At 40.4% G+C, this 144,179-nt stretch overlaps 6 protein-coding genes and 2 long non-coding RNA genes across 49 annotated transcripts; 2 read left to right on the forward strand and 6 right to left on the reverse strand.

Annotated features, from left to right (window-relative positions):
• Window positions 1-1,000: 1,000 nt before the first annotated feature.
• On the reverse strand, window positions 1,001-33,147 carry LOC145433780 (uncharacterized). Of its 36 annotated transcripts, none has more exons than XM_080310999.1 (38): window positions 31,932-33,147; window positions 27,514-27,577; window positions 27,415-27,450; window positions 22,965-23,045; window positions 22,838-22,909; window positions 22,303-22,374; window positions 21,737-21,799; window positions 21,602-21,679; window positions 21,475-21,546; window positions 19,766-19,840; window positions 19,633-19,704; window positions 19,501-19,572; window positions 19,368-19,439; window positions 19,235-19,306; window positions 19,100-19,174; window positions 18,970-19,041; window positions 18,837-18,908; window positions 18,705-18,779; window positions 18,575-18,646; window positions 18,442-18,513; window positions 18,309-18,380; window positions 18,176-18,247; window positions 18,044-18,115; window positions 17,911-17,982; window positions 17,782-17,853; window positions 17,132-17,203; window positions 17,003-17,074; window positions 16,874-16,945; window positions 16,672-16,743; window positions 5,815-5,874; window positions 5,700-5,753; window positions 5,276-5,335; window positions 5,158-5,211; window positions 4,773-4,826; window positions 4,299-4,358; window positions 4,174-4,233; window positions 3,399-3,452; window positions 1,001-1,276 (listed from the first exon to the last, which is right to left on the reverse strand). In XM_080310999.1, exons 1-38 carry the CDS (start codon window positions 31,982-31,984, stop codon window positions 1,031-1,033), a joined length of 2,742 nt encoding a protein of 913 aa, XP_080167125.1. In that variant the 5' UTR covers window positions 31,985-33,147; the 3' UTR covers window positions 1,001-1,030. The 36 variants fall into 36 exon arrangements, with proteins under 36 accessions (XP_080167125.1, XP_080167123.1, XP_080167127.1 ...); XM_080310997.1 differs by having other exon boundaries at window positions 19,103-19,174; window positions 19,365-19,439; window positions 31,932-33,146; XM_080311001.1 differs by lacking the exon at window positions 19,100-19,174 and having other exon boundaries at window positions 31,932-33,146.
• Window positions 33,148-47,625: 14,478 nt separating this feature from the next.
• LOC145433790 (uncharacterized) lies at window positions 47,626-51,216 on the reverse strand. Of its 2 annotated transcripts, none has more exons than XM_080311046.1 (6): window positions 50,707-51,216; window positions 48,650-48,727; window positions 48,504-48,581; window positions 48,350-48,433; window positions 47,920-48,026; window positions 47,626-47,764 (listed from the first exon to the last, which is right to left on the reverse strand). In XM_080311046.1, exons 1-5 carry the CDS (start codon window positions 50,782-50,784, stop codon window positions 47,949-47,951), a joined length of 396 nt encoding a protein of 131 aa, XP_080167172.1. In that variant the 5' UTR covers window positions 50,785-51,216; the 3' UTR covers window positions 47,626-47,764; window positions 47,920-47,948. The 2 variants fall into 2 exon arrangements, with proteins under 2 accessions (XP_080167172.1, XP_080167173.1); XM_080311047.1 differs by lacking the exon at window positions 47,626-47,764 and adding an exon at window positions 47,845-47,861.
• A 2,285-nt stretch (window positions 51,217-53,501) lies between these two features.
• Window positions 53,502-57,650, forward strand: LOC145433774 (protein GUCD1-like). The gene is made up of 5 exons (XM_080310979.1): window positions 53,502-53,663; window positions 53,723-53,832; window positions 54,231-54,439; window positions 54,928-55,186; window positions 57,412-57,650. Exons 1-5 carry the CDS (start codon window positions 53,560-53,562, stop codon window positions 57,501-57,503), a joined length of 774 nt encoding a protein of 257 aa, XP_080167105.1. The 5' UTR covers window positions 53,502-53,559; the 3' UTR covers window positions 57,504-57,650.
• An 11,930-nt stretch (window positions 57,651-69,580) lies between these two features.
• LOC145433776 (sialate:O-sulfotransferase 1-like) lies at window positions 69,581-83,492 on the reverse strand. The gene is made up of 8 exons (XM_080310980.1): window positions 82,911-83,492; window positions 82,517-82,746; window positions 79,978-80,095; window positions 75,961-76,160; window positions 75,224-75,428; window positions 74,907-75,160; window positions 72,204-72,407; window positions 69,581-71,347 (listed from the first exon to the last, which is right to left on the reverse strand). The coding sequence occupies exons 1-8, from the start codon at window positions 82,997-82,999 to the stop codon at window positions 70,965-70,967; spliced, it is 1,683 nt and encodes a 560-aa protein (XP_080167106.1). The 5' UTR covers window positions 83,000-83,492; the 3' UTR covers window positions 69,581-70,964.
• A 6,634-nt stretch (window positions 83,493-90,126) lies between these two features.
• Window positions 90,127-103,370, forward strand: LOC145433778 (uncharacterized). Of its 5 annotated transcripts, XM_080310992.1 has the most exons (48): window positions 90,127-90,249; window positions 90,568-90,649; window positions 90,716-90,787; window positions 90,847-90,912; window positions 90,981-91,013; window positions 91,070-91,153; window positions 91,511-91,588; window positions 91,976-92,056; window positions 92,268-92,348; window positions 92,648-92,713; window positions 92,781-92,864; window positions 92,921-93,007; window positions 93,179-93,244; window positions 93,302-93,385; window positions 93,444-93,515; window positions 93,813-93,884; window positions 93,946-94,029; window positions 94,096-94,179; window positions 94,325-94,378; window positions 94,443-94,502; window positions 94,562-94,615; window positions 94,820-94,927; window positions 95,129-95,215; window positions 95,593-95,679; window positions 95,834-95,923; window positions 96,124-96,201; window positions 96,302-96,415; window positions 96,479-96,547; window positions 96,624-96,737; window positions 96,802-96,870; window positions 96,943-97,059; window positions 97,121-97,177; window positions 97,298-97,405; window positions 97,787-97,993; window positions 98,645-98,845; window positions 98,915-98,971; window positions 99,191-99,220; window positions 99,279-99,329; window positions 99,655-99,756; window positions 99,820-99,876; window positions 100,093-100,759; window positions 100,835-100,939; window positions 101,439-101,576; window positions 101,791-101,825; window positions 102,035-102,065; window positions 102,181-102,345; window positions 102,646-102,772; window positions 103,269-103,370. In XM_080310992.1, the coding sequence occupies exons 1-47, from the start codon at window positions 90,209-90,211 to the stop codon at window positions 102,768-102,770; spliced, it is 4,554 nt and encodes a 1,517-aa protein (XP_080167118.1). In that variant the 5' UTR covers window positions 90,127-90,208; the 3' UTR covers window positions 102,771-102,772; window positions 103,269-103,370. The 5 variants fall into 5 exon arrangements, with proteins under 5 accessions (XP_080167118.1, XP_080167119.1, XP_080167120.1 ...); XM_080310993.1 differs by lacking the exon at window positions 92,268-92,348 and having other exon boundaries at window positions 93,441-93,515; XM_080310994.1 differs by lacking the exons at window positions 91,511-91,588; window positions 92,268-92,348 and having other exon boundaries at window positions 93,441-93,515.
• A 3,165-nt stretch (window positions 103,371-106,535) lies between these two features.
• LOC145433786 (uncharacterized) lies at window positions 106,536-111,195 on the reverse strand. 2 transcript variants are annotated; one of them, XM_080311041.1, is made up of 10 exons: window positions 110,980-111,195; window positions 110,866-110,916; window positions 109,982-110,663; window positions 109,148-109,252; window positions 108,191-108,328; window positions 107,942-107,976; window positions 107,674-107,704; window positions 107,394-107,558; window positions 106,960-107,086; window positions 106,536-106,631 (listed from the first exon to the last, which is right to left on the reverse strand). In XM_080311041.1, exons 3-9 carry the CDS (start codon window positions 110,562-110,564, stop codon window positions 106,962-106,964), a joined length of 1,182 nt encoding a protein of 393 aa, XP_080167167.1. In that variant the 5' UTR covers window positions 110,565-110,663; window positions 110,866-110,916; window positions 110,980-111,195; the 3' UTR covers window positions 106,536-106,631; window positions 106,960-106,961. The 2 variants fall into 2 exon arrangements, with proteins under 2 accessions (XP_080167167.1, XP_080167165.1); XM_080311039.1 differs by having other exon boundaries at window positions 109,982-110,674; window positions 110,860-110,916.
• Window positions 111,196-116,545: 5,350 nt separating this feature from the next.
• Window positions 116,546-118,731, reverse strand: LOC145433793 (uncharacterized). The gene is made up of 3 exons (XR_013913189.1): window positions 118,703-118,731; window positions 118,258-118,346; window positions 116,546-116,834 (listed from the first exon to the last, which is right to left on the reverse strand). It is a non-coding gene; the product is annotated as an uncharacterized LOC145433793 (long non-coding RNA).
• A 606-nt stretch (window positions 118,732-119,337) lies between these two features.
• Window positions 119,338-121,154, reverse strand: LOC145433791 (uncharacterized). The gene is made up of 4 exons (XR_013913188.1): window positions 120,986-121,154; window positions 120,525-120,683; window positions 120,213-120,447; window positions 119,338-120,150 (listed from the first exon to the last, which is right to left on the reverse strand). It is a non-coding gene; the product is annotated as an uncharacterized LOC145433791 (long non-coding RNA).
• Window positions 121,155-144,179: the final 23,025 nt, after the last annotated feature.

Below are 144,179 nucleotides of genomic sequence, written 5' to 3' on the forward strand. Positions count from 1 at the left end.
AGTATCACGCAGCAGGTCACATCCGTCAATTTCTGCTCAGTACCGCTCCTCTCCTTCGACATCGATCAACTATATCGACGCGTATAGGAAACCAGCTCTGGATCAACTCCAGCATCAACGGTATTCCGTTGCCGGCACAGTGGGACACTGGTGCACCCTCCGCCATGGTGGGATTGACTGGGTACAAAACTTTGGGCTCCCTGAATCTCTCAGCATACCATTGCTCTTTCGTAGCGTACGGCGACAAGCCTTTGAAAGTGAAAGGTATTTGCACTGTAACTGTGCAGGTGGGTTCTGAAGTTCGAGTTGGCTTGAAATTGGTAGTTCTCGACGAACACCGTGGGCAGGGCCTGCAACCGTTTGGAAATTCTCCCTACGAACCGACAATTGCAGTGGCATTTGAAGTAATAAATTACGTTACTTTGCTGTGAAGCCGGGAAAACGTCCTTTTGGGTCGCAAGAAACATTGGTATCGTAGTGAAGACAATAATGTTTTTTACCGTTGGAAAACAACAGAACACAGCTGAAGTTAGCTGTTTCTCAAATCCATGAGAAACCGGGTCGATCTAAGGTAGGCCTACTACATGGATGTGTATATTCCTACTTTCGCGAGAAACTTCTTCGGAAGTACCTTGTGGTTTACTATCATTATTATCATCTATAGGTCGTGTTTTGTCATGATCAATAGGCAATGTTGAGTAATAGCATATTTTCTTATGAATGAGTAAAGGCCAAATTTAAGAATTAGTTGTAGCTAAACGTCACATATGGACGACGAACTTACCTAACGTAACATCCCAAGAATCGAATCTTCCAGGTAGAGCACTGAAAGTAATAAACATAATGGAATTGCCAATTTAAAACCCTACTCGTCATTATTATCACTTCATTTCCGTTTTGACTTTCTAGGATGTTTATAATAACCGAAACCCTTTAAACTGTGGGCCCTGAGGCCGGATTACTGCGCCAGCAACAAAGTATATAAAAGAAAACATGAAGATCGTGTTTAAATATTTTAATAAAACTTTGATCAAGTTGCTGCATTATTATTTTTTACAGCGTTTGTTTTGCCTCTTGTGGGCCGCACAAAATGATGCCGCAGCAACCTAAAAATGTTACAGCCGCCGCTGGACTTCGTATCCTCTTTTGTTAATGCAACAGCTCTCATCCTGAAGAAAATTCTGCTCTGATTGATTTCTTTTTTTCTCGTTCTTTCGCAATTCTTTATTGTTTTCTTTTCTTTAAAGGCTTTCTTCAATTTCTTTCGCATCGAATCCTTAAATTGTTCACTCAACATTATACAAATGATAGAGCGGTGCTGCTAGCAAGGGCTGGGCAAAATCGAGTACCTGAGTGATTCGATTCTGAATCACGTATTACGCTTCAAGTCGAGTATTCGAGTATCACTCATTATGACGTCATAACAGTATGTACTATGTCAAAGTTCAAATATGTACCTTTTATGTCACCACAAAGGACTCAATGTCTGTTATCCATCACATTAAAGATACTTTGGTATTTTTTCGACCATGCCGATTTCATGACTTCGGAAATGTGTTATTTCCAGTAACGTTCGTAGCTTTGTACTATGTCTTGTATCAGGGATATCTAGACTAGTAGTCTAGAAATCCCTGTCTTGTATGCTGCGATACGGCCAATCAAGGTTTCAGGGCTTCCTCAGTGGAAAATAGCATCAAAACTATAATTCTCATTAGAAAATTTGCTTTCAGTATCGAGGAGCGTATAATTTCAGTACTCGAAAAAAATCGTTTTTACTACTCGACTCGAATCATTAAAATAAATGCTCGATTCAGATTCGAGTACTCGAATCATTGTGCCCAGCCCTACAGCAATGTGACTCCAGTATCTTTACCAAAGAAAATGGTTGCCCGACTTATGAGCATGCGACACAATGAAAAACGACAGTTAAGCATGCGACGCTATAGCAGGAGGATGCATTAGAATGGTAACAGGAGCACAGGAACACATGAACATGCTGTGCTGATGTGTCTACATGCCCACGAGTCGCATGCTCAAGTGTCGCTTGCTATTGTGTCACATGCTAATATGTGCAAGGACCACCAGTTTTTATTCGCGACACTTGAGAAGCGAGTGGCGCAGTTGGTTAAGCGCCAGCGTCACGACATCAATGGCAGTGGTTCGTACCCCGGTTCGGACTAACTTCTACGTGTCGGAGGTTATATGAGCTCCTCATCGCCGACGTCACTACAGTTCCAGTGACTTGAAAAGCCCAGGCAAAAAGTGGGCCGAGCTATATAAGTCGGCAACAACAAGAGACCATGAAGAAGCGAGCGTGACAGAGACTGCCTGAAGAGAAGAGTGCCTGAGAGAGTGCATGAACATTCGAGAGACGAAGAAATGCATTCATTGTACCGTATAACATGTAATGCCGTGAAGCACAAAGCCTTAAACAGGCTATAAGCACCACTGATGTGAATCATAATAATAACTCGCGACACTGGCAAAATAGCATTGTTACAAATTACGAGAGGTAGTCAGTAACGATGTCTTCCTACTCCTTCAGATTACTCATTAGGTATTGCCTACTTTCACACTTGTGGTTATCATTCTATTTCTACTTCACAGTTTTCATTTGTTTATGTAAAACTAGGCCTAGTATACTAACTGTTTACTTACTTTTATGACGGTACTTCTACTTTTACATCAGCGCCAGCAATGATTTCTTCTACCACCTCTACTCTACTTTACTCTATACCAGTGTTGGGATGACTCGAGTCACCTTTTTCGTATGACTTGACTTGACTCGAGTCACTTTGCTAAAATGACTTGACTTGACTTGACTCGGCGTATCAGAAAAGCGGATTGACTCGTGACTCGGAGCAAAATTCACGAGTCAATTTCAAGTCATCAAGCAATCGAGGTCGATAAAATCACTCTATCTTGCATATCGTCGGATTGTTCGAGAAACGCTGGTGTAACCCGTCAAAGCGACCAACCATTCAATGATCGTACGTTTTACTGAAACTCCATTGTTCTCTCACACTTGACTTGACTTCAATTGTGACTTGACTCGTGACTTGACTTGACTTGACTCGACTTGACTCAAGTGAACTTCAAAAATCGATTGACTTGACTTGACTCGAGTCAAAATCTGCGATGACTCGAAATAACTTGTGGCTCAAAGGTAGTGACTTGATCCCAACACTGCTCTATACTAGACTTCCATATCCCAATTACTTTTGATAAGATTGATACCGTACTGTCTCTAATTCATTATACCGACTATCTGGATAAGGCGGATGGTGTATGTCATTGAATGTGATTCGGCACACATGAAATAGAATAGTTAAATAGCCGCACAATGAAATAAATCCGGAACAGTGCAAGTGATAAAAGTAATCAATCCAAAGTATTACCATTGAAGAGTTTCCGCTACTTGGATGCGGAGTTTGACTTGTGGACGGGTAATTCTGAAACAATAAAACGTAGGGCGATATTGGAAATTTCTGTGTAAAGCAATGGGCAATGGACATCTATGACAAAAAGTTTAAACGCCTCAACGTAATATCATATAAATTAAATGTTCCAGTATGCGAATCACATAATCACTATAATGTGATCCAGAAAATGAAATTGCTTATGGAAAATAAAATTCCGTTCTGACTTCTTTCCAAACGTTGGGTGGTTTGCTTTTTTCGACGCAAAGAATGTCCTTAACAGAATCAAAGGAAAATTCTGATCAATAGCAATTCAAGCAATCGTAATATTATTTCAGTAACCATTTTTGAGGCAGCTTTATGAATGTCGATTTCCGATTCGGAATCTGTGTCAGACGGAATCTATAAATCTACACAAACGTAAGATGCTTGGTTACATTTAATAATAAGACGTCAGTATGTAAACCATTGCTAAGAAAAGAATGAGATTTCAAGACTTCAACGTTTGGCTGATTCAAAAGTTATGAAGTGAGCCCGTGTTATCAGACAATTTACGAGTAAAATCAGATTTGTTAAATCGCTAATACAATGTGGGGTAAGGAAAAAATTCTCCGATGACTAGTTCATTTCAAAGCTTCAAAGTAACGCCAAAAGGATATGTGAAACGGCAATAATTCAAATTCGCAAGGACTGCAGATAATCTAATATGTCAACCTTACAATCATTAAGTTGTCTAGGCAATATAAAAATATACCGTTATTCGTTCAATAGGTTCGGCTGTTCCAAATATCTCGACATTGAGTGTGTTGTCAACCTGTAAATCAAAGATTTGTCTTCATTTAATTGCAATTCATGCCACCGTATCATTAATTCAATAACCATTTCCGAAGCGACAATTTCAATTCCGATTCTGATTTCAGACTCCATATCCGACTGAATCTGTAAAGTATATAAAGTGCCCAAAAGTAAAATGATTGGTCATACATTTGAAAAGGAATACTTCAATACATAAACGATTGCTTAATAACAAAACACTGGGATTTCAAACATTCAGCGTTTGGTCGATTCTTAAGTTATGAAGTATTAAGTCAGTCCATATTTTATCAAAACATGTTTCGGGCAAAGACTGATTTGTTAACCGGTAAATATAGTGTGAGCAGTAGAAAAGGCCAGGGAGAAACTTTTAACCGATAATTACATCGTTTCAAAACCTCAAAGTATCGACAAAGGGTACGTGAGACGGCAACTATTTGAATTCGCAAGGACGGGGTGTCATAACATGTCGGCCGTACAATCATTGACAAGAATTAGTTGGAACGATAAATTGTTTACAGAAAATAAATCAATTCTCACTTGTTCCAAAGGACCGGGAGATTTGTGTGCGTCAACGTTCACAACATTTTCTACCTGTGAATAAAAGGCAAATTTCGATCAATTTCAATTCATGACGTCGTAATATTATGTCAGATCATCTGTGAAGCGATGTTGTCAATCGCAATTTCTCATTTAACAAGGACTACTTCAATATATAAACGATAATAATATATAAATATAATAATATATAAACGAATATAATGGAATTCCAAACCTTGATCCTTCAGTTTATTATGAAGTTATTAAGTATAGAGTCCGTGTTATCAGACAACCTTTGATCGGAAACTGATTCGATAAAAAAACTGCTTACTATAATAATAGTTAGAACGATAAACTGTCAACAGAAAATAAACTCAACTCTCACCGTTTTCAATGGTTCGGCGAATTTGTAAATTACACCGTTCGCAATATCTTCTACCTGTGAATCAAAAGTAAATTTCGATCAGTTGTAATTCATAGCATCTTAATATTATTTCAGTAACCAGCTCTGAAGCGACGTTGTGAATCGCAATTCCTAACTCAGATTCTTGATCCGGCAGAATCTATAAAGTGACACAAAAGTAAGATGATTGGTCCAATTTGAAAAGGGATACTTCAATATATAAGCGATTTCCAAGTATCAAATAACGGAATTTCAAAGCCTTCGGCTTTATTATACAATTATCAAGTTGAGTCGATGTTATCAGAAAATTTGTGAACAAAACTGATTTGTTAAAAAGTTGATATAGTTTGTGCGGAAGGGTTCGAAACGGCTCATCCAATAACTAGATAATTACAAAGCATGAAAGCACCGTCAAAAGATATGTAAAATTGAAATACTTTGAATTCCGATGGACTTGAAATCATAACAAATTGTCCACTAAACAACAGCTATAACAAGTTACAGAAAATAAAATCAATTTTTACCTGTTCCAATGGTTCGGTTAATTCGTTTAATGCGTCGTTCACAGCATCCTCTACCTGTGAATCAAAAGCAAATTTTGATCAATTAATTCATAAGATCGTAATATCATTTAGTAACCAGCCGGGATGAAATGCTGTGAACCGCGATTACGAATTCAGATTCTTGATCCGGCAGAATCTATAAAAGTGGTACAAAAGTAAGACGATTGGTCACATTTGAAAAGAAAGACGTAGTAAAGCGGCTACAATGACTAGACTACTTCAACATGTCCATGGCGACTGCAGGTTAATTGCGCCAAATTCACTAAAACCAGATGGGATCTATGGGGGCCTGCGAAAAGGGCAGTGCGAAGAGAAAGGGGCTGAGAACCATTAAAATAGGCCAGTGTTGGGTGATATCGCCCCCACTGGGTAATGTGTGACAAGCTGTTGGGCGGAAATAAATAAAGGGACCGATCGGGGGTGTTAATGCTTGAACATTTAGTCAGAGGTGGTTAATGACCCTGCAACCGGATATCGGCACAAAATATACACGAAAACGGTAAACTCCTCACAAACTATCCTCAGATACCGAGATCACCGCGGAAAGTTGACATATTTTTAGTGAATTTACCAGCGTTCAGATTTAGCTGTATAAAATTCCCGTATTCCCTTTAATATGTCCCCTTTCTCGGATCCGAAAATAAGGGGGCAATGAATATATGTCGAGCTTGAGAAGTGGGGCGATGAGTGGAAAAAGGTTGGGAACCACTGGATTAGACCATTGTGATGATTAATTTTGTAGTTAATTTTTATTTAAATACTTTGCAGAGGTGGTCGGTAAAAATTACTTCTACTTTTTCTACTACTTGTAATACTTACTTGGCTAACCTAATTTTCAGCTGCTACTACTTTGTGGTATTTTTTAATTTACCTAATTACTTCTGTCATTTTCAGTCGGTCAAGTAAAATTAGTATATTCCTTCAATTAGAGAGACTGAGGAATTTCGGAGCTGTTTTCACGGCGTACCAACAAAAATTTAATTTTCACAAAAGTTTCACGCAAAGTAGGTATGGAGTGACAAATGTGTTTTCACTCAAGTATCGGTGAATATAATTGCTTAGTTCATCTCACGTCGCATTGTCGTCCACATGACATGTTTCATCACATATGACCAGAGGTGGTCAAAGTAGTCAAGAAAGCTACTCAAGCAGAAGTAAAAGTATCGACGAAAAAATCTACTCAAGTACGAGTAGAAGTACTGTCTCCATAAGCAACCTAAAACCGCTTGAAGTAGAAGTAGAATTGACTGATTTCAAAAGTACTCAAGTAAGTAAGTAGTTGTGATAACGATTCTAATTCGTTCACATGGATTGTAAAAAGGTGCAAATTGAGCATTGCGAAAGGTGACGAGCATGGTTCATATTGATGCATACCAGCAGATATCCAATTTTCGATAGCATCATGGGATGAAAATGATAGTATTGATGTGGAAATACGATACTAATCCTCTGTTTCCTCGAACAGCCCGTTTTAGAAACAGCATGGTATGGCGCCATCCCCCATATTATAACGCCCGTAGTTTAGTCGAAGAGCAATACGGAGAAGTGGTATAGCATACGGTGTAAACACTTTACGCGATTAGTAAACGTTAATAAAAGATATGGTGGACCGTAAAAATGCCATATTGTGTAGCTTTATTTGCGTAAATTAAAGGCAATGATACACTTGCTTTATACTTCAACATGTATGTTAACCAGACAAAAGAACCGATAGTAATTAAAACTCAAAGTACAAGACACTGGGAGTTGAAAGTGAAACATAAATACTACTTATAAAAGCGGAACATCTAATTCATGCCTTCAGCCCAAAAGTTTAAAGGTGGTATGCTAAAACAGCTCTAAAACTAACAAAAAAAGTCAGAGTCCACTTTTCCAGGTTAGGACACGCCATGGACATGCTAAATTACGATATGACAAGTAAATGCTAGATTGCGAAACATCAGATTCAAACGTTATGATGAGCCATATATACTGAGATGAATTATTTCATATGGGCGAAATTATATTCATCGATACTTTCGTGAAATCATACGGATCACTTCGTATCCACTGCGCGCAAAGCGCGACGAAAATTCTGGGCTTTACCAAACTTTTATGAAAATTAAATGTTGATAATCCGTGAAAACAGCCCCGAAATTCCTCAGGATATCTTCCTACTTCTACTTGACAAACTGAAAATAGAGAAAAGTAAGTAAGTAGATCACAAAATATTATGAAGTAGAAGTAGAAGTAGCGAAAATCAGATCTACTTGAGTAAGTACCACAAGTAGAGGAAAACTACTTGAGTACTTCGAAAAAGTAGAAGTACTTCGTTACTGACCACCTCTGCATATGACTCATCAAAACGGTTGTCGCTACCGTTTCACAAACTATAATTTACCTATTGTATCGTAATCTAGCAGCACGCGGCCTGTCCTAATCTGAAAAGTTGTCTTAAACCTTTTTGAGCGTTAGACTTGTTTTAGCAGACCACCGTTGAACTTTCTGGACAAAAGAGATGAAATATATTTCCGCTTTTTAAAAATGGTATTTGCATTCTCGTTTAATTTGCATCATCATTACTTTGAGTTCTTCTAATTCATTTCAGTCCTTTTGTCTGGAGAATATACATGATTAAGCTTAAAATCTGTATTTTCAGAAAGTAATAGTACAGTCTATGACATTTTTTACGGTCCGCCATAGTTTTTATTGCATGCCATGACATATTCTGAAACGGGGTGTTCCGGTAAACAAATTATAACAATCGATTTTCCATAGAAAAACTTTCACTACGATCCCGTATGATGCGGTCGCATGCTTATGCTGTCGACGATTCAAAGCCTACGATTTGGGTTGCATCAATATGAGTCAAGCTTCTCTTCCCTCTCCGAATAGCTCAACTTGAGTCGCTACTTTTATTTCTACTTTGACCACCTCTGTACTTTTCCATCCATCCACAAGTTCAATTTCACTTCAAGTCTCCAAAAACAATGGTGAATTTGAAATCAAAGCCTTACTCAGACAAATATTGTTCTTTTCAGCGCCTCAATGTAGAAAGATTTCTACAATAATATTGGTATAGGTCCGACAGGCTGGATTACGAAGTCCGTATGCGGATCAGAGTTGGATCAATTACGATATTTTAATTCAATTACAATTACTTCCTTGCATGTTTCAATTACATTACAATTACAATTACTCAATGCTAAAAATATCAAATTACAATTACAATTACAATTACTTTTAAACAGGTAATTGCTACAGTAAAGAGGTGTTCTTTGACAACCGTAGCGACGTAACTAGCAACAATCTCAAGCTATTCATGTTCCATTCCTGATATGTAGAATACCCTTTAATTAAAAAAAAAACTCGAACGTATTCGAACTATTCCTAATCATGAGTACTGAAAACTACAAGCACAGAAAAATGTTTCAAGCGACTGTTAAGAACCACAGGTTTGAGCGACTAACAGCGAATAGGCTACAGGACAGTCAATGTAATGTAATAAACGATTGGGCTACTCAGAGCTGAGTCATTTTTTTCTATTTGTCGAATGTTAATGTTATGTTCGTGCATTTTACGTTGGTATCGTTTGTTTCTTGTTTGTCTAGGATTAGTAATTACCGCCAATCATTATTTCCTCGTGTGTCGTTCTTCGTATTTATACCCTGTGTTCTGTTGTCTCGTGGTCATTTCATTTAACTGAACTCTGGATCGTGTCGCCTGTATTGAAGTTATACTGCTGGTAATATACTGATTTCGTATTGCAACCTCGTCGTATTGAGTTATTGTTCGAACAAGATTAGAACATAACAATTGGTGTCAGAAGTCGGATTCATAGTTATTTCTGCGACGAAGATAAGCATGGATTCAGGTATACAGAAGATTCTTGAGATGCAGCAAGAGATGATGGTGCAACAACAAGCAAAGCATGCCGAGGCAATGGCAAAAGTCATGACAGAAATGGCGCAATTGACGCAGAGGTTGAATCCCGGTGCGTCAACATCTGAAGCAGCCGCTCCCAAGTTTGATTCGTTCGCAAAATCAAAAGAGAAATGGGACCAGTATCTGCAACGATTCAACCATCACCTTGCAATTTACGGCATTTCCAACATGGAGAAGAAAAGAGCGTGTCTACTCTCATGGGTCGGACCTGAAACGTACTCGCTTCTACGTAATTTGTTTGGTGCTGCTGATGTCAGTGCGCAAACCTTCGATGCGTTGACTGAGAAGTTGTCTACACACTTCAAGGACTCAATTCATGTGCAGGCAGCCAGGTACGAATTTTACAATTGCAAAATGCAGCCGGGACAATCATACGCCGATTGGATCGCTACTCTACGCGGAATCTCCAAGGATTGCAACTTCATATGCTCAAGAGATGGCTGTGATCAGAGCTACGTTGATGAGCTAATGCGCGATCTCATCATTAAAGAAACGCCGCACGCGGATGTGAGACGGCATTGTCTAACACAAACCAATCCATCCCTCGACGACTTTCTCAAAGTAGCCGCAACACACGTGAGAACGCTGGAAACCGATAGGGTTATCCAGGGCCAGAGTAGCGGTAAAGACACTTCCATCGTCAACAAAATGACGGGAAGTTATCAGAAGGGGAGAAAACCTTCCAAATCCATTCAAGGCAACTTCCCGGAAAGACTGAAATCCTGTAGCCGCTGTTTCATCGATCACCAGAGAAAAGACTGTCAATATCGACATGCAGTATGTCAGAAATATGGTCGTAAAGGTCATATCAAACCTGTGTGCATGTCTACCAAACCTAGTATCACGCAGCAGGTCACATCCGTCAATTTCTGCTCAGTACCGCTCCTCTCCTTCGACATCGATCAACTATATCGACGCGTATAGGAAACCAGCTCTGGATCAACTCCAGCATCAACGGTATTCCGTTGCCGGCACAGTGGGACACTGGTGCACCCTCCGCCATGGTGGGATTGACTGGGTACAAAACTTTGGGCTCCCTGAATCTCTCAGCATACCATTGCTCTTTCGTAGCGTACGGCGACAAGCCTTTGAAAGTGAAAGGTATTTGCACTGTAACTGTGCAGGTGGGTTCTGAAGTTCGAGTTGGCTTGAAATTGGTAGTTCTCGACGAACACCGTGGGCAGGGCCGTAACAGCACTTCGTCAGGCCCCCCCCAAAACGTTGGCCTTGGGCCCCCCATAGGGTGATAAACATAACTTCTGGGGGGCTTCGCCCCCCAGACCCCCATTCGGCTATCCGCTTTTTTACGCTATTTGACATCAGTATTGGGGGCCCGTTTTGTGGGTCAGCTTTTCCCGCCTAGACGCGCGAAGCGCGAAAAATTTCACAGTAAATCATGATTGAATCGGTCAATATGATCGGGAATTACATATATACTGCTATCAATTTTGATCCTCTCTCTACTCACGTAATCAGATTTACCGGTAGAGCTGAGCGAGGTCTGTTTTAAAACGTAGGACCGCCCAATAATAATTAGACATCTTCGGGCGTACCCGTTGGCACGAACGAAACAGCACTTCGTCAGCCCGCCCCCCCACAAAAATTGGGTTTTGGGTTCTCATAGGGTGATAAACATCACAGTGTTCGCTTTTGCCACGAAATTAGCTGCACTGTTTAGTGAGCCAGCTCGAAGCGCGAAAATTTTCGATAATTCATTATATAATCGGTCAATAAGATCGGGAATTGCATAAATATTGCTATCAATATCTTGTCCTCTCTGCTCACGTTATCAGATTTACCGGAAACTGTAGGGCCCGTAAATAATAATTAAACATCATCGGGCGGGCGGACCCGTTGGTATGACTTCGTTACATGATTTTATTTCGTGACCTCCTGTCTGCTATATCAAAAATACAGAATCGCTCTAACGTACTAAACTAAAAGACGCACAGGATTTCAAATTGCTATTTCTTCACTGGCATATATTTTTCCTGCTGGATGGTATTTGTCTTATGAGGTTCAGATTGCCAAGGCAGGAACATATGGCGCCTATGGACAATTAAACCTATCATTTTGTATATATAACGAAGTTTTCGGTCTGCGTAAGGGCAGTCCGTTTCGGCCAAGCTTTTCGCGCTGCCGATCGTTCTGGCACACTTCTTGGAGTCGCATGGAATAAGCTCTAAATAGTTATATATCTTGGTGCGTAGTGGCGTGTTAATGGCCAACGCCGATATGTCCATTTCTATAAATCTTGCGTGTTTTTTCTTGGGGGAAGAGTACCAAATAATCAAGATATTTGGCAACTTTAAATCGCTCCCAGCGCGAAAAATTTTGGAAAAAATCGCATAAATTTTCAAAAAATACTCTATAATTTATGCTAATTCACGAAATAATTTGGGGCCCCCTTCGAGCTCGGGCCCCCCCCCAATTGGGGGGTTTGGGGTGCGGCAGTTACGGTGCTGACCGTGGGCAAAACATTTTTGGTCTCGATTGGAGCGATGCTTTCTCCATGACCGCTAAGGGAACTTCTGCTTTGGATGCAATTTCCCCGCGGATGGTCAAATCCCAATAATGTAATACTATTGACATTTCTGATTCGAACGACAAATTGGTATCTTTTCAGTCCAAATTTCCCTCCGTTTTCTCTAATGTGTTAGGACGATGCACCAAGACAAAGGTGACTATTCACTTGAAACCTAATGCCAAACCCGTATTTAACAAGCCACGCCCTTTGCCTTTCGCAAGGCAAATCGCTGTTCAAACCGAATTGGATAGATTAGTCAATCAAGGTATTCTCGAACCAATCAATTACAGTGATTGGGCAGCACCAATTGTTGCCGTCACTAAATCGAATGGATCAGTACGCATTTGTGGTGACTTCAAAGCATTGAATCAACAAATCCAGATAGATCAACATCCCCTGCCCTCCTTGGATGAAATCCTTAACAAGTTACAGGGTGGTTGTATTTTCACGAAAATTGATCTGGCCGATGCTTATTTTCAGCTAGAATTAGATGATGATGCGAAGAATTTGTGTGTCATCAACACGCAATTCGGTCTATTCCGTTATCGACGCATGTGTTTCGGAGTCGCATCTAGTCCCGCCAATTTTCAACGCTGTATTGATGCCATGATCGCCGGCTTACCCGGTGTTGCTAGTTTTATCGGTGACATAATCGTTACTGGCATTGATGAACGCGACCATTTCCGCAACTTATCGCTACTCTTTGAGCGCCTCACCGAATACGGTTTCACCGTCAACTTCGCTAAATGTGAATTTTTCAAAAGTAGTATCGAGTACCTTGGTCACATAATCGACAAGGACGGCAAACGCCCGTCTAACAAATCCGTTGAAGCAATCAAACAGTTGCCTAAACCTCAGGATGTTCGCCAGCTACAGGCATTCCTGGGCAAAGTCAATTATTATCGCGCGTTTATTCCTAATTTTACGAATAAAGCTGCTTCGTTGTATCGCCTTCTTCAAAAAGACGCGAAATTCATTTGGAATACGGACTGTGACGCAGCTTTTCGCATTCTCAAAAACGACGTAATCGACGCTACGCAGTTAGCTCATTATGATGTAAACAAGCAGCTCATTTTGTCAACGGATGCTTCTCAATTTGGAATCGGCGCTGTCCTCTCAATCGAGCACAATGGCGAAGAGAGACCGATCGCACACGCATCGAAAACGCTTTAGGATTCGCAAAAATCCTACTCTCAAATCGAGAAGGAAGCTCTGTCAATCATTTACGGAGTCACTAAATTTCGTCAATTCTTGTATGGTACAAAATTTACGCTCGTGACGGACCACAAACCGCTTTTAGCTATTTTCTCGCCGGACAAGAAAATTCCCGTGATTACAGCGCAACGCTTACAGCGATGGGCACTAACGCTCATGGCTTACCAATACGATATTCGCTATAAACCGATCAGCACGGAAACGCCGACGGTTTATCTCGCCTACCAAAGGGTCCAGACCCTGAGTTTGACGAACGGGAAATTCGTGAAAACGCGGAGATCGTTCACGCTATTAATATGGCATTCGATGGCTTACCGTTAACTCGCAATGAAATTCGCGACGCGACGCTGAAGGACAAAACCATGAAAATAGTAAAATTATCTGTCACTCATGGTAATTGGAATCCAAAGACGCACATTGATGATTTTTCTTGGTTTTCGACTCGCAAACATTCGCTCTCTCTGCACGAAGACATAGTCATGCTCAATATTGATGGTTTTCAGCGCGTAGTAATTCCGCAGTCACTTCGCTCGCGAGTCTTATCATTGTTGCACGAAGGACATTGGGGTATCGCGAAAATGAAGCAGATGGCTCGACGTTACATCGCATGGCCTTCCATTAATCGCGACATTGAAAATCTCGTGAAGAGTTGCGACGCTTGCCGTAAAGTAATGAAAGCGCCTGATCGTCAGTATCGCGAATGGCCTAAAACTTCTGAAAGCTTTGAACGAATTCACTTGGATTTCGCAGGTCCAATAAACAATAAGATGTTTCTTGTCATCGTCGATGCGCATTCGAAATATCCTTTCGTTAAAGTAATGAATGTCGGTTCTACCACAACCTTGTGTGTGGTAAACGCTTTGCGGGAAGTCTTCTCTATTGAAGGCTTGCCCGTAACAATTGTCACGGATGGCGGGCCGCAATTCACATCGAATGAATTCGATACGTTTTGCTCTAATTTGGCAATCAGCCATATCGTATCACCGTCTTTTCACCCTGCCTCGAACGGGGAAGCGGAGCGTTTCGTCCAGACTTTAAAAGCTGGATTAATAAAAAATTGCGACGGGGGAAAAAATCTCAACTTCGCGCTCCAAACACTTCTCGCTACGTACCGATGTGCACCGCACCCGGGCATAGACTGGAAAACGCCTGCCGAGATTTTACATGGTCGACAGCCGCGCAATTTGTTAAGTTTGTGCTCGCCCTTCGACAAATCGAAACCCGTTACGCCTGGACAATCAGTCACTCATTTCGAGATTGGTTCCTCGGTTTACGCTCGCAGTTACCGAAGCGAAGCGAAGCGAAGCGGACCAAAGTGGGTTGCTGGCGTGGTGACGGAAATACTGGGACGTGTTGTGTACATCATAAAAACAGATCATGGGTATTGGAGAAGGCATAAAAACCAAATCCAACCACGCTTGATTTCCACAAGTAATGATACAGCCACACAGGAAGTTGCTCAGCCTCAAGAGTCCCAAGCTGAGCAACCATTGTTCAGGAATAGGGCACAACGCCCTGCAGCTAGTCCTGCTCGAACGTCGGACAGACGTTATCCGCTTAGACTTAGAAAACAAACTGAGTTCTATCGGCCAACGTATAAACTACCTTGTACCCTTAACTTACAGGGCAGGACTGTTATGTTCGTGCATTTTACGTTGGTATCGTTTGTTTCTTATTTGTCTAGGATTAGTAATTACCGCCAATCATTATTTCCTCGTGTGTCGTTCTTCGTATTTATACCCTGTGTTCTGTTGTCTCGTGGTCATTTCATTTAACTGAACTCTGGATCGTGTCGCCTGTATTGAAGTTATACTGCTGATAATATACTGATTTCGTATTGCAACCTCGTCGTATTGAGTTATTGTGCGAACAAGATTAGAACAACAGTTGAAGGAGCAATGAGAGATGATATTGTTTTTTGCCTGCACAATCGAGATGCTTTGACGACAGAGTTGCGATACGGCCGTGAGGTCATCTGGTCAGGATAATGAAATGTAATTGGTAAGGCGTCAGCGATAAGGATGATACCGATAAGTTACGTAAAATTAAAATAAATGCAAAAGGAAAGAACCTCCTGATAACTAAGAATTACAATATTTTGGTTCGCATTTACATTTTCAGTTGCTCGGAAACTGTCATATTGCATTTGATGAACATTAGGGTGCGAAAAGTTTCTGGCCCCAGTAAATTTGGTCAAGATTGGAGGTAAGATTGGGATAACATCTCTGCAAATGCGTGATCAAGTTTGATGAAGCCTTGGTTGGAAACTTGAATTTTTTTTGCTATTGTTGCAACAAGCATCGGTACTGGTCAGAGATTTAAAAAAAAACTTTGACCGTAGTGTAGGAAATGGTTCAGCACAGGTTTCAATAGAGTTTATTTGCTGTTCATCCATTTTTGAAATATTAAGATTTTGTTTAGCCCACTGGTTCTCTAACTTTTTTATACACGCCCCCTTTATGACAGTGAATATTCCGTGCCCCCCTTATCGTCATAGCACACAACAATTAAACCAGAAAGTTAGCAATCCTTACATATATTTTGATGGTATGGAAGGTTATGACTGTTGATGAGAAAATTATCCAATACGAAATTCAGACTATACACCGAGCAATAACCATAAATCGGAGGTGAATCGGGCCAAGCGCGGAAAAGATATCAGTTCACTGGAGCGTCGCGCCCCGTTCAGATGCTTTCACGCCGCCCAAGGGGCCACGCCCCCAGTTTGAGAACCACTGGTTTAGCCTATATTGTAATTCACAAAGTTTTCTGTTGCTACTGAAGTATGGGAACAGTTTAGCGTGACTGAATTATCTAGTAATAACGCAGCACGCATAGAACACCGATGTAAATAGGCTACTTAATACATGTGGTGACTGTTTACTAAGGCCTAAAGGCCCGTCGTCTTCATTCTGGTTCGTACTGGATTTTCACTGGGGCGACGAATAAATGATGGATTAAATGATTATTTTATGTTGCGATTGTCAGGTTTCCATGAAAATGTAATTGAGATTGTAATTGATCAAAATTTTGATCAAATTACAATTACAATTACATGAAAAAATGTAATCAATTACATTCAGCTCAATTACAAATTACAATTGATCCAACTCTGATGCGGATACATTAGTTTCTTTAAAGCAATGAGTAGCAAATACAGAATTACCATCTTTGAGTCAGAGTTCAGTCGGAAAAAATCCTACGTGGGCAATATTAGGACTATATTGAGTGGAATAAGTCAACAGAGAAGTCAGCGTAATAGGCTACCTGATCGTCCAGTTTCGACTCGGTATGGACACATTCGGAAGAACATGGTCTTTCTGTAGATTTTGTAGCCTTCTAAACATTGGAGCGCGTGAATCAAAGTGCCATGAATTATTAAACCCAACAATACGTTGACCACCAGCATCAACATGGATATTTTGCCGCATATGTCATATTATAAAGTTATATGACAGAGTAACCATACCTGTTCCTTTGTCATTGGATTTGTGCTTAGCGGTTGTTCTTGAGACTTTTCAAAATCTTTTTCCGACAAATCCTGTCATTAGAACTTATGTTACATGCATGGCGGATTGAAAAAAGGGTAATATGCTACCAATGACTTGTCTTCCATTGCATTCAAAGATGATACATTCAAACCCGATTCAAAAATTTTTCGCGCCAGATCCTGTTATTAGAACTTGTGTTATATCATTGCTGGATCAAAAAATAAGTAGTATGCTACCAATGGCCTGTCTTCCATTGCGTTTAAATTGGATACTTTCAAATCCGATTCTAAATCTTTTCGCTCCAGATCCTGTCATTAGAACTTGTGTTACATCCATGATGGATCAAAAAATAATTAGCATATATACTACCAATGACTAGGGCTGGGCAAAATCGAGTGCCTGAGTGATTCGATTCTGAATCACTTATTACGCTTCGAGTCGAGTATTCGAGTATCACTTATTATGATGTCACAACAAAATGTACCATGTCAAAGTTCAAATATGCACATTTCAAGCGACCACAAAGAACATAATGTCTGTTACCCGTCACATCAATGATACTTTGGTATTTTTTCGACCATACCGATTTCATTGTACTTCTTGACAATGTTGTGGGATGATCATGACTTCGGAAATGTGTCATTTCCAGTAACGTTCGTAGCCTTGTACTATGTCTCGTATGTTGCGACACGGCCAATCAAGTTTCAAGACTACCTCAGTGAAAAATAGTATGAAATCTACAATTCTCGTTCGTAAATTAACTTTCATTTGTGAGGAGCGTACAATTACAGTACTCGAAAAAATCGTCATTTACTACTCGACTCGAATCATTAAAATTAATACTCGATTCAGATTCGAGTACTCGAATCATTGTGCCCAGCCCTACCAATGACTTGTTTTCCATTGCATTCAAAGATGATACATTCAAATCCGATTCTGAATCTTTTCGAGCCATTTCCTGTCATTAGAACTTGTGTTATATCATTGATGGATCCAAAAATAAGTAGTATGCTACCAATGGCCTGTCTTCAATTGCGTTTGAATTGGATACTTTCATATCCGATTCAAAATTTTTGCGCGCCAGAACCTGTCATTAGAACTTGTGTTCCATCCTTGATGGATCAAAAAATATGTAGCATATATACTACCAATGACTTGTCTTCCATTGCATTCGCAGAGGATACATTCAAATGCGATTCTAAATCTTTGCGCGCCAGATCCTGTCATTAGAATTTGTGTTATATCCTTGATGGATAAAAAATAAGTGGCATATATACTACCAATGACTTGTCTTCCATTGCATTCAAAGAGGATACTTTCAAATCCGATTCAGAATTTTTGCGCGCCAGATCCTGTCATTAGAACTTGTGTTATATCCTTGATGGATCAAAAAATAAGTAGCATATATACTACCAATGAGTTGTCTTCCATTGCATTCGCAGAGGATACATTCAAATGCGATTCTAAATCTTTGCGCGCCAGATCCTGTCATTAGAATTTGTGTTATATCCTTGATGGATAAAAAAACAAGTGGTATATATACTACCAATGACTTGTCTTCCATTGCATTCAAAGAGGATACTTTCAAATCCGATTCAGAATTTTTGCGCGCCAGATCCTGTCATTAGAACTTGTGTTATATCCTTGATGGATCAAAAAATAAGTAGCATATATACTACCAATGAGTTGTTTTCCATTGCATTCGCAGAGGATACATTCAAATCCGATTCTAAATCTTTTCGCTCCAGATCCTGTCATTAGAACTTCTGTTACATCCTTGATGGATCAAAAAATAAGTAGCATATATACTAGCAATGACTTGTCTTCCATTGCATTCATAGATGATACATTCAAAAGCGATTCTGAATCTTTTCGCGCCATTTCCTGTCATTAGAACTTGTGTTATATCATTGATGGATCAAAAAATAAGTAGTGTGGTACCAATGGCCTGTCTTCCATTGCGTTTAAATTGGATACTTTCAAATCCGATTCTAAATCTTTTCGCTCCAGATCCTGTCATTAGAACTTCTGTTATATCCTTGATGGATCAAAAAATAAGTCACATATATACTACCAATGACTTGTCTTCCATGGCATTCAAAGAGGATACGTTCAAATCCGATTCTAAATCTTTGCGTGCCAGATCCTGCGATTAGAATTTGTGTTATATCCTTGATGGATCAAAAAATAAGTCACATATATACTACCAATGACTGGTCTTCCATGGCATTCAAAGAGGATGCGTTCGAATCCGATTCTAAATCTTTGCGCGCCAGATCCTGCCATTAGAAGTTGTGTTACATCCTTGATGGATCAAAAATAAGTAGCATATATACTACCAATGACTTGTCTTCCATTGCATTCTCAGAGGATACATTCAAATTCGATTCCAAATCTTTTCGCGCCAGATCCTGTCATTAGAACTTCTGTTACATCCTTGATGGATCAAAAAATAAGTCACATATATACTACCAATGACTTGTCTTCCATGGCATTCAAAGAGGATACGTTCGAATCCGATTCTAAATCTTTGCGCGCCAGATCCTGCGATTAGAATTTGTGTTATATCCTTGATGGATCAAAAAATAAGTCACATATATACTACCAATGACTTGTCTTCCATGGCATTCAAAGAGGATGCGTTCGAATCCGATTCTAAATCATTGCGCGCCAGATCCTGCCATTAGAAGTTGTGTTACATCCTTGATGGATCAAAAATAAGTAGCATATATACTACCAATGACTTGTCTTCCATTGTATTCTCAGAGGATACATTCAAATTCGATTCCAAATCTTTTCGCGCCAGATCCTGTCATTAGAACTTCTGCTACATCCTTGATGGATCAAAAAATAAGTCACATATATACTACCAATGACTTGTCTTCCATGGCATTCGAAGAGGATACATTCGATCCCGGATCTTGTGTTATGTTACAAGCCATATCCTGAAATGGTGGAAGTATAACGTAGACGTGAAATTAATGTCGTGAATATTTACACCAGTACAATAGAAGTATAGCGATGTCCAATTAATATCAGAACTATTTAAACTGGGAGTTGGAAATGAAGATTTGAAAAAGTATTTAAGCGAGCAGTTGGAAAAAGTAGATTTAACGGATCGAATGTGGCTGATTACTCTAGGAATTGCAGGTTCGTTGTTGTTGTTGTTGTTTATTGAAATAAAAATTTGGCGCTTATCACCTGTTGATCTTTTGCACCACGATCAATAATTGCGTAAGAAATGAAATGCAGTCAATGAGGGTGTACGTATTGGATAGACATAATATTTACAAAATAGCATTTCAGTGAAACGAAAGAATATCAAGGCCAGAAAAAGGAAATTCCGGAGCGGTAAAACATTAAACATCCACGGCTATTCACAAAATTACGGTTGCAGGATAACACAAATTCAATTGTGGAAGGAATGATTTGATCCTCGGTGAGGAGAATTTCAAGGCGGAAATCAACATTCAATTCGGCACATTTAGCAATGAGGAAAAGTACGATGGAAATCATATTTTGCGCAGTGGGCAAAAAAAATGTTCAGTGGTTTCCGGATACCGACAAAGAGAGCAAAGTAGAGATTCCACTGAACCTATTCCAAACAAATCGCTATTCAGACGACAGTGACTGGACTGAAGACGAAACAGGATACTTTCTTCTACGCGGTTTCTACGTGCCGGTGGTTTGTTCGCAATAGATGAATTAAAAATTTTATAATGATGTCCGTTGTCGGATGCTTGAAATTAAATTACAAGGTGAATCCACAAATAAGTGTGGCTGGACACGATGACTTGAGCGCTCAAATCTGAATCGTGTATAATTCCAATAATTCGAGTCGAGCAGTGAGATATGATTCTTTCGATAGTTTATTTTTCAACGAAATTATAGTTTCGATAATATTTTCCACTGAGGAAGCCTTGAAAACTTGATTGGTCGTATCAAAACATGTAGTACAGACCTACGTAGGCTGGTGGGAATTTATCAGGGAAGTCGTTATCAACCCACTTCGTTGTCACAGATCGATATGTCATGTCGTGGTACGGTAAACTATAGAGGGCTTACTATAGCATTCGTTCAGTAGAAATTGTTTGTATTTCGACTTGAATGTGGACATGCTCGATGACTGTCGGATAACCGGCGAGATACTGTTCCACAAATCAAGTCCGGCATATTCGATAGAGCGATGGTCTTTTTTGTCTAACATTTTGTCTACTAACATTAGGAATGCATTTCTTAGCAAATTTGTAATTATAACATCTTTGAATCTGAGTCAAGTCTTTAAAATACGCTATGTGTGTAATATTAGGACAATATTGGGCAGAATGAAACCACAAACAAAGTGATCCTAATAACTAACTTTCTACTCAGTCTGGCCATGTTCTGAAGGACATGGCCTTTCTGTCGACTTTGTCTTCTAAACCGTGGACCTCTTGAATTCAATCCAGGGATACCTAGGTATCCCTCTCATAATCGTATGAAATGTTGACCCAAAATACGTTGACCATCAGCATCAACATGAACATTATGTCACGCGTATCCTGCTATAGCCTAAAATTATATGACAGTGAAACCTTACCAGTTCCTTTGTCATCGGTTTTGCGCGAATCGGTGGTTTTTCAGATGTATCAAAATCTTTTCCCGCCAAATCCTGCAATTAGAAATGTGTTAGATCCTTGGCAGATTGACATGAAAATAAGTAATACCAATGACTTGTCTTCTACTGCATCCAGAGAGGATATATTCAAACCCGAATCTTGTGATTTGTTACAAGTCAGACCCGCCTATATGTGAAAGGTATCGTGGTAATTGCGTAAAAATGACTGTTGCATGGAATTTACCTGATGGTTTATGCCCTCGGCCACGGCTTCCAAAGCGCTCTGCTTCCCGTCTGGTTTTGAGTTCTAAAAAGTGTACGAATAAAATTGGACAATTAGTGAAATTGAAACAATGGAAAGACGTATCCTGACTAAAGCCTTCACGATAATATCTTCGTGGTTATGTCACTACAAAACTGCGGTACTCAACCCGTGGGGATTTCAGGAGTCTCAACTTAACCATTATCATATCCTTACTAAACAAAGTCAGACCTAAGTTGATTGGAGGGAGTATTTTTAAGGGGTGGATTTTAGGTTAAGGTGAATAAAGACTCCGAATACATCAAAGGTGGGAAATGAAAAAAGGGTTGGGAATCACTGCCACATACAGGAGTCAAATATAGGAGCTGTCTCCATGCATACCTCGAATCTTGAATGGTTGTAAATCATGGTCAGGGTCGTGAATTGAAATTTTATAGGCCGCTAGAAAATCCAGATTCAGCGTATGTCAGAGTTGCAATTTCATATCTTACGTGGTACAATAATTTCGTTATAACCTAGCCTACAATGTAATGAAAGACAGCATTCACCTGATGCTTTGAAGCCGGTTTTACATCAATAAATGATTTTTCAATCTTCTCCAAATTCTGAGCCGTTGCTCCCTGTTATCGTAAACGATTAATCTCACTCCCCATAATACAACCAAAAGTACATTGTATCAAGTGCATGTAGGCCTATATCCATATTTGACGATAATCTGGATATCTCCTGATCTCAATTTTGTTCTTGTGACTCGTGCTGAGTCTAGAATCAATATTCACATAGATAGGAATATATATACATTGAGTGGCATATACTGTCTTGACAGCATGTAGAAAATGCTCAATCTTCCAGTCTAGAGGTTAGCCAAACTTTCTTTGGGTAGCTCCTTTTGACACAACAAACGGATCAACCAATAACCCTTATCCCTTATTCCTTCATTCTTCATTTATTATAGCTCAAAAGTCAGATTCAGCGTAAGTCAGAGTTGCAATTTCATATCTCACGAGAGTCACAAGTGGACTCGCACAAACATTTCTGATACAATCATTTTGTTATAACCAGCAATGAAATGAAAGCCCTCACTTGATGTTTCGAAGCCGGTTTAGAATCGATGGGTAATTTTTCAATCTTCTCCAAATTCTGAGCCGTTGCACCCTGTTATCGTGAACGATTAATTTCACTCCCCACCATGCAACAAAAATTACATTACATCAAGTGCATTTCCATCCATGTTTGACGACAATCCGGATATCTTCTGATCCCAACCTCGTTCTTGTGACTCGGGTTGAGTCTGGAATGATTATTATTCACATAGGAATATACGTTGAGGGTCATGGATTGTCTTTACAGCATGTGAAAAATGCTGAATGTTTCTAGAGGTCAGTCAGTGTTTGCCAAATTTATTTCAAGCAGCGCCTTCTGACACAGAAAACGGAGCAATCAGTACCCCTTATCCCTCATTCCTTCATTTATTATAGCTCAATGTCCAACTCTACTGAGATAGATGGGTGTCAGTTTTGATAAGAACAATCAAAAGTCACCAAATACCATACTAGTCAGAGCTCGAGATGACCGGACCACGATATGATATATCGACCTCGCCTTCCGTCACATGCTACCCTCATTTTTATTACGTGTCCTTTATGTTATCTCTACTAATTTTCAGTTAGTGTGCAATGTGCATTGTGCGTGCATGCATCTTCTTTACATCGGCAAGGCCCAGGTGGGTGACTGATTCCAAAGAGTACTCCAAATCGTTTCTACACATCCACATCTTTTCATTGCATCACAATCTTGTGGTGTTTTGAAACGGAAATTATTAACAATAAACTGGACTGAAGCAATGGTGTCCACCAGGAGTTTGGAAGGACTAGTGAACTTGACGGTCCCGTCGTTCTATTGTTTTAATGCTTTTCATGTCTACCAATGTTTAAGCCTTGAACCTCAATCAGTTGTATCACAGCATCCGAAACATGTAGCACAAAGCATTGCAAGTTAATGAAAATGACATTTTTGTGAACTCGTGGTCAACCCACAGCATATAAAGTGTAGTGACACAGGTATGATAAAAAAATCAGCTTTATGGGGTAGAACAGTCTGCATTGTTTTCTACGTGGTCAAATAAAATGTATATTTAAACTTTCCAAATCAACCGTAACATAACCATGTTAAACTGTAAGATAAACATCTGCGGGCCGCGGGTTGAGAGCCCCTGATGTAGGATATCGGCCTGTGTAAACGACCATTGCACACGAAAAACATCATATATGTCACAAACAACAACAACGCAGTATATGTAATTAGATATTAGGCGTGCATTAGGGTTATGACTAGAAAAAAAAAATTCAAAATTTTGTGTGGATGTAGTCACAAATGATGAGCTTTTGTGTCCTGATTTCAAAACTCACAAAAGTTAAGACTGTTTGAACAAAAACCTCCCGCACAAAAAATTTCCAGTTTTCACTGTATGGAGGATAGGCTTTCTTTTGTAGATACAGACTATATAATTTATTTATCTACTGATTTGAATTTAAGTGACCCAATTCCAATTGCGAAGATTTAAAATAGTATTTTGGTACATTTTGAACGCCCAGATTGAATTATTCCTATCGTGTTCTTGTTTACAGTCAATATTAAATAATTAATAAATAATTATTAATTCCGATTTTAGATGTAGACTGTATATATCGTATAATTTCAATTTGTCTGGCAAAAATCAAACTGGGTGTTCGAAAAGGCGAAAGTAGAACAACTCTAGGTATTTTCAGCGGTCTAGAAAACCGCTTAGAAGAATATGATGTACAGGAAAATTTGAAAAACTCATATATCATATGTGACACCGTAGCATCTGTTGATACTGGACGGCAGAATGGCGTTGTTTCGAAACTGCGAAATGCAATGATGAGCATGGGTTTTCATATCCCTTGCCAACATCATATTATCGATTCTTAAAGCATATATTAGAGTTCTTCGATCCAACGTCTTGAAGAAATCCAACTCTCAGCTACAAATTTGGAGATGATGTGGTAAAACACTACGAAAACTAGGTGCAATCCACCAAGCACGAATTTCAGATGAAAATATTAGAAAACCGAGGATGTATAGATGATTTTAAGTTTATCTATGGCATGTGCAGAACATACCGTTCTTACGAATAAAATAGTATAGATTACCACTGATCTAATGGCATAAACTTCCATCTCTACGCAATGCGAGAGGGTGCTCAAGGGTTGCGTTGCGTACTTCCACTTCCCCAGATAGAGAATAACTCTGGAGATGCTTATTTATCGCGAATGCGTGTCAGGAAGACTGGTATTCTAACCAGATGTCTAAAGATGGAATATACTAGAGCCCGACCGATTATCGGTTCGTCGATAATATCGAGACGATATCACACTTTGAAAGAATTATCGGTATCGGCTATTGGAGTTGAAAAATTAACGGCAATTTGCGTGTGACGTCACAACATGGCGGAAGGAAGCCAGAAAACTATAATCTTTGATCGCTAGACTGAGAATATTGATATATTTCATATAGCTTACACTTTACAGGTGTCCAGATGCAGCCTTTCTAGTGCATTTCATGTTCAAGTGTAACAATAGCTGTAAAGATGTTCAATTCAAATAAATGCCCTCTGAAGATTTGCTTATGTAGGCTATACATCCAACTTCTTTTGAATATCGGCTGAATGTATTGGGGTTATCGGCTAAGGTGTGAGATATTGGTTTTATCGGTATCGACCCAAAAATCCAATATCGGTCGGGCTCTAGAATATATCAAAGATTATTTGCTGCTATCTTTGCGGTCGAATGTCCTGCAGCGATAAAGTGCCCCAAAACCCCATTGGAAGTCGGATATGTCCGTCGTAGATGTCCCTGGCTTTAACATAATAACAGAAAGGGAAGTCAAATTGATGAATGAACTTTACAATAAGTGTAAAAGGACATATATTTGAAGATCAAATTTGTAGCAAAGAATATCTTTGAATTTTAAATTTTTTCCATATTTGGACCAGTGTCGAAAATTGATGTTAGTTTGTGCGGGACATTTTTTTCGATTTGAACAAAATGATTATAATTTTATTAATTTATACCAAAATGTTCATCAATTCCTGCTACAGGCAATTTTTTTTTTTTTTAGTCATAACCCTAGCGTGCATACCATAATTTCAGGTAGGTGTATGACAGTGTTGGGATGACTCGAGTCAGACTCTAGTCACCTTTTTTGTAGGACTTGACTTGACTCGAGTCACTTTGCTAAAATGACTTCACTTGACTTGACTCGGCGTTTCAGAAATGTGGATTGACTCGTGACTCGGAGCAAAACTCACGAGTCAATTTCAAGTCATCGAGTAATCGGTGTCGATAAAAATCACTGTATCTTGCATGTTAGGATTGTTCGTCAAACGCTGGCGCAACCCGTGAGAGCGACCAATCATTCAATGATCGTGCGTTTTACTGAGCCTACATTATTCTCTCACTATATCTCTTGCTGTTCTCTAGTAGTAAAGTAGTTTAATACCAAAATATCTCTTTCTGTTCTTTCTGTTCTTACCTTAACCGAACCTTTTGTTTTATTTAGAAATTGAAATCGAATATAGTTTATATACTCCTCAACCATTGGCGCAGACTCGAATTGTATCATATCAATATGTATAAATTGGCAATGTATTGCATCTTATCAATTCGTTTCTTTATTCTTTATTTTGGCTGGTAACTATAAACTGAGGCTATGCAATTACTTACGCAGTTTAACAGTTCTACGTATATGTAAGCGATACAGCCCCTTATTGCATGTATATTTAACTCGATATTCGTTCGTCGGTTCCGAATCAATGACTAATCAATCTGCAATTCAGATAGCTGGCGAAATGTAATGACGTAACCATGCTTCATACTTCGAAAAGGCAACTTGACTTGAATTTTGAATTGACTCGTGACTTGTCTTGACTTGACTCGAGTCACCTCCAAAAATCAAGTGACTTGACTTGACTCGAGTCACCTTTGAAAATCGATTGACTTGACTTGACTCGAGTCAAAATATGCAATGACTCGAAATGACTCGTGACTTGATCCCAACACTGGTGTATGAAGGGAAAATACATTACATGTACTGTACAATGTACATGAGCAAGGGAATGTATTTGCTCCGCATTACGAATTGGCTGTCTCAACTCCACAATTCGTACAACACTGTCGGTTTCCGAAATCGATAATGCGTTTCAACGTGCTGCGATTGTCCCATTGTTAGCGAATAGTGAGTGAAGCAGATTCGATTGTGCCTCACATGACTATTGTTTCTCTGGGCTGCCATTGTGCGTAATGAAGTAGAATTTCAAATTCCTTGGCGAATTTGATGGAGTTCTGTTGCTCTGACATTGTTAATATTCGGATTTTCGGAATCAATACGTCAATGGCATTTGATTGATACCAGGTATTATTATTTCTGAGTTGTTCATGCTGAATTGCATGGTCGCTGGTGAGGCACGACTCGCCCGTGCCTCACCTGTGCGTCACCTCTCCTTTCGCGCTGTATTTTTGAACAGTAAATATTGGTGATATTGGGTGAAAAATGTTCAAATTTAGTTGTTCATGAACATCGACGGAACATATCATAATCATTGAAGGTTTTGACGATTGTCTTATACAATTATATCTCACCTGAAACTTATACGCAGACACAGCAGAGTTCTTGCGCTGCAAGTAAAATATAATAACTTTAGTAAACACGGTAAACATATTATTTTTCAACGTCCTTACCTTCCAGCAGGAGAAAATGCATAGGCAAGACAAAAATGCACAAAGATCTCTCCAATCTTGTCTTCTGGAATACGAAAGAGTCGAGTAGACAAGAATTATGATTACAGACGCGAACGGCCAATCAGTAATTAACCTAGTTATACTTTACGGCCAACACAATGATTTTTTCACGGGGATTTCAGATCCGTGTTGTTTCACTTAGTAGTTCGCATCGCGGCAATTGGTTGCTGATTAGAAACAGCGACTTTGACTGCATTGCTGCATTTCCTGATTTACCTTCGCAAAGCATTATTGTAGTAATATTACGGGCAAGAAAAAAGCTCCAATTAGCAGGCATACACATTACACATATACACAACACATACACAATAATACACTGTTAACTTTCGTGCTCCGATTAAATAAGTACTTATCACAAAAATGCTTCACAAAATATTTTAAACGCGGCTTGCGGCACTTATCGATGCAAATATACTTTAATTTGTAAAAGGTGAAAGTATATTTGGCCGTCAAATCTCGATAGGAGATTGTGTTCTTAAGCGTGCGCGAAGAAATCTACGTTTCTAACGAGGTCACATTTGTATATGTACAGTACATCTAATAAGGATCGTTAGTTTGCAGAAATAAGCATCAGTAGGTTGCGCCAAATACATACCAGTTACCAATTTTATCGAACTGTATAATCGGCAGTCAAGGTTGCGCTGATAAAAAAATTGCATGTTTACATGCCGCAAACCCGCAACGATTAGATGCCGATAATACATGGATCAAACAAGATGCATCATGTTGACGAACTTACGCGTAGAAGTTTGTCAGCTAGTCAGGCAGTACCATCACTTCGCAAGTTCCTGATCTCTCATGAATAAAAACTATTCACGAAGACGCGGGCGAACAATTGACGCAATCTCGTTTACGACGAACTATTTCACAAATCAAATTAACAAAGTATGTTGTGGAATCTATTCTGCGATGGCACCGATTTCAGGTGATTTGGATCATTCTCATCACTGATAACTCGAGCCTTGCCCAACAACTTCTCATGATTTAATATTAGCGCCAGCCGCCAATCAATTATAACGCCGTTCGCGGCCAATTCGAACTTCAATCTAACGTTGTCAGTCACCAGTAGGCCTATGACATAACAATCACATAGGTAGAAATAGCAGGTAAACTAGGCGAGGTCTGCAGCAGAGCCGATGTTGTCGGATGCACAATGCACATTGCACAAGGCCCGCTGTAGGCCCCGACTAGCCAGTCGGATTTGATCTTGAAATGGGGTCAGTGCAGCAAGAGCAATACGGACGCATGCCGCGACCCTTTCAATGGATATTGGATATCCATTTCTACCAAATGCCCAACGATTTGAAATTCGATATTGTTTCGCTCGATAGAGTCCACCCAGTAATCAAGTTTATTGGAATGTAGAAGGTTCAGTCTTCTAATCGAATAAATTCAGAATTTGAGCCACCGAGAACCTCGTGTTGCATCAATATCTGACAACGTAATTCAACGCTGTGCACTGCAGAATGCGCCGTATTAATAACGAATCGAGCACTGACAAGTGACGGGGAACACGAGTAGCAGACACAAGAATTAGTCTAGGTGAGTGCAAACGAGAAAGCGCGCATCCAATCAATAATTCGTAACTTGCGTACAGCACATTGGGTTTCCAGGTTTGACACCGTGACAATTCTTTGCTCATTATAACGGCGTTTAACCTGCATTGCTGCATTCCCGATTAAAATGTTGGCAAAGCCTTGCAGAGTTCCCAAACTCAAATGTGCTCGCGGGTCAATTTCCTGGATTGTGATGGCGCCGCGGGCCGCAGCACCAATAATAGCGGTACTCAATGTATTTGCAAATAGGCGCTGTTTAACGGGACCTTGTAGACTGGCATTTCATACAGATCGTGAAAATGTGATTTACTATTGTGAATTCACGCCTAGCCCGAAAACATTACATTTTTAAATATATGAATAAATTTGTTGTTGTACTTGGCATCGTGTGTCAAAAGAATTAGGTATAGACACCGTGTGATGGTATACATGCATCATGGCATCGTAAAATCTGTCGGGTTATAATTTTGCATCCAGCGGACATATTGACGTGCCACAATATTATATGTAGAATTGTAGGCCTCAGTAGAATATTTTAGAATTGACCAAAGATTGATCTGATATCAGAGCATAGAAGCAGCATAGCCGAATCTGGGTTTTCGGCGGGGGTCACCATCACGCGGCCCGCCAAGTCATACTCGGCGGCCCGCGGCCTGATTTGAGATTTCGGAAGAAAGCTAAGAAATCCAATTTGAAATGCTGAAATTGACCACAGTTTCCACATGTTGTTGTTGTTGTTCAAAACAAGCTATTCTCCTGTGCGCAACATCACTATTCGTCACTAGCTAAAACGGCTGTGGTGATGGCAACAGCATATTGACTTGACTTGCAATGACCCAAACACTGCCTAAACCGAGATGCTTAGAAATGGCTTAGGGCAGTGGTTCCCAAACTGGGGAGCGCGAAAGCATCTGTAGGGGAGGCGGAGATGCGCTCAACTGAAAATATTTTCGCGCTCCTCGCGATTTACTTGAGATTCATAGTTATTGCTCCGTGTATAGTCCGGAATTCATCTTATAGAATTCTCTAATCAACAGTCATAACCTTCCACGCCATCAAACTACCTGTTGGGATTGCTAGCATTCTGGTTGCATTGAGTGATATGACGATTTTTCAGTATCATAAAGGGGGGCGTTTTCAAAAAAGCTTAAGAACGACTGGCTTAGGGCTTCTCCACAAGATCAAGCTTTACGTGGAGATGATTTTTCAGCTAGTAACGTATCTCGCTGGTCCCAATATATCGATTCCTTAGTCGCTGAAAAGCGTTTCTGGGTGTCGTACACAGCTCGCAGTTCAAAATAAAACAAAATTGATGAAAATGGTGTTTTGTTGTACTTGGATTGCTTTAATAAAATATTATTTCTTTTGTGGTCAATATGTCCATCGCCTATGTTAGGTATCTCACGGTTGTACTGAAGCAGAGTTCTAGAACGTGCATGGGTGCCTATTTGACATCGATATCGAATTCGTGCGGCCCGCGGCCATTACAAAATTTGAAAAGTGGCCCGCGACCAGTTTTGAGTTGGCGACCCCTGGTTTACGGCATACTCCTGATAACTATAAGCTATTGATCATGTCATTACCAAAGTCAAATTGAAACAGCTATATATAAATTTACCTTCGAATATTGGAACAGGACATAGGAATAGAAATGTCCAATCGCCGAAGAATCCATTGGTGTTAGAGCTGTGGAGCGTATACCTCTACCTTACTCGCCATCTTTGATTGGCGATAATAACATGGATGAAGAGACCCAAGATGACGCAGTATGTAACTAACTATACAACAGGGGGAAACAGAATGCCTATGATTGCCATACCGGCCTGCTTAGCTACCTAAATATGCTACGCAACGCAAGCTACGACCTTTTTATATATTTCTATTCCCCATTACAGTCTGATAGTTTGTTGCATCCGTGGTTGTATAGCAAGTCACTGCGTTCCGAGTCACAAGTCTTTATTTGATCGTAACGTTTGACCCGACTGAACTCGAGTAATTTTAATTTTATCACCCATTCGGTCCGAGTTCAAATAGGCTAATTCTACAAAAGGTCCAAATCACAATTTTCAATCCCAAATCATCAGTAGGTCAAGTTTTACCATCATAAACAGGTAATGTGACGTAATAGCTGACCTTCCACTGCAGGCTAACTTTTCAAAGTGATATGATAGTGACGTTTAATGAGTAGTTTCCGGTTTTTGGAGAGGTTTTAGAGCGAATATGAAGTTCTCAAATCGAAAAAAAGGTATGTGGCGGTTAAATATTGTCGAATACTTCAGAATCCAAAATGCCGACGCGAGCCGCACAAAATGAACTCGCGGGCAGCATCGGGTCGCGTGTTTGAGACCTCTGTGTTAGAGTAACAATATGCACGAGAATGACTTTCAATTCACAGGCATACACAAACAAGAATTATTTTGTAAACGAATATGGGCGCAAATACCATTTATGTTAAAGGATGACGTGATTTTGCGCGTCTGGTCGAGAGACGAGTCGTAACTCGGCGCAGTGTTGTATACTGTAGGCTATATAGAAGGGTTGAATTCATAATTATATATATCATTGCTGCATCCATGCAACCAATGAATAGCTATTGAATAAATTCGTACCCATCCTTATATACATGCAATTAAAAGATTCAATATCGATGGCTACATAAAGGTGACAGGTACTAACTCTGGCCAAGGCTAGCCTCGTTTCAAATTAATAAAGCTGTTGCAGACAGCAAGGCAAATAAAAATGAGAGGATTCGTTATTTGGAAGACATCATACGAACAGAGTTCAATCGAAAATATTGCTTGCCTGTCTTCAGCATCTGGTTCGCCGGACAATATTCTCGATCGAATAGACGACATGGCGTTTAATAGACAGTTTGGCGAAGCACTTCACTATGGTAAGCACGCGATACAAATATTACAAAATAAACCGCTAGGTGGGATACATCAGTATCATTATGACGTCATAGAGACATACAGTTCTCGCCAGCTACTTCTAATGTAAACAATTTGGTAAGCTTTGATGAGCTTTTCTTGTAAATAGGCCCACATTTATGATGTTTTTCGACTGCAATGATCATTTGCACCAAACCGATATCCTACATTATCAATCCATATCTGCCGACTTGTAGCACGTCCCACATCTAGAGTCAGTGACTCACCAGTCGTGAACCTCACCGCATGTCAGTGGTACAGGCACAACTAAAACGCCATAAAGGACGCGAAACCTAGAGCTGGTCTTCTGAGAGCCGTTAGAGCTGGTCTTCTGAGAGTCAAGTTGGAAAAATGACTAACAGTTTATCTGGTGAAAATTTTCAAATGAACCGTTTTCTAGTACGATATTACAATAGGGTTACCATCAGGGCTGTGGAGTCGGTCAATTTTACCACCGACTCCAACTCCGACTTCACAGATTTTCAATGGACCGACTCCGACTCCTAAGTCTGTAAGCGTACCGACTCCGACTCCGGCTCCGACTCCGACGTCTTTAAACCTATATACCGACTCCGACTCCAACAGTATTGCCAATTTACTTCGAAAATTATATGCCGCAGTGACGGTTAAATGACTATCATATAACCATTAAACATATGCAAACATTCGAATAACGATGGCATGCAAAATTGTTTCATTGTGGCACAGCTCGAATTATGCACTATGTATGAAAGATTGTTTTTCTAAATATCCTTCCTTTTTTCATGTTTTATCAGGTTTTATAACATGGACCCTCTAATAACCTAATATGTATGAATCATTCAAACACGACATATATCCCATCCTGTATAATTGAAATGTAGATAAAACAATCGAAGTGTTGATACATCTTACTAATTTTCTCATTACACACAGTACTGATTACAAGCACACACATTCTGATTACTAATAGACAATGGTCATTCACGTAATTTAGGAAGTAGTCAAATATAGCATATGTCTAGTCTACATGCACTTCGTCAAGTATCCAAGGACTAGGACCTGCAGTCTTTCTTAATCATTTGTTCGACCCAACCAACTAAGCTACACTAAAATATTTTTAATTATTTACATCAATTTTACAACCAGACGATATATTTGCTCTGTCATAATATCATGGTATAATTCCAAAAATTGCATCAAATTGTGACTACATCGTGAAGATGCATATTGCTTCTTTCTTCCTGTATGCAACTGAATTGTAATTTGCAAATATTGTCCAATTCTATCAATGTCAGGGGTGGCCAACCTTTTCGGCCAAAGAGCCACATGAGATTTACGAACCATTGCGCGGGCAACTTGAATGTTGATTACCTTTTTTAGTCGTCCGATAGGAACGATCCTAATGAGATAACATTAAAAACAAGACTTATATGACTACGCTTTAAAATTGATAACAATTATGTCATGAAATCTCCGTGTGCAACCGTACAGTGTGCACTGTGCAGTCATCCCCGGATTGTCCTTGATCTGGGGATTATCAACGAAAAACTCAAATAGGTCCCCTTCTACTAGTTGGAATTGAGTCAAATTTGTTTTTCAGCGTATTTGAAGACAACTTAACAATTTCATGGGGTTGACAGAAAAATTTGAATTTTTTTTTCCTAATAAATTAAAAATTTCAATTGAAGATTGCACGACCTGATCATTTAGTCGAGTGAAATTTGGAATTTTTTTAAACAACCCTACTGTCGACGGATTAGGAAATCAACGTTACATGGTCGTATCTTTCTTTATCCCATCAAGTCGATTCGCCTAGTGATTAGCCTACTGATTAGCGTGGTCAGTAACGAATTACTTCTACTTTTTCGCAGTAGTTTTGCTCTACTTGTAGCTTTTACCCAAGTAAATCCTTCATAGATCTATTTATGCATGACTCTTTTGTACTCCTTGCAGGGATGAATTGGTAAGTTCAGGGAATCCTGCATCATAGGAGTTGGTGATCAATTACAAAAATTAAAGCACTGAAGAACATTGCTATATAGAAATAGAATCACGAGATTCACAAACGAGCGGGAATAGGTAAGCCGAACCAAGAAGTAAAACATTTTTTGTTTCTAATGGCTTATACGCACCAAAATCGGAATAATTACATTTAAATATCAATGGATATTAGCGGTCTAGACGCGCCAAGAGCGAATTATTTATGTTCTTTAATAAATTGTCAATAATATACGTTTTCGCTTAGATTACTGTTATTTTTTAGTCATGTCTCAGTCCACGTGATCAGATACACCAGTGGTGTTGAAGTGGCTGGTGTATTGGAAAATTTAGGGCACTTCTCCTGTACTACATTTACAATTTTCACACAAAAGATCGTGCTAATCGCGAGGATTTTTAGTTGCAAGAAATTCAGCACGTACAAACCAAAAAATCTCTCTGGTGGGTCGCGACCGAAATTTAGACCCTTCGCCACCGTTTGGGCCGCGAACCCCTGCCCTATAACTTTCACAAGCCTTGAACTTGATTGGTGTGTAAGTAATGGACTTTACGGAATGAGAAATTCAATGCTGTTGCTATAAAAACCTATACTTTTTAATAATGAGGAAGACACACTGACCGATTAGGCTATTTTTTACAGGAGCGCTGGGCTTATATATATCATTAATGTTTCTATGCAACCAATGAATAACTATTGAATAAATACGAATACATCCTTACATAGGCTCCGACTTTTATTTTTTTACGAGGTGGCGAAGTCTTGTGACGTCATGATTGTTCCATATCGATGACGTCATCGTCGCACTAAAACGCACTTTACTACATGCTGCTGGTGTACCTGCAGCGTTAAACCATTCGTGTGACGTTTTAATACTGGCCCTGCACTCATTAATATCAAAACATGCAGTCGAGTTATTAAATGGAATCTTTAAACGGTACGATCATTCGAAAGTGTAACTGCAGCCTGCGCTACCAGTCCGTCCGACGGAATGCATCGATCAAAAATCAGAATTTACGTCACTGAGAATCTGGAATTGCATCAATGTTATTCACTTCACGCGCAACACGCCGTGTGAGTAACGAAATACACTACGCACTAGCCTGCCAATTAATATACGAAAACTCTGGAATATTTCAAGCAGACAATAATGATGATTACAAACGCAAATTCGCTCACCCATCAGTAATTGTCTCTTGCGGTTTCTTGGATTGCTTCGCGTTGACCAACTCGCATCGCGGCAATTATTGGCAGATTAAAAGAGCGATTTGGGCGGCATTTGTGCATTTCCGATTTACGTTCACAAAGCATTTCGGGAGTACATCGGTCATTTCGTAAATTCAATTTGCATGTCGACGGCCGCCAACACGTACTGATTGAATTACGTCTTTACGTGTTGACTGCCGCTGGTTGGCCACCACTGGGCTAGAATTAATTCCACTTCCGGGCGCATGCCGCGATCTTATCAATAGAAATCCACTGTGTACCTAATAGTTTAATATTCGATATTGTTGTTCACGATACGAGTACATCCAGCAATCAAGTTTACCGGAATGTAGAAGGTGCCCTGCTCGAACGAATCGAATAAAATCAAAATCTGTGCCACCCAGGATCTTGTGATGCATCAATATTTGATAATGGCATGGCATGGCCATTCACGTTAATAATGAAAGGAACACTGAAAAATGACTTTGTGCGACAATTTCGGAGTACGAATGTATCAAGTAGATAACGAGAAATATGGATACCGAGATGGCAAACGAGAAAGCGTGTATAATCAGTATCGCCACGAATGGGTTTGAGTCTGACACCGTATTGAGTAGCTTTCGTTGCGACAATTGTTTTCTCATTATATCGATGTTTAAGCTGTATTGCTGCATTTCCCGAATAATGTCACTGGCAAAACATTGTAGAGAAACCAATCTGCGCAGAAATGAATTCCAATTTGCAGGCACACGCCAACACATCATTCAATTTCGCGATCCGATTACCAAGACTATCACGAAGCTAGCTAGCTCACGAATGGTTTTGTAAACGAATACGAGCGCACATAATTTAGATGTCAGAAAGGCAGAACGTCTATTTGGGCGCCTGATCGAGAGAAGAGATCCAGGGTGGTGCTTCTAAGCACAGGCTAGGCGCGTAGCCATGCAGTCGAAAAATTAGGGGGATTTAGATTATTTTCCAATTTACCAATATAGCATCAATTCAAATCGAGTCAAGTACATGTGCATATGGCGATCATATAATCTCTTCGTATTGACGATTTTAGGCGTATGATAAGCTTGCCAAAGAGGCGGGGAGTGCTGTCAATTAGCGAGTCCCTGATCTCTGGTGAGCAATTAAATACGCGCGCGTATTACGCAGTCTCGGCGACAGATTTCGCAAATCAAAATGTCCGAACTTGATCGCAGCGAGTTCAAACCTTTGTCGTCTTTCAGAACTCAAGCCATGATAAACATCTTCTGATCGTTACGTTCAAGTCTTAGCGAGACTAATTTTCGCACGTTAAAGTCTGTTTGCAGCGATTTGATGTTATTCAGTTTCGCGATGTCGCTTTTTAATCAATAATGACATAAAACAATCACTAATTAGCGTAAACTCGACCGCATTGTCTCCAAACCAGCCAGAGATAGGAGACAAAGCATGCTATGCCCGAGACGCGATAGTCAGGCCAGCAATGCAATGAGATCTTTCACACCAGGCCTATTGCCGATACTACTGTGTAGGCAAGCGTGATATCGTGCACATCAGGCCGAAGCCGCCAATGCAGATGCGATTGCGCAGGCAAGCGATGATATAGTGTGAACTGGGCCTATTGCAGATGCGACTGTTCCAGCCTGCAGAACCAGGCTTGTTCGAGACGCGATAAATTAGGCTAGCGACGATTGCCACGCGCAGGGGAATGAATGACCTAATTTCGTGACTATTCAGCGGGCGATCATCGCAGACTCTTCTCTCTTGGCAACAGGTTTCTCGCAAATCAGCCGCGCGGAACACTGATAACGCAATTATTGAATTGCAACTGAATATTAGAGTTAGAATGATCATTTCAAAATGACGGGGATTCACGTTTCAAATAGAGAAGTTCGACTCGCGAAACCACCGTGGCTACGCCTACGCGCCTGGCACACGCGCGTATCGAAATCGAAGACGTCTGTAACGAGGCCGCATCGATTCGCCTGATTAATAATTACTGGTCACAAATCACTTGGGCGTTTGAGCATTTGTACGAGGTGGCCGCCACCTCGTAAATATGATCACGAGGTGGCTACGAGGTGGCTCGTAAGTCGGCGCCTATGCATCCTAATATATTATATACCCATGCCATGATGAATCTAATTCCGACCGCCGAGCGGAATAAAGACCTTTAACGTCAGAGTCCCTACTCACAGATACACATACTATTTGACCACTTGGCCAGTCATCGAATTCACGATATCAAGCGGAAGGGCTATATAAGGAATTGTAAACCATTGAAATAGTACAGGAGCCATTATCGCCAGATATCGTCCTGCAGTAAAAATCCGAGTAATCCCCATTACCCCCCCCCAAATACCTACCTACCTTATATATACATACGTCGATTGCTGTATCGAGTTGACTGGTACTTACTCTGGTCGAGGACAGCAAAGCAAATAAAAAGTGAGCTAGGATTCATTATTTCGGGGACATCATACGAATAGAATTCAATCGGAAATATTTCTTGCCTGTCGTTACCAGCTGGGTCCTCGGCCGATATTGTAGATCGAATACACGACATGTTTAATAGTTTCGCGAAGCAGTTCTCTAGGAAACTAGGATAAGCACACGATATAAAAAATATTACAAAAAGACCGCTAGGTGGGAAAGTTCTGCGTCATTATGACGTCACAAAGACATATAGTTTCCATCAGCTTATTCGGGGTCGGGTGCTAGAATGCTGATTACTGTTTAGCTTAGCTACTGATTACTGATTAGTGGGGAAAATTTTTGCAACTTTTGCAACTTTTTTGGCACCTTTCGGCAGTCAGAGTTCATGTAGTATCGTGTTTTAAGCTGTTTGTAGGAATTTTATATTGCAACTTTTTGCAACGTTTGTCTATTTTTATCATGCAACTTTTCACTGTGACTATTATCAAGTATTGCGCAAAATGTGAAGGAGTGATTTAAAAAAACATTCTGTAGAACTATTTCTAATATGGTTCTATTCTCTTTGATTTGCTTAACAAAGAGCCTGGTGATGGATTAGCTGAATCTCAATGTTATCTTTGACGCAACAGCTGGCTTGCAAGCTAGAAGTTCAACAATCCCAGCGGCCCAGCCTAGCACGACAGTGGCCGAACTAAATTAGAAGTGGAAATATGACTTGGCTTTGGGCCAAGCCCGCGCAATCGGCAACAGGTTGTGTCTAGTATTTCGAGGTCAAGTTTTGATATAGATCGCTTGATTAATTCACTACCGCTTAGATTTGAGGTCATTTCCCATTTTACGGACGCTCGGGCAAGACCGCCAAAAATACATTTAAAACTGGGTCCACCTTTTCAGACCTATGTGAATCCGCCGGAATATGCTTACGTCATAAATACAAATTTGCTGATTCATTCTCTCGCCAGTGTTTCGCTCGTCGACGCACGAAATATTCGTCACGGAAATAAAAGATTTCATGCGTTAGTGAGAAAACAAGCACGTGTAGAGATGCTGAGAGGTCATATAAATATATCTAATAGAATGTTACATTACCTATGGTTGTTAAGCGACGGAGTTGAACGATGAAACCGTATTACTGATAATACTTGATTAGGGTCAGACTTGAACTTTAGCTTTGAATTCAAAATATTCTATTTTAAAATGCCCTTTGCTCGATTATACTCATATATACTGTAGATAAGACCCTTCTACTGTCCACGACATGTATTGATTTAATCATTTCGTGGAAGGCAAAACCAGCGGAATACTTGTGAGTTGCGAATAATTCACAATGCCGGTAACGCAACTAAATGGTTGAAAAAACCGCTAACTTTAAACTAAAAATATCCTACTGTAAAATGCCTTTCGCTTAATTATACTTGTATATGTTGTAGATAACACCTACTGTCCACGAAATGTAATCATTCAATCAGTACCCCTCGAAGGGAAAGCCAGCGGAATACTTGTAAATTGCGAACAATTCACAATGCCGGTAACACGGCTGAATGGTCGCAACTGAATTGTCGTGAAAACTGCTAACTTTGATTTCCAAATATCCTATTTTAAAATGCCTTTCGCTCGATTACACTCATATATGTTGTAGATAAGACCTTTTACTGTCCAGGAAATGTATTCATTCAATCAGTACCTCGAAGGGAAAGCCAGCGGAATACTTGTAAATTGCGAATAATTCAGAATGCCGGCAAAGCAACTATAGATGGTCGTGAAAACTGCTAACTTTGAACTCAATATTTCCTATTGTAAAATGCCTTTCGCTCAATTATACTCATATATGTTGTAGATAAGACCTTCTACTGTCCAGGAAATGTATTCATTCAATCAGTACCTCGAAGGGAAAGCCAACGGAATACTGTCTGTCCGGCGGCGATCAACTTCATTGTTATATCGAAGGTTCCCATTCAAACTAATCGCAGAAAATCAGAATATTCAACGCCGTCAATGAGTACTGAGTAATGTGAACTGAACTAAGCACCATCAAGTGACTTTACGTAACAATTCGGGAATACGAGTGTATCAAGCACATAATAATAAATAATCGCCGAAACACCGGACGCGAAGCGCGCCTCCAACCAGTAATTCGTCTCAAGCATCCAACATAATGGGGTTCTGCGCTGCCATCGCAGTTAGCTAGGGCTGCCATATTTTTGAATTTCTGAAAAGAGTACACTTCATTTTTCAGACTTGCAATAGGCTACCGGAGGTAAATCCTGAAAAAATGGTGAATTTTTCCCACTTCGTTGTCGGTTGACTAAAGAAAAAAAGGTCAACTTTCCGGCTCATCTCCCGAAATATAGTTTTTCTTCAACGTTATCCGTTGGTTGACTAAAAAAAGTCAACTTTCCGGCGCAGCTCTAGAAATAGCCGCCGGAGCGTTACTTCAGTGCAGATTTATTGTATCTCAGTCGAATTTTGCCCAATATTTAACCAAAATTCTCAAAAAAGAGGACAAAATCCCCAAAAAGAGGACATTTGGGCGTCCTCCGAGGACACTTTCAAAAAAGTGAAAAAGAGAACAAATCCTGCACTTCGCGATTAACGTTCGCGAATGCGAATGCTCAGGAATGCGTTGCAATTCACAGGCATACTGAATAACACAATGTGTGTGCGGGGTGTCAGTGCCTCTACTGCCTCGCCAGCCATGAACCTCGCCGCACGTATAGCGTACTTCTTGTCGAGTACCAAAATGAACTACTTTGACCTCTTCTACTGGCCTTCTTTGAAAGCGAGTCGATCCGCTTGTAAGACTCTCAACTTATATGTTTTATAATTTATTATGTTTAAAAAACAAAATCTCATCTTATGTTCAATAATATATAGACGACGCCAAAGCTGCAGATGTTGGCGGATGCTGAAAAGAAAGAAGAAACATAAAAACGTTTTAATTAACATCACAGCGTAATTAAACAACGCAACTGCATTGCAGACCCATCGTTAACTTACTCAGTGATAATCAGTCGATTTGACTTACCGAAAACCAAACTTCGTTTGCTCGATCCAGCGATTCCATCATTTTACCTGCAGTGCGAACCGCATATTCTTCAATAGACAAATTCATATTCGCTAATGCCAGCTTTATGTCTATCCTCGGTACACGCTTGCCTGAAATGACAATGAAACAGCAAATAAAATTTATATGATGAGTTTGCTATGTGTTGTATTGCGGTAACAATATGACCCTTCAAAGAAGTGTATAGGTTACGCAAGATAGGCCCGGTTGACATACAGGCAGTTATTTCGACAAACCTCTTACGATTCCGTCGTGCAAATGGAAAACCGAAATCTATAAATTTGAAAATTCCAATAATATCGACAAGCTAATTAACGAACACCAAGGAAAACCAATAGAAGTGTCGCCTAAATGGACAAATTGCAATCTTACAGGCAGCACCGGGCATGCAAGGGTGAAAGCACAGTGTGTAATCCCATAATACGTTCAGCCCTTTCAAATCTCGGACATTTCGGCCCGCTGCTTTCAAAAAGCGGTGGAGCTTGACTTTTTCCGAGGGCTTTAATACTTCAAGTGGAATGGGAACGTTCACACCTGTGAGACAAAAAGTGGCGGTAGTTGTGTTACATCCATTCAAATCCTGCTTGCACGACATCGTAACACTTGCATTTCTGGGAATATTCATCAGGATAGTACCCTGGTTTCTTCGGGATCTAAAAAGAAATAGACACTAGTTTAAGTTTGGGTGATGATTACCGTCCGTTTGCAAATGGAAATCGAGGTGCATCGATGGTTTCCAAACATTAACTGCCACACAGGTGAAGTCATATAGGAAACACTGAAAAATCTGTGTTGGTTTCTATTCTGCTGGCAGACATGGTTTGTAATCCAGGTCGGGTCAAATCATAGCCTTGCTATATGCTACCAAGAGCTTTTCGCAAAAGCCGCCGTGATGTGTAATTAAGATCACACAATATATAGTTTAACAAACATTTGTTCTTTCTAATGCAGTGGTTCCTAACTTAGAGTCCGTGAGAAGGCATTTGGGGGTCCGTGATTACCTTGTTGATTTTTTTGGGAAAAACGAGAAGCGATCTTTTTACTTTCATTTTCTCTTTAAATGCACATGTGTCAAACTCAAACATGCCACCATAAACTGTATCGGAATGCAATAAGATAAATAGATGCTGTGGCCAACAGTGTGTAATGTACATTGACCTTACATTACAGTACAATTCTACCACTACCATAACGCATGTCGATTAGAGTCAAATCAGGATTACCTCGTCTATTACGTAATAGAAAACATGCAGTTTAGTTAGGAAAGGTAACAACAGCCTTTATATAAGTCCGGGCGAGGAACAACTCCCACTAAAAACCTCTGGCCCACTTCCCCTGGTGTGGAGATGTTTCTGTATCTTAGTATTATGTAAATTGTTGATTCAATTTTATTCCAATGGTATATGCAACTCTTGTTCTTTCGTTTGGTCGAATGACAATTTGACACAGTATATAGTATAGTTGACTACCATAATTTTTATAAAAGTCAATAGTATAAATGTTAATCGATTTTCAGGCAAAATTTAGGCAGGGGTTCGCAGAATTACTATTTTGTTCAAAGGTTAGGAGCCACTACTGACTAGTCTAATAAATAAAGAATCGAATGCGCAAGAACTTCACATATACGAAAAACGTCCTCGAATTTGTACTGCGACAATGATTGGGTCCATGAGTTGAATACGCTTGAGGTGTTATATTAATCCGTAAGCTGTCTACTTTCTCTTCATCTCCGGTTCCGCTACAGGCGCGTATCCCGAGCGCGAAAAATGGGGGGGGGGGTTGCGTTACGAAATTGGTTTTTATGACGTCATTACTACGATCACTCGTCTCCACGCCTGGCGAATATTTACGATATATTATACTTTAATAATAAAAATAGATTTGCGGTGAGTATGAGATGTACGAATACGATACAGTCATTGCCTGAAAATCGCGTTTTATACGGTATGATTGAAAGAAATTCGTAAATGCTCACATTTAGTCATGAGCCGGCAAACGCCGCCCATGTTCTGTTCAAGCGCCTACTTCCGGCCAGAGATGCGCGATTTTGTTGGGTTTTGACGATATTATGCGTACGGCCGGTAGTATCGCAGCGGACGAACAAGCGCGGAAGCATAAACGAGGGCGATCGCGATCGCCACAGAGAGGAGTGGTGTGAACAGCGTACGTCGTACACTAATATGTGCTTTTCGATGGCTTTACTAGCCGTGCGGCTGAGCGTGTAGTACGCGCGAATATAATTAGACCTTAATTGCAGGCACACAAGTCAGTCAATTAATACAGAGTACACACTGGGATAATAACTTGATCGACTGAGAAACTTGTCAGCCGATATAATTAGGTTAACTTAACTACTAGGCCTACTCAATTCTCCCGTTCAGCGACAACATAGGCCTGTATTTGGACGACAGCAAGCCACCTAACAATCGGGAACGTGGATTGCTAGGCTTGTATTTTGAAATGTGAATGTCTATCGTAGGCCACTTCTCGCCAATAACCGCGAAGACAATGTGGATTTGAGAACAGCATTGTCGTACTGGTGCCGCCGTGTCTGCGTCTCGCTGATCAATCAACACGCCGTGCAATTATTAATTAGGATTTCAAGGCGAGCAGGTGCAGCGAATTCGCGGGTGAGGTTGATTGCCGACAACTTCGTCTTTGCAATTACGTATCGCGACGGCCAATTAGATTAGATTTTCCTAAAATGCGTCTCTCGTTTTAGCAAGGCTAGGGAAGAAGGTTGAGAACGTCAGCAACTGCCACAGCTGAAATGTAGCTGAACAAGCGCAGAATTCGTATGGAATTAGCGAAATATAATGACTTATTTTATCCTTTCAACTAATTCGGCGCATAATTTCCATATTTTGTAGGGGTTTTAGTCCCCATAAATAAACTAATAAATTAGCAATTATTAGAGGCTATATTTGACATCAATTTTTAGTATTTTGAAAAGGAGGGGTTCCGACCCCCTAACCCCCCGCCCTGGATACGCCACTGTTCCGCTAATAATTATTTCGTCCGTTTGTCTATCAGTTAGTTCAGCATTCTGGTGTAGGGAGTTCTGTGAGTAGCATGTGTTTCCTGATTTACGTATGTTTTAACGTTTATATTCTTTGTATCATAGTCTACAACAGGGGTGTAAAACATCCGGCCCGCGGGCCGCATCCGGCCCACCAGGCGATTTCATCCGGCCTGTGAAGCAATTCTGAGTAGGTTGAAAAATTATTTTAGTATCCATCACATTTGTAACAAACATTGAGATTTTCTGCAGCAAATACTTTCTTAAAATAATCCCTCAAGACAGCAAATGTCGAGCATGTTCATTGTTCATAGGTCACATAACCACCCGACTATGGCGTTGTGATTTCACTCTCTCTTATTCGAGAGAGCAAAAAGTACACACTGAGTTCAGAGTTTTATTGAAAATAGACCCAAAGTAGTTCTTCAAAGAAGCGAAAACACCAACGCCGAACAGGTTTATGCAGTTTACATGGAAGATATATTAGTTACACAAAAATCCAATTCATATATTTATAATCGCACTGCTTTGTCGCTTCCCACCCTATCGGTCCCCGGACTCGAGATTAGGTTGGTAATCTATAATTCAACCGGACCACCATCGTATTTTTGCCAATTCGATTGCTTGCGAATAAAGGTATTGCGACGAGCTATAATAAAACCTCTATGAAGTGTGTATTATTTATCCATATAAGCTTATTAATGAAGAATTCAAGTAAAAAGCAAGGGCACGGGGTAACATTTTGGAATGAGTTGACTGGTCCGACTTGCCGCCGATTAGAAGGCTTGAATCCGGCCGGCGACGCAATTTGAGTTTGACACCCATGCTACACTTTTAGTGAATAAAAGCTTAGAACAGTGGTTCTCAACCTTTTTGGCTTCGCGGACCCCTTTTGACCGTCACGGACCCTCGCGGACCCCCTCAAGTTTTAGTTCAAATTTACCTATATTATGGAGCAACCGTCATCTGTTTTTTGCAAATATGAACTGTAGGCTTGCGGTAAGCAGCAAAATAATGATTTTTTTTTTAAATAACATCATACTATTTATGTAGAAATTGCTTGACTTTTATTATTTCAAAGCTAATTTTGCTGTTGTATTTCTTGAAGTACGTGGTCGTGTCTTGGAAATCCGTGTCGTCGTTTTGATATGAACGAGGAGTGCCGAAAACCATTTTCACGAAGCTAGATGGAGGCTAATGCAATATTACCGCATAACGCTTCCTACGATACTTTTGGCGTGATCGCAACATTTATGGCAACAAAATGAAGAAATACATATTTTATGAACATAACACGTCCAGCATCTAGCGCAGGGACGGGCAACATACGGACCACGGGCCGGATTCGGCCCGCGACAGCATTTTAATCGGCCCGCAGAGAGTTTCTACCGTCAAAGTGAAATCCTAATTTAAAAGTATAGACAAATTTTATGCGCCAAAGAATGGATCCAAGTTTTCCAAGCGGAGAAAGACTGGCATGAAACGACTTGTTCTGTTCATGTTTAAATATATATTTACGAGCAAACATTTTCGACCACGAACAATTGAACATTAACAAGACAAGGCTGCATACTGGTATAACTGGTGATATGAATTTCAGGGTTGGGGCGTAATGCTTTGATAGCAACACAACAATCATAAAAAAATCAGACTTGTCGATAGGGGATCCGCAGTAAGAATGCGCCAGATCTGAGAGCCGAGCTTTGAGACGATTTATGACGAGTGTCAGCCAAAAATATTGGGGTTCATTTCAATATGAATACACTATTCAATTGCATATTGAAGTTCTGTACCTGCAAGAAGCTGCGCAAATAGTGGTTAGCCTATGTATATCACAGGATAAAATGGATTTCGCGGCGAGGTTTCAATCCCTGCATTGGGACAAATTAGGGAAATACTTCGGAAATATTTATTTCAAACGACTGTTCACTAATTCGATGAGACTGAAAACTTCAAATCGAGAAGGTTTCGCAGACATTACGAAGTCACCCTGATTGACGTTACTATCTCCATATTTTTATTTTTCCACAAACATCAACAAAACGTCAACAAAAACAGCAATATGTTCGTATGAGCAGGTTATTGGAATGTTGGCAATAAAAATGAATTTCCACACCACGACAGTTCATGTCAGACGATTACTATGATGATATGAGTCATGAGGTATTAGCAGTTGTTGTGCGAAACTGCCTCATGCTTTCTCAAATAAAAAAAATAAAGTGAAAATTACGTTATCAACCATTTTAAAAATTTAAAGGTGTCGCGGACACCCTGAAATTGCTTCGCGGACCCCTAGGGGTCCGCGGACCCCCGGTTGAGAACCGCTGGCTTAGAAAGCCGTATGTTTATTGGTGGGTTTTCCACGAAAGGTCACGACAACGCTCAAACACCAACATTCAATCAGAATAGAAAAGAATGATCTCACCGGTTCGCCAAATGAAAAGAACTCTTTGAACCTTTTCTTTTCTTCCTGGTTGCCCTTCGATTGGCCTAATGAAAGAATATTACGCGTCAGACGTCATGACATACAAGTAGTGTTGGGAGCACCGCTGGCGACCGATAAAAAACTTCAGGGATTCGTTGTCAATTTTGGAAGGCCCAGAATCGAGTCAATTTAACAATGCGGTCAAAATCATAAAAGGTATATATTTGACAAAGCGGTAATCAAAGTAAAGGATGGTTTGCTAGCAGTCGATGATAATGATATCGCAGACATGGGCGATGAACTAATAAGTCAAATCGACTTTAGCTGCTAATAGATTCTATTTTCATGCAAGTTCGGATTCAACATTATTTCGATTTCGAATGCTGTAAACATTTGAAAGTCACCTAGAAGCCTCTGCTTTTCGATGATAACGCGAACTCCGGTCTCAATCGATGAAGCCAGTCGTTCTTCAAATCCCGTGTGCTCAAACACCTTCAGAGGTTCCACCAGCGTGAGCGTCACATCACTATTCGAAGGCGTTTCTGGAACGTGAATATCAGGCGTTGAAACATTGATTTTCAATGCTCAAAATGCAGGGTGAATTCGATCCTCAGTCATAGACGATCGGAAATTCACAGTGTTTGAATAAGGATTGCGTCAAAAGCAGATGCATGACAAAGGAAAACTTAACCGACTATTGTGTCCATTGAAATAAACCCGAATATTACGTTTTACGGGTCAGAAATATAATCAATCCGCTCATAAATCAGTACCAAACGAATCCCGCTCACCGGGATAGTAATTCCCTTCCCAAGCTCTGCGGATGCATGGCTGGAAATACTCGTCAGTCGTATTCTCTTTTCGCGGGTATCGAATGCGAGAATCTTAAAATCGGCATGTAATACCGGCCTAAACGCGTAAAGAGCCTATCAGAAAGACTCACTGAGTCTCTGTGACAGCGACTGCCCCCTCAGAAACTTGTAATATCTCCCGTGTGACCTCCTGTCGACTTCTTTCAGCGACAAAGTAATCGATCTTAGGTCTTGCTCCAACTTCTCTCCCTTTCTCTTTTCCTCTCGCTCTCTCTTTTTCTGCTCCTTTCTCTCTTTTCGACGCTGCTTCTCTACTCTGTCGAAGTCGTCCTCCAATTTCAATTTCACGGGCAACCATTTCTGAGGCGCCCTAAACACTCTGCTCACAGACAATCCGCTGCTATTGCCAGCCTCTTTTCTTTCTTGTCTCTCCTTCTCCCGCTCCAATTTCAATTGCAATCTGTCCTCTTTGTCCTGGTTGCGGAGAAACTCCTTAACTATCCTGCTATGTTCTTTGCTTTCTTTCTGCTTCATTTTTTCGATGAGCTTCCTTTCTTTCCTTTCCTTTCTTTTCTGCTTCTTCCTTAGAGCTTTCTCCTCCTTCCGTTCTTTGTATTCCATCTTTTTGTTTTCTTTATGAATATTTTTCAAGGCTTTCTTGGATTTCTTTCCGTTCAACTCCAAGTTGAAAGATTGTATTTCCTCGTCACCGTGTTTTTCGTGTAGTTTTGCAGGATACGCTTCATTATCTGATGATGATGAGCTTTCTGACGTCTAAAAATAATAGTGAGCACTGACCAACGTCACCTAATCAATAACGCCTATATAGCAGAGCTAGACAACTAGAAACCTAGGCACCTGGTTTCTCGTCCTGTGGATAGTCGTTTAAAGTATTTATCAGATTGCGGATGATCAAATTACAAGCCCACCAATATTTTCTTATAATTCAAAATGCCCATCATCGTCGAGTCGCCTTTCTGAATTTCCTTTTCTGGTTTCTCCAGCTTGCTGGCAGAACGATTGAACTTTTTGTCGGCTGTTTCGTGAGATAGGCCTATAAGATGTAATTTATGTAACTTCTCTTCCAACTTCAAATCGACAGCGTTGTCTGTACTAGAGTGGTTCTGAATATGCAACAAGAGTATTGAATACAGAGTCATATTATAAAGTAAACGACATAAATTCAATACGAAAAGAAATTACAAAGCATTCCAATTTTCGCGGGTTCTTTCCAGAGCCTTCCGATTTGAGAATGTCGTAAATATTGACTGACTCCGAATCGGAATGTTGCTATTTAAATTGAAACAATTGTGAGATTACTGCCGACAAAAGAAACTTGATGTGGTTCAAAAAGCATACCTGTTCCGGGATCGCGATGTTTTTCGCGGATCCCTCCGATTTGAGGATGTTGGAGACATTCAACGACTCCGAATCAGAATGTTGCTATGTAAAATTGAAACCACTGTGAGATTACTGAAAAAAAGAGAAACTTGATGAGAATAAGAAAGCACACCTTCTCGGGGATATTCTTTGTCGAATCTTCTGATTTGAGGATATCGGAGATATTTAACGACTCCGAATCGGAATGTTGCTATGTAAAATTGAAACCATGTGAGATTACCGCCGAAAAGACAACTTGATATAAATGAAAAAGCATACCTGCTCCAGGGTGTTCTTTGGTGATTCCTCAGACTTTAGAATATCCGATATCTCAGAGTCGCAGCGCTCAGTGCCATTCTGCAAGAAGACATAAAGCCATGAACTCTACCTAACTCATTACCCATATATCATACCATGTTTAACGTTGCGACCCACCACCAGAAGTGGTCACTGGTCATACAGTACCGAGGTAATTCTACTTTTTTTAAATACTCATGTAGTTTTCCACCAATTGCAGTATTTAATCAAGCACATCGAATTTCTGCTACTTCTATTTCATAATCTTTTGTGATTTACCTACTTACTTTTCTTTATTTTCAGTTTGTTAAGTAGAAGTATTATATTCCTTTTCGGACCTGTTTTCACAGAGTATCATCAATAATTTAATTTTCACAAAAGTTGAGTAAAGCCCAGAATTTTCGTCGCGTTTCGCGCAAAGTAGATATGGAGTGACAAATATGTTTTCGCGGAAGTTTCGGCGAAGATAATTTAGGTGGCGGGTCGCGTGGTTCCGCACACGCCGCATTGTCGCCCATATGATATGTTTCATCACAGTAAATATGACTCATAAAAACGCTTGGAACTACCGTTTATCCATCTAGCATCTATACCTATCGTATCGTAATGCAGCAGCACATGGCGTGTCCTAATCTGGAAAAATGGTCTCTAGCTATATATAAACCTGTTTTAGTGCACCAGCGTTGAAGCTTTCTCGACAAAAGACTTGAAATAATATTTCGCTTCTTAGTAGCATTTGTATTTCTATTTTAATTCACAAGTCTTGTAATTCATTTCAGTTTTTTTATCGGGCGATCATATATGACGATTGTTGGCGGTTGAAACCAAATGTAGTATTGCCTTTAGTTTCTGGAAATAGAATTACAGTATGGCGTTTTTACGATCCAATATATCTTACTTACTTGAGTAGCTTTCTTGACTACTTTGACTTAATATGTCAGCTGATGCAGAGTAGATAAATTGGCTGCATTGAGATATATTGACGTACAGCACGGTCAGGGGGCTCATTGACTCTACATATAGTGATCAACTCCACCCCCTTTCTATACCGGTCACTGCATCACTAAACTATCAGTTGTGATTGTGATTAGCAAACACACACAGCCGTTTCATACTTAACTATAACTCCAGTATTGATCGATTCACAGAAAGCCGCGACAGCTATCAGGGAGCTGCGCACCAAAATAGTGAGTATTCATGTTATGAAAAAACAGTGTACATATTTCGTAATTGCTTGGAGCGTGAGAAACTTTTGAAGTTAATAATGTATTCTGTTAATAATGTTGATGCTTGCCTATATTGCGATCAATTCCTGATCTTCACTCAGCAAAAGTGATCAGATTACACATTATACGAATCCAAGTTGTAATTTTCTGCGACGTATACCTGAATTAATAATGTAGGACAAATAATGTGATAAACCCCTGTCGGAAGAAATCCCGCTACGCGTATCTTCAAAGCAATGTCTCAGATGTATCATTATTCTCGGATCATTTACGCAATTGTTACACGGAAATAACTGTTGATCCTAAATGAATAATTACAACGAGACCATAAACGCTGTTATAGAGAAATTGCTATGACCAGACAAGCATTGAATAACTACTGAAAAAATTCGATTGAACCATTATATGTAGGGTGAGGTTTTGTCCTATTTAGCCTACTCGGGAAATCGAAAATGTCGTCCGAGGACACCTAAATGCACTCCTTTCTGAGAATTAGTCATCCTTTACAGATTTTACGGCTAGGCTAATGGACAGGCACAACCAAAAAAACGCCCTAAATTACGCGGAATCTGCAATGTGGATGTTCGAGCGGGTCTTTCTGGACTGAAAAAAAACTTTTTTGTTTTTTAGTCAACACCACAGCAGCATTATTATAAAGTGTGTCATTCGGGAGACGAGCCGGAAAGAGAACCTTTTTTTAGTCAACACAACAGGATTTCCCGAAAAAATGTTGTAGAATCAGCAGTTTCGGAGTCCGGTCTCAAGGTCTCTCACTCAAGGATATCGCGAATTTTCACAGAAAATTTTTCTTACCTGAGCATCCATATTGCAAGACAACATTATCGATCGAATAGAAGACAAGTGTATTGATAGAGAGTTACGCGAAGCCATTTCACAAGAATACGCACATGATGTAGAATATTACAAAAATCCGCTAGGTGAACTATTTTCATATTATTATGACGTCACAGGAGCATATAGTTCTCATAAGATAGGGTTACCATATTTTGGAAATCTGAAAAGAGGGCACTTTTTCAAAATTTTCAGACTTGCAATACCGGAAGAAACCCCTGAAAAAATGGTAAATTTTTTGCACTTCGTGGCCGGTTGACTAAAAAAGGTCAAATTTCCTGCTCAGGTCCCAAAATACAGTCTTTCCTTGCCCATTATCAGTTGGTTGACTCAAAAAAGTCAACTTTCCGGCTCAGCTCCCGAAATATCTGCCGGTGCGTTACTTAAGTGCTGGTTTACTCTATCTCAGTCGAATTTTGCCCTATATTTAACCAAAATTCTCAAAAAAGAGGACGTCCTCCGACGACAGGCGTCCTCCGAGGACACTTTCAAAAAAGTAAAAAAAGAGGACAAATCCCCTTTAAAAGAGGACGTATGGTAACCCTATTATAAGATGATTGACCCTTAACAATACAGCGATGACTACTATAGGTCAGTGGTTCTCAATGTTTTTGTCTTTGCGGACCCCCTTTGGGCCGTCACGCCCCCCATACACATACACTAAATTATATTTTAAATATAGCTCAGTCATCATGCAACAGTCACCTGTCTTGTGCAAATAGTAACTGTAGTATAAACAGCAACAAAATGACATTTGTCGAAAATAACATGATACTATTTATGTAGAACTTGGGAAGACTTTTATTATTTCAAAGTGAATTCTGTATCTGCATTTCTTGAAATACGTGGTTGTGTGCTGAAAATTCGCGTCATCGATTTGATATGAACTAGTGCCGAAAATCCGATTCCACAAAGATATAAGGTGGTGAATGTAATAATAACGCGTAACGCTTCCGTCGACATCGTTGGGTATGATGGTCGCAACATATATGGCACCAAAATTGAGAAATACAATTGCTAATAAACAGAGAACTTCCAGCCTAGTCTTTTCTATCTATACCAGCGCATCTTGAAGAGATTTTGGAATAGCGATTATACCATTCACAGGAGAAAATGGATTTTTTTCCAAAACCCGACCAACATTATCTTTGAATTTATATTTTCAGAATCGGTGCGACAGTAGCTTTCGATCAGGGATATATAGAACTCTAGGTCTATATCCCTGCTTTCGATGACCAAATTCAGTAAATTCTGCGCTCTGAGTGATAGCTTTTGGATTGCCAGAAATCCTACAGTCGCAGCCGCGAATCAATCCAGATTCCAGCCTCCGCTTATCGGATCGAAACAGAAAAATTTGTCGTTGCCATTCCATGTTAACATTCGATAGTACAGCAGTTAGAGATGTACAGGATCAGGATTTTTGATTCTAACCGGATAGGAATCCGTCAAGTTTTTCTCAAACAAGATTGGATCCGGATTCACATTTTACACCACTGCCGGATCTGGATCACGACAAGATTTTAAATATACGGAATTCGCTTTCTGATTGTTTACTTCGATGTTTTGTATGATCTCGGAATCAGCTGACTTCAGCGTTGCACCAGTATTTTGAAAAATCCCTGATCTAGAGTCAAATAGCTGTTCAACCTTGTTCAGAATATTTTTGGATCCAGATTTTAACATTTGAGACGGAAACGGGATCCGGATGGAATTAGGATTTCATTTTATCGAACGGGATCGGATCCTTATCCCGAAAACCATGATCGGTACACATCTAACTATAACAGCAGTTGCAATACCATAGTCGTATAAAGGCTATGCTGTAATCACCGGCGAGTTGACTAAAAAATGGTCAACTTTTTGACTCGACCTCGCAATTACACTTTACAGCTAAATTTTCGTGAGTTGACTAAAAAAGGCTCCAATATAGATGTTCGCGCCATCGCCTCCCTATCGCCCCCTTCGTTATTTTCGCCCCCCCCCCCCGAGACCGCCAAATCGCCCCCCTTTTTGTTTTTTGCTTCGTGCTTGAAATGATCTTTGCCCAATATCATAAATGGGGAAATCCCTTGAGTTAACTTCCATCACGGCATCACCGAAGTCAATGAGTGACTTTGAGTTTCAAGTTCCACTACACATACCAGTCATCGTTATCCTTTGATTTATAAGTATTTTCATCAATTCAAGTCACGATAACACGAAAAGATAGGATGGTGTTGAAATGACTAAGACAGTTAGTTACAGTAGATATATATATTCCCATCAATGGAATATTGCAATGGAACTAATCGAGCAAAAATGAAACTGTAAAAGTGAAACTGAATCACGGCATGTAAAGGAGAGAATTAAGTATTTGATGAATAAGGTTATTGAATATGATATAGATTAGATGTTTGTAGAAATGGACATCGGTCTATTACTGTGGACTGTGGAGTACTTAATGTGGGTAAAGGTCAAGCAATCTACGGCCGTAACACCAATTTTTTATGGGCTACGGGGTAGACTCTAGGAGGGTCCTGGATTATGTGCTTTAGTTCATTCCGGCTACTTATGGGCATGTGAACAGGTCAGTAGATTCAGTATAATAGTCTGTCCATCCAACTTTATGTTATAAGGGATATATTTTGGTCATTGCAACACTGCTTTTTGTAGTAGGTTATAACATCAAAATAAACTTATGTTTATGTATGTCATCGTGAGTTATACGCTACTAGTCACCAACTAGAATTCAAAAACGTATATATCATAACCATACTTGATGTTCATATTAGCGGTTCATTAACTAATTTTTGTTGTATATTAAGCATACTATAAATGTTTTTATCGCTGAAGCCGTTCAAAATAATTAACTCTGTCCCACATTTGAAGCAATCATCGACATGGGACTGTGGCATTGCATGTCTATCAATGGCGATAAGGTCAGTATTGTTGTAGGCCTAGATTGATTGAGATTTAATAGATTGGCATGAATTTTCAGTCATGTCAAACCTGATCTGAATGACAAGAGCATATCCGAGGCGTGTGAAGAATATAATCTTGATGAAAGTGTATGGACTATCGATTTGGCTTATATCTGCAAGATATTGGGTACGTTTAATTCATTTCTTCAGGATATGAGAAATGTACGATATGTATTGTAGACTTTGTCGAGTTTATATATTTACTGTGAAATAATTACATGTATGATTTCGAACCGTATTTTTGTTTGTTCATGAGGGGAAATGTTGGCTCCTGTCATAGTTAATTGGGCTAATAATTATTTGGCATCTTTGATTGACGAAATTATATATTTGCCATGAGACCAATTGAGGTGTTGGGTTGCCTCTTGACGTGTTGTTGACTAGGCAATGCACACATTGTATTGGCTATTTGGGGGGATGAAGGTGGAGTCACAATTTTGGCCGTTCCTTACAAGTTTTGAAACCATTCAACTTTATATTATCTGAATCGGTGATTAGTAACCTACATTTGAACGCCATTGCCAGGTATAAAGCATAGATTTTGCACCCGGACAATCGGCGTAGATGAAAATTACTCGAATGAGTCATTCTATACTTGTGAAATGAAGGGAACATTTTCCGAGGAACAATCCCGAGTGAATAGTAGATTCCAGCATGCTGCAGAGAACAATGTAAATGTGATCAATGTATCGGTGGATGTTGAAGAGATATTGGAAAGCATTTCAAAAAATCAGGTGACAAAATCACTTTTACTAAGTCCATCACTATTGTAGTGAGTGAAAAATTGTGGTCAATGAAAAAAAATACTATCCAAATTCAGCTAACTATAAACTACAGCATCACTTTTTGGACATATTGTCTGTATTTTATCTGTCAGCAATCACCGGGTTTTGTCATAAATTAAGTCAATTCTGAGGTAAGTTGAACTATCTCAAGTTCATCATCTTGTTCTCATTACCAAAAAGAGACTTATTTATTGTTGTATCTCTTCTATGTGACATTTGTTATTTAAAATTGACACTAAGTTATGTGAATCAAACTGAATATCAAACACTACAATAAATATCACATTAGATATCAGCAATTTATTGTATTAAAATGCATAATGTACACGTTACACTGCTGTAATACTGTGCTGAAATGGTTCCCTTACCAGGGCTGTCAACTTGCAAGATTTATGATATTTTAGACCTTTTAATAAAGTTGACGATGTTATTTTCAGGTGGCAATCGTGCTGATTAATGACAGAGTTCTGCGGCCACAAGTGCAGAAATGGGATTCCTCGTTACACAAAGAATACGGCAGAGTGCAAGAGTGGTTGTTGCAGTTGCTTTATTGCTTCCAATGCAGAAGGAATCGTCATCGCCATTCCAAAAGAGATACTAACGTTTCTGAAGAAGCTTATTGGGGACACTATGTATTAGTTATTGGATACGACCTAAGAAATAATAATTTTATACTACATGATCCAAGTTCAGATGGTGAGTACATGCTATAATGTAGATTAGTACTTCTCAACTTCTCGTGCATATATTAATAGTGGAATGTATTGGCAAATGATGTCCAGCTAGATAGCCAACTTCATGAAGTTATCTGTGCACATATATCCGAGATCCTGGTGGTCTCAAATGTATTATGAACTGAAGGAAAATCTTTAGTTATCGACTGCGAAAATTGCTCCTGTCCCGGGTGGCTCGGCTCTGAAGACTATGTCATATCGAGCCTCCCGTCTACCTTACATGTCTCATTTCACTGTTACATTTTTGTAGTGTTATGTTGATATGTAATGTATACGAATAAAGATTCTCTCTCTCTCTCTCTCTTTGGGGTCTCGTTAGACTTTTAAAGAAACTTGACTCAAAACATATGCTACTCATGGGTGCAGTACAATAAAGTTCTCGATTTAAACCTCACCATTTCTACACAATATCCCCCATAAAATATATTTGATATCGTGAACATGTTGCACACGAACAACAGTTAGAATGATTGGTAACTTCAATAACACTACCACTACCAACCATGGGACTTTTTTGTATCAGATTACCTTTGCTATTCTCATAATCCGAATGAAAGTTGCCTATATAAGAAAATTTAGCCCTCTCCTCTCAAGCAAATAAAAACTGATGAACTTCAAATAAAACTGTGTTTTTGTAGTGCATTTCAGGAAATTGTTTCTTTCTGATACTCTTGTTATACACAGCGATTGAGAAAGTTGCCTGGTGATTCACAATAAATAACAGTTGATAAGTACAGCTGTAGGCTAGGTATGTTACTCTATTTGGTGTCACGTATAGTCTTGATGACGTAAACGAGTACAGGAGTACTTATACCTTTTTTCCGATTAGGCCTATTCAAGTAGGTTTGTCTTTTGGACTTATCTTACTCAATTGGCTGAGTTTTCACACTACACTACACTACTTTTGTTTTCTACATAAATCATTTTTGTCATAAAATTTGCTACTTGTTCAATGTACATGTATTTGAGTAGGAATTTACGGCATTATGTCAAATTGTCCTGGAAGATCATCAGTGACGACTTTTTCACCTTGTGAAGCTAATTGTTCGACTACCATTCCTTGAATGCAGAGGTGGTTATTGATGAAGTACCGTACTTATACTTTTTCGAAGTAGGAATACTCCTACTTGCAGTGCTTAGTCAAGTAAATCTAATTTCTTCGCTACTTATACTTCTACCTCATCATTTTTGTGACTTGCTTACTTTTTGCTATTTACAGACGATATTTGCTATTTACAGACAAGATTTGTGTTGCACCGGGGTGGAAAACGTACAGTACAGCTATTTGAATATGTGACTGGCGGTACTAAACTTGAATATTGCTTTCAGGACTACATTCATTGCAGTAGAATTTATTAACTCAAAGACTATTCTATAGCACATGTATCATTTGTATCATACACGATGCAGTCAACCTTGAATAGTACAGGTACTATATATCTCCTACATTGTATATATAGCAACACAAACCCAACTCTCTGCACCATCTGCATATGTCAGTTTTCGATTTTTTTATAGTTCATGACTGCGTTTCAAAAGTACTTACTTATTGAGTAGTTTTCAAATGCAGCAAATTCTACTTAACTTAGTTTTGGGCTGCTTCGAAATGCAGAACTTCTACTCGTACTTGAGTAGAATTCTACGTCACTACTACTACTTGAGTACTTTAACCACCTCTGCTTGACCTCTTGTATAACTATATGCGAATTCCAATTCGTTTAATTGCCATTTATATTTCTGTATTATTCACATAAGATGGAAGAAAATTACTAGTAGATGCATTTCACTTTGTGTTATATGCTATATTTTATTGCAGTATTAGTTGCAGGCTGGTCACCTAGCAGCCAGCCAGCACTATATGTAAATTTCCATCCTGTTACACTTGCATTGCCCTGTTTGACAGGTTTTCAACGATATGGCATTTGGGCATTGTTTTGAGGGTGAAATTGCTTCAGTTATTCGGTGCCGAGAAAGCACTTGCAAGAAATGAAAAGTCAATGTTCAATGCCTGTTTAAACCCCTAAACCTTAACCTTTATGATTTCCGTCGATTCTACGACTCAGTTTCTGGTACTGGAGTTCTGATCAACATTTAGTAGTAATGATTATCACTAGCAAATTCATTTAAGGCAAGGGCTTGATGTGTTTCCTATTCCATGCAATATGTGACATGAAATCTCATTTTCAGGTGATTTCTTAGTTTGCGGCTTCGATGCATTTGAGAAGGCGAGGACAAGCTATGGTACAGACGAAGATATATTATTTTTGTACCCATCGTAAGACAATCACTGCTTCATTGAAACCCTTATTTCAAAAATTCAATACTGGCCCAAAACGAAATTCGGGCTTTGTTGGTCTGATCACTCATGCAGTTTCTGAGTCTATGAATGTATCTGATGCAGTTTAACTCATTTTTCGTACATCATATTTCTGGTACATTGATCAGTAGGGCTGGGCACAATGATTCGAGTACTCGAATCTGAATCGTGTATCAATTTTAATGATTTGAGTCGAGTAGTAAAAGACGATTTTTTCGAGTACTGGAATTATACGCTTCTCACCACTGAAAGTTAATGTATCAACGAGAATTATAGTTTCTATACTAATTTTCACTATTGCAGCCTTGAAACCTTGCTTGGCGGTATCGTAGCATACGAAACATACAGTACAAAGCTACGTAGGTTAGTGGTCGTAGCACATTTCAGAAGTCACGATTATCCCACAACTGGCGCAACATTGTCACCTAATGGAGTGAAATCGGTATGGTAGAAAAATACCAAAGTATCTTTTATGAGATGGGTAACAGGCATTATATTCTTTTTGGTGGAATAAACGGTACATATTTGAACTTTGACGTACCGTATTACATTCTATTCTGCCGTCATAATGAGTGATACTCGGCTCGACTCGAAGGATATTGCGTGATTCAGAATCGAATCACTCAGGTACTCGATTTTGCGCATCCCTTTCGATCAGTGCTTCTCAAACTTTTTCCGATTTTTTCACTGCACTGCGCACCGCACAGCTGACTGTTAAATGAATTATTTTTCCCAATGTCTAGGTATATATTAGTTATTGGCGTTATACTATACTGTAGCGCCAATGAATCGCGAAGAAATACATATTTTATTGAGATAGATGTTATTGTTTCGTCTGCACAATCGTGGTAAAACATTAGGCTACAGTTCAGCGGAGATCATGTCCGGATGGCTAAAGGCCCATTCACACATGCACGGTTCCCGGCCACGATTTTGCCGTGCGGTTTTCCATCGTACAGTTAACATTTTCTTCCGTATTTAATTGCGATGAATCCGTACATTATGTATTGTGGATTAAAGTTTCGTTTCAGCATGGTTAAAGTCCATCCTGATCACTGTATTTAGGATACTGATGAATTTGTCTGTTAACCAATCTCGCCAGTAGACTAAAAACCAGTGTTGGGATCAAGTCACTACCTTCGAGTCACGAGTCATTTCGAGTCATTGCACATTTTGACTCAAGTCAAGTCAAGTCAAGTCACGAGTCAAGTCAAGTTGCCTTTTAGAAGTATGAAGCATGATTAAGTCATTGCATTTCGCTAGGTCTCTGAATAGCAGATTGATTGGTCATTGATTCTGAACCGATGAACAAATATAGAGTTGAATATACATGCAATAAGGGGTTGTATCGCTCACATAAACGTAGAACTGTTGAACTACGTATGCAATTGCATTGCCTCATTTTATAGTTACCAGCCAAGATAGAGAATTGAGAAACGAATTGATAAGATGCAATACAGTACCCATTTATACATATTGATATGATATGATACAATTTGATACAATTCGAGTCTGCGCCAATGGTTGAGGAGTATATAAACTATATTCGATTACCATTTCAATCAAACAAGAGGTTCGGTTAAGGTAAGAACAAAGAACACAAATATATATTTTGCTATTAAATTACTTTAATACTAGTTTACGACAACGTAAGCTGTAGCTTCGATCACTTCGTTTGTGAGAGAATATTGGGGGCTCAGTAATTAATGATCGGTCGCTCGCTCTCATGGGTTACACAAAAGTTTAGCGAACAAAATGCAAGATAAGGTGATTTTTACTTGATGACTTGAAATTGACTCGTGAATTTTGCTCCGAGTCACGAGTCAATCCACATTTCTGATACGCCGAGTCAAGTCAAGTCATTTTAGCAAAGTGACTCGAGTTAAGTCAAGTCATACGAAAAAGGTGACTCGAGTCTGACTCGAGTCAAGTCATGACTCGAGTCATCCCAACACTGCTAAAAACAATTAAAAAGCACCGAAATCTTCGCTTGCCGCGCTAAAAGCTCTTGCCTGCCACAGTTTAAGAGCGGACGACAAATACGAGCCAGTTTCGTGCAACTAGTGGAAGATCACAAAAGGTTCCCGGATTCCGAAAATTAATCGTTGCACATACGGAACTTGCGTGGAGGCCTAGATTCTCGAGATATTCTATCTCGTTCCATGATTTATGTGAAATCCATCTGTGATTGAATGGTACAACGACATCTTTTAGATATTAAATCTTGTGAAATGGTGATCAGCTTTAGTGACATATGATTTCTAAGGCACTGTGCGGAATTGAAGTGGTGTCCTGATCTTAAAAGATTGGCGAGAGCAAAGTTCTTCAGAATTATGTGCCGTGCCAGCGATAGAAACAATCTTATCTATAACAGGGTAACGCATTATCAAAGCAGGCGGTATTCCCTCTACCCAACGCGCTAACAATTATAGCCAAATTCATTTCCGATGGACAGTCACCTGATGCAAGTAATTAACGTATGATGAAACAAAGCAAGGGAAAAACGTTTTAAACTTATAAGCAGAGGTGGTCAAAGTACCGACACAGAAGTATTCTCAAGAAGTATAGTGATCTTTGAAACAGGCCGAAATTACTTGGAAGTAGAATTTGCTGTATTTGGAAACTACTCAAGTAAGTAGGCTAAGTAGTTTTGGAAAGCAGTCATGACTACGCTTTTATGGATCATAAAAACCTGGAAACTGACATGCGGACGGTGCAGAGATATTGGTTTGTGTTGCTATAATAGGCTACATTGCGCGAGATGGCTATATTTTCTACCTACAGCATCGGAATTCGACCGCCTCATATCATACAAATGATAGATTTGCTATAGAGCAATAGTTCCATGGCTTTTTTCACCCCAATGCCCCCTTTCAGAATATGTGACAATATCAATAAGTCGCCATCCCTTTACAGCAGTGGTTCCCAACCTTTTTGTCTTCATTCCACTCTTCAGATTTATTCCGAGCCTTCATTCCCCACCAGGACCGTAACAGCACTTCGTCAGTCCCGCCCAAAAAACCGTTGATCAGGGGCCCCCAGTGATAAAGCTAACTTTTGAGCCCCGCTGAGCGTGTACGCTTTTCCCCCCTACTTATCAGCGACATTGGGTATGCTGTTTAGTGCGTCGCCTTATTTTGACTAAACGCGTGATGCGCGAAAAATTTATATCGTTCGTGTTTGAATCGGTAAATATGATCGGGAATTGCATACATTTTGTTACCAATTTTTTTTTGTCCCCTCTCTGCTCACGTAATCAGATTTACCGGTAGAGCTGAGAGAGGTGTGTTGGAAAATGTAGGTCCCCTAAATAAGTATTAATCATTTTCAGGCGGACTCGTTGGTATATTGACTTCATTACATTATGCTATTTCAAGACTTCCTATATCTGCTATGTCAAAAGATATGGAAATCGCCTAAACTAAAAGGCACACACGATTTCAAATTGGTATTGCTTTACTGGCAAATAATTTTTCCCTGCGGGATGGCATTTGCCCTGTGGGGTTCAGATCGCCAGGACAGGAACATTCGGCGCCAGCCATCTAGCCGCCTATGGAATTTTAAACATATATGTATATTGTATATATATCGAAGTTTTCGGTCACCACAAGGCAATTCCTTCTCGGCCAAGGTCTTCCCGCTGCTGATCGTTCTGGTACACTTCTCGGAGTTGCATGTGAGATGGCCTTGGTGCGTCGCGGCGCAGGAATGGCCGACGCCGAAGTCTCCATTTCTATAAATTCTACGTATTCTCGTGGGAGAAGTGTACCGAATTATCAGATATTCGGCAATATTAAATCGCGCCCCTAGCGCGAAAATTTTTTGATCAAGTGGCATAAATTTCCAAAAAAATACTCTAATTTATGTTAATTCACGAAAAAATTTTCGGCCTCTTCGAGAACGCCCCACTACGATCCTGCTCCCCACTACCAGGGCCGTAACAGCACTTCGCCAGGCCCCCGAAAAAACTTTGGTCTTGGCCCCCCATATGATGATAAACCGAACTTCTGGGGGGCTTTGCCCCCCAGACCCTCCTCAGGCTGTATCCTGCACGCCGTTAACCGCTACTTATCAACTTACATGGGGCTCCGTTGACTGCATGGGTACGCTTTTCTCGCCTAAACGCGCGAAGCGCGAAAAAAATTCTGTAATTCATGATTGAATCGGTAAATATGATCGGGAATTGCATATGTATTGCTATCAATTTTTACCCTCTCTCTGCTCACCTAATCAGATTTACATGTAGAGCTGAGTGAGGCGTGTTTGAATAGGTAGGACCCCTCAATAATAATTAAACATCTTCGAGCGTATACCCATTGACAGGAATGAAACAGCACTTTGTTAGGCCCCTAAAAAATCTTGGGTCTTGGGCTCCCATAGGGTGATAAACCGACCCCCAATGACGTTCGCTTTGCCACGAAATTAGTGGTACTGTTTAGTGAGCCAGCGCCAAGCGCGAAAATTTCGATAATTCATGATAAAATCGGTCAATAAGATCGGGAATTGCATATATATTGCTATCAATTTCTTGTCCTCTCTGCTCACGTAATCAGATTTACCGGAAGAGCTGAGTGAGGTGTCTTGGAAACTGTAGGGCCCGTTGGTATGACTCCGTAACATAATGTTATTTCGTGACCTCCTGTCTGCTTTCAAAAAATATAGAATCGCCCAAAACGTAGGCTACTAAACTAAAAGACACACACGATTTCAAATTGGTATTTCTTCACTGGTATATAATTTTCCCCTGCGGGATGGTATTTGTCTTGTGAGGTTCAGATTGCCAAGACAGGAACATTCGGCGCCAGTCATTTAGACGCCTTTGGACAATTAAACCTACATGTATTTTGTATATATAACGAAGTTTTCGGTCAGCATAAGGGCGGTCCTTTTCGGCCAAGGTTTTCTCACTGCCGATCGTTCTAGCACATTTCTTGGAGTCGCATGTCACATGGCCTGAAACTTTATATGTCTTGGTACATCGTGGCGCGATAATGACCAACGCAGATATGCCCATTTCGATAAATCTTGCTCATTTTTTTGGGAGGGCAAGAGTACTCCAAAATCAAGATATGTGGCAACTCGAAATCGCGCGCAGCGCGAAAAAATTTTGAAAAAGTTGCATAAATTTTCAAATAATACTCTATAATTTATGCTAATACACGAAAAAATTTTGGGCCCCCTTCGAGCTCGGGCCCCCCCAATTGGGGGGTTTGGGGTGCGGCAGTTACGGTGCTGCCCACTACCCAGCACTTTTGTCATCACAGAGCAGCTATCTGCTGGTTTGACTACGCAAGACACACGACCACACCAGTACGCAAGACAATCACCTTTAACTGCAACATATAACGTATTGTGAACCGATACCAGTAACGCTCAAAAGTTCGCGATTCAAGCGTTATTCCACGTCAAACTAGTCGTGCTGGATGCGTTTGTGACGCCATCATTGGCTATCCAGAGTTAAAAATGAGGTTTTGAGAACACCACGCAATATAATTTTCGATACATACATTCCAGAGCAGTTAACTGGTAACGGTAATTGCGCATGTGTCTCCGTTAATATGTAGACTGTCCTGTATCTAATTTTGAACAAATGCGTCTATTCCCCACCAGAAACCATTGAATTCCCCACCGTTTGGGAACCACTGCTTTACAGCGCCCAAGAGCGATACGAGTAGCTTGTACCGGATACTACATGAATACTTCGCGCAGTTAGGAAGGCAACTGAAAATAGGGAAGTTGTATAATTCTAAATGTTTTGCTGAATACTATTTTCTGCGAGGAAACTGTCATATAGGCGACTATGCGGCCTGGTATTGCGTAGGCCTACATGTTCCGCGTCGCCCCCAATCCACACCAATTTGCCTGTTGTGCTTATTGGAGAGGAATAAATCGTACAGACAGAATGATTGACTGACTGACATGAACCACGCAACTACTACATATACATTATATATTGACTAGGGCAGTGCTTTTCAACCTGATTGACGGTTCGCACTTGTGCAAATGAAAAAAATGGTAGTGCGAGTGACGCAGGTGGTGCGAATGAAAATCCGGAATGAGTGCGAATGAAAATCGTAAATAAATGTTCATTTTTCTGACGTGGAATCATTCAAATGAACCTAATAGGAAATTCAAGGGCAGTGTAACTTTTGTAGTTGCGACGCGATTGGAAAAACTTCTTTCGTTGACGACGCACAACTAATCGTAGCTCTCACAAGCCATAGTGAATTAATATTTTTGCACTATAATTATTATGTAACCAAAAGCCAGTGGTAGCTAGTGTAGTGGCAGACATACAGTATATCAGCCCGTCCGAGCCTGCGAAAGGCTGAAAAATGACGTCAAATTAACTTTCTGCTTTCTTTCGCTAAACAATCATCATATTTTCTTAATAACTGTTCGATTAGCGCGAGGCACGAGGATGGTAGTAAATACCATCATCACAGACTCACATTTGCAAGTTACTGTAAAGCAAATTTCAACCCCTTCAGGGGTTAATAAAGTAAGAAACACAAAGGGTATGAGTTTGGGTCGACACGGTGCCAGAGCTATCTGTTAATACGGTGAATCCCAACGTGGGCGATATCGCCCCCCCAGGGGGCGATTTGGCGGCCTAGGGGGCGAAAATGATGAAGGGGGCGAAAATGGTCAAAGGGGGCGACAGGGGGCGAAAATAGCGAAGGGGGAGATAGGGGGGCGATGACGCGTTAAAACGGCTATATTGGAGTCAATTCGGAGAAATGACCTTTTTTTTTTGTCAACCCACGGAAATTTGGTTGCAAAAGTGTAAAAAATTCGACAACGTTCCGAAAAGTTGACCTTTTTTTAGTCAACCCGCCGATGACTACAGATTGTATACCGATTTTTCGGTTCACAAAATCTGGGGGGCGATGATCGGCGTTGAGCTTGAAAAGGGGGCGATGAGTCGAAAAAGGTTGGGAACCACTGTGTTAATATCTGTGAAATACTTGTTGAATGTATTGCAACAAATCCTCCGATAGTTTTTAGATATCCAAGGCCACTGTTTTGGGTAATGTAGCCAATTAGCGTGACACGCAGAAAATATGGCTTTATCAGTGAGAATTCATGATAAGATTTGTCCGACTGGTTTTCTGGAAAACTTGGTCGAAGACCGTTGGCATGTGCAACGAGCGAGTTCAGGCCTATGAGACTCATTCACTTCGAGGCCAACCCCTTTTGCGTCGGGACACATGAAGACGTAAAGTTTTGGCCAACAAACCGCTGATAAAATGCGGTGCCAAAAACATAAGCGGCGACAAAACCTTGGCTAAAAAATGACCGATGCTGGATAGCCAAACCTTTCAAAGTGGATATGCTCCGTTGTCGGTACGAAATAGTCCCGTTCTTGCAGTCTGAATAGACAGTAGTAGCCTACAACTGCGACGCGCAGAGGAATTTAATTGACCCGAATTTGAAATCGTGTGCGTCAGAAATGTTTTGTACAGCTGTGTTGGATAGAATTGTGGTGTGCGCGCTCGGCATGTCATACATGTCCGTAAAATCGTAGCATAGAACTGTAATATTAAAAATGAATTCTTCTCATGGGTGAGGCTCGGGTCGCGAGATGCCAGAAAAACTCAGATTTTGGTGGTAGTCTATAAAGCTGCTTTATCGTTATTAAAGTTAAACTGTTATGAAAACTCGAGTTAGATTAAGCCAAATAGCAGAACACACAGTATCGTGAGTTTATTTTCTCTTTTCGTAAACTCACGAGACAGAAGTTGGAGCAACGTATCATAAGGTAGCGAGCTCTGTTGTGCCTTTTCTTCTTGATCGTTTTGGACCTTATTTTCCAAGACATAAGGCAAAAGCCTCAACACAAACATTTCGGTTTTTCACCCTTTCGACAAACTGCATGGAGCATCCGGGACCTTTGTGTCAGCTCTCAAAAACGATTTCCGCCAGCAAGTATTTTTCACTCGCAAAAAATACGCTGTATTTTGGATAGGAGTGCAGAACAGATTTTGAGACCTGGCCATCCAAGCACTAGTAGACGTCCTTGTACAAAACCCAACAACTTGTTTGGCCGAGAAGGGTTTTAGTGAAAGAGTTGAAATCAAAGCGAGCGAAAATAAGTTGCTTTTTTAATGAGACACTTGATAGCTTAAGCTACATAGTGGCCAATTTGTTGCACATCTGAGCAAAATGTTGTCAAGTATCTTCATCTTCTTTATGTATAACAATTTTCGATTAGTTTGTGCGAATGGAGCACAGAAAGGTTGTAAAGCACTGGACTAGGGTTACCATATTTTGAAATCGGGAAAGGAGAACACTTTTTCAAATTCAGAATTCGGACTAAAATGGTCAATTTTTCCCACTTCGTGGTCGGTTGACTAAAAAAAGGTCAACTTTCTCGCTCAGCGCCCAAAATTCAATTTTCTCCATCACGTTTACAGGTGGTTGACTAAAAAATAAATAAATAAAAAAAGGTCAACTTTCCGGCTCAGCTCCCGAAATACCCGCCGAAGCGTACTTCGGTGCTGATTTAAGGTATTTCAGTCCAAGTAGACAGTAAATTTGACCAAAATTCTGAAAAAAGAGTACAGAATCTCAAAAAGGAGGACATTTAGGCGTCCTCGGAGGACATTTTCAAAACCCGAAAAAAGAGGACAAATCCTCCTAAAGGAGGACGTATGGTTAACCCTAATATTGACAGAAGCTGCTACGCGAAGCATGGCGAAAACTATGGATTCCGAGTTTATTCGTCTGATTTCTCTCTCCTATTGAAAGAACATAATAATGTTACTTGTCAAACTGTAAAAGGCGAAAAATAAGTATGAGTAAGTCACAAAGTATTGCGAAGTAGCGGAAAATTTGATTTACTTCATGTAGTGCAATTAGAGAAACTACTTGCATGAGTACTTCGAAAAAGTATAGAATTACTTCGTTACCGACCGAATCTGCGTGATGATATGATATTTGTGACAGTTGGTCAACCCTGGACAACCATTATGCAGATATGAGCATGCGACAAATAAGCATGACACAGTTGCTGGGTATGGAGTTTGGATCAGGTTGATTTTGGAGTAGAAAGTCGCATGCTCAAGTCAGGGAGTTCTATATATCCATGGCTCAAGTATCGCATTCTCAACTGTCATTTATAATTGTGATCATCATCATTTATCATCGCATGCTCAATTGCTCATATCCCTCGGGTACCATATCATATGGCCGGCCAAATTAGCAGAAACTAAAGGCAGGTGGAAATAAAACAAATAATTAGCATAGCCTACATATAGTTAAAACTCCGTTTAGTTCTACGAATCTTATAGTTTCCGCACTTCAACTAAACACACGGCACACTTTGCAAAGAAACACACTTCGTCAGTGTGACCATATGCAATCGATTTCGTACTGTGCATTGTCTAACTTGTGCATTGTGCATGAGTTAAATTAGATTTGTGCCTACACCTATACAAACAAAAGTGAAATGATTCACAGCCAAGTCTGTGGGGAGTCGAACAAATTTCAACTCGGCTCCACTCTCAACTCTCGTAACATTCAATTGCTGATCTGGCTCCGACTCATCAGTGGTCCCGACCAGACATGGGGTAATCGTGATCAGTAATCGTAATCGATTACGACGATTACAGCATTTCCAAGTAATCGTAATCGCAATCGATTACATTCGAAAAAAAACCGAAGTAATCGTAATCGTAATCGACTACTTCACATATCTAATCGATTTCTTAGTGAAAGAACGATTACTTTTCATTTGTGCAATGCCCATGATATAAACCGAACAATGAACATTCATGAGCAACGAAGAGTGTGATTTAAAACATGTTTTGGATAGCAGAAATGTCGGGTTTTCAAACGCCTCTATACTCATTATTGCGTCACAAGTATAAGCATGGTTCTTGATTGCGTAACGAATTATCCGCACGTAGTAAATAGATATTCGATGTAAATAATGTAGTACTTTGATTGTAATAACACCCGCTGTGGATTATGTCACTGCACTGATTATTACACTGCACACGCCACTACCTCGCAGCAGGATAATAATCACCACTCGGCCTAGTTTCGAATAGTAACGTATATGTACAAATTGTGCATTGTACAATGTATTGATGTTTTGTTATGCTTAGGTAAACGCAATCTGACCGTAGCTGATTGGCGAGCGGTAGGCCTGTATACAATGGACAACGATTTGAAATTTTGTACCCGTCGGCCGTCAAATTAAACATGACAATTTCTACATCGAAGCATTAAAAACCAGGCTGCTGATAAAAAAATCATAACCGAGCCGTTATTTTCCGTTACTCGTATAACGGCAGATCGAAATATCTGTATTAAGTGGATTGCAGTCAGAAGTTGATGTTTACCTTATCATATTCTCATACGGCCCTACTTAAAACGGGCAACAATTGTTCTTTCGCAATTTTATGCTCATCATTCGGATATGCCACTAGCCATCCGCTTACACACCATGCTAGCGTGGATTTCAGCTAGAATCAGTACTGAATCAGCACTTCGCCACCGCCATTCTCACAAATGGTGATCTTGGGCTCCCCATAAGGCGATCAATGAAACTTGTGGCAGGCGAAGTCCCCAGACCCCCCTTAAGGGCTGGGCTTTTCACAAGAACTGGAAAACACGATTTGATGCGATGGATCCGCTGTGCATTTGCTGTCAAGTCGCGCCAAGCGCGAATATTTAGGCACATAATTTACGACTAAAACTTTGTTGTATGCTGTTAACTCGTGACCTCCTGTCTGCCATATAGTCAACAGATATTGAAGTCGCCCAAAAGTAGCAGACGAAAAGAAAACTAAACGAAAAACTTTCGTGAGACGCACCCAAAAATTGTCATTTATGCACGTGACTCATCATTTTCCTCGGTGAGTGCCTCCGGTGACATTTGTATTGTGGGGCTGAGAGTGAGAAGACTATTCTTCGCGACCATCCAGCGCGGCTATGGACAATGAATGGACAAATACACAATGTTTCGGCCAATGTAGCATGTCTTGGGCCCTTGGGGTGTTGCGGCGCGGTATTGGCTGGCACCGAAATGCCTATTTCTGTGTGAATCATGCAATGGCAAATTATGTCATACACTGGAAATGACGTCATTATGTCTCATTTAAAATAAAGACCTTCTCTCATGAGGTCTTTTCATCGCATTGTTGTCTTCCAAAGATAAATTCTCAGAAGCAAAATGAATGTAATCGTGAGTAATCGTGATTACTTTTCCAAAGTAATCGTAATCGTAATCGACTACACGCGGATTTTGCTGTAATCGTAATCGTAATCGTAATCGCGTGATTCATGAGTAATCATAATCGCAATCGATTACATTCTTGAAGTAATCACCCCATGTCTGGTCCCGACTCGCCGTAGTCATGGTTGATATGTTTGGTTTAACAGTGGTTCCCAACCTTTTTCGACTAATCGCCCCCTGAATAACCTCGACACAAATTTTCACCCCCCCCCCAATATTTACGGAACCGAAAAAGAGGACATGTAATCGGGAAAATATTTTACCCAAGTCTGATCACTATTGAATTTACTGAAGAAAGGCCATTTATCCGATGTAGTAAGTGCTCGGAAAACTTGTTACCACGTCCATATTTTCCCTTGAGTTGACCTTTTCTCACGTCATATGCAGAGCAAGTCGCGTTAATTAAATATATCTCACCGGACGTTCTATCATTTTCGACCCCCAGTCGCCCCCTTTGGTATTTTCTCCCCCTTGTTTCTCAACCCCCCCCCCCTGGGGGGGCGATATCGCCCACGTTGGGAACCACTCTAAACTGTTATTTAGTGATTTTGAGCATATACTGTGACATCACAGGAAAGCAATTCTAATCCGTCGATATTCCAGATCAGTGGTTTTTGACCGTTACTCCATGGAACATTATAGGGCAGGGGGCCAACTTTTTTGCCATTCACGGCCGCATTCCAGGGCATAGTCGTAATGAACTACCTGGACGCCCAATGCCCACGTTAGAGTGTCTATATGTCCATATCTAGTGAACTCTGGACTGATCTATTTAATCATACAGGCTTACAGCTGTATACGCACCGAAATCGCGAGTGGTCACTGGTCATGTTATGGAATGCACTTTGTCGCGCAAATCGCGAAATGTTTTTTTTTTCAGGTACTAGTAATGAATTTCGTGATTAATGTTGGTAGTTTTACATGTTACTAGCAAACATTTGTCCTTTCTCAACTCATGGATGTGATTAGATTCACCGGTAGAGTTGATGGAGGGGGTGTTTTCAAAAATTTAGGGCAAGTTATAAATAGTGATGCATCTTCGGGTGGGACAATTGTTATTAGCCACTTTGTTGCATGCTGTTATTTCTTGACCTCCCATCAGGATTGTGCTGGGTATAGTGAGGAGTACGCAATTCCTAGTTGGTATTTCAATATGGGGCGTATCATTTTCCTCTGCTGTTCTAATCTGTAATGTGGGGCTCTAATTGCAAAGGGCCCTACTCTATTAAAATCGAAAAATGAAGTCACATTGAATCGCGTGTTGCGGGAAGAAAATTTCAAGAATAATTAAAATCTATCAAGAAATCGGGAGTAAATTCATAAATTCAAATTGCAGTCGACGGCCGCCAACATTGAACTACGTGTTCACGGCCGCACAAATGAGGCATGCCTCAGGGGTTCCGGTGAAGGTCAATGACACACACTCCACTCATATGATATGCGATGAAACGCCATTCATGGCTATCATAGGCCCGACCATCTAGTAGTCGCATTGTGTTTGTTGACGGGGTAAGTCGTACGCAGAGGAGGTTGCATGGGGTTCAAAATTGACACTCCGTCCTTCTGAAATGCCAATTCGATCTCCAATAGCCTACTTATAAACTCACTTAAGTTAAGTTAAGCAATTCGTATCTCTCTGTTGCGTTTCGACCGAACAATACTGATGTTTTCAAGGTGAGGCCTCGCATTTCTGAACTAGCATCTGTAAGGGAACAGCAGAAGTAGATAGAAGCAATAAATATTCATTTTGAAGTTTTTCTTTTGTGTGAAAGTATATTTTAATGGTAATGCTATTTTAACACTCCGTTGATGCAGACTCAACTCGTCTGATCATGAATGATTGGCATCTTACGGACGTACTGTAGTTCCGTTTCATTCAGATTTTCATACCGCGAATTATTTGACGCAGTTAATTTTTCTCACATGATTGAGTTAATCTACATTTGCGCCAGTTCTAGTATGGCGAAAAATGCACCGGTATACAAAACATGATGGCAAATTTATTAACGGTGAGTGCTGGTCTGCAGCAAGCGAGATCACAGTAAACTTCCTGCCACCAAACTACACAGTCGTCCCGGGGCCTCTATCCAATGTGGTGGTCACAGCATATCCTACATGTTGTGCGTCCAATCTGTAGGCGGAAAGGGCAAAGCAGGTTAAATACCGCCATGGTTGTGCCTATTCCTCTCCGTCGGTAGTTTGTCGAAGGTAACCAGCTATGGAAGCATGGCCGAACTTTTGTAGAACATTGTCTAGTTGCGTGATCTCATTATTTACGACTAATTTAGCTTTTCGTGAATATGGATCGAAACTGCGTGTCCTTTTCTTTCTTTTAAACTCTCCCGTACAAGAGAGACGCATACACAAGAGTCTCGATCGTAGCTCAGCGTCGCTGATTGCGTCTCCCATAACGAAACGCGCCATTTGTCCCGATATTGACAGGGTGTTTGCGACCAAATCTTCGTATGAAAAAACGTAGTTGGGAAGTTTATTCTCGAGTACGATTTTCGTCGTCACGCGCCACTTCGCCGAAAAAGATCCGGAAGATATCCCCTTGAAGTCTGCCGAAAAAGCATTTGGCATGTTATAGACTTGATCATTGCTCTATAGTCAGTACTGAGTTACGTCGAAACAACCTTTGTTACAGTTGTTTTAATTTCATACTTTTCGAAATCTATGGTAATGTGGCTCACACGTTTGCTGCTGAGTGCGTTTTCTAGAAATTTATCACATGGCCCAATTTTGCTCTAGGTTTTAGTGAACCATTGCCAACACAAAATGTGTGGCGATGAGGAGGATAGCCTACATAAATATTCAACGCCTATGAGCATAAAATACAAGCTCTGTAATGGCGCGACATCAATCCCGGCCACTGTTACATGTAAATAATTAACATTTATTATATGTGATATGCACGCCAGAGACCACACGCACTGTTCTCTAATGGACTGAGAAGCAAAACTACAGAGTAGAGTAGAAGGCCTATACTCAGGTAAATTCAATTCAATTCAATTCAAGAAACCACAATACTGCGATACAATGAAAAATCGGAAGGTGTCGAAACGACTTGAAGTAGTCTTCGAAATCAGACACCCACCTGGCCTGTGCACAGTGCACACAACGCACATTGAATGAAAAGAATAAGAAGGTATTATAAAAAGACAGGTGACAAAAAAGGTTGCATGTGTTGGAAGGCGAGATCGATATGTCCAGTCGTGGTCCGGTAAACTGGAGGGCTGAATAGTATAAAAAAAACTATATAGCTGTATAATGTATATGTATAGTTTTGGACTGTGTGTCCAAATGCCCTACTACTTCACGATAGCTTAAAATACTTATATCTGGGGCTAACCAGGCGTATACTCAGTACTCACTATTTAACGAGGTGTGATCTACATTTCGGATGTGAATAATTACCTTCCAGGTCGAAACTTTGGTCATCTATGGCTCCGGTGTGGCCTTGTTTTCGTCGGTTATATTCCGATAATATAGCGTCATAAGGATTCCTATATACGTTCATGAGGGCGGTGAGATATTCCATTCTACGTATCTTATGTTGATGGTGACTCTTAACCACCGCTACTCTGTAATCTTCTGGTGGAAGCAACTCTCCCATGAAGCCTGTAAATAAAAAAGAATAGGGATGGTGCGATTCCCAAGGTATTCTGGAAATATATGAAAAGCCTACAGAAATAATGCCACTGATTCGTTTCGTTTTAGCTTTGTTCGAGCATGAAAATAATTATATTCAACATAAGAGCAAAAAAGCCCGAACTGCCAAATTGCAATTGGATATATATTGCGTTCTGCATCTCATCAACGCTTTAATAGCAGGTCTGGCACTTGAAGAACACAACACTCAAGGCGGAGATCATAAAGTTAGCTGATCCGGGTGAATGCTAATCTTGTGATTGAAAACTGTTAATCGGGACGCACGTCGGATAAGGTTACGGGCGATGATTACCGGAGGTGTCCCGAATTTGTCAATCAAGTAAGTGGTGCGTGCAATGTTGTCTGTTGCCTCCAATGATAGCCTATATATCCGATATATATCCAATATCCGATAAATATATATCATTGGTTGCATCATAGTGCGAAAATGGCTGTCAGTGGTCAGGTTGTTGAATGGAATGGCAGGCTGCTGGTAATATATGCTGCGATTGTAACAGGTAGACCTATCGTCATCGCGAGATGAAAGTCGTGCCCAATCAGTAATACGACACAGCGCCGCAACGGTTTCGATATAGATAAGATGTCTGCTCTGCAATCGTGCGTGCATAATTCGTTGATTGTTCGATTGTTGAGTGAAGCCATTACCCATGAGACAATCGTTACGGTCACTATCGGATATATTTCTGCGTATGAATTTTACGCAGTGTTCTGTACAGTTTGTCCAGGTCTGATAAATCATGAGGTTAAAATGTAACTCGAACTTTCTGCACAGCTTAATCCTAGGTTCTTAAATCCTGATGAACGCGATCATCGACTCTTTAATCAATCCAACTTCCGCCCGCAGAGCTACATGAAAGTTTACATCACAATATAGCCTACGCCCACTTTGCACAGCCAATAAGGTGGAACAGCGGTGTTCAAAGCTCATATCCAGAGGTGGTCAAAGTAGTCAAGAAAGCTACTCAAGTAGAAGTAGAAATAGCGACGAAAAAATCTACTCAAGTACGATTAGAAGTACTTCTTCCATAAGCAACCTAAAACTACTTGAAGTAGAAGTAGAATTGACTGACTTTAAAAGTACTCAAGTAAGTAAGTAGTTGTGAAAACGATCCTAGTTCGTTGACATGGATAGTAAAAAGGTGCAAATTGAGCTATGCGAAAGGTGACGAGCTTGATTCATATTGATGCATACCAACAGGTATCCAATTTTCGATAGCATAAGCATTTATCCACATCATGATAGTATTGCTATGGAAATGCGATAATAATCCTCTGTTTTCTCGAACAGCACGTTTTGGAAAATAGCATGATACGGCACCATCCCCCATATTATAAGGCCCGTGGTTTAGTCGAAGAGCAATACGGAGAAGTTGCATAGGATACGGTGTCAACACTTTGCGCGATTAGTAAACGTTAATAAAAAATATGGTGGACCGTAAAAATGCCGTATTGTGTAGCTTTATTTCCGGAAATTGAAGGCATTACTACACTTGCTTTTATACTTCAACATGTATGTTATCCAGACAAAAGAACTGATATTAACTATAACTCAAAGTATGTGATACTGGGAATTAAAAGTGAAATATAAATACTACCTCTAAAAGTGGAACATGTATTTCATGCTTTTAGTTCAGAAAGTTTCAAAGGTGGTATGCTGGAACAGCTCTAAAACTAAAAATAAGTCAGACTCCACTTTTCCAGATTAGGACACGCCATGGACAATGGACATGCTAGATTACGATATGACAAGTAAATGCTAGATTGCGAAGCATCAGTTTCAAACGTTATGATGAGCCATATATAATGTGGTCAATTATTTCATATAGGCGAAGGGCCACAATGTGATGTAAACGGAACCACGCCAACCCGCGACCTAAATTATATTCACCGATACTTTTGTGAAATCATAGTGGTCACTCCGTATCCACTGCGCGCGAAGCGGGACGAAAATTTTTGGCTTTACTCAACTTTTATGAAAATTAAATGTTGATACTCCGTGAAAACAGCCCCGAAATTTCACAGGCTATCTTCCTGATTGGAAGATTGAACTACTTCTACTTGACTAACTGAAAATAGCGAAAAGTAAGTAAGTAGATCACAAAATATTACGGAGTAGAAGCAGAAGTAGCGAAAATCAGATCTACTTGAGTAAGTACCAGAAGTAGAGGAAAACTACTTGAGTACTTCGAACACCTCTGCTCATATCACACTCAAATTTGAATTTCACCATGGTGAAGTCACAATTGATGAAAGTACGGTAACAGAGAAAGCAAATGCTTCATTTTGTTTATCTTTCCTCACATGTGCAACCACACGTTCGAAAAATGGTATTTGGAATCAACAATTTGACGACATAAGTTTTCCCTATGTTCGCAACGAGCTTCATCCAAGAAGTGAACATGAGTTGTGTTGCAAAAAATTCGGCCCAAACCGCTGATACCTACTCACCCCCGTTGACAAGAAAGGGATCGCCGAATACGCTTCCCGTGTAAATCCCAGTTGCGGATTCTAGTAGGTGCCGGATCCAGGTATTACCCGACCCGGGAAAACTGATCAGGCCGACTTTCCGATCCAATTCCCCTACTTTCAAAAATCGTTTATGCTCACACCGCTTGTCTTCACTATTCGTGCGATATACAATAACGTAATTCCGATCGCTCCCTGAACATCGAGTCATATTCACAGGTCGAGACAAGTCGAACCTGCAACGCAAATGTTGATAACAGATAAAGATTAACTTAGGTTGCAGATCAGACTGTGCTTACTTTGCGGTAGTCAAGCCGCAGTAACAAACATTCGTGTTTGTCGGAATAGCCAATACCAGGCCAACATACTCGCATTGAAGCAGGCATCGCGCTACGACCATGTCCCCAATGACGGAGTACTCGTCCATGAATGCGCGGAGATTATTAGGCTTGCGATAGCATCCAATCACCGACTTTTCGTTCACAATATTGGCAAGCGGACCAGCTGGAACGATTCGAGTAAGCAGCGATTCATCAGAAGTGTAGCCAGGGTGAAAATGTTAGAGGGCCAGTTGAAAATTTAGGCGAAATTTATCGAACAAAAACATTGTGGCATTTAGTTATTCAAACGTGACGTTAATATGTCAAAGTGTTTGGGCACACAGGACCCCGCTCCTTCTTTCTGTAAATGCCAGTGGTGATGGTGCTATGTGGGATAACAATAACTATACCAACTATATGATTATAGCGTCACCATAGTAGCACAACACGTACATATATTAAATTACGTCTATCAACATAATGCTCGAAAAACAATGAATTCTTCTCATAATCGTATCTGCTAAAGTTGATTCTTGATGCTAATAAATTCAGTTTAATCGGTAATAATGGTATGCTTGTTCAATATTGAGTACCAAATTTAATGAGTTTTTTTAAATAAAGTAACAATTTTATAACTACCTTTTTCAAATACTTCGTTAAAAGACTCATTCATGCCAAGGCCTTATTGAACAGACAAAGAATACATATTGGGTTACCTGGTTTACACTGTGATTTCACTAGGTATACCATCGTTAGGTCTCTGTAGCCACCACACATTCTTGATTCATCACCAACGCAAGGTAATTTGCATTTATTTCCACCTTCTTCTATGGCGATGAATGCACGGGGATAGTAGCTACAAATACATTCATTTCCGTTTCTTATTCCAGCAAAGACAAATTTCTTCTGCTTCACCCTGGACAAGACATATATAAGTTTAACAGGGCTGAAGTAACCAATGGAAAGGATCGCTATCACATCTAATTCGAGCATCTCTTATATCAGTGTTTCTCAAATTCTTTCCCAACGTGTACCAGCGGTGCCAGCACTAATTCGATTTTTAACACATGGCGTACCTCCAAGTTGTTTTTCACTACACGGCTACCACCTAAATCAGTGGTTCTCAACCGCCGGTCCGCGACGACATTCCTGCCGGTCCGCCAAGCATATTAGAATTTTATACTTTAATTTCAAGATGCAATGTTGAAGGCTTGTTCATTGATAAAATAAATAAAACATCAAATTTTAAACTGATTGATAACTTCCTGAGGTAGCATTAGGGCTGGAAACATGTTCGATTTGACTTGAAGTTCAAGACGTGTCATTTGACGATATGCGAGCGGCAAGTACACAGAACAGATACGAGCCGACTCCTCGCTAAACAGCGCAGTTTGATCATTGGTTTTCGATTCATTCATTTTGTGCAGGACCGTAACTGGGGCACCACAAACCGCCCAATTGGAGAGGGGCCGAGCTTGAATAGGGCTCAAAATTATTTCGCAAATGAACATAAATCATAGCGTATTTATTTGAAACTTTTTCTAACATTTTTCAATTTCTTTTCGCGCTTTTCACGATTTAGTATCCCTAAATGTCTTGCTTATTAGGTGCCCTTTTCTGAGAAATACGTAATGATTTATTGGTATTTTGGCATCAGCCATTACCACGCCACGACGCACCAACACATAATCAAGCTTGGGCCAAAAATTTGGCCGCGAGAAAACTGCTTCACTCGTGAATGATCGAAAATTTTCTTTATATAATGTGTATACTCCTTCAGGTGGCGACTGTGTACTAAGGCCTTGCGGCCCCTCGTCGTCATCCTGGTCCGTACCGGATTTTCACTGGTGTGACAAATAAATGATTGATTGATTGATTGATTGATTCTATTGGCGCGATTAAGCTACGTAAACTCTCTGCTTACGCTGAGTAGAATGGATGTGCTCACAAGTACAGGTGAAAACATCCACCCAATGGTAGGGTCTGGGGGTGAAGCACCCGGAAGTTTGACTTATCGCCCTGTGGGGATCCCAAGACCAGCGTCTTTGGGGATGGGCTGACGAAGTGCTTTTTCGGCTCGGATTTGCGGATGGGCGGTATAGCTGCTGTAATGTGTTTTCTTGCAGCACGCATTGTATTCGTATAGGTAGTTGCCAGAGTAGCCTGCGTCTGGTGGCAGTGGGCAATGAGCAATGTAGCACGACAAAGTGCTTGGTTCGACTCCGATACCCTTCATCGCTCGATATTGTCAAAGAGAAGACTATTATTAGAGTTGGCGTGGTCGGTTAAACCGACGGCCTTCGGCGCGAAAGACTGTAAAGGACTCTCGGCGGTAGCACGTTTATCTGGACAAGGCAATTTTACCTCGACTCGGCAGACTCACTACCATAAAATCACGTGGATGCCATCATGAATATAATTAAATACGATCAAAACCCTCTAAATATCGCTCTCTAGCACCATATAATTGCAAAAAACGGTTGCATACTTTACATTTTGGCTTCATTTCAATTTTGAAAGTTCACCGGTCCGCCAGACATTTTTTGAATTTTTACCGGTCCGCGAGGTGAAAAAGGTTGAGAACCACTGACCTAAATTACTTATGTTACTTGAATGTACCTGTGTTTATTGGTTATTCCTGTTAGTGCTATACCGCAACGCCACTAAATACTATCGGAGTTGATGAGACATTTGACTTTGTGCACTAACTCGGCTCATTAGTGCTCAAACTCACATATGAGAATTGAACAATTGGCAGCTTTGCGTGCTAATAGCGAGCTCCTGGAGAATCAGCAGTGTGTTATCCTCTACAAATGTACTTCAAAGTTTGTTAAAAAACGAAATCAGTCAGATATTAAACAACCGCTCGAGTTTAAACCTGTTAATGCATTGCAGTTGCACCAATGACGTAAAAAAGATTTATATTAGACAAACTTACATTGATTCACACTGCACCTATAATTTTTGCTATTCATACCTTCCGAGAACTCCGTATCTACTTTTCACACTACATGAGCATTGTCCAAGCCTACTCTTTTCTATTTCTACTTGAAGTAGTTTGGACAAGTTTTGGGGATTGCTGTTCATACTTTAACTTGATTTAGTCACAATAACTACAGGTTCAATACTTGTGGTAATATTGACATGATCTAAAATTTAATTCTGTCGATCATGAATGATGACACTCGTCACGTATGGCTGTCGACCCGGCATGAGCAATTGAACATGAAGTGTCAAATATGTTCCAGCGCAGTGGTCCCCAAAGTGGTTGCCAACGCCCCTGTATGTGTTAGCGACCTGGAATATGGCGCTCGCTACAAACAGAGCGATGAAGGATGGCGTTCTGCGCTATAGAAATATGTTTGGGAAATCCGTCAATCAATAGTTCCGTTTGTGCGCTGTGAACATGTATATGTATTGTATATGTATATATATGAATATGATTTTGGTCACGTCTTTCGCGACGTACAAAGCGTATCCAATCGGACATGGTCATTAGTCAGCATCGTACTGCACGGATGTTAATTGTTATGCAACAATCAGTTTTCTAACCAATAAATTAATAAATAAATAAATCAAATACCGAACAGAATTATATTAGCCAGCGAGGTCTTTCGAGCGGCTAGAGCAGTGGTTCTCAACCTTTTTTAAGACACGCCCCCCTTTATGATAGTGAACAATTTCGCGCCCCCCCCCCCCCCTTATCGTCATCTCACAAAATCCAACCGGGATGCTAGCAACCCCAACAGATTGTTTGATGGCATGGAAGGTTATGACTGTTGATAAGATAATTTTAAAAAAATATGAAATTCGGTCTAATTATAGAGAAACACGCGTGAATTGGAGGTAAATCGCGCAGAGAGCAAAATATTTTTCTAGTTGACCGCTTCTTCGCGCCCCCCCCCTTCAGATGCTTTTACGCGCCCTCCTGGTTGAGAACCACTGGGCTAGAGCGTAGATCCTGAACACCCAGCGGTCTACTTTTTAACATCGAGGATGGAGTTTTTAATGCTTACGTGCCACAACGAGACACGATGTGGTGTTAGTAGGGAAGTTGCCTTTTATTTAATTCCGACCTCCCTGTCCTTACTAAAGAGTTGTGACGGACAAAATGCATACCTTGATGACTATGAATTAGATCAACCTACAATGGTCATAATAAGCGTCAACGTAGTTTGTATATGCAATAAGCATAACATGTTTTTGAGGGATCAGGAGAGTATGGTACCTGAAATGTTGTCCAAAGTGAAATGTTATGTAAAAAGATTTGGTGAATACTGTTCTGGCGTATCTAATAATTCTCGCTTGTTAAAATATGATACTGTCTTTGTTATGTCAGAATATACAAGAGACCAAAAATAAATTACAGTTTGGGTCGACAGTTGCAGTGAAGAACACAATTTTTCTACGAATATTACGGGAACATGGGCTATATGGCAGGAGCGCCTTGACCATGGGTGTTAAACACAACTTGATTTATGTTTGGTGTACTGTATGATATCCGGAGCTACTGAGCACATCTAAACATAGATGTGTGCCATGGGTAATTCCAGGTGTATTATTACGTGTCTGGTTATAATGTGGGTTTCACCATATTGTCACGGAAACAAGACACGAATCATATTCTCACCGTGTTCTGGGACTAGGCGTTCCATGCATTAAATAATCCCAACGTGAGCTGGAATCCCTGAGTGCTTAGTGGATCTGTCACAGAACCAGATTTCTATACATACCTTTTTGAGCATTGTAATATGCAATTTGAATCCGTCATTTGCGGAGATTGGTACCGCTTCAAAATTGAAGAAGATGTGCGGTTTTTTAGAGCAGGATAAAAACATCCGATTGTTTGCACTGCAAAGATAATTTCTCAATTTAGTACAAAAAATAGGCTTATAGATGCTGCATTCCGGACACGATTCTAAAATTCTCGACTTCGATTGGGCTTCATAGGATTGGAGGAGGGGTATTCGGCTAATTTTGCCTGACACGATACCCGTGGTAGCAAAGAAAAGCCAAGAACATTTTGAGTACTAGGCCTACCTGGTTATGGGCAATCGTGCTAGGCATGTTGGAATCAGTGCCAACTTACGATTGTCATGAAACCTTTCAGAGTATTGGTAGGGAGCGAATGACGAAACGCAGTTTATTGTCATATCACCAGTATCAGCATCGTTACCACCGATGTGCCTATGGAGATGATGTGGCGTCATCTGCACGTGGAACAACATTTGAATGATTACGTTATTGCCAGATTCAGACGTGATGATGCGGAATGAATTTCAGTGTTGGATTATGACTTGGCTTCGAAACCTAAACCCAGAAAAGGAATTGACATTTCCAAGATAAATCGGCACCCTGTGCACAACAGCCATGAATCGTGCTTCGTTTATATATTGGTCTATGGCAGGGGCGGGCAACATACGTCCCGCGGGCCTGATCCGGCCCGTGAAGGGATTTTGTCTGGCCCGCGGACAGTTTTCCGTCTTACAAGATAAAGGGGCCCGCGGCCCCAGTCTTCCGAGATTCCCCACTACTTGCTTACATACGTCAAATTTTAGTGCCTGTATGTCATTACTCATTATACACATGTATGCGCAGCGAGCGAGGGTGGAGCTTATACGCGTAAGTTCGTCGAATCGAGAAGACTTATCGCCTTATCGGCATTTACGATGTACTCAACCCAAATGGCATTTGTGGTAATCATGGTTTTTGTCGACTAATGGTCATTTACACCAGGCCGATATTTCTTATTTTTGATTCCGCAACCGTCGACTTGTAGCACGGCACACTTCTATAGGCTTCTGTAAGACATCGCTTATGCCAGGGGTCGCCAACTCAACACGGGTCTGGGCCACTTTCAAATTTCGTAGAGGCCGCGACCGCATGAATTCAATATCGAGATAAAAATAGGCCTCACAGTTGAACAACCTCGCTATCTCGTCACCTACTAAACCCTAATGAATTGATATCTTGGTAAATTTGGGGTACCGGGCTTATCGAATGCCTTGAAATCTTAATTAAGGATTTCACCGTGTGTTGATTGATCAGAGAGAAGCAGACATGGTGGTGCCTGTATGACAATGCTGTTCTCAAATCCACATTGTCTTCGTCATTATTGGCGAGAAATGGCTTTGAAGTTACATTGCTGTCGTTGAAATTCAGTCATTAAATACGATTTATTCCTTGTATATATGGATAAATGGGCGAATAATGTTCAGCAATCCGACCCGCCAAGTTCCTAATTTTCCTATGTCCGGCCCGCCGACTGGAGAAGTTGCCCGCCCCTGGTCTATGGTCTATGGTCTATGGTCAATTTGCCACTATGGGAAGCTTCCACTCGGAACGTTGGCGCAACGATAATTGAATCGATGGTGGTATTTTTATCTCCTTAACACCCGAATATTGAGTATGTACAAAAAGTCCGAATTGTCCTCGCCTGCCGCAGAACTAGGGTTGCATTTAAAACAAAAATCAATTTTAAAAAGACATGTTTAAAACAAGGCCCTAATTTAAAACATGTTTTTATTGTTTTTCATGGTTTTTTTAAAGAAATACGTCACAAATATTCAATTGTGACGTCATAGTTGATTGGCATTGACAATTGAAAATAAAGGGTAAAAATAGCTCCTTTGACGAAATATATGTACTATTGCTGTTGAACCGACTATTTTGAGGGCTCCAATCATCCTATATCGATATACGTCGGCTACATCGGGTGGTAATTGTCCGTAGGCTCATACAACATGCATTTTTAAAGTATTGACATAATTATGGCATAATTTTACAGCTTGAAAAATACGTCTTTTTTTAAAACACTGTTTAAAACGCCTTAAAGAAAGTGTTTTAAAACACCGTTTGTTTTAAATGCAACCCTACACAGAACAGTCGCTCGTGGGACACATTTTGCTCGTTTGTTTGTTTTTGGTATTCATGGTGTTTGTCGAATACAATGGTCATTTACACCGAGGCCGATATTTGTTATTTTTTGATTCCGTTGCTGCTGGCTTGTAGCACGGCCCACTTTTAGGCTTTTTAAAGACACCGATTTAACGGATGAGATGGCGAGGAGGAGCGTGTAGATAAACCTCTACAGTTTGCCCACCTCTGACAAAACGTGTAATCCATACATAATAACCCTTCGTGCACGCGCCCGTTGCCATAATTTTATTTTTGAATTGTGCCGGAAGGTAAATTCAGTGATGATTATTTTTATTCCGATTTTCGAAGTCTCTGGAATGACCCGTGGTCAACTGTTCATAAACGGTAGCGTACCTCTGCATCGATATTGACCGTCCCCTTTGTAACTCCAACCTCTTTTATCGGCGCTAAACTTTTTCTGCCTACTTGAAGATTTGGAAAACGGTGGACTTCGCTGAAGATTTCCGCTGTTCCGAGGATATTCCACAGTGGTTGTTTTCTTTTTATCGTAGCAACATGACTGCTGAAGTACGAATGGTAAATGTTCCTTATTGTCTTGAACTAATTCGCTCCGTCGAATCGTCCTAAATGCGTATATTTTTGTTACATTCATAGATATTGACTCTTAATATAGGCTAATTACACAGTACCCTTTCAACTTATTTTACATCCATCGTAAAAAGGATATCCATTATCCAGGAGTTATCATAAATATATTTAATGAGCGCAATAACTTCAATGATCTCACCTTCTGGAAGAATGATTGTATATCAACGCTGTACACACTGCTACGCCCAGTATTCCCACAGCAAGAGATTTTCGATTTCTTGTGATCATGCCTTCGAATTGCAATGTAAGGTCCGGCAAGGAGAGCGAAATCCGTTAAATGAATATCGTGTATTTTTCTCGCTTAGCGAAGTACGATCTTCATCCCTAGTTCCCCATTCGTGACGATGGTAAACACCTACTTATAACTAGAGGGCAACAAGTTACCAAACGTAAAATAAATGCGATGAAGTATGACCGGTGACAGCCATATAGGCATATTGATAAGTATGAGGCAATAGTGGATTGAACTGTTCCCTAGAAGCCGAATAGAAATATCCAGCAGATACAGAAGATCGCCTCTACTTGCACGCCACCGCAGTATAATTTCTAAATTTTCTCACAAGTTCTGCTACAATCGTTCGCAAGCGCTAGTTACTGAACGAATATAAATTCGACATTCATGGGATTCAACAACTCAACAATAATAGGATCTGCTTGCCGATTCATATCCGTCTCGTATATCAACAATCACTGTCTTTCGTACATTGCAGTTAGGACTATGGGTAACCATCGGAGTACTCAAATCCGAATTGAGCATCAGATGTTTTCGACTACAGGGATTTAATCACCCAAAATTCTTTTATGCAGTATAATTGTAATCGGCATTATTACAGGAAAGGAAAGGACGTAGTTTATGTTTGTCCTTGATGTTTCTGCGGCATATATACACCGACTCATGATACACAATACACACGATATGCGTGTATTGTAAGGTACATATTTGAACACTTCACGTCTGTCTTACTGATCGTGATATGACATCATAACAAGTGGTACTTGTATGCTCGACTCGAAGCTCAATACTCTCTCTACTGTCTACTCCGAATCGAATCACTCATCAGGTAGTCGATTTTACCCAGCCCTAGTTATAACATGTAACAGGACGCTGGCGACATGAAATGGTCAGTAATATTACTGGGTTACTGTCAGATCTAGGTGTCTCTGGTTATTACGGGTATAGGAATGAGCGTTTAGCTTTAGATATATTAATTCAATGCTATCCTTATACTGTTTCCACTTGAATCGATGTGTCGGAGCTACACGAACCCGCTCTATAATATGTTGGAATTATATCTAACTGCCCTATAGAACTTGAAGACCAATCTTCGCCGAAAGCGGTCCCGACCCAATGTAACACAAATGATTGCTGAGAACAGTGCAGTAATAACAGGCCACTACACGGAGAATAATCTGGATACTCCAGTTATATTCCGCCAATTATATCCAGCCAAGGGGCGGGATCTCGCATGACAAATCGGCTTAGAAGTACATAATACATAGGATATATTTGGTAAATTGTCGAACATTAGGTGAAATCGCTCAAATTGCTAATGCTTACACTTCAGTCGTTGATAACTTTGCTCGTAACTACGTGTATATATAGGCCTACTATATGTTACCTAAATTCCGTAACTCATTACAATTGCCTGTTCTAGAACGGTATATGAACCCTGGTAGGCTATATTTTGTCGACGTAAAAATCCTGACGTGAAAATGACGCAGACTTTACTAGTATACTGTCTATTAATTGCCTCGGGCAATTTCTACACAATTGACGTAGCTAACTGTCATTCAAATTAGGATCATATACGGCATATACCATATGTAGCCTATATGCCGGTATTTTGGTAAGTCGCTTCACTGAACATTTGGCCAAACCTGAGAAAACACGCGCTCAAATATCATCTCATGAAGCCAATACCGGTGACTGCTGAGCAACTGGTGCATAATGTCATTTATAGAGAATTCATTAATTGGTCACCAGTAGGGCTGGGCAAAATCGAGTACCTGAGTGATTCGATTCTGAATCACGTAAAATGCTTCGAGTCGAGTCGAGTATTCGAGTATCACTCATTATGACGTCACAACAGAATGTACTATGTAAAAGTTTAAATATGTACCTTTTATGCCACCACGAAGAACATAATGCCTGTTACCCGTCACATTAATGATACTTCGGTATGTTTTCGACCATACCGACTTCATTGCACTTCTTGACAATGTTGTGGAACGATCATGACTTCGGAAATGTGTTATTTCCAGTAACGTTCGTAGCTTTGTACTATGTCTATCATGCTGCGACACGGTCAATCAAGGTTTCAAGGCTTCCTCAGTGGAAAATATTATCAAAACTATAATTCTCGTTAGTTCATTAACTTTCAGTTGCGAGGAGCGTACAATTTCAGTACTCGAAAAAATCGTCTTTTACTACTCGACTCGAATCATTAAATTTAATACTCGATTCAGATTCGAGTACTCGAATCATTGTGTCCAGCCCTAGTCACCAGTGAATTCTACATGTTGGATTCGGCACTTGGTAAATTAGAAATGTAATTATAACTATTATTATTGTAATAGCGATGCATCAATTTTGTACTGCACAATATTGAATTGTGATATTCGGTACTTGGTATCAGTGACGTGCGGTCACGGGAGGCAAGTGAGGCTGTGCCTCATCTGTCGTGAGGATGAGTAAGAGAAAATTGTGAAAACTTTCATTGATTTTGATATTTTCTGTCGCCGTTCATGAATGACTAATTTTGAAAGTTTTACACTAGTATAATCACGCAATTTTCCTATTTATTCTCCGAAAATACAGAGCGAAAGGAGAGACGAGACGCGGACGAGCCTGCCTCATTTGTGATAGCGAAATTCATCATAAACAGCTCATAATGCCTACTATCAATATTGTCAGAGCACCAGAATCTCCTCAAAATGGCCAAGGATTTTTATATTGCGCGTTCTTATGTATAAGGTCGCTACAGAGAAACAATAGCCAGATAAGGCACAGAAGAATTAGCCTCACTGACGATCGTAGCGCAATGAAGCAATGCGCTCTCGACTTCACGAACTGTCGGCGTGGTATGAATCGTGGAGTTGTGACGGCGACCAGGAAGTGCAGTGCAGATACATTCCCTTTCTGATGTAGCTGTTATATATTTTTAATCCATATACCGTCTACTTCACATGATTCGGACACTTTGGCCGAAATAAGTGGAAAATCAATTGGTCATTACATAGTCATGCGTAAAGGCAGACAGCGCATTGAAGATACTGTTATGTTGCGTATTTCGTAAATTGCAGATGCGCTATTACGGTTGTGTTTAAAACAAAAATCAATTTAAAACAAACATGTTTAGAACGAGGCCCTTGTTTAAAACATGTTTTTTATTGTTTTTTGTTTTTAAAGCAATGACGTCACGAATATTCAATTGTGACGTCATATGGAATTGACATTGATAATTGAAAATATAGGGTAAATATAGCTTCTTTAACGAAATTAACCATCTATTTTACCGCACCACGACCTGACATATCGATCTCGCCTTCCGACATATGCCACCTTTTTACTGTCCTTTTATATTATCTTCCTTTATTTTTCATTCAGTGTGCACTGTGCAGTGTGCATGCCTACTTTTTATATCGCCTAGGTCAGGGGGGTGTCTGATTCGAAGACTACTTCAAGTCGTTTCGACACCTTCTTATCTTTCATTGTATCGCAGAGTCGCAGTCTTGTGGTGTATTGAAATGATGAAATTATTAGCAATAAATTGAATTGAATTGAATTGATACTGTCTTTGTTATGTCAAAATATATAAAAGATCTAAAATAAGTTACAGTTTGGGTCGACAGTTGCAGTGAAAAACACAATTTTTCCACGAAGATTACGGGAACTGGGCTATATGGCAGGAGCTCCTTGACCAAGAGGTGTCAAACTCAACTTGATTTAAGTTTGGTGTATAATATCCTGAGTTACTGACCACATCTAAACATAGCTTTGCGCCATGGATAATCCAGGTGTATTATTACGTGCCTGGTAATCAGAGGTGGTCAGTAACGAAGTACTTTCACTTTTTTGAAGTACTCAAGTAGTTTTCCGCTACTTTGGTACTTACTCAAGTAGATCTAATGTACCGCTACTTCTACTTCGTAATATTTTGTGGTCTACTTATTTACTTTTCGCTATTTTCAGTTTGTCAAGTAGAAGTGGTTTAATCCTCCACTCAAGAAGATAGCCTGAGAAATTTCGAGGGTGCTTTGACGGAGCATCAACATTTAATTTTCATAAAAGTTGAGTAAAGCCCAGAATTTTCGTCGCGCACAGTGGATATGGAGTGACCATATGATTTCACGAAAGTAATGGTGAATATATATATATATTCACCATTACTTTATATATAATAAATTGTCCAGTACAAAACATATGCCTAGTTGATCGGCGGCTCCTTTAAGCGAAGTTCGATGTTCGTCGTATCTGCTGCACTGGACCAAGAAGTGTTCGATTGATTCCTCCGAGTAACAGGTTCCGTTCACACCGCATTGTCGCCCATATGAAATATTTCATCACAGGATATATGGCCCATCACAACGTTTGAAACTGATGTTTCGCAATCTAGAATTCACTTATCATATCGTAAACTAGCAGTCCACGGCGTGTCCTAATCTGGAAAAGAGGACTCTGACTTTTTCAGCTTTAGACCTGATTTAGCATACCACTTTTGAAACTTTCTGGACTAAAAACATGAAGTAACTTTTCCGCTTTTAGAAGTGGTATTGGGATGTTGGATAATCCGATTTGTGCGAATAATTATCGAGACGACCGATTTCGAATCGTAGGTCGAGGCCGTTCACAATTCCATTTGTGTGCCTTGGAATCAACTTTTATCAAAATACACCAACCAAAACTCTGTCAACAAAAGGAGTTCGTGTATCACCTAAAAATAGTACATTGAACGCTCTCTCATTCGAAATTTCATGCTGGTGACGTCATATTTTGTGATACGATTGTTGATATACAATGTTCTTTCCAATTCTCTACTAGTTGCTGACGATTACCCCTGACGAGTGTCAGCCGAAAATATTCGGGTTCATTTCAATATGAATATACTATTTAATTGTATATTGAAGTTCTGTACCTCCAAGAAGCTCTTCAGAAGTGGTATTTATATTTTTCTTTCAATTCCCATCATAATACTTTGGGTTCTAATTAGTTTCAGTTCTTTTGTCTGGAGAGCATATATGTTGAAGTATTTAAGCAAGTGTAGTAATGCCTTTAATTTCAGGAGATAAAGCTACACAATATGGCATTTCTACGATCCACCATATCTTTTATTAACCTTTACTAATCGCGCAAAGTGTTTACACCGTATCCGATACAACTTCTCCGGATTGCTCTTCAACTAAACTTCAGGCCTTATAATATGGGGGAGGGCGCCAATACCATGATATTTTGTAAAACGGGCTGTTCGAGTAAACAGAGGACTAGTATCGCATTTCCGTATCAATCAATACTATCATTTTCATTCCATGATGCGGACGAATGCTTATGCTGTTGAAAATTGGATACATCCCGGTATTCATCAATATGAATCAAGCTCTGCACTTTTCGCATAGCTCAATTGCAGCTTTTGACAATCCATGCGAACTAACTACAGCCGTTGTTACAACTACTTACTTACTTGAGTAGATTTAAAGTTAGTCAATTCTACTTTTACTTCAAGTAGTTTTAGATTGCTTATGGAAGAAGTACTTCTACTTGTACTCGAGAAGATTTTTTTCGACGCTACTTCTACTTCTACTTCAGTAGCTTTCTTGATCACTTTGACCACCTCTGCTGGTAATAATATGGATTTCACCATATTGTCACGTAAACAAGACACGGATTATATTCTCACCGTGTTCTGGGACTAGGCGTTCCATAAAATAATCCCAAAGTGAGCTGGAATCCCTGGGTGCTTGATGAATCTGTCGCAGAACGAAAATTCTATACATATACCTTTTTGAGCATTATAATAAGCAATTTGAATCCGTCATGTGCAGAGATTGGTATCGCTTCAAAATCAAAGTGATGTTGTTATAGCATGATAAAAACATCCGATGGTTTGCACTGCAAAGATAATTTCTAAATTTAGTATAAAAGATAGCCGTTTCAGGCTACAGAGATGTTGCATTCTGGACACGATTCTAAAATACTCGACTTCGATTGAAATCATATAGGATTGGAGAAGGAGTATTCGGCTAATTTTGCCTGACACGATTTTCGCGTAAAGGCCTTTGTTTAAAACACTGTTCAAAATACCATTTGTTTTAAATGCAACCCTATGCCCGATACTGCAATGATCGCATAAAGCAGAGAAGAATATATACCTTCACGTTGTGTTATATACAGAGGTTGTCAGTTACGAAGTACTACTTTTTCAAAGTACTCAAGTAATTTTCGTCTACTTCTAGTATTTACTCAAGTAAATCTAATTTTTTCTCTACTTCTACTTAGTAATATTTTGTGATTTACTTTCTTTTCGCTATTTGCAGTTTGTAAAGTAGAAGTAGAAGGCAATTTCAGACCAGCAGTTAATCACAACATATTGTTACAGAGGTCCCCGAATCGGGCCATCGAGTGTCTCATCCTTTCCATCGTTTTTATGTCAACTAGTGCACCAGCCAAACAAGTTGTGTGGGATTTTGTACAGGAGCTTATAAGGCAGGGGCGTCCAACATTTTTGGTAAAGGAGCCACGTTGTGGTGTAGCCTACCAACGATTGCGCGTTGATGTGCGTCGTGTTGATGAGCTTATTTCCAAGGGAACTCTACCCTTACCCAGAAGTCAAATAAATCTGTCTAAAATATTAAAATAATATAGGTCTACTTTATGTTAATTTATGGAAAATTTAGCAAAAACTGGGCTCACGAGTCAAGGGTTACTGTATCCGCAGCCAATATTATCGAATTCCCATGATTGAATAATGTGCACTAGTCCAAACATCGTCGCATATTTGCCAAACTCTTGTTAGTTGAGTTGTTGAAATGTGGACTCTTGATAATCTCGAGACTCAATATGACGTAACAATAAAATATTCTTCATAAATCAGCTGCTGTCACGGTACTCGCTTCCGAAGTACATACCGTATCTTTCTCTGTGGAAAGGTTTTTTTATTTCGAATCCGTTTTAAATTTTGGATGATAATCTACAATCTGTATTAATTTATTGGTCATTTATAGTCAGATTCTTCATGATATAGAAAATTTCACTCAAAGAAGAGAATTGAAGCTGGCAACTTAAATTGTGATTTTGGCTCCCTGGCAACTCAGTCAGCTGATAGATCACGTGACAAATTGTGATGTCATAATAGCTATTGAAATAAAACGGAAAATAATTTTACAGTATTTCATTGTCGAGTAGTTTTATCCTTGTGAAGAGCCTCTAATAATTTGATAGCGATGTCGTCTTATCGAATGCGCAATTCTTGCCCTCGTAGCAGGTAAATTTTTTTTAATCCTTCTCTTATATGCATGAGCTGTGGTGGTGTTGCGGCCAATCATTAGGTGACAGTCGGCATTTAGCTCTGCGATTGCTGCAGAAATACAAGTAATGTCATGTTCACTGTTCATTCATTGTGACTTACATTCGTACTGAGCTAACTGACGGCAGATCGGGTGGCAGATCTACACTATTATGTTCATGCCTTACAGTCACATCCAGTGAACCATAAGATATAGTCTGTTTGGAAAATAGATTACATTCAAAATATACATTGATTGTTTCTAAGTTTCAAGATTTGTGCATCATGCTGTTTCAGTGCTACAATCCGTCGTGCTAAAGATGCCTTTCCGTCATCTTCGATCGGTTTCCATTTTCCTCTCGTGGAACAGGATAACTATGTGAGTTGAATAAAATGTCATACTGCATCTCATGTATCCCTACTAGGCATCACAAATTTTTTCTAGATTTCCTCACACGGAAAATATGTGAATCCTGCTAGTTTCCAAAACTTCCAGCCCATTGACAGAGATAACAACGTAAGTTTGTATTGCTGTTTGCCAATATGCAAATGGTCACCAAGTAATATTGTTTTTAGCGTCTAAAGAAAGCTTGGAATAGTTTGGTATCCTGCATGAGACCATTGTCCTGTATGCCTTGCGCAGTAAGCAGTGTTAATCTCCATTGAATATAATTATCACATGCATTTACACAAATCTATTCAATTTTTAGCGAGAACAACCTGTGCCAAAAAATTATCTTGAGGTGGGATTTCATACCATTCCTAATCATTATGGAGTTTACTACTCTCACTTTAATAGGAAAAGGAAGAGGTGGACAGCGAATATGACTCTCGGAATTTGCCGTTCTTGACATTAGTTAAAGAGTATCTTGCAATCGAAGAAGTAAGTTATTTTAGGATATAATTTAGAATCATTCCACTTTTTTACACTTAGGCCTACGCCAGATATCAATAGCATAGTGAAACCACGGGATGACATACCGGTAGGCTCTCTATGGTAGTTGCTAGGCATGCCATATTATGAATTGGCAACGATGATGATGAGACATCAATAAAAATATATAGAATAAATAAAATTTAGTAGTAGTTCAGTAGTTTAGTATAGTTGATGGGAACCCATTTTGCGGACCCCACTTAACGGCACTTCTTTGCTGGTCCCATTTCACTCAAGGCAGCACGTCACTCACTCATGGATCCATGCTATAACAGATATTAACATTATTTTTTTGACACCTTCCAGAATAAGATTGCTAACGAGATGAAGGATGTGCAGCGGAACCATAGAAATTCATTCAAAAATGGTCATGACCGAATGCTGGTAAGAGGATTATTTAAGTTAAAGTCCATTATTGAAAAAATTGAGCATGTATATCAATCTTGCGGGATTTGACCTTGTCGATTAGAGGCAAACAGGACGAGTTGTCCGTAAATTCCAGTGGCACAAGTTCAGGAAAGAGTATTCGAGTAAGGATTCAATCAATTCACGTATATCTGTTTACCGACCGTGTAGATTTGGGTGCATTCAAAACTAACTAGAAATACTGCATTTGTAAGTGGTGGATGAAGATATCCGCAGAACAACAATGTTGATAACAAATTTGATTTGGTATCATCATGGACTGTTTATAGTTATATCTTTGCAGTCTTCAGCCTGTCTAATGTCACTTTTCATCAATATTGCTGATTCAACTCCATCATTTTGCAGAAACAAAAATCCAAGTTTTCAAATTCGAAACAAAGGCTCCGCTATGAAGTAGATCTGTGCGATAACAATCCTCCGCAAAAGGTAAAATGTTTCGCGTAGAAATGTCATTGAAATATCCGAGGTGTCACTTTGAGTATTTCCATAGAAATTATGGCCCATGGCATCCAAACAACACTCCGTAGAAGTGTAATTGAGCACAACTAGTGGCTGACACACGAGAGCAAGAACATTGATAACGAAAAGAGCCATTTTACCACTTGGGTAAATTTTGAAACATTCTATTTAATGCGAGGATTTGGAGGAACGGAATCTGAAACGAGATAATTCGTTGAGGGCATCTGACTCACCTCAAAGTCAGATTGTGAAATCTCGTGTAAGCTCCGTGTAGTGTCATTTCCTATTTCATTAAATTGATTGATTGATAACTATTAGCTTTCTTCATAGCACATCAATACTCTTCTGCAGATACCTATGTTGTTAATGTATAGAACATACTTTTGTTATCAATTCTGTTTATCTCAGACGATTCAACGAGATGCGCTACCCAACTCCATATCGTATAGGTTTCTAAAGTCATTGGGGTAGATATCTGTGTACACATAGGGCCATACATGTACCGAGACATACATATACTTTAAAATGTATTAAATGGAATAGATATATACCTTGCAGAAACGAACGGGGGAGAGAAGATCAAAGCCTAGATCAATCCCGACGGAAGAAACTAGTCAGAGAAAAGTGAGTTAACTATCAAGTGTATCTGAAAGACTCAAATTATTATATTATTATTTTGCCTCTTTTCAAGACTGGTCGTAAACCCGGTAAAATGATATCTGAAGATATTGCTTTCACCGAATCTCCATTGGATAACATGAGACAGGAATCCTTGGTATGAATTGAATTCAGCTCATTATGTTTTCAATGTAATGAGCCTGTTGATAACAGGCGTTGGGGAAACAACATTTGAAAGTCAGGGACCAAGGTGATCCGAACCAGATGTCGCATCCCACCAACTCTGCTCTGAGATCTCGAGTAAGTTTACTTTTTGTAATATTGGAAACCCTATTGATTAGTGATGTATCAGACTTTAATGATATTGTATTTGCGATGGTATGTTCGATCAGCAATATTGTCATACACAGTTAAGCTTCCTTCATACTTTAATTCTCACGCCGTGAAAGTGATGTTATCTATATTGTTTAGAAGTCAAAACCAAGAAAGAATGCTAATCCCGAGTTGATTCTGCACGAGGGCAATGCTTGTCTTCAGGTACCCATTAATTTTGAGTATTGAGGACTTGAGGTGAGCTATGTAATTATTTTGAAGAGGGAAAGAAAATGTGGTAAATGGGTGCTAGAGAATGATAACGTCAATCAGTCACCGAGATCTATCACCAGAAAAAAATCTGTGGTATGCATTTGTTACAATAGTTCCTGGAACATTTCTAACACATGATTTCTGGTAGCAGGTATTGGTGGTGCATAATGAGGAAGATTTGAGACGCATTCCATGTCGACTTGAACCTATGCCTAAGCAACGGGTATGTGACCTATTTTGAATATTTGTGATGTAATAGGCCTATTGGATACACAAGATTTCATTGCAAGTTGATCTACATTTCCGATTCCATACATGCATCTTGAAATTTAAGTCAGTGAATTTCCTAATTGTGATTGCATTCAGCTAAGTTTTGAATCAGATATATAGCAGTACAGTTTATTATTAATAATGGTTAAGTGAATAAGTGTGCTTGATAAATATTTAGGTACAGTTGTTTGTTGTTTTATGTGCGCTTCCGGTAGCCTTCAATATTTTCTTTGCTTGAAAAATTCCACAGAAGTCAAGATCTGAAAAGAAGCGTCGACCAGCGTCTGAAAAACGCCGTTCGAAGAAGAAAACCCCGCAACAGGTATTTCGACTTTCAAACACTCTGCAAAGTCTTGACAATGATGCTATCTATTCATTTGCAGGAGATATCGAATTCAGCAGACGTAGCAGGAAGGCAGAATCCGGTGAAGAAATCCCAGTCGGATATTTCTGCAAGCGTGGCTTTGGTCAGAAAATGCGCAAATTCCATTTGAGCTTCCTTTGTAAATATATTTGATTAACGATTCGTTCAGATTCCAAAAATAGAGCAATTGGGGAGCTGCGAGTATACCAGATATCCGTCTCCACCTCGACATAAACCAAATAACGAACCCAGGGTAAGTGAATTTGTGTTATCGATTGCCTCTTTTTATATATGCTGATCCAGATGGTTTGCAGCTCCTTTGAGGCTAGCAAGCAAGTACAGCGGGTCTATCCTTTACTGAGTTGCAAATTTCTAAGTAATTGTAAATAACTTTACAGAGGAATGTGAAATACAGAACATTGGGTCATGGGGACAACGCTTGTTTGCAACAGGTATCATTTTCCTGATAGATAATTGAATATGGATTGATTCTCTATCGTTTTCTTATCAATTTAGAATGGTGGAAGGAACGTTTCGATTGAAGGAATCAAGTATAGGAGTCGATCCGTGTCGAAGGTGATTGTTTATTTTCATCCGATTATATGCTCCTGTACTCACACCTTATCACATTTCAGGACGCACACTTGTCTCGCGGTGATCTCCTCAAACAAAGTTCATCGCCACAACAGGTATAAACTGTCATGCTTATCACTTGGGTTGGAATCAAATAAAAAAACCTACGATGTGAATATAGGCTGAAAGTATATTTGCATACACCCCTGTTTCTCTGTGATAAAATGTAACTTTCGAAGCTTATCACACATTTGATAAAGTTGCAAACTATATAACAAATTTGATAGATCATTGTATTTCATAACTCTCTCACTTCACAGGTTGAACCTATTGCAGTGCGTAGTCTTGGAAGTGACATGCGGGATATGCAAGCAAAAAAGGAGATGAGAAGAGAAAAGACGCGCAAAACAAGCAAAGCTCCAAAACAGGTTGGATATTGTGTTGTTAAGAATTTATGTTGTTTTGCTGACTTTACTGATCAACTCCTGAATGGTATATAATCAGCAATTCTGCAGTGCAGAATGATTATTATTCACGCAAAATTTCAAGACACTTTTCAAGCTTATGTTGGCGCTAGGCTGTTCAAAATCGATACACTATTCCTGATCTATTTCCTTCTTTTCCTCCAGGATCAACATCAAGTTGAAACTGTGGAGCAACTTGAATTGAAAAATGTCTCGCTGAATCCATCTGCTAACTCGCAACAAGATATGCATGTAAGCTTTTGTAACTATCTCAAGTTTTTCTTTACAAGTCAATGAAGTGTGTTAATGCTTCCTGTGTCTTTGCATGGTATCAATTGTGGTCGCCTGTATTGATTTGTTCATATAATTTTACTTATTGACCGATACGAATATATAGTTATTTGTGAAAGATAGCGCGAACAAATCTTCTAAAAAGATCAAGAAGCGTAGTAAATTACTCCTACCGGTATAATGACCCCTATTTTCACCAAAAATCCAAAAGTTGCATGATTAATATATTCCAATAGGAATTTTTGCAATTGAGTTTGGACACTTTTCAAGCTCTTGTTGCGACTAGTCTGCTGAACAATCAGACATTTTTCCTGATCTAGTCCTTTCTTTTTCTGCAGGATCAAAGTCATGTTGAAATTGTGAAACAACTTGAACAGAAAGATGTCTCTGGAAAGTCATCTGGTAACGCTCCACAGCATCCGCATGTAAGCTTTTGTAATACTATCAATTTTTTTAGTACAGGGTAATAAAATGTGTTATTGAGATTTAGAAAAACCTTTTGTCCGACATATGTATTCGAAGAGTTTTGATTGTACCTGTATTGCCCTTGTTGATTTGTTCATATGATTTTACTTATAGACTGAGCCGAATATAAAGTTATCTGCGAGAGATAGCTCGGACAGTTCTTCTCCTAAAAAGATAAAGAAGCGTAGGAAATTACCGCGGCAGGTACAATGACCCAGATTTTTAGCAACAATCAATGTATACTCATATAACTCCTTACAATTTTGGTTGAAATGTATTCTCAAATAGATTTTATTTGCTGGCAGGCGCACTTTCTCTCGGTAGATTGGCCACCATGTTAAATTTTTTGAACTCGCCCGCTTTTTTACCAGCCATGTTACAGTAGCTCGATTGTTTCATTTCAGGATCTTCAAAATAGTGAAACGTTTGAGAATTCTGGATTGACATACGTCTCACCCAAACCATGTCGGAATGCTCCTCAGGTTTGTATTGTAATATTTTCAATGTTGGGCTTATCGGTGAATGATGGCCATTTTTGATTCGATATAGTTCAATGTTTACATCGCAGACTGTGTATTTCAGGCAGAGCCTGATCAAAAGTTGGAGGATAAGGCTTGCATCAGCGATTCCTCCACGAAAAAGATCAAGGATTTGCAAGATATTGAAACACTTGAAACCTCAAAGACATCAGAACAGGTAGATCACCATTCATTCGTTTTGTGTTTATAAATGGGATATATATTATACATATATTTTCAGGCTGACGAAGGTTTAGGAGGTTCAGATCTTGTTTTAGAAGAAATCACACAAGAGATGGAAGCAAGCATTGTAAGATATGGCCCGATTATTTTGCACTATAGACCTATCTAGATTTCGTGTTGATAATTTATTCTTTGCATTTCAGACTGAGCTAAATCGAAAGTCTAACGATAAAGTTTGTGCAAGCGATTCGTCGATAAAAAAGGTCAAAAGCTTGACAAATTTGAAAGCACGTGACCCCCAGGATACACCGAAAATGGTAGAATTTCCATTCGTTCGTTTTGTTTACTATTGCTATAAGTATATTGTGCATGTGCTTCCAGGTTAACAAAGTGTTCAAAGATTCCGATCTTATTTGGGAAGAAATTACGCAAGTGATGGAAGTGAACCCTGTAAGATATTGGCTGTCTTTTTGACACTACAGAGCTGTCTAGACTTGCTTTATCGCATACTTTATATTTCAGAGTTATGAACTGGGTCAAAAGTCCAAACAAAAAGTTTACATTGACAATCCCCCGATGAAAAAGATCAAGAATTTTCCACATTTTGAAACATGTAACATCCAGGAAACGCCGAAACCGGTAGAATGATCATTCTTCATATTATTGTTTGTTTGTTATTATTAAGTATACGTGGTTTCAGGTTGACATAGTGTTGAAAGATCCCGATCTGATTTTGGAAGATGAATGCAATTCTTGGGTGAGTGAAATTTTGCTTTTAACTTATTCTGTCGCCAGTTACTACTATTATTTCGAATTGATTGTCGTAAATTTTCATGCCGCTATGTCATATATATTTGAGCCGTTTTATATTTATTAGGATCTGTCCGACGATGAATGTGAAGATCTGACCAGGCTTCCTGAGTATACTGCAGCAAGAACGAAAAAATTCGAACCAAAGCAGGACAAGGCTGATAAGAAATCCAAGGTTAGCATTTTTACTTGTTGTTTTCACAGGATATTTGCGATATTCTCAGCTAGTCGGCGCTCGAGATTGGTGTGAACTATGCAAATTTGCTAAGATTTGAGGCGTCGGCTTCTATCAGTATAAATAGAGTATGTGAGGTTTTTATATGAATTTTGTCAACTATGAATACTTCATTTTGGTTTGTCCGACTTGCACTACTTATTCAAATGGTTATGATTTCATAATACTTGTGTTTCTACTTGTCAGTTTCCAGTATTTTAGTGAAGACTGGATCTAGAATGTTTACTTTTTATGTAACCCGAAATCTCTGCCTTTACTTTACAACGTTCGTGCTGGGATCGTGCCTCGAATAATATTCTGAAATACGTCTCGCCGTTACAGGCCGATGTCGATGATGACAGCTTTTCGGAACTTTTGAAGTCGATCGAAGAAAAGTTGCTGCGGAAAACGCAACCAAAGGTGCAAAACACGGCGGAAAGTAGAGGGGAATCCAAAACCAGAGTTTCGGTTGATATAGCAAATGTTAACGTTGTGTCCGAAGAAAGATGCGACAAAGGGAATAGCAGCGGAAGCTACTCACCAGAACAGGTACTCATCGCGCAACGATTTAGTACATTTATAATATTATTATTGTATAATAATATAGTAAATATATATAAAAATATTATAATATATTATGGTTATCAAGGGACACCATTTTTTCTAATTAAAAAGAAGATTGTGCGTGCAGAAAGAAATTAAGTGCTTGAAAGTTGTGGAAAACGTGAAAACTTGTGTAATCGCAACAGCACTTTTTGGTAACATTTGACAACATTTTGTTCGATTTTAAATCGCCTCGAGTCGATGTCTGAATCGGAGCATTTTAGCAAACTCCGACTCCACCCTGTATTGATCGCGGACACATGAGCATGTCACACAATAGCATGCGGCACTTGAGCATGTGGTTTAACGCTAGGGGCTTAGGGTTGGGTTGGGGTTATGTTTAGGGGTATTTTGAAAGTATGATTGGAGTCAGGGTTCGTTCTGGGGTTGGAGTTCGGGTTAATTTTGGTTTATCAAGTCACATGGCAAAGAGTTGCATATTTGACTCCAGCAAGAGAAAATTTAAGGAAACTTCGACTGCACGTCCCTGGTCGAAACACTGGAATTTTGGATGATAGCAACATAATCTGTCACCCTTTACGATGTCTTGTCTTCTATTCTGTCACAATCCGCTCACGGCAATCGATTCCATTCTAGGATGCCTCCGACACGGATCCGTTTGATATTTCTGACATTTTTAAGTCGGATGATGAGCCAAAAACGACAAAAAACAAAGCTCTCGAAAAACGGGATAACGAGATGGATTCTCAAGATTCCGAAAAACAACCGGAATCCGACGATGAGATACCAAAAGGCGAAGCGACGATCCTCGGGATATTGGAGTTTCAAATGAAAATGGTGAGGCTCATATCTTGAAGATTTAGATGGGGGTAGAGATTGACGATATTTTGCAATCTTCTTCTACAGAAAGAGGCGCGTGGTTTGCAGCTTGAAAAGATGCAGGAGAGGTATAAGGAACTTGTGGTAAGTAAACGAAGGGAATTAGATTTCAAACATTAAAGGTTTTTACGATGATTCGATCCAAGATCATGTTTAATCGGTCAATACTTATGCTGAAGTTACATGCTATTGTGCCCAAAATTTTCATGAAAATGATACCCGAGAATACTCGGAGTTGTATGTGTAGGTCTGCTAATCGCACTTGCCAGGTTTCACTTCATCATTTGTTATTTCTCTTTTTAGGACGAGTATAAAGAAATCGTCAACAAGAAGGTGAGTGTTCGATGTGACCTTTGTAAGACTTCTCGCAAACGAGTGTTTCCGTTTTCAGAAACAACCTCGTAAAGAAAGCTTGTGGTCTTGGTCGTCAGCAATATCCAAGGTGACCTTATTGCTCTTGATATCATCGATACTGATATAGTCAATTCACTGCCTCGGATGCTGATACGTTGAATATTTATCTTTCATTCGATGGCGGATCGCTGCGCGATCACGAATACAAATGTTATCCTTGTCCATCAACTTCGGAATAGGCTCCCATCGGCCATTAGCACTCGAATGATTCACTGGCTTTTTTATTTCGCACAGCCCAATTGTTGATTTTGGTATGCTGGAAATATTACAAAAAGTTGCAAATCATAGCAGCCTGTCCCACTATTTTAACGGTTTGGATGTTTATGATTTAATCAGTTTCTTCTCTTTTACAGGATACTACAGACGATGACACTGACGACCAGTTATGTTGGAGTGAGCCTGAACCGGCAAAACCGATAACAATACAGGAAATTATCGATGCTAAATCTAATACGGTATGTGAGACGTTGCTGTCATTTATTGCTCGCTTTGTCAAGCAATATTCTTTTTCATTTTAGAGAGAAAGGTACGGTCCAGTATTTGAACTTATGGAAACCAATTGCAAGACAATTTATGTGAGTATCATGAAATAATAGTGAGATAATTTGAGAGGACCGCGGAATAATATCGACTCCAATATATGACACCGAAATTTGATTTGGTGATACTACTGAAACCTACTTGTGTACTCTGAAAAAGTAGAAGTACTTCATTACTGACCACGTATGGCGCAATCTGTTCGTGAGATCATTTGCTGTAGTCTTTGATTAACTGTGTTTGTCGATTTGCAGAAGTTTCAAAGCGATTTGTCGTTGGAAGACGACGCATTAGAAAATACGACGAGCCATAAACCCGCGAAGGAAAATGAGGGAAAATATCAGTCCATGTCTGGAAAGGACTTGAAAAAGGCGCTGAACAAAGCTCTGAAAAAAATCAATCACACCAAAACAGCCGAATCAATTAAGACGAAAGAGGAAAGTGACTTTGTGAAATATCAGCAAAAATCGGAGAAGAAAAAGCAAAGACGTCTGAAGAAAATGAACAACGAGGGAAGGAAGGCTGGCTGGCGGAAAGTGGAAGAATTTCTCCGTGCCCAAGACAAGGAAGATAAAAAGAAAATGAAAATAGAGCAAGGGATAGAAAAGGAGAAGGCGAAAGAGCAAAAGAAACGGGAGAGAAAAGAGAGAAGGAAGCAAGAAAAAGAGATGAAGAAGGAGCTCGAAGAAAAGAGAGAGGCCGAGAAAGAACGGCGCGAAAGGAAGGAGAGAATCGAAAAGGCCGCGGCACGGCGGCGTAAAGAGAGAGAGAAGCGAGAGAAGAAAGAATCGGAAGTTGACGAAGAATCGGAATCCAAGCACGTCGAGATTCATCAATCTTTGTGCAGGATGGAACATAAGCTGATGCGGCAAGAGAAACGACGAAGCAAAGTGCCGGTGGAGTGGCTCGGCCTTACGGATGGTGAGACTTTTGGACTATAGACCCTGCGTCGATTTTTAGTTATTTTTCCTACTTACGATTTTTGTTCCTGCGCAGGCTCCAGATCAAAAAAGAAACTCAGCGGTCATAATAAGAAAGAGTGTTCCAGGCCGCAAGACCCAAACTCATCCCGCAGGGCTTGGGAATGGAGCAAGGATCCCGGTATGTTTTGATTTGCACCGTCTTTATCGCCAATGTCTAGATCGGCCGGCTCAAAATTTTTCGAGTCACTGCCCCCTTATTGAGCTCGACATATCTTTATCGCACAAAATCCAGTACTGAAAGCAGTTCATATCTATTTGCAGCAATTAGTCGAGTAGTTTTGTTCGTACACTATTTCTACTTCGACAGTTTTGATTTAGAAATGCGAATATTGGCATACTTAATTTTGTGTAGCAAAAAGTAGGGAATCAGACCACCTTCATGAGAGGTTGAATCGGCAGATGAGCCCAGGTCCAGGCAGGCTGTATAGCTCAAATGTTTCCCTATACAGAGCACATTTGGATAGGTGAAAACAGACTGAAGCCTATCACTGCACCATCGATGTCCTTGAATTGGCTCTTAAAAACTTATTAACGCGTACACTTTCTGTGATACAGTAGTAATTCATAATTAGATTTTTATTACAATTTCGTTCTAAACCTATGATTTGGTGTTACAGTGCTGCCTTCAAATACCGAAGTTTCTTACACTCCAGTGGAACCTTTGAAGGTGTTTGACCATGGAGAATTTGAAGAACGATTGATTGCTACCATCAAGACTGGGATTAAACTTGTCATTGCGAAGCAAATGTGCTATAGTAAGTATGAGCCCAGTTTATGAGGATGTTGTTATAAAATAAGTGTTGGTACTTGCTCATATCTACTTCAAAATAGCACATTATCCTCGAGTACTTCCGTGTTCTATATTGGTCGTCGGTTATTTTTGCATGGTTTTCGTCATCTGGAATAGTTTATAGTCTGGTGATTCCTCCTGCTCTATACTTACTGTAACTGTGCATCCTTTTGTTACAGGCCAAGGACGGAAATATAAGAAGTCTTACGCATCGGTAAGATTAAATTCTTTTATGTATTTTGTGATTTCCGACTTGCAGAAACAATTTGCATTCGATTTCAAAACATCAGACAAATCGTAACTTATTAAGTGTCGGTAATGATTTTGGACGAAATTATATATAAATTCTCATAACTAGGCTAATATGAATTCCGGGATTGTTGTGATGTATGGATGTAATATTGCTATAATTTTGCCTTTCAGAAGCACAGCTCAAGGGACTATTATCACACACGTACGTATATTGTTGTTTTCGTGAGCTATTCATTTTGAAAAACGGAATCCGTAGTAATCTCCGTCCCCGGAATTGGTTGACGCAAATTTAACTATTTCAACTTCCCTTACCACAGGTCTGAACATTGACATACCTAGCAATGTTCTGAAGTGCTCGGAAAGAATGCAGCTTCATGACTTCCTGAAAACTTGCGACAAATGCAAGATGGGCGCACTCAAAGGATGGAGCATGTTATGGGACTATAATGCGTGGTTTTATCCCAATATACCTGGCAGTACATGTAAGATGATATCGGCGCAGTGGCTTCGAAATTGCCCTGATATTTTTTAATTCTATTTGTTTTATTACGAAACGCTGCACACTTTTTTAACCAAATATTTGGAATTTGGAATCAACTAATCGCATGAACAACATATGTTTGAATACCATTACGAATTGTGTAAATTCCTCGGATTTTGACTGTCCTACGTAACGCTATGTCGTAATCGAAAAATAATAGAATAGAATGTTCTGCAAACGAAATATCGTATTTTAGTGTTGTAATAATTGTTCCCTTTGTAAAATCTATGTATAATCTCAGGCAAAATCGTTCCTGATATAGACATCAAATCTGCGATAAAGAAAACCAAGTTATCTATTGACGAATATGCTGTCGTTACCGCTGCCAAAGTTATGAAAGGGTTGCACGAAGCGACAGTAACATGACTGTAAGTTTTACGCTGAAATTTCAATACTGAGATAACAATCGTATACAGAAGTGATCAAGGCAGTCGCTGTTGCTACTCAAGTAGAAGCAAAAGTATTGCAATAAAATTATGCTCAATTATAAATAAGTAGAGGTAGCTATTCTCAGCACAGCAAAACTACTTAATGTGGCTGAGAAGAAAATGAAAGATTTGACTAGAACCCAATTAAGTAGGATTTAAAGGTAGATTTGGTTGAGGCGTTGCATACATTAAGAAGTAGTGTGAGTAGGCGTGTGTCGAAATTGAAAGTTGCATCTTAGCGCCTAACTTAATCTGAATTAATTAATTGGAGACACCCAAGGCAATTTGGCTCATTTCCTACCTCACTATCGTAATCGTGTGGGGTCTTTTGAAATGATAACAATATTTGTAAAACTTACAAACGCTCAAATCAGTTCTATTCTACCGGCAAATCATTATCGATAACGTTGCTTCAATATCGTACTCTTGTTTTTAGAATCGAAATTCATCTTCTAAGTGCAGCGGACGGCGATACCAATTTCACCTTATTTCTTTGTATTGCTATTTTGCCAAGTAATAAAATGTATGAAAAAACTTGTTCAGCCCTGACGTAGCCAGAGTAATGAGTGTTACCAGGTGTTTTTTTGCTTACTATAGGAATTTTTTGCTGCTTGGACATCGCTGGGGTGTAGTGTTCCAGTTGATATATTTTGATGGCATAGGAAGTTATATCTTTTCCGTGGCATTAACGTTTATCAGATTAGCCGGTACCATTGCTGTTGTAAGTACCTTTACCGCATCCAGAGACTTGATGATTATCGGGATATGGGACTTTTCTAACGATTGACGCATCTGTACGGAATAATCTTCTTGATTGGTACACGGATGTCCACGTTTATTCACTATAATCCTTGAAAAGAGCTCTTTAAACCGAAGAGGGGGGGCCTGGGCGACCGCCCACCACTGCGGGGAAGTAAACATGAGATTCTCTACTACCAAGCTGTTGTTTCTTAAACTCCCATGAATCTTGATATTTCATACATTTACACTGAATTCGGAGTTCACATCGCACTGATTGCAGTCGCCAACTGGAACATACGAGCCATTATTTATTAGGCTACTTAACATGCGTTACCTTTCTTCGGATTTTGACCCGTACTATACCCAAAACGTCGGCGTGTAGGGTAGGGTTACCATACGTCCTCTTTTAAGAGGATTTGTCCTCTTTTTTGAAAGTGTCCTTGGAGGACGCCCAAATACCTCTTATGAGATTTTGTCCCCTTTTTTGAGAATTTTGGCTAAGCAAAATATTAATGTCATTTCAAAACACCACAAAACTGCGATACTATGAAAAGATAGGAAGGTGTCGAAACGACCTGGAGTAGTTTCCGAAATCACAGAGGTGGTTAGTAGAAGAAGGTAGTTAAGGAAGCTACTCAAGTAGAAGTAGAAGAAGCGACGAAAAAATCTACTCAATTACGAGTAGAAGTACTTCTTAGGTAAGCAACCCAAAACTACTTGAAGTAGAAGTAGAATTGACTGCAAATATACTCAAGTAAGTAAGTAGTTGTGAAAACGATCGTAATTCGTTCGCATGGACTGTCAAAAGCTGCAAATGGAGCTACGCGGAAGCTGTAGAGAGCTTGATTCATATTGATGCATCCCAGGAGGTGTAAATTTTTGACAGAAATAAGCAGTCGTCCACATCATGGGATGTAAATGATAGTACTATTATGGAAATGCGATACTAATCCTTTGTTTACTCGAATATCCCGTTTTAGAGAATATCGTGGCATGGCGCCCTTCCCCATATAATAAGGTCCCTAGTTCAGTCGAAGAGCAATACGGAGAAGTTGTGTCGGATACGGCTTTAACACTTTGCGCGATTAGTATACGCAAATTGAAAATATGGTAGATCGTAAAAGTGCCATATAGCGTAGGCCTAGCTTTATTTTCGGAAAATATAATCATTCTCCAGACAAAAGAACTGAAACTATCATTAGAACTCAGCGTATAATACTCGTAATTGAAAGAAAAATACAAATACTACTTCTAAAAAGCGGAAAATATATTTCATGTCTTTTGTCCAGACAGTTTCAACGGTGGTCTGCTAAAACAGGTCTAACGTTATAAAAAGTCAAAGTCTACTTTTCCAGATTAGGACACGTCATGGGCTGCTAGTTATAATGTGTAATTGCTTGATTGCGAAACGGTAGTTTCAAACGTTATGGGGGCCATGCTAACTGTGATGAAATATTTTATATAGGCTACAACACGGTGTGAACGGAACCACGCAATTTAAATTATGTTCAGCGATACTTTCGTTAAAACATATATTTGTCACTCCATATCTAGTATCTACTGTGCGCGAAGCGCAACAAAAATTCCGAATATTTCATTAATTTTACGAAAAATGAACGTTGGTACTACGTTAAAGCAGCCCCGAAATTCCTTGGGCCATCTTTCTTATGTGGGGATTAAACTACTTCTACTTGAAAAACTGAAAATAGCGAAAAGTAAGTAAGTAGTTCACAAAATATTACGAAGTAGAAATAGCGAAAAAAATCTACTTGAATAAGTACCAGAAGTAGATTAAGACTACCTGAGTACTTCGAAAAAGTAGAAGTACTTCGTTACTGACCACCTCTGGAAGTTAGACATCCACCCTGGCCTAGGCGAATAGAGGAGAGGCATGCTCACTGAATGAAAAGTAAAGCAGAGACCAGTTGCGGTCTTTTACTCTGGCATCCACCTCGGCATAGTGCCCGAAGTCACAGTTTTTCGATGTTAATCCTTATTCGGTCTTTCCAAAAACTACTCGAGTACTTTGAAAAAGTACAAGTAGTGCGTTACTGACCACATCTGTGTACAATACAACCTGAAGGTAAAACTCCTGTTTCTCTGATACATCAAATATTAAATTGGTTTACAAATTTGGAATGTATTTTTCTGCGTGGTGTCGACAATATAAAGTTCATGGTTAATTTTGACTTGGCGTAGGTAAGATGATGATTGTTAAGCCTATATGTGAAAGCTGCCGGAAGGCAGGAAACGCCGACACCGACACTCAAAACTCACTAAGGAACAGCTAAGAATATTTTTTAAGCAATATTCTTTAATTTCGACAGTATAATTCAGCGATATCTTGCAGTATAATAGCGGGTAGCAAACAACAGTCACATTTCTTTCAAAGAACCTGACCAATTAATATCAAGTTAGTGGTTTACCTTTAACACGACTTCGCCTTATACAGAAACTTTGATAGAGTCGCATAACGAGTTGATGAAAAAGGCAGTATTAAATAAAGTTACAAATGTTTACTTTTGAGTTGCACATATTTGCTGTAATTACATTTGGATTAATTTTGAAGCATTTAAGATTCCCCGGTCCGCAACATTTGTTTTGGGGTTTTGCCGTTCCGCTAGGTAAAAAGGGTTGAGAACCACAGATGATGAATTGCGTTTTCCAAGGTGAGGATTGGCTCCCCTTTTGCCCGTTATTTATGAATAATATATATACACCTTGCGGGATTCTGGTTGTAAAAATGTTCAAAATTAGCCATTCATGAGCATCAGTAGAAAAATACCAATAATACTGAGAATTGTCACCTATTCCTACTTATCCTGACGACAGGTGAGGCACCGCTTCACATGCCTCCCAACCGCACGTTCACGAGTTAAACAATGATGACGTACAATGTATGACGTAATGACTACACTCATTCCCTGGCTTCTTCATGACTGAGCAATGAACAGTGAACACGTTTTGTACACATTCTATTTATTTGGTAAAATCGCAATACAAAAAAGAAGATGAATAGGAAGCGTTGTCCGGTGCCCTTTCAAGATGAATTTCGATTCTAAGAAGAACAGAACCATATTAAAGCAGAAGCACTGATAATGTTTTACGATATGAAGGCAGAATTATATATGCCGGGAATTATATATTTGAGTGTTTGTTGGATTTATATTTTTATCATTTCACAAGACCCTCGCATGATTATGATATCGGGATATCGAGGACAGGAGTCAAAACACTTTGTGGTGACTTCAACTATTTGCCAAGATGCATATTTCAATTTCGAAAGTAGACGGCTCCGATTTACACCTAAATGTATCCAGCTGCTTTGATCACTTCTGACTGAGTAGATTGTTATGTCAGTATTGAAAATTCAGCGTAAAACTTACAGTCATGTTACTGTCGCTTCGTGCAACCCTTTCATAACTTTGGCAGCGGTAACGACAGCATATTCGTCAATAGATAACTTGGTTTTCTTTATCGCAGATTTGATGTCTATATCAGGGACAACTTTGCCTGAGAACATACATGGAGCATTTTACAAAGGGCACAATTATAACAATAGCAAAATATGCTATTCCGCTGGCAGATGATTTAATTCCATTGTTTTTCGATTACGACATAGCAAAACGACATAACGCTACGAAGGACAGTCAAAATCCTTTGAGGAATTTACATAATTCGTAACAGTATTCATGTATCTGTTGGTCATACGCGTAGTTAATTCGACATTCAAAATATACTCACTACTCAGGCAGCGTTCCACAATAATGCTAATAGAATTAAGGGCAATTTTGATGCCACTGCACCGATGTCATCTTACATGTACTGCCAGGTATACTGGGATAAAACCACGCGTTATAGTCCCATAACATGCTCCATCCTTTGAGAGCGCCCATCTTGCATTTGTCGCAAGTTTTCAGGAAGTCATAAAGCTTCATTCTTTCCGAGCACTTCAGAACATTGCTAGGTATGTCAATGTTCAGACCTGTGGTAAGGGAAGTTGAAATAGTTAAATTTGCGTCAACCAATTTCAGAGATGGAGATTGTTACAGATTCTGCTTTTCAAAATGAATAGCTCACGAAAACAACAATATACGTACGTGTGTGATAATAGTCCCTTGAGCTGTGCTTCTGAAAGGCAAAATTATAACAATATTATATCCATACATTACAATAATGGAATTCATATTAGTTAAAAGGATTTCTTCCCACAGATTTATAAGGATTTAAATATAATCTGGTCCAAAATCGTTCAAGATCATTACCGACACTTGATAAGCTATGACTTGTGGCAGACGTTTCAAAATCGAGTGCAAATTGTTTCTGCAAGTCGAGAATCGAAAAATACATAGCAGAATGTGATCTTACCGATGCGTAAGACTTCTTATATTTTCGTCCTTGACCTGCAACAAAGAGATGCACAGTTACAGTAAGTATAGAGTAGAAGAATCACCAGACTATACACTATTTCAGATCACGAAAACCATGCAAATCAACCCGGCGAGCAATATAGAACACGGAAATTCTCGAGGATAATGAGTTGTTTTCAAATAAATATGTGCAAGTACCAACACTTATTTTCTTAACAACGTCCTCATAAACTCGGCTTATACTTACTATAGCACATTTGCTTCGCGATGACAAGTTTAATCCCAGTCTTGATGGTAGCAATCAATCGTTCTTCAAAGTCTCCATGCTCAAACACTTTCAACGGTTCCACTGCTGTGCAAGAGACTCCGGTATTCGAAGGCGGTACTGCAACATCGAATCACAGGTTTAGAACAAAATCGCAATATATACACTGAGGTCAAAATTGCCATACCACAGAAAGTGTTCAGGGGGCTGTAAAGGTAATGCTCTTTAAATGAGTTTCCAAGAGCCAATTCAAGGACCAAGATCTAGTTCAGTGGTTCACAAAGCGGGTAATTTAACTCCTGGGATTTATCAAAGGGTTGAAAAAAGGGACAAAAATGTCAAGTGCTTTCATTTTGAGATGATTGTGAAAATGGATTCCTGGTCGATGGACAACTAGACATCGACGCTATAGCGATAGGCTTTAATTCATTTTCATCACGTCAAATTTGGTATTTATAGCGATAAATTTGAACTACCCTATGTAGCCTACCTGGACCGATCTGCCGATCATGCTCTCATAAAGATGATTGGCTGGCCTACTTTTCTCTACGCAAAATTAAACGTGCAAATAGTTGTATTTCTGCATCAAAATATTGATGTAGAATTGAGCATGCAAACAAAACTACTTGACAATGAGTTGCAAGTAGATAAAAAACTACTTTTGAGCAGTACTCCGGAAAAAGTAGATCTACTTTGATACCGATGAGCGCTGGCATTTAAGAGTTTGATGAAGACATGTTGAGCTCACTATCAATGCTGTAGGAAGTTTCAAGTACGTTGACCAGTTGGTTAATCAATATATTAGAAAGAAATACAAAGTGTGGTTGCGGTACATCTCAACGGCCCGCAAGCAATTTTTGTGCAGTTTGAGTTTATTCTTGGAGGAGCAGTAATACCGCCTATCTAGTCTTTGGCGTTACAGCGCAAACCACAACTTACGGAGATCCTTGCTCCATTCCCAAGCCCGACGGGTGGAGTTTGGGTCTTGCGGCCTGAAACACTCTTTCATGTTCTGACCCTCGCGTTTCTTCTTCGATCTAGAGTCTGCACACGAACAAAAATCGTAAGTCGGCAAAATTATTTAAAATCAACGCAGCGTCGAGTGCTCTTTCTCATCCACAACACGACCATAAACAAATAGTGTTCCACGTGAACATCTATAATCTGTTTACGGTTAGGGAGAGACTGGGACAACTAGATAATTCTAGTAGTTTAATTAGATTAATCGGAGTGAAACGCTGGTAATGTAATTTTATTCTAATTTATACTCTAATTTTAATTCCAATCTAATTTCTGGTTTTCCTGAAATTGCTAGATGAGAACTGTGTCGTGCGAAATGAGGTAGACATGCTGTACAGACATTTGCTATTTTAGTACTTGACATGAGCTGAACTTAATTCGATTTCCAAGTTTTCGCTAATTCAGTAATTCTAATTCTAATCTAATTTGGAAAAAAAACTATGTAGCTATAATTCTAATTCTAATCTAGTTTCGAAAAGCTGAAAATTTTGTAGTTCTCCGACTCTGGTCAGGGTAGCGTAGGAGCATTCATTATGCCTACTCCAACTTTAATCCTACGATATCCAATCCACAAGCCCATAAGTATATATACATGCACGACTGCACATGCATACATTGAGTTTCATAGAGAACGCAGTTGACGGTCATACGAAGCACCATAAATTTTAAGATGCTCACGGTGAGACATGATTGGCTATCGGTTTTCGTGGATTAAAAAATACGCTAGACCCATAACACGTCCCAAAATCTCACCATCCGTAAGGCCAAGCCACTCCACCGGCACTTTGCTTCGTCTTTTCTGTTGCCGCATCAGCTTCTTTTCCATCCTGCGCAAAGATTGCTGAATCTCGACGTGCTTGGATTCCGTTTCCTCGTCCACTTTCGATTCATTTTTCTCTCGCTTCTCTCTCTCTTTCCGATGCCGTGTCGCGGCCTTTTCGATTCTCTCCTTCCTTTCGCGTCGTTCTTTCTCGGCCTCTCTCTTTTCTTCGAGCTCCTTCTTCATCTCTTTTTCTCGCTTCCTTCTTTCTTTCCTCTCTTTTCTCTCCCGTTTCTTTTGCTCTTTCGCCTTCTCCTTTTCTATCTCTTGTTCCACTCTCCTTTTCTTTTTATCTTCCCTGTCCTGGGCGCGGAGAAATTCTTCCACTTTCCGCCGCCCAGCCTTCTTTTCCTCACGGTTCATTTTCTTTAGACGTCTTTGCTTTTTCTTCTCCAATTTTTCCTGATATTTCAAAAACTCCCTTTCCTCTTTCGTCTCAAGCGATTCGGCTATTTTGGTGTGTTTGATTTTCTTGAGAGCTTTCTTCAGCGCCTTTTTCAAGTCCTTTCCGGACATGGACTCGTATTTTCTCTCATTTTCCTTCACATATTTATGGCTCGCCGTATTTTCTAATGCGTCGCCTTTCAACCACTGAGCTATATAAACGACAAATCACTTTGAGACTTCTGCAAAATCGAAAACACAGTTAATCGAAGACTAAAGCAAATGATCTCAGCAATGAAGTACTTCAACTTTTTCGGAGTACCTAAGTAGGTTTCATTAGTATCACCAAATCCTCGGATCATATATTGATGTTGATATTATTCTGCCGTTCTCTCAAATACCCTCACTACTATTTCATGATACTCACATAAACCGTCTTGCAATTGGTTTCCATTCTTTCAAATACTGGACCATACCTTCCTCTCTAAATTGAAAAAGAATATTGTTTGACAGAGCGAGCAACAAATGACAGCAACATCTCGCATACCATCTTAGATTTAGCATCGATAATATCCTGTATTGTTATTGGTTTAGCCGGTTCAGGCTCACTCCAAGATAATTGGTCGTCGGTGTCGGCGTCTGTAGTAGTATCCTGTAAGAGAATAAACAGATAAAGTCATGAACATCCATACTGTTAACCTTACTCCCGCGGTCGGCCTCCAGGCCAAATTTTAATGCATCAACCAAAAAGTTCATAAAACGCGAACAACAGGACTAGAACCGACGCCCAATACATCGCCGTGATCAGGAAATAGCAGCCTAACCAACTGAGCTACTCGAAAGGCTCAAGAGAGAGAGGTGACGATGATATTGAAACAAGTCTACACGATTTCTCAAAAGTGAAAGAGAAATTTGTTTTTCGTTTTCACGTGACGTGATACATAATCCTTTCCATGGTGAATGACCACGTGGTTGTCTTACATATCAATTTCAGCATTCAAACAAGACATTGCTGACCTTGATACCTTTACGCAGTCGAGCGCACCGCGACTGGGAAGTTTTCGTTATACGCATTACTCACGGCCGCCACTGATTACGTCATCGCGATAGAGGCAACGCGCCTTGTAATTTGTGTTTATTTGGCTTTGCCTGGTCCAGTTATATAAGTCCAAATCCATGTTACTGATCTTATAGATACTATTCAACGTACATAACTAACAAAATGTTCAATTTGCAACTGCACAAGGCCATCGTAAGTAAATATATTGCCTCGTTTGACACTTCTCATAGGCGCGCGATTTCTCTTGTTGCTTCATTTCATATCAATTTGAAACGTGTTCTACGCATCGAATGTCCGATACAGGTTCGTCAGTATATGGGCATATGATCAACATCTATTCATTGAAGTCTAAAGTAACTTCATATCCAGCACCATAACTGCCGCACCCCAAACCCCCCAATTGGGGGGGGCCCGAGCTCGAAGGGGGCCCCAAATTATTTCGTGAATTAGCATAAATTATAGAGTATTTTTTGAAAATTTATGCGATTTTTTCCAAAATTTTTCGCGCTGCGCGCGATTTAAAGTTGCCAAATATCTTGATTATTTGGTACTCTTCCCCCAAGAAAAAACACGCAAGATTTATAGAAATGGACATATCGGCGTTGGCCATTAATACACCACTACGCACCAAGATATATAACGATTTAGGACTTATTACATGCGACTCCAAGAAGTGTGCCAGAACGATCGGCAGCGCGAAAATCTTAGCCGAAACAGACTGCCCTTACGCAGACCGAAAACTTCGTTATAGGTACAAAATAATAGGTTTAATTGTCCATAGGCGCCTAGATGACTGGCGCCATATGTTGCTTCCTGTCTTGGCAATCTGAACCTCAGAAGACAAATACCATCCAGCAGGAAAAAAATATATACCTGTGAAGAAATACCAATTTGAAATCGTGTGCGTCTTTTAGTTTAGTACGTTTGAGCGATTCTATATTTTTGATATAGCAGACAGGAGGTCACGAAATAAAATCATGTAACGAAGTCATACCAACGGGTCCGGCCGCCCGAAGATGTTTAATTGTTATTTACGGGCCCTACAGTTTCCGGTAAATCTGATAACGTGAGCAGAGAGGACAAGATATTGATAGCAATATATTAGCAATTCCCGATCTTATTGACCGATTGTATCATGAATTATCGAAAATTTTCGCGCTTCGAGCTGGCTCACTAAACAGTGCAGCTAAGTTCGTGGCAAAAGCGAACACTGTGATGAGGGGGTCTGTTTATCACCCTATGAGACCCCCAAACCCAAGTTTTTGTGGGGGGGGGGGCGAGGCTGACGAAGTGCTGTTTCGTTCCTGCCAACGGGTATACGCCCGAAGATGTCTAATTATTATTGGGCGGTCCTACGTTTTAAAACATACCTCGCTCAGCTCTACCGGTAAATCTGATTACGTGAGCAGGGAGAGGATCAAAATTGATAGCAATATATATGTAATTCCCGATCATATTGCCTGATTCAATCATGATTTTCTGAAATTTTTCGCGCTTCGCGCGTCTAAGCGGGAAAAGCTGATTCACTAAACGTACACCCAATGCAGATGTAAAATAGTGTTAAAAAGCGGACAGCCAAAGGAGGGTCTGGGGGGCGAAGCCCCCCAGAAGTTAGGTTTATCACCCTATGGGGGGCCCACGGCCAACGTTTTGGGGGGGCCTGACGAAGTGCTGTTACGGGCCTGCATATAACATATAAAACGGATGATTCAACTGTCTGTATGATGTTGTTATTACAGGCGCGAGCTCACGCCAATGCCAACAACAACTTCCAATTCGCCATTGGCCAAATAGGACTCGGTCTCAATGTGGGCGGTGATCATTCTGGCGGTCACGGTGTCGATGTCGATGTAGCAGACAACACTCTCACCATCGCTGACGCACACGTCGATAGCGATCTGGTAGTCGATGTGACCACCGACGGAGGCAAAGGACAATGTGGTGACCTCTTCGCTGGTATGAGCATGAGCGGAATCAACCTCAATCTCGGAAACAACGCCGGTGCTAAAGCAATCGCAGCCGGCGGACCTCACTACGGAAGCGGCGATGCTATTGCTCACGCCAATGCCAACAACAACTTCCAATTCGGCATGGGCCCAATGAACCTCGGTCTTAATGTGGGCGGTGATCATTCTGGCAGTCACGGTGTCGATGTAGCAGACAACACTCTCGCCATCGCTGACGCACACGTCAATATAGAGCTGGCAATCGATGTGACCACCGACGGAGGCAAAGGCCAATATGGTGACGTCTTCGCTGGTATGAACATGAGCGGAATCAACCTAAATCTCGGAAACAACGACGGTGCTAAAGCAATCGCAGCCGGCGGACCTCACTACGGATGCGGTGATGCTATTATTCACGCCAACGCCAACAACAACTTCCGATTCGCCATGGGACCAATGGGACTCGGTCTGAATGTGGACGGTGATCATTCTGGCGGTCACGGCGTCAATGTCGATGTAGCAGACAACACTCTTGCCATCGCAAATGCAATGGCTGACGCCAATGCTAACAACCAAATCCAATTCGCCATCGGCCCAATAGGACTCGGTCTCAATCTGGTGATCACGGCCTCGATGTCGTTGTAGAAGACAATAGGCCTAAACAAGGAGGAATGGGCGACTTAATATGATACTGCAAACTACCTACTAAAAGACGGACCTACGGGGCTCGTTCACTTTCGGACCAAACTGACTACAGCCTTTCGGAGAAAATGTGTTTTTGGTCCGAAAGTGTACGAGCCCCGTCCTGGTCCTGGTCCGGTTTCGTCAAATTCAGATTTGATTATTAGGCTTCTAGTAGTTAGGATATGCGACGATCTTGCTCGTCGAACTATTCGATATACACCGACATACGTCTGTTTCATACCTGAAAGGAATTGAACTACTGTGGTGCAATTACTTGAAAGTTGGGATGTAGATGAAGCTATACGAGCAAGTCTAGTATAGCTAGCATCGGATTATCTATCGAACATTCGTATTATTTGAATATGTGAGAGGCGGTAATAAACTTCAATATTGCTTTCAGGTCTACATTGATCGCAGTGGAATTTATAACTCCAACACTTTTCGTGTGCACCTTATCAATAGTTAACAGCGCAGGAATGATTGCTAAATGTAGATCTGCTTCCCATCTGTCTCTGTCTCTAAAATTGACCAATCATTATTTACGCCGGGAGGAGCAGTTTCTATACAATCTTAAATTTGTCAATTAATATATAGGCTACCGCTAATTGTCTGTGTAATATACAATTTGATTTTCTGTCGTCTCTTTATTATGATTGCCGGTACAGCTGATTTGCCTAGCGTTCCGTTTTATTATTGCATTTTTACGCCACACTTTGCCAATTCAGCTTTCGTTTGGATCTCTTTCCATAATCTGATCATGCTTCATATTGTGCCGAATGGGCACACGAAAAGTCTTCGAGTTACTAAATTCTATTGCAACGAATCCATTCTGAAAGCAATATTAGTATTTTTGTCGACTATCTGTGCTTCTACTGCAAATCGTGTTAATAATGACGGATTTTGCCCAACGTTAGGACATTTTCTAAAGCGACCTTATGATTCAAATTTCATAACGATCGATTGACTCTTGCCATCGCAAATGCAATGGCTGACGCCAATGCTAACAGCCAAATCCAAATCGCCATCGGCCCAATAGGACTCGGTCTCGATCTGGTGGTCACGGCCTCGATGTCGATGTCTCAGACAACACTCTTGCCATCGCAAATGCAATGGCTGACGCCAATGCTAACAACCAAATCCAATTCGCCATCGGCCCAATAGGACTCGGTCTCGATCTGGTGGTCACGGCCTCGATGTCGATGTCGCAGACAACACTCTTGCCATCGCAAAGGCAATTGCCGACGCCAATGCTAACAACCAAATCAAATTCACCATCGGCCCAATGGGACTCGGTCTCAATCTGGTGGTAACAATCTCGATGTCGATGTTGATGTGGATGTAGCAGACAACACTTTTGCCATCGAAAAGGCAATTGCCGACGCCAATGCTAACAACCAAATCAAATTCACCATCGGCCCAATAGGACTCGGTCTCAATTTGGTAGTCACGGCATCGATGTCGATGTCGCAGACAACACTCTTGCCATCGCAAATGCAATTGCCGACGCCAATGCTAACAACCAAATCAAATTGACCATCGGCACAATAGGACTCGGTCTCAATCTGGTGGTAACAATCTCGATGTCGATGTTGATGTGGATGTAGCAGACAACACTTTTGCCATCGAAAAGGCAATTGCCAACGCCAATGCTAACAACCAAATCAAATTCACCATCGGCCCAATAGGACTCGGTCTCAATCTGGTGGTCACGGCATCGATGTCGATGTCGCAGACAACACTCTTGCCATCGCAAATGCAATTGCCGACGCCAATGCTAACAACCAAATCAAATTCACCATCGGCCCAATAGGACTCGGTCTCAATCTGGTGGTCACGGCATCGATGTCGATGTCGCAGACAAACACTCTTGCCATCGCAAATGCAATTGCCGACGCCAATGCTAACAACCAAATCAAATTGACCATCGGCACAATAGGACTCAGTCTCAATCTGGTGGTCACGGCATCGATGTCGATGTAGCAGACAACACTCTTGCCATCGCAAAGGCAATTGCCGACGCCAATGCTAACAACCAAATCCAATTCGCCATCGGCCCAATAGGACTCGGTCTCAATCTCCCAGCAAACACAAAACTTATTAAAGATATTTTTTAAACATCTTCCATGAGTTCAAAAGATGTCCTTCAACTATGTGCAAAATATATACATTTGTCGACAGAAATGGATATATATAAGATGTCCTGTAGGACATCCTCAAAGATATCCTGATGGACATCCTCAAAGATATTCTGATAAACATCCTCAAAGATATCCTGATGAACATCCTCAAAGATATCCTGATAAACATCCTCAACGATATCCTATAATATATTTTTTGCACAACTCGACCCTGTGTGACCCTGAACCCTGGTTGGCTAAACCTGCTATATGCTGCACTTCACATATGAACGAATACGAATCGTCAGTTTTACAAATCATGTATGGCTTTTTATTCTATATTATACCAGTTCAAAATACAAAAAATGCACTGGACAAGACCTTGACGGAAAATTGCAATAAAAATGGATGAAGAATGAAGGTAAAATAACAATCCGTGACACAACAATACGTTAGCAAGAATTGGGCCTTGATACAGAACTGTGCAATCACTTCAGCAAATATTTCTGCATTGGCATTAGTCCATGTTATCGGTATCTGAATCATCAGCCTCCTCGATAACAGTCTTGCTCCTGTTGTCTCCTTTATCGTCATCCTATAACATATATGAATTGATTACTCTGAGCCAGCTTCAAACATTTCTTTGGTGAACGGGATACTATAGCTAGCTGTACACAATGTACATATAGTATGTTGTGTACCTATTAAAGTTGCGATGTCAAAACATTAAAACCAACGATACAATCAATTCATGTTGCTCTTAAATTATGTACAATGACTTCAAGATCGGACATTTTTCGCCAACTCCAAAGATTAATGTACTGAGCTAAATCCTAAATCCATTACGACTCGTTGCGCTGATGCCGTGTACTTCCACATGAAGAATGCACTTTAGTCCGAGTTTAATGCACACCCTTTCAAGGGCATGTGACTTATGACACTGCCGGAATAATCGGTAACTTCAGCGTCAACTTGCTGTTATTATATAATCGAAATTATTTTTGTTGCCGTTGGTTGTCATTGCCGGGGGACAAAAGTCACCGTTTCCACTCCCATTTTTGCATTGTTTATTGCGACACCATACGTGTCGCTACATCTCATCAAAGTCGGATGAAAGCTATATGTAGACTACCCCTGAGCTAAGTTATAAGTTACAAAATTTTCAATTTATTAAAAAAATTAAATTAATTTTTGAATTTTGCCGTCCATCCCTATGAAATTGTAAAAAAAACAATGCATACCAAATTTGGCGCAATCCCAACCAGTAGAGGAGAAATTTCAAAACCATAATTTTGTATCTCAACAATTTCACTTCTACACGTTGGAATTGAGCCAAATTTGCCATGCCTCCAGTTCGCCACCGAAATAGCCGGACCAGAATAGTCAGACCCAATGTTCCCTCTACTTTTTGACGAGTCTGGACACACTCACCAACTCACTGCGCGGTCCCCTGGACAGCAGTGCGTAACGACTAAAAAATGACATCGCTTCCGATTTTTTTTGTGTGCAGCTTGAATTTTCTGTTCGCAGAGACCGTGTCAGCACTGCGCAATTGCGCATGTGTGCAGCTTAGAGGGAACATGGGTCAGGCCATTGCAATCTGAGCCCCCCAAGCGGTACAAATGCGACCAGTGGAGGATAAACTTGCTTCCCCTGTTGAAATGTGAATTGAAAGGAGTTTGAAATGAGTGATTGATTATTTGCCCAAAAGTTTCGGTGACATTGGTTCCACCGCTAAATCTGAGCAAGTGCAACGAGAGGATCAAAAATTTATGCAAGACCGACAATATTGACAAAATTAAATATTTCCTATAAATTTTTTTTTAATTATATTACGTCAAAGTTGCATTACGCGATTACAAAATAACTGAAAATATCATGAAGTTTGGGAACCACTGGTATAGTGTTCTGAAGATGAATGGTAGCAGAGCTTGAGGTAGCAACGATTCACTTACTGTCAAATAATATGATAAAGAGCACAGCTGTTACACAGACGTCAACTTCATAAACAAAATTACCTTGCAAGCTCCAATAACAGTTAGAAATCCACCCACTTTAACTGTAATTGTTTGATTCTCGACCGTAGGATGAGCCACTTTACATGCTCCTTTAAAGATAATATAAGTAGATCAGGGGCGGCATTACAAAACAATGCAGCAAATCGCAATCTGCGCCAGCGGTAACAATCTCTCTCGAATGCGATTACCGCAGTGTCAAAATTGGTATTTCAAAACATTCCCGACCCAACACAGAGTTTCACAATCAATGCACTTGTTTGTGATTTCGCCATGTCGGATCTCAGTAAAAGATGACTTCAAACGAGGGCTTATAAGGCTGTGTGGTCAGCAACAATTTGCAATTATGCTTTCACAAAAACGGAAATCAAAATACCATACCTCGGTAAAAATGCTCTCCGTTATTGAGGAATTTGTAATTACGATTGTGATATTAGTAACAACTTACGTTTAATAGTCTTGTAAAGAGTCAAATTTGTTCAAAGCATATACCTGAAGTACAAAATACAATTGATGATAGTGGTTTGTGCCAGAATGAAAAATAACTTCCATCAGTTCAGTTTATTATTAAATTTTAGGTACTCAATTTAGCCCAGCACTAACAAAGTTAGATAGACATCAATTAACTTGAAGGAAAGGTATTTGGGGTACTGCATAGCTTGTCTTGATCGCTGCCTTCCGAACAGTTGCGGCTTGGTGAAATCGACATATACCGTAATTTTCCATGTATAATGCGCAAAATTTTACCGATTTTTTGCCCTAAAATAGTGGGGTGCGTATTATACATGGGTACAGCAAGCCTTGGGTTACTCGGATTAATATCAAGAAGTCTGGCCACAATAAATCACACGAAGCACTAAGAAAATTTCAATGAAGTTTATTATATAATTTAGCTTAATTTACAAAATAACTTTGGACCACAATTCCAGCTTGGGCCTTCTCGAAGTGGAGGGTTTAGGGTGCGGCCCTGTGTTTAGTGTTCCTTTCCGTCTTTGCATTTCTGCTTTCGGCGGTCTTTTTTGACATGCCCGTTTATCGTTCATGGAGGATGTCTCATAGTAAAAACGAGCTCTTATTGACTTGATTTACGAAGAAACGTAGCCTATCACGAAACAATTTGAAGCACAGACCGTGTAATGCGTAATGTGACAATGGCAACAAAGAAGGTTTGAACTAAATGGAAAGAGTGACTTATTGTGATTTAAATTGTTATGACATACTTTGCTACATTGGCTTTATGTTGAACATGGATCACGCATGCGAGCTTGCGAGAGACGTAGGCTGCGTAACTGCGGTATATTTCCGTTCCGGCCCAGTTTATAAGCTTACGGTTAAATTTTCAAAAGTAGGTTTTGTGTTTTGAATTTCAAGAAATGGACACGCGGGCCGCTCAGAATGGTTTGCGGGCCGCACTTTGGCCAAGTCTGAGTTAGATAGTCCGGCAAAGTTTGCTCTAATCAAGAAAATCATACCAGTTTAGACTTCTTGCAATCACAGTTAATCGAGTTCTTTTCCAGTTGTTCCAGATGAGATTTGACAGGGGTCTTCAATAAGATCTTCCAGCAAGATTGGGGTTGTGGTACTGTGTTTTTTGAATCGGTGATGATGTGACCTTTACTGAGATTCATCATCTGGTTGATCTGCTTGGAGCAGAGGTCCATCATCTGGTTCATCTCTAACTTCAATTCTTTGATATCTTTACGCATCAAAGAAATTGAGTGGTCACTGTATGCAGATGTTGGAGTTGATGGTGTGCACGGAGCAGCTAAAAAATTATTTGAATATAAGAAAGCTGGATTAATCATATGTGATAATCTTACCAGCACTTTGTAACAGGCCTCGTTGTTGACAAGTCAGGATTTTTAAGTTCAACATTGCTTACAAATGAAGGAGCGTCTAGAAAACAGAGCGACGCTATAACTCAAATTCGAGAATGAATCAAAGTGTTACGAGCTTACTGCATGGGTTAGTTCCCTGCAACTGGCCGCTACATTCAATGTTGGAATCATGATGTTCTTGAACACTCTCCGCATGATGGCAAACTTGCATTGCAAGCATCATTGAACACAGCACCCTTGCTTGTCACACTTTTATTGCCAGAATCAGGAGATGGCCGCATTCTTAGAATTGGTATTAGCATGCCTTGTGTCTGAATACTTGGATTACTTTTCTTCTTTGAAGGAAACACATCATCTACAAAGTATGAAAATTTATATATGAATATTCTGTGTACAACATATTAGGCAGAATAACAGAGTATATACCGATACCTTGATCATCAGTTGAAACAGAATTATCCTAAAATTTTTTGGGCGGCTGATGTTTTCGTTTAGACTGTTGTCATTCTTCATATTCAGACAATGAAGAGGAGGGCAAGCTACTATTGTCCACAACTTCCTTCATGTCATTATAAGCCTTCTCCCATACATCTAAAACAGATGGATAATAATATAGTTGGCAAGGTCCCAGATTTGTACACACTACTGGATTTTTAATAAGCACAACTATAGAATTACTCAAATTTGAAAACTCGCAACTAACGACAGGCGCTCTTTAGTTGTTTGGAAACTATTACGGCCTAGTATTTTTCCAAATGTGCATCTAGAACTAGAACTACGGTACTGAAAAAACCGTTCGTTAGTTGTCCGTCAACTAACTAAATAAGCAGTCTGTACAAGTCTGCAATGATATTTGGTAGGCAAACCTTCGCAAATTATGAGTTTATACTTACTGGATGAGCATTTGATCCGGATTTTCCACAAATACCAATTGCCCTTGTCATGTTTTCGTGGCTTCTTGTTTTTCGCCTCATTAGTGGCCTTCTTTGCTTTCGTCTGTGCTTCCACTGTCATATTATATATCTGGGAACTATCAAGTCTTGGCTGAGCCCACAAGCGCCACACACACTACACAATTTAATTATAAACAAAAGTACAAAAACATTCAATCACAATGAATGATTTGAGCGACAATCATCTGATGATATTATATAATCCAGTACTGTCATAATAGCTTATGATATTCGCAAAAGTGCAAACCAAGTCCTATATACTTTGCGACATTATACCATACACCATAATACCTATGTTTCACATTAAGCATATATAAATTACCATGTACAGTTCAGTTTTCAGTAATCCTCTGAAGGAATATGGTTAGTTGAGCCTAAAAATACCACGATTAATTCCAGAACGCAACTAAACCAAACATTCAACTGCAGCTGTAAGCCGCCATTACGAGAGCGCTTTGTCTGCCAGAAATATATTTCGCGCCGAGACTTGTGTTCGCGTGGGAGAAATGGCCTCTCGTTTACACTCCGGAGCCGGAGCCGGAGTCGTAGCAGGATTTCAGCGATACAGTACAGCCGGACTGGATGCGGATTCTGAATTTGTTTCGACAGTCGGATTTTAGTAAGATGCTTAATTATAATCCTAAATACTATATCATGATTTTGGCAGAAGTTTGTTGGACGCAAAACTGGAAATTCCTCAGCCGGATTTTGCGGACTTTCAAATTGCTACCTAGAGCTGGGCTAATATGAAATTGAAGTTTAGCCTACAAAATCGCAACAAACAGCGTGGAACTAGGTGAAACACTCGGTAGTATAGATAACTAAGGTAAACCCAAGGTAAACCTTAGTTATCTATACTCGGTAGTGACACTATAGGTGACTAAATCGCCCTATAAGGGTAAAAATTCATTATAATCTACTGTACATTTATAAACGCCACTCTACCATAATAGGAAGCAATATTCGAATTTGATATTTCTCACAAATAGATTTTCAGCATTCGACAAAATTTAGCCAAGAAAAAGTTGTGCTTCAGCACAAGGTATGCACGATAAAAAGATATATTCAAGTTGTGCTTTAGCACAAGGTATGCACAAGATGTGATTTGGACATGACTGGACAGGAAAAAGATATATTTAAGTTGTGCTTCAGCACAAGGTATGCACAAGATATGATTTGAACATGACTGGACAAGAAAAAGATATATTTAAGTTGTGCTTCAGCACAAGGTATGCACAAGATATGATTTGAACATGACTGGACAAGAAAAAGATATATTTAAGTTGTACTTCAGCACAAGGTATGCACAAGATATGATTTGAACATGAGCGGACAAGAAAAAGATATCCTGACAGGTTCAAAAGATATCTAGTGTTTGCTGGGCAGCTGGTGATGGTCACGGCCTCGATGTCGATGTAGCAGACAACACTCTAGCCATCGCAAAGGCAATTGCCGACGCCAATGCTAACAACCAAATCCAATTCGCCATCGGCCCAATAGGACTCGGTCTCAATGTGGTGATGGTCACGGCCTCGATGTCGATGTAGCAGACAACACTCTTGCCATCGCAAAGGCAATTGCCGACGCCAATGCTAACAACCAAATCCAATTCGCCATCGGCCCAATAGGACTCGGTCTCAATGTGGTGATGGTCACGGCCTCGATGTCGATGTAGCAGACAACACTCTTGCCATCGCAAAGGCAATTGCCGACGCCAATGCTAACAACCAAATCCAATTCGCCATCGGCCCAATAGGACTCGGTCTCAATGTGGTGATGGTCACGGCCTCGATGTCGATGTAGCAGACAACTGCTTAGCGTTAACGCAAGATATAAGCAGATCGCCAGACGTACGTATGCGAATGCTTTCCGAACAGTGACGTGCGGTGAGGTTCATGGCTGGTGAGGCACGGACCCCCCTCCACACACACACACACACACACACACACAAACAAACACGCACGCACATAAAGTAGCCTACCTGATAAAGAAATCCAAAATGTGAATAACAACAGCAGCGGGTATAGAGAGCATTTTCTCTGCACACTGATAGCCGTTGCAATTCTACATTGTACAATGCATGTAGGACTGGTCGCTATTGCGCTAAACGGGCAAGTTTAGAGATGGATAATAATTACTATCTCTTCAAGTACCGGTATAAATTATTCGAAGCATAAAGCAACGACGATGCAGCCTATGCAAGTAGCTATCACATACCACAATTTAACGGAATATAAATAACAGCTACATAAGTAAGGGAATGTATTTGTTCCGCATTACGTATTGGCCGTCGCTACTATATAATTCCTACAAGACAGTCAAGACTGTTGTATTCCGAAATCGATAGCGCGTTTCACTGTGCTGCGATTGTCTAATTGTTAACGAATAGTACATGAGGCAAATTCGTTTGTGCCTCACCTGGCCATTGTTTCGCTGCGATGGCATTGTTTGTAATAAAGCCGAATGTCACCTTCCTTGGCGATTTTTAGGGGGTTCTGGTGGTCTGACGCTGTTAATATTTGGATTTTCGGAATCAGTGTGACGATAGCATTTGATTGATACCAGTTGTTATGAATTCCGAGCTATTTTTGATGAATTGCATTGTCGCAGGTGAGGCACGACCCGCCCGTGCCTCACCTGTGCCGCAACTCTCCTTTCGCGCTGTATTTTTGAATAATACTTATGAAAATTGATGATGTTGTGTGAAAAAATGTTCAAATTTAAATATTTATGAACATCGATGTAAAATATCAGTAATTATGGACTCATGGAGGGTTTTCACAATTTTCAATTATTCACCCTGACGACAGGTGAGGCACTGCCTCACCTGCCTCATTGGACCGCACGTCACTGTTTCCGAACTACCAACAAGGTGAAATATTGCACTGTTGACTGCGGTGGGGTGATATTGCCTTAACGGCCTATTTGTACCGGTCACCAAAACCTTCAAATTATTTCCATCGGAGCACGGCGCACCACTAGCTACATTTTCAGCACTGTTGGGCGATGAAGGTGGCGCATAGTGTCTGGCAGGAATCTTAGCATCTGTACTGCAACTCTCATCGCTATCGCAAAAGTTCTCGTCTTCCGGTCGGACCCGCTTCCTTAGGGAAGTGTGATCCGACACCTCCATTTTAACAACAAGGGAGCAATATATCTGTCCCTTCACTTAATGCACTTATCTGGGTGCAGCAAGCTATAAGCAATTCCACGTAACGACTTTCTCCGATATTCGAACGCTTTCGGCGACAGGGTGGAGTGAAAATGACTTTTTTTTTCAAATCCAAAAAAGGCCTTCCTCAATCCTGACAAATGACCTAAAACTTCAGGAAAAAGTGACTTCAGGGGATTACCCCCATTTTCCAGCCGGCAACCCCCCAATTTCTGTGCGTGGGGGGGTAAATTGGCCTATCTCGGCAACCGCTGGTCATAGAGTCATGATATATAGCTCAAAATCTGCGGAAACATCATGTTTCTATCTGTCTTAAGAGGAAAGTTTTCTCTATTGTGAACACAAAATGAGTTATAGCCAAAAAACAATATATAAGCACATTTTTGTTGAAATTCAGCATTTATTTTGACGAATTCTGATCCGTCATCAGTTTTTTTGAAAAGAAAAGTAATACACTGACAATGCCGAATATTGGGCCCATAACACAAATATATTCACAACACAGTTTTTTTTTAAATCGGTTCCAAACATCATAACGAAACATTCACATTTAACGACATATTAAAAATGCATTTTTGTGTCAAATTTTTTCATCAGTTTACGAGATTTGATTTTTTGGCGAATGAGGCCATCTCGCCTTTCAAATCCGGAGACTTGTGCTGATGCTTCTGTTACCAGCTTTACATGTCGTTCCACTGTTTGATTGTGACATGGATGAAGCAAAATCAGGGGCTTCTCGCGGCATTCTTCCGACTCTGCATCTGTTAAGTGCTCAATCGCTGGAGGAAGTTGTTGATAAGCTTCAATATTAACCAACTCGTGGTATGCCTTTGCTTCCAAGCTCAACTTAGGGACATAGAATAAACGAATAGGACCGCAGTTCAATTGGTTGGAACTGCTCTGACTTTCAATGTCCATAAGTGAATTTTGTTCAGCGGCATGTTTTCGAATCGCAAGCACCTTGGTCACACCCTTATTTCGTATGTCTGCATTATCATCTGCCAGCATTGCAATCATAATATTTTCGGGGTGTGCGAAATAACCGTTTCTTATCACGACATTCAAGGCAATTTTCCGAACGTTTTGGTCAGAGAAATTCAACACCCGTTGAATCAAGTTGAAGAAGTTTCTGGATCCATGTGTTATATGTTTGTTTAGCTTGATCTCAAACCAAGTCGGGAAATATACTTCAAGGCAAAAACGAGCCAGAATCTGCAGGTTCAAAGACGGTTCATCAACTGTCACATAATACCGTAAAACTCTGCATCCCAAAGTTAGCCATCTTGAATGCACAACTGGTCCAACCGCCAAATAAGCGAGATCATCATCAACGTTTCCTTGAATAATTGCCCAGCACATTTTATAAGCATATAACTGGTCCGTACTTAAGTCATTCACAACTTCGGGTGGGAGCTTTGGAAAGGCCAAAAGTGGTGGCGAGAGCTTTTTGAATTGAGTAACTGGCCAACAAGATACACTTCCATGTAGTTTTTTTCCAATTGGACCGGCAAATGTATCTGGGCCACTTGCAACACCGTCGAGACTTGCAAACACGTGCCGCAAAGGCAATTCATTAGCATGAAGCAGACATGCTATCTAGGGATGGTGTGAACCTCTGAAAGGTTCAGGTTCGTGTGAACGTGAACCTTTTTGAAAGGTTCTGTGTGAACACGAACGTGAACCTCATGACGTCACGTGACGTCATATTGCTAATTTCAACCCCATATTTCAATTAAGTGATTGCCTATATTAATCTACTGTACACGATACCGAGCGACGACTCGGGGCCACATAATAGCTCAGTACTTGAGTACATATTGACGTTTTAAACGTCGCCAAATGTATCAACTGAGGCAATCAAATGATATAATAGCCTAATCCCATAAAATCAGTATCTTGCGTCGCTTTGCCAACAATTTCGACCTGATCGGACAATGTATTCGGCGTCTGAGTATTGCCACATGGATATTGAGCAGAGTGTAAAATGGGTTTCTATACTTGTTACCGATATTACCCCATTAACAAGTTATACAGCAGTATAGCCAATACCCCAGTCGCACGGATTTGGTTTTTATGATACAGTATACGTATGTAGTCAAGATTGACCCCGTACGCCTGCTAGATTTTGAGATTGTCAAGGGCATGCTCTTTTAGTGCTGAATGTTTATGTTGCTAGCTCCATGCATAGAGTGGCCCGCAGTTGAAAGTCAATAAATTTGAACCAAAGATGTTATAACAAAGTGAAAATTGCAATATATGAAAAAGGTTCACAGTGCAGAACCTACCAAGGTTCTGTTGTGAACCCGAACCTCAAATTTTCCGAGGTTCACACACAGAACGCGAACGTGAACCTCGCGTTCACACCATCCCTAATGCTATCCATTGAAGTGGCTTATTCAGCAACTCTTCCAGGCTTGTAATGCATCCATTATGTTTTCCTGTCATGGATGCAGTGCCATCAGTACCGACAACTGCCAGTTTATCTTGCAATTCTGTATCTTTTATTGCATTGAATAGATGTTGAGCTATGGTTATGCCCTTTCCATCTTAAGGAGAAAGGTAGGTGAGGTAATAACTCCCTGGCTCACCAACTACAGTATAGTGTTCTTCCAATTGAAGAGATCTGTAGTACTTCTCGTTTGGACCGTGCATAACCATTTGTGTGGCATATTTACGACCATCAAAGTACATACCATCCACCATACTGAAGTTTTGTTGCTCTTCTTGCCGTAGTGCCTCTCTGCATCTGTCACGTTCTCTTCGTAACTTGCTTCGGTCAATCACCAAATTTTTATCATGATCGGTAACCAATCCAACATCTACCAAAACGCTGTTAGCAGCTGCAGCTGCAGCTCGGTCCGATATTTGAAATCTTTCACACATTCTGGCAAGATTCGGCCATTTTTTTCGATTCTGGGTTGGGAATTCAGTTGATTTGGATGAAGAGCTGGAAATATTGGAAAGGTGACTGTGAATTGTGGAAGAATCTGTGCTTGTTGATTCAAACTCTGAGTCATGCCCAGCATACAGTTCGACCTCCATTTCACTTTGGGCTGCGGGTGCGGAAGTTCTGGCGTTCAGTTGTGATGTTAACCGGCGTGCAAACATTTAGTCAGATGAATCCAAAGGCACGATACTATCCAGACATCTTCCAGCACGTGGCCCCTTTTGATCATTGTAAAATTTCCAATCCTCCTCAGTCATTCGCAACTTATGCTGTTTTTCCAACTCTTTTCGTTGATCCTCATCTGTACAGAAGATGTCATACAATTCATCTACATTGGATAAAAAAATTGCTTGCTTTTCCAAGTACGATTTAGTACCCATATGTCATAGATTTCTTTCGCAACTTTTGACGCAGCTTTTTGAGTGCGAAAGTTCTTAAAGTGGAGCATTCTCTCTATCACTTGCCGTTTTGTGGGCAGTAAACCAGGTGGAAACTTTTCACAACCAGTAAACTTTTCGCCACCATGCCAAATCTTGATATGTTCTCCACTTCGTCTAGTTCGCACCATAATTGTGATCATAAATCCAATAAATCCTACGATAGGCTACTTTGTAAAGTATTTAGGTGTAGCGTAACAATCTGTAAAAACAAAACATGGCTTATTAAGAGTAAATAACTGCACTGTACAACGTCAAAATTTGGAAAAAATGGCGATTTTACTGTTTTTTGGCTATAAATCGCTTTGTGTTCACTATAGAGAAAACTTTCCTCTTGAGACAGATAGAAACATGATGTTTCCGCAGATTTTGAGCTATATATCATGACTCTACGACCAGCGGTTGCCGAGATGGGCCATTTTACCCCCCCACGCACAGAAATTGGGGGGTTGCCGGCTGGAAAATGGGGGTAATCCCCTGAAGTCACTTTTTCCTGAAGTTTTAGGTCATTTGTCAGGATTGAGGAAGGCCTTTTTTGGATTTGAAAAAAAAAGTCATTTTCACTCCACCCCGACCAATTATCTACCTGTAGCGGAGACAATTACGATCTCCGCACGCGGCGACGATCACTCGACGAATGTATGTGATGTAGATGTAACAGACAACACTCTTGCAATCGCAACACACAGTTGCGAGTAAACGCCGTAGCGAACGGACGTGCTTCTTCGAGCGGGTAATTAGTTGAGTAGGAGCTTTCGATCGGCGACTTCTGTCAGCTGAACGAGCATCGTACGGACTCTGCTTCAATTAGTAAGGAGGATTTACCATTCGGAAACACGCGACTACGGTATAAGGTGACTTGTGAAAGCGTGTTATAAATGTCACAAGGAAGAGGGGCGGTAAAACGCCCCGCCGAAAATTCTACTGATGAACCTGCGCCAAAGGAGTCAGCTTCTAATGGATTAAGTCGATTCAATGAGCATTCTGTAGTTATAACGGGTATCAAGAAGCCAATCCGTCGTCAAAATCCTTTAGTCATCAACAGGAATTTGATCAAGATATTAGGAGGTTCCTACACCGAGATACGTGTTCTTCCATCAGGAGATCTCTGCGTAAAATGTGCAAACAGCGGACAGGTGGCCAAACTATTATCATGTAATGATCTGGGGACAAAAGAAAATAAGATTGAGGTCAAAGTGGAGCTTTACAAAACCAAACCACCGGAAACGCGCGGAGTCATCTCCGACGTTCCAATGGATCTTAGTGAAGAAGAAATACGACAAGCACTATCGAATGACAACGTTACATATGTCAAAAGGTTGCCATACCGGTCAAAGGAAGGCGTTATTCCAAGCAGGTCGGTTCTTCTATGTTTCTCAGCGAACATGCTTCCCACTGTCGTACATATAGGTTTTTTGCGGTTCAAGACCAGGATATACAACCCACCACCCTTGCGCTGTTACAATTGCAGTCGATTCGGCCATAAGGCAAAGCATTGCCGTAGCTCAGCACGGTGCACTAAATGCGGTAATAATCATGAATACAAGAACTGCACGAACCAAGCCAATTGTGTTAACTGTGGCCAACCACATTCAGCTGGCTACGCGGGTTGTGATAGGTATCGACAGGAAACTCGAATCCATGCTATTATGGCGAACTCCGATGTCAACTACTGGACTGCCAGAGGAATCGAACAAGAACAGAGACAAATCCCAAATGTTTTATCTCAGAACGAATTCCCACCATTGCAAAAAGACAGCAGTGACCAAACCTCAAACCTGGTACTTCACCAGCAGCATCGTAACGTCGCTGTAAGATCAGCTCCAATCAGTCGACAAGTCACCTCCGCAAACCATCCATTATTGCCATCGAATGATAGCATAACCTTATCAACATCGGCGCTGTTCAGCTTTATCGCAGGCGTATTGAAAAGTACAATAAAATCGATCACCGAAGGACAGGAAATTGACATTGAAAAGGTCATATCGGAGACCGCACAGAAGGAACTTGGAATAGGATTTCCCGGATTGCAACTAAATACCGCCAATCGAGAAGAAGCCTCAAGCGTCGGCCGACACAGGACGTACGGCGAACAAAATTCACCACAAACTACCGACGAGTCTTCTAATGCAATGGACCTCACACAAGCTCCGCCTTCAAAGGTAAATTAAAAATACTCCAATGGAATTGTAGGAGCATTTATAGAAAAATCCCGGAATTGAAATATTTCATAGAAAGACTTGATACAAAACCTGATGTACTCGCACTGCAGGAAACTCATTTGGTTAATAAGTACACTCCTAAAATCAAAGACTATACCCTCGTTAGGAGAGACCGTGACATCCATGGCGGTGGCATCTGCTTCTTTGTCAAATCGAATCTATCATTCGTTCAATTAGATGTAGAAAGTGTACACCCAATAGAGATTCAAGCCATCAAACTTGACCAGATTACTGTTTTGAATGTTTATATCCCTCCAAATCGCAATCTATCGCGCATGCTCCTCGAACGATGTTTTCGCCCCTTCACCACAAAGTGCATTATAGTCGGAGACTTTAACGCCCATCATCCCTTGTGGAAGAGCGACCGAATAAACAGTTGCGGTAGACATCTTTACCATGTTATTGATACCAAGGATTTTGTGGTAATAAACACCACTATCCCGACCAGGATTGACATTTCATCCCAATCTCCCGACAATAGTTCATTATTAGACCTGACAATATGCACCAAAGACCTGGCCCATAACGTCTCAACAGACGTTACTGATTATCTGTTGGGAAGCGATCATTACGTCGTGCTCACAGAACTCAGCGTAACGGTTGATACTTCCCAGACATACACGAAGAGTTGGTCATTTCATCGCGCGGATTGGGATAAATTCAAAAGCCTCTGTAGTGAGCGATTCTCCGTCGCCTGCGATACACCTCTAAAAATGGAGGACATATCAACTATCATTATAGACGCCGCAGTGAAAAGCATTCCTGAATCTAGACCGGTCTCCAAAAGCTCCGTTCCATGGTGGAATAAAGAGTGTTCGAAATCCCTTCGCCTCAAACGTGCGGCCTTCAAAAAGATGAAGCTGACCTTCAACACGGAGGACGTTATCAACTTCAAGCGTCGACGCGCACAAGCAAAGAAAACTATTCTCGCCGCCAAAAAGCAATACTGGGAAACCTTTTGCAGCACCCTCACTGAAAATTCAAACTTGGCGCGTGTTTGGCACGTAGTCAAATCCATGAGCGGAAGTCGCACCTGGAGTCGTATTACTTCCCTTAAAGTCGGCGATCAAGTGTACACAACAGAGCAGGATAAAGCAAATGCACTGGCATCCTACTTTGCGAGTGTCAGTAGTGATGATAGCCTTCAACCAGAATTCCGACATAGACGCGATGCTATGAAGCAAGCAATGCACCAACGCTTATGCGAAATGCAAGATGACACCACGGGAATAAACATCGAATTCAGTGTTTCGGAACTTATACAAACATTAAAGCCTCGTAAGAATACAGCTCCAGGCCACGACCGAATATGCTATCAAATGATAATGAATTTACCACCCTCCTGTCTAAACCTTCTATTACGATCCATTAACGAGGTGTGGAAGACAGCTCAGTGCCCATCTGCATGGCGTCACTCCATCATCGTACCTATCCCGAAAAACGGTCAAATTCAAAATTCAATAAAGAGTTACAGACCGATCGCTCTCACCAGCAATATGTGCAAAATAATGGAACGGCTAATCTGCAAAAGGCTATATTGGTGGCTTGAAAACCGAAAACTCCTCCACCCATCTCAAAGCGCATTTCGCAATGGCAGGTCAACTAAAGATAGCGTGATGGCTTTACATGATGATCTCTACAAGGCCTTGGGAAATCAAAGATCCGCAATCTGTATATTCCTGGACATCGAAAAGGCCTATGATCGTGTTTGGAGGGACGGAATAATAATCAAACTGCAAAAAATGGGCTTATCCGGAAAACTTTTGCGATGGCTTCACAGCTTCTTACACAACCGCACATTTCAGGTCAGAGTAGGAAATAAGGTGTCGGACAGTCATAAAGTTGAAAACGGCATTCCTCAAGGAAGCGTTTTAAGTCCATTACTGTATACCGTAATGATGAACGATCTCCCCGAAATGATTAAAACTAATATAAACGTATTTGCAGATGATGTCTGCATCTGGGAATCTGGCCTCAGTTTTGATAAAATAAGAACCGCGATCCAAGAGTCATTAACCGTAATAGAATCATGGTGCAAGAAATGGGGACTCAGTCTGAATACTAATAAGACCGAGGCAATAATTTTTTCGAGGAAAAGGAAAATACCTGCTGTCAAACTAACGCTCAACCATTCCTATATTAGATTTGTCAAGCAGTACAAATACCTAGGAGTCACTTTTGACTCTCGGCTGAGCTACGCACATCATTCCAAAGCTGTGGTCAAGAAATGCACAATGCGATTGAATGTGCTGCGCTGCCTGTCAGGAACTAATTGGGGTGCTTCCAAATCTTGTCTCCTGATTCTGTATAGGGTGTTGATAAGGTCGGTCATCGAATACTGCATGGAAGCGTACATGTTCTCCCCGAAGTATGTCAGAAGACCAATCGCCACTATCCAGAATACCGCGCTCCGAATATGTTGCGGAGCAATGAAAAGTACCCCGATATACGCACTGCAACATTCGTGCAGAGAAATGCCCATGCACCTTAGACATCTCCAGGCATGCTTAACATATAGGTCGGTCATTCTAGCTCACGATTCCCATCCATGTCAATCAATTACACAGGAATCATGGCATGAAATCTTTCCTGACTCGGAACATTTTATTACATTTAACATGCTGACGGAACGTGCTCCTATGTTTCAGAATTTCGGTATAGCGAAACGAAATCTCCTGCCAACGCCACCATGGAAAGCAATGAAGTACTCGATTGACTTGAAAATCGAATCATTGATTAAAAACATAGCACATCCCGAAATCGTCAAACGGGAGTGCGAACAGTATATTGACGATCACTATGCTGACTCTATAAAAATCTATACAGACGGGTCAAAGAACGATAACAAATGTGGAGCAGCCTTCTACGTGGACGAGGAAAATCACTCCTGGAACCAGAAACTAATGGGCGTATTGTCGATATTTTCAGCAGAGCTTATTGCAATAAGAGCAGCGTTGGACTGGGTTATGGTAAATTGCTTTCCAAACTCTAACATCACAATTTTTCAGACAGCAAAAGCGCTCTGACAGCAATTAACACGACCACTACAACGGATAACATCGTCATCGACATACAAGAACGCAACAACGCCTTGGCCTTCAATAAGAAATCAGTTTCGATGGTATGGATACCTGGACACAAGAATGTTGGTTTCAACGAGAGAGCTGATCAACTGGCGCGAGACGCAGCGAACGATCCACCAAACAACATAGAAAAACAGGACATATCTACGAACGAAGCCAGAACTCTGATCCACGAATTCTGCAAAACCAAATGGGATTATCACTGGACTCAAATCGACATTGAGTCGCAATATCGACGAATTTTTTCAAGCATCAATGATCATACGAACATGCCGCGGCTCTCCCGTAGAGAATCGTCCATTCTCATTAGGATGCAAACGGGGCATTGTCGACTAAACGCTCATCTGTATAAACTTGGACTTCATGAAACGGGACTTTGCGACACGTGTAATCAACTAGAGACGCTTGACCATTTTGTTACTTCATGCAATCGCTACGACCGAGCCAGGGTCCATCTAATTCAATCCGCACATAGACACAATATTCCACTTTCGCTTAGTTCGCTATTGAAAAGTCCTCACACGCTACAATCACTGTTAGACTTTGTTATATTGTCAACTAGAGACTTATAGTTGTATTATTGATCAAAATAGGCATGGTGCAAAAGGCCTCAGTTAGCCGAGAAGCACCCCCCCCCCCTATACATACATACTTGCAATCGCAAATGCAATGGCTGACGCCAATGCTAACAACCAAATCCAATTCGCCATCGGCCCAATAGGACTCGGTCTCAATCTGGTGGTAACGGCCTCGATGTCGATGTAGCAGACAATAAACACTCTTACCATCGCTGACGCAATGGCTAACGCCAACCCTAACAACCAATTCCAATTCGCTATCGGTTTAATGGGACTCGGTTTCAATCTGGCGGTCACGGCCTCGATTTCGATATTGCGGACAATGTTCTCGTCGCAGACGCAATGTCTGAAGCCAACGCAATGGCAAACATCAACGCTAATAACCAATTCCAATGGGCCATCGGCTCAATGGGACTCAGTCTCAATCTCGCGGTCACAGCCTCGATGTCGATATTGCAAACAACGTTCTCGCCATCGCACACGCAATGGCTAACGCCAACGCTAATAACTAGGGCAAGTTTTTGCAACTTTTGCAACATTTTTTTACAGCTTCTGGCAGCTTCCTAAATACTCGTAAGATATGTAGAATGTTGTTTTAAGCTGTTTGAAGGAATCTTATAGTGCAACTTTTTGCAACTTTCGTCCATATTTTTCATGCAACTTTTTCGATTTTTCATGTAAGTATTTTCGATTTTAATGAAATACACGACCAAATTCGGCTGAAACACCGTAAATCAGCACCGAAGTAACGCTTTTACGGGTATTTCGGGAGCTGAGCCGGAAAAATGACCTTTTTTTAGTCAACCGAGCAAAATGTGGTCAAAATGCAACTTCTGCAACTTTTTCCGAAAATAAATGAATAAATGCAACTTTCCACGGATTTGACTGCAAAAAAACTTGCCCTACTAATAACTAATACCAATTCGCCATCGGCCCAATGGGACTTGGTCTAAATCTGGCGGTCACGGACTCGATGTCGATGTGGATGTAGCAGACAACACTCTCGCCATCGCATACGCAATGGCTAACGCCAACGCTACCAACCTATTCCAATTCGCCATGGGCCCAATGGGAATCGATCTCAATGTGGACTGTGATCATTCTGGCGGTCACGGCGTAGATATCGATGTGGCAGACAACACTCTCGCCATCGCTAACGCAATTGCTAATGTAATGCCAACGCTAACAACCAATTCCAATTCGCCCTGGGCTCAATGGGACTCGGTCTCAATGTGTACTGTGATCATTCTGGCGGTCACGGCGTCGATGTCGATATAGAAGGCAACACTCTTGCAATCGCTGACGCTATTGCTCACGCCAAAGCCAACAACCATTCCCAATTCGCCATCGGCTCAATGGGACTCGGCGTCATTGTGGAAAGTGATCATTCTGGCGGTAACGGCGTCGATGTCGAAGACAACACTCTTGCAATCGCTGACGATATTGCTCACGCCAAAGCCAACTAACACGATGTAGCAGACAACACTCTAGCCATCGCAAACGCAATGGCTGACGCCAATGCTAACAACCAAATCTAATTCGCAATCGGCCAAATAGGACTCGGTCTTAATCTGGTGATCACGGCGTCGATGTCGATATAGAACACAACACTCTTGCAATCGCTGACGCTATTGCTTACGCCAAAGCCTACAACCAATTCAAATTCGCCATCGGGCCGAAGGTACTCGGGGTCAATATGGAAGTTGATCATTCTGGCGGTCAGGGCGTTGATGTCGATGTAGAAGGCAACACTCTTGCAATCGATTCGCCATCGGCCCGATAGGACTCGGTCCAAATCTGGTGGTCACGGCCTCGATGTCGATGTTGATGTCGATGTAGCAGACAACACTCTTGCCATCCCAAATGCAATGGCTGACGCCAATGCTAACAACCTAATTCAATTCGCCATCGGCCCAATACGACTCGGTCTTAATCTGGTGGTCACGGCGTCGATGTAGCAGACAACACTCTTGCAACCGCAAATGCAATGGCTGACGCCAACGTTCACAACCAAACCTAAGTCGCTATCGGCCCAATGGGACTCGGTCTGAATCTGGCGGTCACAACCTCGATGTCGATGTAGCAGACAACACTCTTGCCACCGCAAAGGCAATGGCTGACGCCAATGCTAACAATCAAATCCAATTCGCCATCGTCCCAATCAGAGATGGCCACAGTCCGGTTCAGGAGCCGGAGCCGGAGCAGGATTTTGATGAATTTTACTGTGGCCGGATCGGAGCCGGATTCTGAAACTGCCATATGAGCCGGATTTTAACAGGATTTGATATTCATAACAAATATTGGGTGATGAAGGTTGAAGATATCTTATATTCAATTAAAAAAGCTGCTTCGATATTATTTCCGTAGTTAAATGCATTCATTGCTATTGATCAAGCCCAGGCTGGTTCCGACAATGAATGACAACGTTGAAACCGCTGATACCGGTCACGCCGTTGAGATGCGTAAGCAACATTAGTAAAGTTTCTATAATGATGAGATCATATACTTCGTTTCCATGCTCGGCCGATGGGCCCATTTTCGAGAGACTCGGCCGACGAACGAGAGAATTTTGTTGCGCATTTACAGTGATGCACACCCACGTCGGCCGACTCGTCGGCCATCTAGTAAATCCTTCGGCTTAGCCCTTCGGCCATGCTTGCGCTGTGTCTTCGATTAGCTAATTGGTATTCGCTACTTACAATACACTTTTCGTATCAAATTAACCATGGCTGCACTCCGGACGGATCTTGGACGCCTTGAGAAACCAAGAATTATGATCGCAACGGAATTTAGTAGTACCGGTACTGCTACGAATTACCCGTAGGCTACCGAAATCTTCGCGATCTGATCACATACGCTGCTGCCACAATTCGAAGGTTTGCGTTCTATGGTGCATGGATACAATACAAACTATACCGCTTGACCACAAACTAGGTGAACTTATTCACATTCCCTGGTAAGCAAATAATCGACAGGACACTGGACGTTCATGTCTGAATCATGACGACGAAACAGTAGTACCGGTAGACTACTGGAGAAGTTACTATTCTGTGCTCGAAATTATTGGAACACGATATCCCATATCTATATCCCCCACATACTAAGATATGCCACCAATTTTCATCTTTTATCCATCTTATTTTATCTTCTGTTAGTTTTAAGCAATTGGTTCATCGTGACCATTTTACATGTTGGATGCATTTAGTGTTCAAGGTCAAAGCGGGTTGTTTGATTGAATGACCGCTACAAGTCTTTTCGGCTCATTCCTACCGAGTCATTTATCGCAATCTTCTGATTATTATGAAACTGTTACTGAGTAAGTAAGCCAAAAACGTCATCGCGATCGCTTCGCCGGGCGAAGTTCGCCCACCTAGTTCGGCCAAGTCACGGTTGGGTTACGTCTGCTCATGGAAACACGGCCGACATGTACAACGCATGCGTCATGGCCTTTCGGCCGACCGTCGGCCGAGCATGGAAACGAAGTAATAGTGTCCTATATGGTGTCGACACAAGCAAATCGCACGGTTCAATGAAATTGTATCACGTCACAGTTTCCATTTGGCTACAGGCAATTTGACGGTGATTTTTGACCGACTTGCCGAGCATCAAATTTGATAAAACGGGTATCAATCGAAAGCTGCCGCCGTACTGATTACGAAAATATAAATTTTATTCCGCTCGCGGCCCTGGAACCCCCACAATCAGCCTCTAATTTTTCATTGTTATGGAGATTGGCATTGGGACGCAACAATACTGTCTGGCTCCCTTTTTCTCGAGCACCTGTCTCGTTTCGCTAGACAGCATTGTTGCCATTGCCAGCATTGTAGCCAAATGGAAACTGTGACGTGTAACAATTTCATTGAACCGTGCGATTTGCTTGTGTCGACACCATATAGGACACTATGATGAGATTACTGCTGGATGAGATGGGGACGAAGGCAGGCTCTAGCCAAAGTCACTCAACTGTCATAGTTGAGTGACTTTGGCTCCAGCAAGCGAGCTGCCGAAGTGTTTGTTTACCTCAGATATTGATTCTTATCCTTCCGGTTCATCAGCCATTAGGGTACTTGATATCAGTTGTCAGAATGTCAGAAAAGCGAGGTGTCGGTGTTGTTGCAGACTGCAGAGGTAATTGGTGGTTCTGATTTCTGATGTCATTTGGAATGATTGTGTGGTGTTGTAACGTATGAATATATGCTGGCATGGTCAATTGGTCATGTTTATGATTTCGGAAACACACTAGAACTGAAATACCACAGGTACTCTCTGATTGATTGTGCACATTATCATGCTGATTATATAATATTATATGTATTTCCTATTCATTGCTCCTCTCTCAAGTGATCATTTTGATTGATTCATCCATTTTGTTTGATACATGTCTATTCTGTGAAAATTTAGTTCCATTCTTCAGTAGTACTATAGGCCTAGTTGTCTTGGCCAAGTCACAATGCACAATATCTGATTTTGTTGTTGGTTTCATGGCATGCCTGGGTTACTATGTCTGCCCTCTCCGTAAAGCAACTAATATTGCCTTCTCTGTTATCACAGTCTTTTTAGCTCATTTCCCCTGCCTAGTTCCTACTACTCGCATTTATATTCAAGATATATACCGTACCTAACATTATTGATTCGAAATGTGATATAAATAAACCCTTGTAAGGCATTACTTGATACTAATTTGTTGAATATAATGTTCATATCTGTTTTGCAGGCTATATTTAATGTGAAATAGCACTAAAGCAATAGCAGGATTTTTTCGGATCCTAATTTTGTTGCTCAACTGTCGGACTCCGAAATCCTATTTGACTGTCGGATCAGGACGGATACGGATTCCCAAAATCTGGAATCCGCCCATCTCTGGTCCCAATAGGACTCGGTCTCAATCTGGTGGTCACGGCCTTGATGTCGATGTTGATGTTGTTTCCGAGATTGAGGTTCATGCTCATACCAGCGAAGAGGTCGCCATAATGTCCTTTGCCTCCGTCGGTGGTAACATCGACTGCCAGACCGCTCTCGACGTGTGCGTCAGCGATGGCAAGAGTGTAGTCTACTACATCGACATCGACGCTGTGACCGCCAGAATGACCTCCGTCCACAATGAGACCGAGTCCCATTGGGCCCATGGCGAATTGGAAGTTGTTGTTGGCGTTGACGTTGGCGTGAGCAATAGCATCACCGCTTCCGCAGTGAGGTCCATCGGCTGCGATTGCTTTAGCACCGGCGTTGTTTACGAGATTGAGGTTGATTCCATACATGCTCATACCAACGAAGAGGTCGCCATAATGTCCTTTGCCTCCGTCGGTGGAAACATCGACTGTAAGATCGCTATCGACGTGTGCGTCAGCGATGGCAAGAGTGTTGTCTGCTGCATCTACATCGACGCCGTGACCGCCAGAATGACCACCGTCCACAATGAGACCGAGTCCCATTGGGCCCATGGCGAATTGGAAGTTGTTGTTGGCGTTGGCGTGAGCAATACTAAAATACACTAAAATACTCTAATGGAAAATTTTATAATATGATAACTAAATTCTGTAGGATCACAGGTCTTGGTATAGGCTACAGTGTTTTCAACTCTTCGATTCGCGTAAGATATAGTTGTCGTTAGTATGAAATATTATTGTAAGTGGCAGGAATTGCGTGTCTTACGCAGAGTGTTGATTTGATTTATCAGTAGAGTGAACATAATATTCATATGGCAGCAAGATAGTTTGCGGAGTAGGCCTATAATCAACTAAGCGACGGTTTTTGCGGTATTGTTATATAGAGTATGCTCAATTATTTAGAGGGACATACATTTTTCAGTACCTTGATTGTTGTGGTCTAAATAACTACTTGGTATAAAATCAGTTGAGTGTGTCAATTCGCATCTGTCACAGTTGAATGTTGAACGATGTCGAAATGAATACGAATACATGAAGTATGCATTGATCACATTCGAATACGGAGGAGAGTGTTAGCCATAGAGCGTGTTTTGTATGAAAAGTCATTTCCCACACCGTTTACAACTTCAGTCGCACCGAGATTTGCTCATGTAGCAAAGGATTAAAATATTAGGGTGGGAGTAGATAGCGCCTTGGTGTGTGTGATCAGGATGAATAAATTAATCCCGAGTGCGATCGGTGCGAAAACGATTGATCGTATTTAACAATCAAACTTCGAGTCGCGGGCGGTAAAGTCATTTGAAATATTCAGATTCACGTTTGTACAAAGTAGTCGCTAAGTTGGTTTGGCTGGTTCCACACTGGTATTATTTCGTAGATTGATCTTCTTGTGTGTTAGATGTTAACATATTGACCAAAGCAATACCGCTCCCGTCATAACATTCTGCAATAAACCTGATTGCGATAGATCGGATAATGTATTAACAGTATGTTTTTGATCGCTGTAATATTAACACAACAAGAATTAAATATATGTAACTCACGGTGATATAACTGAGTAGGTTGTAATTGAATTCAAAACCTACGACGTTCATGCAATTACGTCTTTTGACTTCCATTTCTATAATTTGAAATGATACTTTAAACAAAAAGTATGACGACTTGTGTTCTAATATTGACAACGCATTGATGAATATGATAAGTTTACAAAAATCACGGCGATGTCGATGATTGCGACCAACCATTCCTTTTTGGCTCCCTGTAAGTTAGATTATATTACGCAGCCAGAAAAGTTGGAGCATTCAAGTTTTTTAGAGTATGTCTCATAGGTCCCAGGTCGCGTTCTTTCCGAAACACGGGTGGGGACTGATGATACGTTCGAGCAAAAACATCTTGAACGTTCGTAAATATTTTTTTCGAAGTGTGTATATGGTAGATAGGTAGAGCTGGTATCAAAGTATTGAACCAAGCAAAAGATTCAATGTCTGATTTAGTACTATATGAAAATGATAACGAACATTTTAATCACGCAAAACCATATAATGGTTGCATGATATTATGAATCGATTCATGTGATAACTCCGCGCTTTTCGTAAACAAAATAGATTGGTGTGTACACTGTAATTTTTTTCATGTCGTTGAAATCAGAAAAGACAACACTTTTTTCGTCAAAAAAGATCCCACGTAAAATGTCCTAGATGATGTCGATTGTGCTTTATATTTAGGTGTTTCCGATCTAGGTGATACCTCACTGCGGCCTGATATAGAATACTAAATAATCTGGCGTACATGTCGACCTCCGTTCTGTCCTCGCAATAACACTAAAATCACCTGGCGTACTCGACAATCAAACTGTTTGAATCCCGCATGGGGCATTTTATTATAAACGGAATAATGAACGTGTATGCAAATAAACATACTGCACTAAAATAAATTGAAGGCAAGAAATAGGACATGCAGCATAAATCGTAGCCGAAATTTTCCAATTAGAATATGACAGCCCTACCCGCATGGAAATAAACCACATGCTAAGTCCAGCTTGGAAAAATTACTTGAACTTATTACAGAATTTGTTATTATGCTACTTAATTGAAAGTATAACTCACTAAACAAATGTAGCGAGTACCCGCATGGAAATAAACCACATGCTAAGTCCAGCTTGGAAAAATTACTTGAACTTATTACAGAATTTGTTACTATGCTACTTAATTGAAAGTATAACTCACCAAACAAATGTTGCGAGAAAATTGACCTTATGCAGGATTTGTACCATGTAACGAACTTGTAGTACTTGTGAAGTACTACTCAAAAAACGAATGTAGCGAGAAATCCATTCTTAGAAAGTCTTATTCTGGAGCAGTGGTTCCCAACGTGGGCGATTTGACGGTCTAGGGGGGCGAAAATAACGAAGGGGGAGATAGGGGGGCGAAAACGGACGAAGGGGGCGATAGGGGGCGAAAACAGCGAAGGGGGCGATAGGGGGGCGATGGTGCGTTAAAACGGCTATATTGGAGTCGGAAGCGTAACTACCGCACCCCAAACCCCCAATTGGGGGCGGGGGGCCCGAAACCGAAGGAAGCCCAAAATTATTTCGTGAATTAACATGAATGATAGAGTAATTTTCTAGAAATTCATGCCAGTTTTTCGAAAAATTTCCGCGCTGCGCGCAATTTAATATTTTTATGTATCTCGATGTTGGGGTCCCCGTCACCCAACAAAAATACGCATGAGTTATGGAAATGGGAGACTCTGGCGTCGGCCATTACTGCGCCACGATGCACCAAGACATATGAAGTTAGAGGCCGTGTAACATGCGCCTCCGAGAAGTGTGCCAGAACGATCAGCAGCGAGAAGACATTGGCCGAAAAGAAATGCCCTTGTGCTGACTGAAAACTTCGATCTATATACAATACATATACGTTTAATTGTCCATAGGCGCCTCGATGGCTGGCGTCGAATGTTCCTGTCATGGTACCTTAACCCTACAGGCCAAATGCCATCCCGCAAGGAAAAAATTATTTGCCAGTAAAGAAATACCGATATGAAATCATGTGCGTCTTTTCGTTTGGTACGTTTTGACGATTTCCATATCTTCTGACACAGCAGATATAGGAGGTCACGAAATAGCATCATGTAAAGAAGTCAATATAACAATGATTCCGCCCGAAGATGTTTAATTATTATTTAGGGGTGCTATCTTTTCCAACATACCACATCGACCATATGGACCGATTCAAACATAAATTATATGAATTTGTCGCGCTTCGCGCGTTTAGGCGATATACGGTGACTCACCAAACAGTACATCAAATAGGGTATATCTGATATGCAGCTACAAAAAGCCCACTGGATGAGGGGGTCTGGGGTTTGGTTTATCACCCTATGGGGCCAAAGACCAACGTTTTTTTTCGAGGGAGGGGGGCTGACGAAGTGCTGTTTTTCGGTTCCCAATATTTGGGGGGCGATGATCGGTGTGGAGCTTCAAAAGGGGGCGATGAGTCGAAAAAGGTTGGGAACCACTGACCTTAGCCTTGATTGATGTAAACGATTATGTTAATGAAATGTTAGCTGATAATCACGATATGGCATTCTGTAATACAGCATCACGATATCTTGCAATATACCACATTACCACATGGATTCGCTTGCGAGAACGTTCATCCGTCGTATCACATTTACTCATATACCACCTAAGGTATTTATTAGACTCGACAGGATGTCAGAGTCGTTTGTTGCACATAATATGTAGGTCACTACGCGCACGAACATCTGTTTTCAAAATTCACACACCATACACAGAGTCATTAGTTCGACGAAATACACAATTCGCATCCACGAAGCGCCACAGCACGCTTTTCTGAAGTTCCGGAGTCTGGTTTATTTATTATATTTCACGAAACAATATAGGCCGCTTTTAGACAACCAAGCAGCTCAAAATGCGGCTTTAGTGACTTCCGGTGTGTTTAATTGTTCATTATATTTGCATGTCATCAGCGGGCACTTACATACTACCGTGCTTCCAAACATTTCGCGGTAAATCGAGGTTATTTTTTTACAGTGTATGTTCTTTGGATCGTAATCACATATTGCACGGCAGTGTCAGTGATTTGAAGATGATATACTTTGAATTCGTATTAGATGTTTGTCGCATATGTTTACTGTTCTATATAAATCCTGGAACGTAGCAATTTAAATATTGAGATACACGTTTGTCTCCATGGTAGCAATGGCAGGTAGGTTGAATTTTTTCCAGTAGTATTTCTGTCCTCACTTCTCTTGTTCCGGATTGTGGATTGTAATAAACCCAACTTGTTAGCTGAATTTTAGATAGACGCCTAAGAAATTAGCCTTTCATAGAAACCTAATGAGTTTATTCGCCGCGACTCCAAGATTGCTGACCGACCTAGTTAGGTCTTCGACCTTTAAAGTGCGGATTTATCCATCATGACGAATGCTATAACAGAAGGCCCGGTACGCACCAACAGTATCGCAGGTAATGTTCGTAGGTTTTGTCTCGTAATGCAGATTACGGATCCAAGGCCGGATGAGAATTTGGTCGGGTTTAAAAATTTTCACCGGACCTGAAGTGGAAGTAGCTACAAATAGTTCTTATCTGTCACCTTGTTAGCTGCAATAGGATCGACAGTTGGTAATTTGATATCCTCGTCCTAGTTAATTATAAGAAACGCTGTTTGACGGTCATTTTACAATAATATGATACATATCCACGACCGAGAGGACTTGTAATTTTTTTAATCCTCCATGTCAAGGCAAGTGAATTGTCAGGTTGTCGTTACGTTGTGAACCATATGAGAGAGAGAGAGAGAGAGAGCAAGGCAAATACTTTTAGAGACTGACATGTCGTATGACGTCACTTGGTATAGACCCAATAATATTGCAAGCATGCCCTGCCCGTAGCCACCAAGTCGATTTGGCGTTCTCTGATATCTGTAGATATGTAGTTGTAGTTGTGAAGGTTGACTCCTGGTCCGTGTCCACTGCCCATCTTAATATAACCGGGATCATTCCCTAACAAAAGGTTGGGATCACCACTGAAATAAATATGATACAGTTCGACGGGCGTTATGACATGCTTCTGACCGGTTTACCGCCCCATTGAACAATTACACTCAATGGATCACTAGACTTGTGTACTGTACATACAGGTATATCTGAATAAGTATAGTATTCCAGCCCATTTTAATATAATCTTGTATGCAGATGTTTAGCTATCTTTAACCCACAACGTGTCATGAAGTTATTAGTCAGTTACAAAAATTCCAATAAGATCGTGGAAGTGACCGACAAA

The sequence above is a fragment of the Botryllus schlosseri genome, chromosome 2 (genome assembly GCF_051294905.1).
Source record: "Botryllus schlosseri isolate E-star chromosome 2, Bs_hap1, whole genome shotgun sequence".
Classification (NCBI taxonomy): Eukaryota; Metazoa; Chordata; class Ascidiacea; order Stolidobranchia; family Styelidae; genus Botryllus; species Botryllus schlosseri.

Excerpts from the sequence above, each read along its gene's own strand:
- LOC145433780 (XM_080310999.1), bottom strand. The coding sequence starts at position 31,984 with ATGTCGTCTATTCGATCGAGAATATTGTCCGGCGAACCAGATGCTGAA. Across the intron at positions 18,381-18,441 it reads CAATGGAAGACAAGTCATTG|GATCTGGCGCGCAAAGATTT; the intron begins GTAGTATATATA and ends TTCTAATGACAG. Across the intron at positions 5,212-5,275 it reads ACAACGTCGCTTCAGAGCTG|GTAGAAGATATTGCGAACGG; the intron begins GTTACTGAAATA and ends TTTGATTCACAG.
- LOC145433786 (XM_080311041.1), bottom strand. The coding sequence starts at position 110,564 with ATGTCCGGAAAGGACTTGAAAAAGGCGCTGAAGAAAGCTCTCAAGAAA. Across the intron at positions 109,253-109,981 it reads GTGGCTTGGCCTTACGGATG|ACTCTAGATCGAAGAAGAAA; the intron begins GTGAGATTTTGG and ends GTTCGTGTGCAG. Across the intron at positions 107,705-107,941 it reads ATAAGAAGTCTTACGCATCG|AAGCACAGCTCAAGGGACTA; the intron begins GTAAGATCACAT and ends TTTGCCTTTCAG.
- LOC145433790 (XM_080311046.1), bottom strand. The coding sequence starts at position 50,784 with ATGGCTTCGCGTAACTCTCTATCAATACACTTGTCTTCTATTCGATCG. Across the intron at positions 48,582-48,649 it reads CAAAGAACACCCTGGAGCAG|CAACATTCCGATTCGGAGTC; the intron begins GTATGCTTTTTC and ends AATTTTACATAG. Across the intron at positions 48,027-48,349 it reads ACATCGCGATCCCGGAACAG|CCGACAAAAAGTTCAATCGT; the intron begins GTATGCTTTTTG and ends CTCACGAAACAG.
- LOC145433774 (XM_080310979.1), top strand. The coding sequence starts at position 53,560 with ATGTTTTTATCGCTGAAGCCGTTCAAAATAATTAACTCTGTCCCACAT. Across the intron at positions 53,833-54,230 it reads TTATATCTGCAAGATATTGG|GTATAAAGCATAGATTTTGC; the intron begins GTACGTTTAATT and ends CGCCATTGCCAG. Across the intron at positions 55,187-57,411 it reads ACATGATCCAAGTTCAGATG|GTGATTTCTTAGTTTGCGGC; the intron begins GTGAGTACATGC and ends TCTCATTTTCAG.
- LOC145433776 (XM_080310980.1), bottom strand. The coding sequence starts at position 82,999 with ATGATCACAAGAAATCGAAAATCTCTTGCTGTGGGAATACTGGGCGTA. Across the intron at positions 80,096-82,516 it reads CGGTCAATATCGATGCAGAG|TGCAAACAATCGGATGTTTT; the intron begins GTACGCTACCGT and ends TTATCTTTGCAG. Across the intron at positions 71,348-72,203 it reads CCAAAGTTTCGACCTGGAAG|ACTTCAAGGGGATATCTTCC; the intron begins GTAATTATTCAC and ends CTTTTTCGGCAG.
- LOC145433778 (XM_080310992.1), top strand. The coding sequence starts at position 90,209 with ATGTCGTCTTATCGAATGCGCAATTCTTGCCCTCGTAGCAG. Across the intron at positions 94,180-94,324 it reads AACCAAATAACGAACCCAGG|AGGAATGTGAAATACAGAAC; the intron begins GTAAGTGAATTT and ends ATAACTTTACAG. Across the intron at positions 97,178-97,297 it reads AAGATGAATGCAATTCTTGG|GATCTGTCCGACGATGAATG; the intron begins GTGAGTGAAATT and ends TATATTTATTAG.